This window comes from Sciurus carolinensis, chromosome 8 (genome assembly GCF_902686445.1).
Source record: "Sciurus carolinensis chromosome 8, mSciCar1.2, whole genome shotgun sequence".
Lineage (NCBI taxonomy): Eukaryota > Metazoa > Chordata > Mammalia > Rodentia > Sciuridae > Sciurus > Sciurus carolinensis.
The window spans coordinates 44324-187450 of record NC_062220.1 but is presented as its reverse complement, the minus strand read 5'-3'; the positions used below and the strand labels follow the sequence as shown (position 1 = coordinate 187450).

General features: G+C 56.5%; 1 protein-coding gene and 1 pseudogene across 1 annotated transcript; one reads left to right on the top strand and one right to left on the bottom strand.

Moving 5' to 3' along the window:
- Window positions 1-23233: 23233 nt before the first annotated feature.
- Vipr2 (vasoactive intestinal peptide receptor 2) lies at window positions 23234-79035 on the bottom strand. Its single transcript, XM_047561434.1, has 13 exons — window positions 78908-79035; window positions 76766-76865; window positions 65189-65296; window positions 63210-63307; window positions 46876-46973; window positions 42838-42979; window positions 31037-31187; window positions 30377-30437; window positions 29173-29242; window positions 28767-28858; window positions 26194-26323; window positions 26087-26128; window positions 23234-25131 (listed from the first exon to the last, which is right to left on the bottom strand). The coding sequence occupies exons 1-13, from the start codon at window positions 79010-79012 to the stop codon at window positions 24958-24960; spliced, it is 1371 nt and encodes a 456-aa protein (XP_047417390.1). The 5' UTR covers window positions 79013-79035; the 3' UTR covers window positions 23234-24957.
- Window positions 79036-93343: 14308 nt separating this feature from the next.
- LOC124990534 (heterogeneous nuclear ribonucleoproteins C1/C2-like) lies at window positions 93344-94615 on the top strand (annotated as a pseudogene).
- The last annotated feature ends 48512 nt before the right edge of the window (window positions 94616-143127 follow it).

Sequence of the window (143127 nt, the reverse complement as noted above, 5' to 3'; positions counted from 1 at the left end):
GTCAATATAGATAGGTCAGTTGGGTTAAATCACAAAAATAAGAGCCAGTTTGGGACCAGAAAGTTGGAGGCAATGACCTCTGAGAGATTAAAATGTTAATGTTTCCAGCCCTTCCTCCACCCTTACCAAGAACCTGCTCCCGTTCTAACCTGTTGTTAAGCCTCTCAACAGACTCAACTTATGAGAAAACCAGCCCCAAGAGACCCCTGATTTCCAACACCCATTTCAGTCAGAAGACTATGTCTACATCAAATTGTTCCAGAAAGGACTAACACCTGGCTGAAATGGAAGGGACCTTACTCACAACATGGGCTCATCACATCTGAGTTAAGACAACAGAAAAATGGACAGCCCTCAGAGACCCCAACCACCACCTAAAGATAAGACTGAAAAATGTTAATCATGTTTTTTCTCTTGCTTGGACTGTCAGGAATACGAAATATGTTAGAGATAGAATCCAGTCTGTTAAGCTAATGGTGTTGCACACTCACTACAATCACCTATGCACTACTAATGAATCAGTGATTTGATTATGTACAAAAAACCAGTGCGGAATGTGATGGACTGACAGATCTGGCTCCATGAGAATGTTCTAGGCCAGACTCTAAGGGAAATGACCGAACAGACTCCATTTTGCTCTGACACTCCATGTTATGTAGGAAATAAGCTTCTCCCATGGGAACACCCCACCTCTGTGCCCATCATCAGTTACTTGGTGTGACATGTTTAATAATGTACAACGGCAACTCCTATGTAGTGAAGAACTGCTCTCTTTTGATTCCTGTTGCTCCTAAACAATGTACCATGTGAATGGTGATTGTGTGGATGTTAGCAACCATTCTTTAGTTTGTATCTAGGTAAGTGTCATTCTGACCCACTTCCCCCTCTGTCGATGATCTCATGATGTTCATGTGTAATTTGGAATCATAGCAACAGACACTTATGATTGATGTGATTTTTGGTATAAGAACCCCTACAACCTATGGTCGGGGCTGTTCTCCCAATAGCCATTTTTGGGGCATCGTGTGAGACAGTCAGCGGCCGGCTTAATAAAGGCTCTCAGATTTGGGCTTCTCAGTGGTGGTCGGTCTGTTCTTCAGTTGTGCCCATAACAGCCTCACACAGGCTCCCCAGCGTGGCTGCGAAGGTGTTCGAGCTCGTGACTGGCGCCTCCCGCCAGCTGGTTTTAAGTAGCAGACGTTCCTGAGACACGCCGGGCCCTCATCCCGTCGGCCCAAAGATCCAGAGAGGGAGAGGAAGGAATGCTGCTGCGTCCGCAGGCCAGGTGCCCTGCCCGGCCCAGCCGGGCCCCAGCTTGCCCAGCAAGTACACGAGCCAGCGCCTTGCACTGGGCCTCGCCCCGTCCTGATCCTCACCCCGTGCTGCCTCTCCTTCCCAGGAGGATGGTAAGTTACACACCAACCACGAAGACGAAGGAAGTGGGCGGATTCGGCACGGAGCCCGAGGCGGGAGGTCGCGTTGGCCGCTGGCTTGAACTCGCTGTTTCCCGGCTTTGCCTTGGTCCAGCTCTGCTGGCACCTCCGCAGTGACACAGTGCCCAGCGGGGTGGTGCTGCCCGGGGAACCTGGACGCCGTGCCTGGCCATCTCCAGGCCTTCCAGAGCGAGCGTCGGGCACGAGGGCGCGCAGACCTGCCTGTGAGTGGACGCCTGCTCTGCAGAGGCCAGCTGTCCCTGGCCCTGTTCAAGTGCCTCTGGAGACCAGGGCTGGCACCCTGTAGCTCTGCCGTCCACTTTATGATGTGGATTGTTCCAGAAGAGGTTCTGTAGTCTGCAAATTCTGCTTCAGCAAATCATCCTGTGAATAGTTTGTTTGATCAAAACTGACATAATCCTCAGGACAGGACACTGATCCAAAGGTCAACAGCAGGTTCTAGGAAAGCTTTAAAATCACGTTTGAACAGAGCAGACGTGGCTGCCGGGACCGGCCCCACCGGGCAGAGCTTGGTGGCCGTCAGCTCGCCTCGTTCCCACCGGCCGGTGGAGTTTCCTGTGAGGGGCTGGGGCTGCCTGCAGGCCAGAGGGCTGACTGTCCTGCGGAGCAGCGAGTGTGGCGGGACGCGGGATTCCCGGCCTGGTCGGGGCCCCTCTGACGCGGGCAGAGGGCGGCAGGTTGGGCCCTGCCTGGCTCTGCCCTCAGCCCTGGGCCGGCCAGGACTTTGTCTCCGGTGGTGCAGCCCGAGGCCCGCGCTCCACTCGCAGAGACGATCCCTTCCCGCTCTCGGCTCTGGGAAGGTGGGTTCTTGCTATGACCCCAGTGTGCCCTGCTGGGTGCAGTGGAATCGAGGGCGTAAGGTGACCGCTCGTGACCTGCGCGCCCACCGATGACGGTGAAGCTGGCAGCAGAGTCTGAGCATGCCCTCACCTGTCCTGGCAGCTGTCCCTTGAGGCTCTGCTCGGGGGCCATGTTTGTCTGCAGCCTCCCTCCAGGCCTCCCCGTGGCTCCCAGTGACCTGCTGGACAGGTCACTGTCCCCGAGGGGAGGGCTGGGGCCAGGGGCTGACCGCCGGCTCAGACACTGGGCCTGGGCCTGCCGCTGCCTTTCCTGGGTGACACCTCAGAGGACGCGCGGTTCACCTCTCTGGGGCCTGGGAGCCTCCGCGCCTCCTCCTGGTGCTGCTCTGAGAGCCGGCGTCTGAGAAGTCGGAATTCGTGTTTTTCCGATGAAGAGCAATGACCCTGGTGCGTTCTGGAAAGCGCCCCTGCTCGGCGGGCCCCCTGCCCGCCCAGGCGGTGGGCGAGGAACCCCTGTGGCCTGCACTGCAGCCCGGGAAGCAGGCCCGTGCGGCAGGGTCACCGCTGGGGCAGCTCCGCTCTGCAGTCACGGAGCAGCCGGGGCCTGGCCGCCGGCTCCATAGGCTCCCAGCTGACCCTCGTCTTAGAAGAGGCAAAGCTCGAGGTCCAGGGGAGAGGGAGCCAGCGTGGTGCTGGGCAGGGGTGCGGGCGGACTCGTCCGCGAGCCTCGCAGGTACCGGTCTGAACCCTGGCGACGCAGCACCTGCACCTGCGTGGCGGCAGCTGAGCCTGTGCCTGCGGTGGGTCAGGCTGGGGCTGCGGAGCCGGAGCCCTGGGAGGGGCCACTACTGCTGCCCGGGGGAGCCCAGCGCCCCGGAGGCCGCAGCCAGGAGCCCTGGGCCCCGGCCAGCACCGGACGCCGCCTGGCCAGGCAGCGCCCCTGGGGCTCCCCTGGGGAACGCGCCCAGCCCCAGGTGGCGACCCGCCTTGGGGTGGGCCCGTGGGGGCCGTGGAGCTGATGGCCCGGAGGCTGGCCCCAGGCCAAATGCTGGCCCACGGGAAGAGGCAGAGACCCAGCGCCGGCTTGCTCTGGGGTGCCCTGCACTGGGGCCCCTGCAGCCCAGCCCCAGACGCAGAGTGGACGCCAGCGCCAGGCTCTGGATTTCCCGGCCTCCAGGGCTGAGAGCTCAGTGAGCCTCCGTCCCTGCTGGTCACCCAGAGCGCCTCCCATTAGAGCCACAGAGAAGGAGCAAGAGGCCAGGGCCAGCGGACTCTGGCCTCCTGGTGTGCCTGCCTCCTTTGGCTGACCGATCCTTCCACCCCGGTTTCCGACCTCAGCGTGGATGAACTCCTCCAGCACCTGAGCCTCCGTCCCTGTGCCCTCAGGACCCAGGTGAGAGGGTCAGAGGGCAGGGTGCAGGTCAGGGGAGCTTGCCGGGTCACCTGAGGCCCTTGTTACCCACACAGCACTGCACACCCACCCACGCACGCACACACACAGACACAGAGACATGCACAGAGACACAGAGACACAGAGAGAGACACAGAGACACAGAGACACACACAGACACACAGAGACACAGAGATACACACACACACACAGACACAGAGAGACACACAGACACACAGACACACAGAGACACACAGAGACACAGAGATACACACACACACACAGACACAGAGAGACACACAGACACACAGACACACAGAGACACAGAGAGACACACACACAGACACACAGAGACACAGAGACACACACAGACACAGAGAGACACACAGACACACAGACACACAGAGACACAGAGAGAGAGACACACACACAGACACACAGACACACAGAGACACACACAGACACAGAGAGACACACAGACACACAGACACACAGAGACACAGAGAGAGAGACACACACACAGACACACAGAGACACAGAGAGAGAGACACACACAGACACAGAGACATGCACAGAGACACAGAGAGAGACACAGAGACACAGAGACACAGAGACACAGAGAGAGACACAGAGACACAGAGAGAGACACAGAGACACAGAGACACAGAGAGAGAGACACACACACAGACACACAGAGACACAGAGACACACACAGACACAGAGAGACACACAGACACACAGACACACAGAGACACAGAGAGAGAGACACACACACAGACACACAGAGACACAGAGAGAGAGAGACACACACAGACACAGAGACATGCACAGAGACACAGAGAGAGACACAGAGACACAGAGACACAGAGAGAGACACAGAGACACAGAGACACACACAGACACACAGAGACACAGAGATACACACACACACAGACACAGAGAGACACACAGACACACAGAGACACAGAGAGAGAGACACACACACAGACACACAGAGACACACACAGACACACAGAGACACAGAGACACACACAGAGACACAGAGACACAGAGACACACACAGACACACAGAGACACAGAGAGAGACACACACACACAGAGACACAGAGACACACACACACAGAGACACAGAGACACACAGAGACACAGAGAGAGACACAGACACACACAGACACACAGAGACACAGAGACACACACACACACAGAGACACAGAGACACACAGAGACACACAGAGACACAGAGACACACACAGAGACACAGAGACACACAGAGAGACACAGAGACACAGAGAGACACACACACACAGTGACACAGAGAGAGACACACGCAGACTCACACAGAGACACAGAGACACACACAGACACACAGAGACACAGAGAGAGACACACACACAGTGACAGAGATACACACAGACACACAGAGACACAGAGACACACACACACACACAGACACAGAGACACACACATGCCCAGAGACACAGAGAGACACACAGACACACAGAGAGAGAGACACACACACACAGTGACAGAGATACACACAGACACACAGAGACACAGAGACACACACACACACACACAGACACAGAGACACACACATGCCAAGAGACACAGAGAGACACACAGACACACAGAGAGAGAGACACACACACACAGTGACACAGAGATACACACATGCCCAGAGACAAAGAGAGACACACACACACAGAGACACAGAGACACACACACACACGCCCAGAGACACAGAGACACACACAGACACACAGAGACACAGAGACACACAGACACACAGTGACAGAGATACACACATGCCCAGAGAAACAGAGAGACACACACACACACAGAGACACAGAGAGAGACACACACACACAGTGACACAGAGACACAGAGAGAGAGACACACACACATGCCCAGAGACACAGAGAGACACACAGACACACAGAGAGAGACACACACAGTGACACAGAGATACACACATGCCCAGAGACACAGAGAGACACACAGACACACAGAGAGAGAGACACACACACACAGTGACAGAGATACACACAGACACACAGAGACACAGAGACACACACACACACACAGACACAGAGACACACACATGCCCAGAGATACAGAGAGACACACAGACACACAGAGAGAGAGACACACACACACACAGTGACACAGAGATACACACATGCCCAGAGACAAAGAGAGACACACACACACAGAGACACAGAGACACACACACACACGCCCAGAGACACAGAGACACACACAGACACACAGAGACACAGAGACACACACAGACACACAGTGACACAGAGATACACACATGCCCAGAGAAACAGAGAGACACAACACACAGAGAGACACAGAGAGAGACACACACACACAGTGACACAGAGACACAGAGAGAGAGACACACACACATGCCCAGAGACACAGAGAGACACACAGACACACAGAGAGAGACACACACAGTGACACAGAGATACACACATGCCCAGAGACACAGAGAGACACACACACACACAGACACAGAGACACACACAGACACACAGTGACACAGAGATACACACATGCCCAGAGACACAGAGAGACACACACACACACAGAGACACAGAGAGAGAGACACACACACAGTGACAAAGAGATACACACATGCCCAGAGACACAGAGAGACACACACACAGAGACACACACACACCAGAGACATAGAGAGAGACACAGAGACACAGAGAGAGAGACACACATACACACAGTGACACAGAGATACACACATGCCCAGAGACACAGAGAGAGACACACACAGACACACAGAGACACAGAGAGAGACACACACACAGACACAGAGACACAGAGAGAGACACACACACAGTGACACAGAGACACAGAGAGACACACACACACACGCCCAGAGACACAGAGAGACACACACACAGACACACAGAGACACAGAGAGAGAGACACACACACACAGAGACACAGAGACACACACAGACACACACACACACGCCCAGAGACACAGAGAGATACACACACACACGCCCAGAGACACAGAGAGACACACACACAGACACACAGAGACACAGAGAGAGAGAGACACACACACAGAGACACAGAGACACACACAGACACACACACACACGCCCAGAGACACAGGACAGGAGGGCGCTGACCTCGGTTCACACCACGACACCCAGCACAGGAGGGCCCTGACCTCGGTTCACACCACGTCACACAGCACAGGAGGGCGCTGACCTCGGTTCACACCACGTCACCCAGCACAGGAGGGCCCTGACCTCGGTTCACACCACGTCACCCAGCACAGGAGGGCCCTGACCTCGGTTCACACCACATCACACAGCACAGGAGGGCCCTGACCTCGGTTCACACCACGTCACCCAGCACAGGAGGGCCCTGACCTCGGTTCACACCACGTCACCCAGCACAGGAGGGCCCTGACCCCGGTTCACACCACGTCACCCAGCACAGGAGTGCGCTGACCTGGGTTCACACCACGTCATCCAGCACAGGAGGGCCCTGACCTCGGCTCACACCACGTCACCCAGCACAGGAGGGCCCTGACCTCGGATCACACCACGTCACCCAGCACAGGAGGGCCCTGACCTCGGTTCACACCACGTCACCCAGCACAGGAGGGCCCTGACCTCGGCTCACACCACGTCACCCAGCACAGGAGGGCGCTGACCTCGGTTCACACCACGTCACCCAGCACAGGAGGGCGCTGACCTGGGTTCACACCACATCACACAGCACAGGAGGGCGCTGACCTGGGTTCACACCATGTCACCAGCACAGGAGGGCGCCGACCTCGGTTCACACCACATCACCCAGCACAGGAGGGCCCTGACCTCGGTTCACACCACATCACCCAGCACAGGAGGGCCCTGACCTCGGTTCACACCACGTCACCCAGCACAGGAGGGCCCTGACCTCGGTTCACACCACATCACACAGCACAGGAGGGCCCTGACCTCGGTTCACACCACGTCACCCAGCACAGGAGGGCCCTGACCTCGGTTCACACCACGTCACCCAGCACAGGAGGGCCTTGACCTCGGTTCACACCACATCACCAGCACAGGAGGGCCCTGACCTCGGTTCACACCACGTCACCCAGCACAGGAGGGCGCTGACCTCGGTACACACCACGTCACACAGCACAGGAGGGCCCTGACCTCAGTTCACACCACGTCACCCAGCACAGGAGGGCCCTGACCCCGGTTCACACCACGTCACCCAGCACAGGAGTGCGCTGACCTGGGTTCACACCACGTCATCCAGCACAGGAGGGCCCTGACCTCGGCTCACACCACGTCACCCAGCACAGGAGGTCCCTGACCTCGGTTGACACCACGTCACACAGCACAGGAGGGCCATGACCTCGGTCGACACCACGTCACACAGCACAGGAGGGCCCTGACCTCGGTTCACACCACGTCACCCAGCACAGGAGGGCGCTGACCTCGGTCCACACCACGTCACCCAGCACAGGAGGGCCCTGACCTCGGTTCACACCACGTCACACAGCACAGGAGGGCGCTGACCTCGGTTCACCCCACCTCACACAGCACAGGAGGGCCCTGACCTCGGTTCACACCACATCACACAGCACAGGAGGGCCCTGACCTCGGTTCACACCACGTCACACAGCACAGGAGGGCCCTGACCTCGGTTCACACCACATCACACAGCACAGGAGGGCGCTGACCTCGGTTCACACCACGTCACACAGCACAGGAGGGCCCTGACCTCGGTTCACACCACATCACACAGCACAGGAGGGCCCTGACCTCGGTTCACACCACGTCACCCAGCACAGGGGGGCCCTGACCTCGGTTCACACCACGTCATCCAGCACAGGAGGGCCCTGACCTCAGTTCACACCACATCACACAGCACAGGAGGGCCATGACCTCGGCTCACACCACATCACACAGCACAGGAGGGCCCTGACCTCGGCTCACACCACGTCACCCAGCACAGGAGGGCCCTGACCTCGGTTCATACCACGTCACCCAGCACAGGAGGGCCCTGACCTCGGTTCACACCACGTCACCCAGCACAGGAGGGCCTTGACCTCGGTTCACACCACATCACACAGCACAGGAGGGCCCTGACCTCGGTTCACACCACGTCACCCAGCACAGGAGGGCACTGACCTCGGATCACACCACGTCACCCAGCACAGGAGGGCGCTGACCTCGGTACACACCACGTCACACAGCACAGGAGGGCCCTGACCTCGGTTCACACCACGTCACCCAGCACAGGAGGGCCCTGACCCCGGTTCACACCACGTCACCCAGCACAGGAGGGCGCTGACCTGGGTTCACACCACGTCATCCAGCACAGGAGGGCCCTGACCTCGGCTCACACCACGTCACCCAGCACAGGAGGTCCCTGACCTCGGTTGACACCACGTCACACAGCACAGGAGGGCCATGACCTCGGTTGACACCACGTCACACAGCACAGGAGGGCGCTGACCTCGGTCCACACCACGTCACCCAGCACAGGAGGGCCCTGACCTCGGTTCACACCACGTCACCCAGCACAGGAGGGCCCTGACCTCGGTTCACACCACGTCACCCAGCACAGGAGGGCCCTGACCTCGGTTCACACCACATCACACAGCACAGGAGGGCCCTGACCTCGATTCACACCATGTCACCCAGCACAGGAGGGCGCTGACCTGGGTTCACACCACGTCACACAGCACAGGAGGGCCCTGACCAAGGTTCACACCATGTCACCAGCACAGGAGGGCCTTGACCTCGGTTCACACCACTTCACACAGCACAGGAGGGCGCTGAGCTCGGTTCACACCACATCACACAGCACAGGAGGGCCCTGACCTCGGTTCACACCACGTCACACAGCACAGGAGGGCCTTGACCTCGGTTCACACCACGTCACCCAGCACAGGAGGGCCTTGACCTCGGTTCACACCACGTCACACAGCACAGGAGGGCCCTGACCTCGGTTCACACCACATCACACAGCACAGGAGGGCCCTGACCTCGGTTCACACCACATCACACAGCACAGGAGGGTCTTGACCTCGGCTCACACCACGTCACCCAGCACAGGAGGGCCTTGACCTCGGTTCACACCACGTCACACAGCACAGGAGGGCGCTGACCTCGGCTCGCACCACGTCACCAGCACAGGAGGGCCCTGACCTCGGTTCACACCAGGTCACCCAGCACAGGAGGGCCCTGACCTCGGTTCACACCACGTCACACAGCACATGAGGGCGCTGACCTGGGTTCACACCACGTCACACAGCACATGAGGGCGCTGACCTGGGTTCACACCACGTCACCCAGCACAGGAGGGCCCTGACCTCGGTTCACACCACGTCACCCAGCACAGGAGGGCGCTGACCTGGGTTCACACCACGTCACCCAGCACAGGAGGGCCCTGACCTCGGTTCACACCATGTCACCCAGCACAGGAGGGCCCTGACCTCGGTTCACACCATGTCACCCAGCACAGGAGGGTCTTGACCTCGGTTAACACCACGTCACCCAGCACAGGAGGGCCCTGACCTCGGTTCACACCATGTCACCCAGCACAGGAGGGCGCTGACCTGGGTTCACACCACGTCACACAGCACAGGAGGGCCCTGACCTCGGTTCACACCATGTCACCAGCACAGGAGGGCCTTGACCTCGGTTCACACCACGTCACACAGCACAAGAGGGCGCTGACCTCGGTTCACACCACATCACACAGCACAGGAGGGCCCTGAACTCGGTTCACACCACGTCACACAGCACAGGAGGGCCTTGACCTCGGTTCACACCACGTCACCCAGCACAGGAGGGCCTTGACCTCGGTTCACACCACGTCACACAGCACAGGAGGGCCCTGACCTCGGTTCACACCACATCACACAGCACAGGAGGGCCCTGACCTCGGTTCACACCACATCACACAGCACAGGAGGGTCTTGACCTTGGCTCACACTACGTCACCCAGCACAGGAGGGCCTTGACCTCGGTTCACACCACGTCACACAGCACAGGAGGGCGCTGACCTCGGCTCGCACCACGTCACCAGCACAGAAGGGCCCTGACCTCGGTTCACACCAGGTCACCCAGCACAGGAGGGCCCTGACCTCGGTTCACACCACGTCACACAGCACATGAGGGCGCTGACCTGGGTTCACACCACGTCACACAGCACATGAGGGCGCTGACCTGGGTTCACACCACGTCACCCAGCACAGGAGGGCCCTGACCTCGGTTCACACCACGTCACCCAGCACAGGAGGGCCCTGACCTCGGTTCACACCACATCACACAGCACAGGAGGGCGCTGACCTCGGCTCACACCACGTCACCCAGCACAGGAGGGCCCTGACCTCGGTTCACACCACATCACACAGCACAGGAGGGCCCTGACCTCGGTTCACACCACGTCACACAGCACAGGAGGGCCCTGACCTCGGTTCACACCACATCACACAGCACAGGAGGGCCCTGACCTCGATTCACACCATGTCACCCAGCACAGGAGGGCGCTGACCTGGGTTCACACCACGTCACACAGCACAGGAGGGCCCTGACCAAGGATCACACCATGTCACCAGCACAGGAGGGCCTTGACCTCGGTTCACACCACTTCACACAGCACAGGAGGGCGCTGAGCTCGGTTCACACCACATCACACAGCACAGGAGGGCCCTGACCTCGGTTCACACCACGTCACACAGCACAGGAGGGCCTTGACCTCGGTTCACACCACGTCACCCAGCACAGGAGGGCCCTGACCTCGGTTCACACCACGTCACACAGCACAGGAGGGCCCTGACCTCGGTTCACACCACGTCACCCAGCACAGGAGGGCCCTGACCTCGGTTCACACCACGTCACCCAGCACAGGAGGGCCTTGACCTCGGTTCACACCACATCACCAGCACAGGAGGGCCCTGACCTCGGTTCACACCACGTCACCCAGCACAGGAGGGCGCTGACCTCGGTACACAACACGTCACACAGCACAGGAGGGCCCTGACCTCAGTTCACACCACGTCACCCAGCACAGGAGGGCCCTGACCCCGGTTCACACCACGTCACCCAGCACAGGAGTGCGCTGACCTGGGTTCACACCACGTCATCCAGCACAGGAGGGCCCTGACCTCGGCTCACACCACGTCACCCAGCACAGGAGGTCCCTGACCTCGGTTGACACCACGTCACACAGCACAGGAGGGCCATGACCTCGGTTGACACCACGTCACACAGCACAGGAGGGCCCTGACCTCGGTTCACACCACGTCACCCAGCACAGGAGGGCCATGACCTCGGCTCACACCACATCACACAGCACAGGAGGGCCCTGACCTCGGCTCACACCACGTCACCCAGCACAGGAGGGCCCTGACCTCGGTTCACACCACGTCACCCAGCACAGGAGGGCCCTGACCTCGGTTCACACCACGTCACCCAGCACAGGAGGGCCCTGACCTCGGTTCACACCACGTCACCCAGCACAGGAGGGCCCTGACCTCGGTTCACACCACATCACACAGCACAGGAGGGCCCTGACCTCGGTTCACACCACGTCACCCAGCACAGGAGGGCCCTGACCTCGGTTCACACCACGTCACCCAGCACAGGAGGGCCCTGACCTCGGCTCACACCACGTCACCCAGCACAGGAGGTCCCTGACCTCGGTTGACACCACGTCACACAGCACAGGAGGGCCATGACCTCGGTCGACACCACGTCACACAGCACAGGAGGGCGCTGACCTCGGTCCACACCACGTCACCCAGCACAGGAGGGCCCTGACCTCGGTTCACACCACGTCACCCAGCACAGGAGGGCCCTGACCTCGGTTCACACCACGTCACCCAGCACAGGAGGGCCCTGACCTCGGTTCACACCACGTCACCCAGCACAGGAGGGCCCTGACCTCGGTTCACACCACGTCACCCAGCACAGGAGGGCCCTGACCTCGGCTCACACCACGTCACCCAGCACAGGAGGGCGCTGACCTCGGTTCACACCACGTCACCCAGCACAGGAGGGCGCTGACCTGGGTTCACACCACATCACACAGCACAGGAGGGCGCGGACCTGGGTTCACACCATGTCACCAGCACAGGAGGGCGCCGACCTCGGTTCACACCACATCACCCAGCACAGGAGGGCCCTGACCTCGGTTCACACCACATCACCCAGCACAGGAGGGCCCTGACCTCGGTTCACACCACGTCACCCAGCACAGGAGGGCCTTGACCTCGGTTCACACCACATCACACAGCACAGGAGGGCCCTGACCTCGGTTCACACCACGTCACCCAGCACAGGAGGGCCCTGACCTCGGTTCACACCACGTCACCCAGCACAGGAGGGCCTTGACCTCGGTTCACACCACATCACCAGCACAGGAGGGCCCTGACCTCGGTTCACACCACGTCACCCAGCACAGGAGGGCGCTGACCTCGGTACACACCACGTCACACAGCACAGGAGGGCCCTGACCTCAGTTCACACCACGTCACCCAGCACAGGAGGGCCCTGACCCCGGTTCACACCACGTCACCCAGCACAGGAGTGCGCTGACCTGGGTTCACACCACGTCATCCAGCACAGGAGGGCCCTGACCTCGGCTCACACCACGTCACCCAGCACAGGAGGGCCCTGACCTCGGATCACACCACGTCACCCAGCACAGGAGGGCCTTGACCTCGGTTCACACCACGTCACACAGCACAGGAGGGCCCTGACCTCGGTTCACACCACATCACACAGCACAGGAGGGCCCTGACCTCGGTTCACACCACATCACACAGCACAGGAGGGTCTTGACCTTGGCTCACACCACGTCACCCAGCACAGGAGGGCCTTGACCTCGGTTCACACCACGTCACACAGCACAGGAGGGCGCTGACCTCGGCTCGCACCACGTCACCAGCACAGAAGGGCCCTGACCTCGGTTCACACCAGGTCACCCAGCACAGGAGGGCCCTGACCTCGGTTCACACCACGTCACACAGCACATGAGGGCGCTGACCTGGGTTCACACCACGTCACCCAGCACAGGAGGGCCCTGACCTCGGTTCACACCACGTCACCCAGCACAGGAGGGCCCTGACCTCGGTTCACACCACATCACACAGCACAGGAGGGCGCTGACCTCGGCTCACACCACGTCACCCAGCACAGGAGGGCCCTGACCTCGGTTCACACCACATCACACAGCACAGGAGGGCCCTGACCTCGGTTCACACCACGTCACACAGCACAGGAGGGCCCTGACCTCGGTTCACACCACATCACACAGCACAGGAGGGCCCTGACCTCGATTCACACCATGTCACCCAGCACAGGAGGGCGCTGACCTGGGTTCACACCACGTCACACAGCACAGGAGGGCCCTGACCAAGGATCACACCATGTCACCAGCACAGGAGGGCCTTGACCTCGGTTCACACCACTTCACACAGCACAGGAGGGCGCTGAGCTCGGTTCACACCACATCACACAGCACAGGAGGGCCCTGACCTCGGTTCACACCACGTCACACAGCACAGGAGGGCCTTGACCTCGGTTCACACCACGTCACCCAGCACAGGAGGGCCCTGACCTCGGTTCACACCACGTCACACAGCACAGGAGGGCCCTGACCTCGGTTCACACCACGTCACCCAGCACAGGAGGGCCCTGACCTCGGTTCACACCACGTCACCCAGCACAGGAGGGCCTTGACCTCGGTTCACACCACATCACCAGCACAGGAGGGCCCTGACCTCGGTTCACACCACGTCACCCAGCACAGGAGGGCGCTGACCTCGGTACACAACACGTCACACAGCACAGGAGGGCCCTGACCTCAGTTCACACCACGTCACCCAGCACAGGAGGGCCCTGACCCCGGTTCACACCACGTCACCCAGCACAGGAGTGTGCTGACCTGGGTTCACACCACGTCATCCAGCACAGGAGGGCCCTGACCTCGGCTCACACCACGTCACCCAGCACAGGAGGTCCCTGACCTCGGTTGACACCACGTCACACAGCACAGGAGGGCCATGACCTCGGTTGACACCACGTCACACAGCACAGGAGGGCCCTGACCTCGGTTCACACCACGTCACCCAGCACAGGAGGGCCATGACCTCGGCTCACACCACATCACACAGCACAGGAGGGCCCTGACCTCGGCTCACACCACGTCACCCAGCACAGGAGGGCCCTGACCTCGGTTCACACCACGTCACCCAGCACAGGAGGGCCCTGACCTCGGTTCACACCACGTCACCCAGCACAGGAGGGCCCTGACCTCGGTTCACACCACATCACACAGCACAGGAGGGCCCTGACCTCGGTTCACACCACGTCACCCAGCACAGGAGGGCCCTGACCTCGGTTCACACCACGTCACCCAGCACAGGAGGGCGCTGACCTCGGTACACACCACGTCACACAGCACAGGAGGGCCCTGACCTCGGTTCACACCACGTCACCCAGCACAGGAGGGCCCTGACCCCGGTTCACACCACGTCACCCAGCACAGGAGGGCGCTGACCTGGGTTCACACCACGTCATCCAGCACAGGAGGGCCCTGACCTCGGCTCACACCACGTCACCCAGCACAGGAGGTCCCTGACCTCGGTTGACACCACGTCACACAGCACAGGAGGGCCATGACCTCGGTCGACACCACGTCACACAGCACAGGAGGGCGCTGACCTCGGTCCACACCACGTCACCCAGCACAGGAGGGCCCTGACCTCGGTTCACACCACGTCACCCAGCACAGGAGGGCCCTGACCTCGGTTCACACCACGTCACCCAGCACAGGAGGGCCCTGACCTCGGTTCACACCACGTCACCCAGCACAGGAGGGCCCTGACCTCGGTTCACACCACGTCACCCAGCACAGGAGGGCCCTGACCTCGGCTCACACCACGTCACCCAGCACAGGAGGGCGCTGACCTCGGTTCACACCACGTCACCCAGCACAGGAGGGCGCTGACCTCGGCTCACACCACGTCACCCAGCACAGGAGGGCGCTGACCTCGGTTCACACCACGTCACCCAGCACAGGAGGGCGCTGACCTGGGTTCACACCACATCACACAGCACAGGAGGGCGCTGACCTGGGTTCACACCATGTCACCAGCACAGGAGGGCGCCGACCTCGGTTCACACCACATCACCCAGCACAGGAGGGCCCTGACCTCGGTTCACACCACATCACCCAGCACAGGAGGGCCCTGACCTCGGTTCACACCACGTCACCCAGCACAGGAGGGCCCTGACCTCGGTTCACACCACATCACACAGCACAGGAGGGCCCTGACCTCGGTTCACACCACGTCACCCAGCACAGGAGGGCCCTGACCTCGGTTCACACCACGTCACCCAGCACAGGAGGGCCTTGACCTCGGTTCACACCACATCACCAGCATAGGAGGGCCCTGACCTCGGTTCACACCACGTCACCCAGCACAGGAGGGCGCTGACCTCGGTACACACCACGTCACACAGCACAGGAGGGCCCTGACCTCAGTTCACACCACGTCACCCAGCACAGGAGGGCCCTGACCCCGGTTCACACCACGTCACCCAGCACAGGAGTGCGCTGACCTGGGTTCACACCACGTCATCCAGCACAGGAGGGCCCTGACCTCGGCTCACACCACGTCACCCAGCACAGGAGGTCCCTGACCTCGGTTGACACCACGTCACACAGCACAGGAGGGCCATGACCTCGGTTGACACCATGTCACACAGCACAGGAGGGCCCTGACCTCGGTTCACACCACGTCACCCAGCACAGGAGGGCGCTGACCTCGGTCCACACCACGTCACCCAGCACAGGAGGGCCCTGACCTCGGTTCACACCACGTCACACAGCACAGGAGGGCGCTGACCTCGGTTCACCCCACGTCACACAGCACAGGAGGGCCCTGACCTCGGTTCACACCACATCACACAGCACAGGAGGGCGCTGACCTCGGTTCACACCACGTCACACAGCACAGGAGGGCCCTGACCTCGGTTCACACCACATCACACAGCACAGGAGGGCCCTGACCTCGGTTCACACCACGTCACCCAGCACAGGGGGGCCCTGACCTCGGTTCACACCACGTCATCCAGCACAGGAGGGCCCTGACCTCAGTTCACACCACATCACACAGCACAGGAGGGCCATGACCTCGGCTCACACCACATCACACAGCACAGGAGGGCCCTGACCTCGGCTCACACCACGTCACCCAGCACAGGAGGGCCCTGACCTCGGTTCATACCACGTCACCCAGCACAGGAGGGCCCTGACCTCGGTTCACACCACGTCACCCAGCACAGGAGGGCCTTGACCTCGGTTCACACCACATCACACAGCACAGAAGGGGGCCTGACCTCGGTTCACACCACGTCACCCAGCACAGGAGGGCACTGACCTCGGATCACACCACGTCACCCAGCACAGGAGGGCGCTGACCTCGGTACACACCACGTCACACAGCACAGGAGGGCCCTGACCTCGGTTCACACCACGTCACCCAGCACAGGAGGGCCCTGACCCCGGTTCACACCACGTCACCCAGCACAGGAGGGCGCTGACCTGGGTTCACACCACGTCATCCAGCACAGGAGGGCCCTGACCTCGGCTCACACCACGTCACCCAGCACAGGAGGTCCCTGACCTCGGTTGACACCACGTCACACAGCACAGGAGGGCCATGACCTCGGTTGACACCACGTCACACAGCACAGGAGGGCGCTGACCTCGGTCCACACCACGTCACCCAGCACAGGAGGGCCCTGACCTCGGTTCACACCACGTCACCCAGCACAGGAGGGCCCTGACCCCGGTTCACACCACGTCACACAGCACAGGAGGGCCCTGACCTCGGTTCACACCACGTCACACAGCACAGGAGGGCCCTGACCTCGGTTCACACCACATCACACAGCACAGGGGGGCCCTGACCTCGGTTCACACCACGTCATCCAGCACAGGAGGGCCTTGACCTCAGTTCACACCACATCACACAGCACAGGAGGGCCATGACCTCGGCTCACACCACATCACACAGCACAGGAGGGCCTTGACCTCGGTTCACACCACGTCACACAGCACAGGAGGTCCCTGACCTCGGTTCACACCACGTCACACAGCACAGGAGGGCCCTGACCTCGGTTCACACCACGTCACCCAGCACAGGAGGGCCCTGACCTCGGTTCACACCACGTCACCCAGCACAGGAGGGCCCTGACCTCGGTTCACACCACATCACACAGCACAGGAGGGCCCTGACCTCGGTTCACACCACATCACCCATCACAGGAGGGCCCTGACCTCGGTTCACACCACGTCACCCAGCACAGGAGGGTCCTGACCTCGGTTCACACCACGTCACCCAGCACAGGAGGGTCCTGACCTCGGTTCACACCACATCACACAGCACAGGAGGGCCCTGACCTCGGTTCACACCACGTCACCCAGCACAGGAGGGCCCTGACCTCGGTCCACACCACGTCACCCAGCACAGGAGGGCGCTGACCTCGGTCCACACCACGTCACCCAGCACAGGAGGGCCCTGACCTCGGTTCACACCACGTCACCCAGCACAGGAGGGCCCTGACCTCGGCTCACACCACGTCACCCAGCACAGGAGGGCCCTGACCTCGGTTCACACCACATCACCCATCACAGGAGGGCCCTGACCTCGGTTCACACCACGTCACCCAGCACAGGAGGGCCCTGACCTCGGTTCACACCACGTCACACAGCACAGGAGGGCCCTGACCTCGGCTCACACCACGTCACCCAGCACAGGAGGGCGCTGACCTCGGTTCACACCACATCACCCAGCACAGGAGGGCCCTGACCTCGGCTCACACCACGTCTCCCAGCACAGGAGGGTCCTCTCCTCGGTTCACACCACGTCACCCAGCACAGGAGGGCCTTGACCTCGGCTCACACCACGTCTCCCAGCACAGGAGGGCCCTGTCCTCGGTTCACGCCACGTCACCCAGCACAGGAGGGTCTTGACCTCGGTTCACACCACATCACCAGCACAGGAGGGCCCTGTCCTCGGTTCACACCACGTCACCCAGCACAGGAGGGCCTTGACCTCGGTTCACACCACGTCACCCAGCACTGGAGGGCCCTGACCTCGGTTCACACCACGTCACCCAGCACAGGAGGACCCTGACCTCGGTTCACACCACGTCACCCAGCACAGGAGGGCGCTGACCTCGTTACACACCACGTCACCCAGCACAGGAGGGCCCTGACCTCGGTTCACACCACATCACCAGCACAGGAGGGCCCTGACCTCGGTTCACACCACGTCACCCAGCACAGGAGGGTCTTGACCTCGGTTAACACCACGTCACCCAGCACAGGAGGGCCTTGACCTCGGTTCACACCACATCACACAGCACAGGAGGGCCTTGACCTCGGTTCACACCACATCACCCAGCACAGGAGGGCCCTGACCTCGGTTCACACAACATCACCCAGCACAGGAGGGCCCTGACCTCGGTTCACACCACGTCACCCAGCACAGGAGGGCCCGGACCTCGGTTCACACCATGTCACACAGCACAGGAGGGCGCTGACCTCGGTTCACACCACGTCACCCAGCACAGGAGGGCCCTGACCTCGGTTCACACCACGTCACCCAGCACAGGAGGGCCCTGACCTCGGTTCACACCACGTCACACAGCACAGGAGGGCCCTGACCTCGGTTCACACCACATCACCCAGCACAGGAGGCCCCTGACCTCGGTTGACACCACGTCACACAGCACAGGAGGGCCCTGACCTCGGTTCACACCACATCACACTACATAGGAGGGTCTTGACCTTGGTTCACACCACATCACCCAGTACAGGAGGGTCTTGACCTCGGTTCACACCACATCACACAGCACAGGAGGGTCCTGACCTTGGTTCACACCACATCACACAGCACAGGAGGGTCCTGACCTCGGTTCACACCACATCACCAGCAAAGGAGGGCGCTGACCTCGGTTCACACCACATCACACAGCACAGGAGGGCGCTGACCTCCGTTCACACCACGTCACCCAGCACAGGAGTGTCCTGACCTTGGTTCACACCACATCACACAGCACAGGAGGGTCCTGACCTCGGTTCACACCACATCACCCAGCACAGGAGGGCGCTGACCTCGGTTCACACCACGTCACCCAGCACAGGAGGGCCCTGACCTGGGTTCACACCACATTACCCAGCACAGGACGCCCCTGACCTCGGTTCACACCACATCACACAGCACAGGAGGGTCCTGACCTCGGTTCACACCACGTCACACAGCACAGGAGGGCGCTGACCTCGGTTCACACCACATCACACAGCACAGGAGGGTCTTGACCTCGGCTCACACCACATCACCCAGCACAGGAGGGCCCTGACCTCGGTTCACACCACATCACATAGCACAGGAGGGCCCTGACCTCGGTTCACACCACGTACCACAGCACAGGAGGGCCCTGACCTCGGTTCACACCACATCACCCAGCACAGGAGGCCCCTGACCTCGGTTCACACCACGTACCACAGCACAGGAGGGCCCTGACCTCGGTTCACACCACATCACACTACATAGGAGGGTCTTGACCTCGGTTCACACCACATCACCCAGCACAGGAGGGCCCTGACCCCGGTCCTTAGGGCAGTGACTCGCCTCGAGGGCCTCACCTTCCCACTGGACAGTCTGCTGATGGATTCGTCGTTCAACGGCGTTTTGGTGCGGTGGTGGGGCCCTTGGCCTGGCTGAGGAGCAGGTGGTGGGAGTCCTCGAATGGCCCCTTCCCCGGCCCTCCCTCACGTCCCCCCCGTCCCTGCTGCTGAGGGCTGGCCTCCACCAGCCCTCGGCATGATGCACTGCCTCGCTCAGGCCCGGAGTGGTGCAGCGGCCGACCCGTACCAGCACTGAGCCTGTAGCTAGGAGCCAAAATAAACCTTTTTTCCTCTACACCATCTTTCTCAGGCATTTTGTCGCAGTGCTGGGAGGCCAGCACAGCCCCAGGGTTGGGCGACTGGCCTCTTGCCCCTGTGCCTGCAGGGACAGCTGCTTTGCATATCCTGGGCTGCTCAGCTCCACCTGCTTGGCCAGCTCCCAGGGACACACACTGCAGGTCCAGCCTCTCCTCTCCTGAGGTCTTTCTCCCCCCAGGATTCTTCTCAGAGCACCTGGTGGACACTGCAGAGGGGAGCGGGGCCCGGGAGGGCAGACCCCACCTCTGAGAGGGTCTCAGAAAGGGTGCTCCTCCTACGTGGCCTTACTGCCTCGCGCTTGCATCCTGGGGTGGGGGGTGGTCATCTTTCCCTTTGGTGCTTCAGTTCCAGGTGAATAGAAGCAGCTTTAGCAAAGGTCCCAGCCACGGCCCTGGGGGTGAGTGTCCCGCGGAGGAGCAGCAGCAGGGTCCACGTGACATCCTGGGTGGGTGGAGGAGGGCCTGTTTTCCCTGAGCCGGGAGACCCCCTGCCAACCGTGGCCACCTGCTCCACTTTCCTTGTTAATCGCTTAGAGAGCACAAAGGAAGCCAGTCCCTTTTCTCTCCATCTGAATAAAGGACGCCCTAAATCCTTTGTGCCTCCTTGTGCCCACACCCCTGTCGCTTGGCACTGCCCAGCACTCCTGTCTCTGCGAGCGGCAGATTCCTGAGCTGTCCCCGTTTCCCAAGAATAGAAGAGCAAATCTGTGAACGGCAGGGGCCTTGCTGCCCGAACACAGGAGGCAGCCGCGGCAGGTGTCAGTGGGTAGGCTGAGGCCTGGCCTCCAGTCAGTCGGAAGCTCCTGAAGGCCAGCTGCTCACCATCTTGCAGATCAAAGGGGCAGTGTCCTGGGCATCCCCCAAGGGCAGAAAGCACCCCACCCTCAGCAGCCTGCCAAGCACACCAGCTGTGCCCACGCACAGGGCACCTTGCAGCTCTGAGCCAGGTGCAGTGTGGCCGGCCTGTCCTCCCCGCTACAGGAGGCTGAGGCCGGAGGGTCTTGGTTTGGAGACCAGCCTGGGCGACTTCGCAAGGCCCTCACAAAAAATTTAAAGAGAGATAAAGTAACGCAGAGCTGTGTGCTCAGATGGCAGCTCCTCACTCTGTCTCTCGGGAAGAGCAGGAGGCAGAATGTCTTCCACGTGACCTGGTTTCCAGGATGCCCCGCTGGAGGGAGGGGAAGACGGGTCTGGGGTCTGTGTGGACCGCACAGCACAGGGGCCCACGCCAGCCCTTCCTGGCCGAGGAGGGCGACGCGCCTTCCACGTCCTGCCACGGCCCGCGCACACACCAGGAGTCCAGCGGGCCTCCTGCATGACCCGTGACACGTAAATGTGGGAAAGCCACACAGAACCTCGTTCCTCCACAGCCTCCGTCGGAGAGACCCATCGTTCCAGCGGAGGGGCGTTGCCACACTGCCTGCACCCTGTCCTCCCTGTGTCCCCGTCCCCTCTTCCGCGGCTGACCTTCCTTCTGACCCCAGGAGAACCCAACTTCCTTTCCCTTCTTCCACTCGCTTCCACATGAGAGGACACGAATCGTGACTTTGAGTTTGAAAGCTGCTGAGTTTCTGCTGAGAAAGGGCACACTAGTTCTCGCCACGGAGTCCCCAGGTGGACCCTCTCAACCCTTACAACGACCACCCTAAGTGAGAGGGGGCTGCTCCCAGTCAGACTGCAGTGTGGCAGAGATCCCTGGTCCTGGTCCTCTCCCCTCTCCAGTCCTCCCTGGGGTCCTGGGCTGGTCCTCTCTCCTCTCCAGTCCTCCCTGGGGTCCTGGGCTGGTCCTCTCTCCTCTCCTCTCCGGTCCTCCCTGGGGTCCTGGGTCAGTCCTCTCTCCTCTCCTCTCCTTTCCGGTCCTCCCTGGGGTCCTGGGCTGGTCCTCTCTCCTCTCCTCTCCTCTCTGGTCCTCCCTGGGGTCCTGGGTCAGTCCTCTCTCCTCTCCTCTCCTCTCCAGTCCTCCCTGGGGTCCTGGGTCAATCCTCTCTTCTCTCCTCTCTGGTCCTCCCTGGGGTCCTGGGTCAGTCCTCTCTCCTCTCCTCTCCTCTCTGGTCCTCCCTGGGGTCCTGGGCTGGCCCTCTCTCCTCCCAGTCTTGGGTGCCTGCTTCTTACCACCTCTGCTCCCTTGGGCTGTTTTTAGCCAGGGGCCTGGGCCCCTCGGGCGCAGCAGTGTGCTTCAGTGTGGAGGGGCAGTAGAGTCCAGCTTCCTGTAGTGCAGCTGTGGTAAAATGAACACATTCAGACGTGCACACGCTTGCACTTCCGGGTGCACACCCTCACCCAGCACACACCACACTCACACCTGCACGCCGTCTGTGCACACACACGTGCCGTCCTGTCTGGGTGGCAGGTTCTTGCCTCTAGCTGCGGGAGGGTGAGCTGGAGCTCAGGCAGAGGGAGGCCCGGTGTGGCCCCTCCCAGGGCTGCTGGGCTCTTCCCAGCCGCTCAGCCTCCCTCCTGTGCAGATGTGCTGGCAGGTCGGAGAGGTGGGCTGCTCCTGGGTCCTCACAGGTGCCCTGTGGCCAGAGGACTCTGCCCAACCTCTCTGCTGAGTCAGGCAGATTCGCACACGGTTCAGATACAGGTTTATTGCAGAATCTACACAGCTCGTCCCTCAACATGGTGGTCTGTGGAGGTTCCTGCACACTCAAGACACTCAAGCACATGCGTGCACCCGCGGCTGCACCTGGCTCCTTGGTTCCGTCAAGACTCAGTTCCCAGCCTCCCCTCTGCCTTCCCGGCAAGAGAGGCCGCTGTGCTCTGCTCAGCCTTGGCAGATGCCTGGCTGAGGGGACCTGTCCCCGGGCACATCTACGTGCCCTGCGCACGGCCAGTGACTGCCGGCGAGCCACTGCTGCCTGCCCGCAGTCCTCCGGGTCTGCTCGGGTCACAGCGTGGGGTCCACCTCTGCCCACAGGACGTCTGCAGTCACAGCAAAGCTGGGCTCCTCAAAACTGCTGGAACAGGGACCCAGGCTGGCCGCGCCTCACACAGCAGGACTGATCCCAGGGTCTCCAGTGTCCACTGCTTCCTCTCGATGCCCCACAGCCACTGTCCGCGACTCTGAGCAGTCCCTGGCTGAGGCCATGGCTCCCCATACCCCTGCCCCTCCAGCTCCTGGACAGTGGATGCCCCCTGTCCTCGGGCACCCACCACTGCACACTAGGGCTTGTCTACAGCAGGCTGGGGCAAGTGTCCAGGGATGGGCGTGAAGGACGGGAGCCGGACACTGGGCCTGGGCGGGCCTCTGGGTGCTCACTGCCCTGCTGTCCCTTCCCCCTGTCATTTCTCCTGGGATGCGGGAGTGGGCCTCCATCCTGCCTCCTGGCCCTGGCATGGCGGTGACAGTGTGGGCCTCTGGGCCAGCTGGGAGCCGTAGGACCGGAGGCCACAGCAGAGATCGCACAGCCCTCTCTTAAGGGAGCGGATGGCTGCAGTGGTGCCCTCCCTGGGCTGGGCGTCCGTGGGTCCGGGGTGCTGGGGACCAGCGCTTGGCAAGGGGACTGGCGGGGACCTGCTCCACCCGTGTGCTCTGTGGCCAGGTCAGGGAACCCCAGCCCTACCTGTCCACTCTGCAAGTGTCAAAGGAGCAGAAAGAGAACCGTTTACAGGAATCGGCTGGGAGTGCTGGACACCACTTCAGATGTCAGTAAAGGAACCTCCATTTAAACAGAAGTCATCTGAAGATCATTTTGCTTCAGCAGAGAACAGGGTTCCTGTTGCCCCCAAGAATGTCCCTCAGCCCCCGTGGGAGGTGCTGTGCTTGAGCTGCCCAGGCCACCGAAATGCAAAAGCCCTCCCTGGAGAATGCTGCCACTTCCCAGGTCCCCTGGGGGGTGGCCAGGCTGGGACCAGGAGAGCACTGGGGAGGGTGGCTGCCCCCGGTCTGCCCTGGCTGGCCAGTAATTTCACAGGAGCTCTGACCCGGCTGCTGGGTGAGTGTCCTGTGGGGCCAGGAGAGGCAGGAGGCTGCGGAAGGGGTCAGATGCTGGGGTGGTAGTGCCCAGAGTGGCTGGGGCCTGGTGACTGCAGGAGGCAGCGGGGAAAGAAACTCCTCCCTGCAGAGCGGCCGGGCTGGCCACCACCTGGTCTTGGGGTCGGGCCACCTGGCCCCCTTGAACATGGATCCGCCTGTGCAACTGCACATTCTGGACAAAGTGGTCCAGGTGCTGCTGCCCAGCGACCGCCAGCCAACACATGACCACCGCCCGCAGCGGGATCAGGGCCTCGCAGGGGCAGGAGGAAGCGGCAGGCCCCTGGAGACCCCAGGCTCGGCCTGCTCCGCAGCAATCCTGCGGCTAGAGGACCGACGTCTCCGTCTGCAGGAAGGACTGGGTGCGGGAGTCGCGGTGGGTCTGCAGCGCGCTCTCGGAGCCGTTCCGGGAGATGGACCAGCTGTGCAGCCGGTAGTCCCGGCTGCTGGGCTGGGGCGGGCGCAGGCCTGGCCACCTCCTCCTCAGCTCACACTGCACCTGGGGGCATTCAGCTCGGATGTGGGTGCTCCCCAGGCGCCTGCGGGTCCGCCTGGCAGGCACCACCTCCTCCCTCCGTTTCTGGACATGCAAGGCCTGTGCCCTCCCCCAGGCCCCCCATCGCTCCCCAAGCTGGGGTTGGTGGAGAGAGGCTGCCAGGGCCTCGGGTGCTAGGGCTCCTGGGAGACCCTCCCCAGCAGTGGGTGGGGCTGGCTTCTCTCCTCTCTGTTCCTGGGCGGGAATTCTGCCCTAAGGAGGTGCTGGGGGCAGTGAGGAGAGGCAGAGGAGGAAGGACGGAGCCACCTCTGCAGACGCCAGTGACGGCGGCATGGGGACGGGGTGACGGCAGGCGCAGGGCCAGCCGTGTCCACCCCAGGCACAGTCTCCTGGCCCTGTTGGGACCTTTGCGGACGCTGGTGAAGGTGCAGCTGCAGGCTCTGGGGAGCAGGCATTAAGGAGCTGCTGGCCCCACGCTGATGTGGCAGTGAGAGCTGCCCTGGCTCCCAGGGAGGAGCCGGGTGCAGGTCCAGAGCAGGAGGGGACAGTGGACACTGCCTGGGCTGAGCAAGCCCCGCACAGAGGCCGCAGGGATGGGTGCCAGCTCCCGAGTTCAGCTGGAGATTGACACACTCTTGGTCAGTCCTCCCGCTTCCCCACCAAGGCCCTGACCTTCTGGACTCCTGGTTGTGGGTCAAGGAGCAAGACGCTGACCATGAAGAGGGACAGTAGGTTCTGGTATTGCCCCACATGTAGGAAGGGGGCGTGCTTTTGCTGGAAGGGGCCCTGAGGCAGCACCAGGATGGTGTAGAGGCAGGTATGGCCTCCACCGGGTGAGGCCCCCGGCAGGAGGGGTCGTGGGCGCCACCCCATAACCCGCTCCGTGTTGGCAGGAGCCTGGGCCTCCTGGGCGCCCCGGGAGCCCCCCAAGCCGCCCTGCCCCGGGACGCAGCCTCACCTCGCTGTTGAGGAAGCAGTAGAGAACCGCCACCACCAGGCCCTGCGGGAGAGAGGGCGTCAGCGCCGCCCGGCGAGCCCCGCCCCCCGCCTGCCGGCCACACCCACCTGGAAGGACCCGACGCACAGCTCGAACAGGATCTGGTACTTGGCAGAGATGCCGATCGGGAAGGCGGCGAACACGACGTAATGGACGCCGAACAGTGGGATGAGCAGCAACGTGGACTTGGCCAGCCTCCTGGGAGAGGGAGGGATGCGTCGGTCCCCGCCCCTGCCCGCCAGCCGGGGTCGTTTCCCAGGCCGCAGGGGTCAGGGTGCTGGACCCGCTCTCCCGCCTCCCCAGACCCGTGCCCAGCAAGCCCTGGACCCCGGTTCTCTCCCCGCTAACGTGCCGGAATGCCTGCTCACGAGGACCAGAGTCCTCGCAGGGAGACTGCGGGATGGCCAGCTCGGTGTGGCCGTGGGGCTCAGGGTCCTTGTGCTGCTGTCAACAGTGGACCACAGGCCCTAGACAGGAAGTCTGGTGGACCGGCACACAGGGGCCTGGACAGGCTGTGATGGCGGCTGGAAGTCCAGAGGCTTCCCTGGCTGCTCCAGGCATGTTGCAGCCCATGGAGTCGAGTGACCTGGTTGGAGGGGACCTCTGCTGAACACAGGCCAACGAGTGGTCACCCTGCCTGGGCAAAGGACCGAGTTCCCGCTCTTTGCGCTTCAGGTTGGAAACAGCACTGTGCATCCAATCCGCTTTCCTCAACTCCACAAACGCCAGCCGCTCCGGCCTGCCGGGCAGCGGGCATGGACTTCACCTCCTGCCCCCATGCTGTCGCAGCCTGAGCTCACCTGGAAGCCCTGAGGCAGCAGATGCCCAGCCCTGCCCTTGGTTTCGGGAACCTCTGGGCTGGGCTGAGGACTGCCAGCCCAGTGAGGCCACATGCCAGGCGCATGCTGCCTATGCTCTGCTGCCGCCGGGGGCGGGTTTGAAACTCAAGTCCTCGGTCAGCTGCCGGGGGAAGGCTGGGAGCATGGACTAAACATCCAGGTGACTCTGCCACACAGCAGCAAGGGCCTCCTGGAAGGACTGTCAGCAGCTGAGTCCTCAGACGGCTCCGTCCCTCCTGGAAACAGGCCACCGGCTGCTCTGCCCCTCCTCCCTCTGTTACCTCCCACCACTTAGGGAAAATACCTGCCCCAAACCTGACTCCTCTAGGGAATGCAGGTTCTGGAAGGCTGCACGTCCCGACACACGGTGTGTGCTGCGGGTTTATCATGAGCAGGACGTCCCCTAACGGATGACCTGCTCAGACCCAGAGCTGGTCGCTTCTGCAGCGGGCCTGGGTGTGAGGGGCAGGAGCCTTCACCAGCTGGCCGTGCCTAACTCCCACGTCCTGCCAGTGTGCACCTTCAACTCTGAGCCCAGGCCCTGCAGCACCCACGCCTGCCCAGGGTTAGTGGGCAGCATGATGTTGGGCGGGGACCTGCTTTCGTTCCCCAACAGGGTCTCAGGAGGCCGTGGGGTGCGGCAGACCTCTGGGCTCTTCTCCGTGGAGACTCAGAGGGCAGAGCTCAGCGCCAGCCTTGCTGTCATGCTGGAAGCACAGGTTTCATGACTCCGAAATAAAGACATCCATCTCCAGACTGACTTGACACCACTCCCAGGGGCCCAAGTGAAAGGTCAGCTCAGACGCGAAACGAGGTTTGCAGAAAACCCAAATCCAAGTAATGGTGACCAGGAGTGACCTCGTCCCCACTTGCTGCCTGTGCAGCCTTAGGCCAGGAGCGGCACTTCTCCCCCGCAGAGGCCGGGTGGGCCAGCCCGGCCCGAGCACTCAGCCTGGGGGCGTCCGGCTCCAGCATGGGCCGCACAGAGGCATTTCTTCTTGATCCAAGCCCCCCGTGACACGCTGGACACAGGAGGCCCGACCCCTTCACAGCACCCTGGTGCTGGCACCAAGTCTCTTCCGAGATCTAAGATGGGTCCACAACTTACTGATGAATGTTTCATCTCGCAGACGAGGACACTGAGGACAGCAGGTGGCTCCCCTCAGGCCCCAGCTGGCATGTGCCCAGCATCGTGGTCCTGGCCTGCTCCTGATGCCCACACTTCCCCAGGGAGGGATGGGGAGGCAAGACACCAGGGGAGCAGGGTCTGGACTGGGCAGTTGGGTGACTGCAGGGGACGCTGCCCAGTCCCTCAGCCGCTTGGGCCTGAGCTCCTCCCAGCCGGCCAAACTCTTCACACTGAACTGGTTTCTTTATACCTGGGCTGGGGGTTTCGTTTCCTGTGTGAACCATGGATAGAAGTTTATGGCGTCTTACGGATTCCTCGGTCACCACTGTGTGGCTGTGACTCCCCTGACCTCTCCCCCTGCTGCCGGGACAGTCGGCAAGATGGGGCCTGGCATCAGATGCTGTGTGACCCCCCCCGCGGCCGTGGACCACAGGCTAATGGGGAGAACTAGTGTAAAACCAGGGGACATGCTGCCGAGGGCGACGGCCGCCTGGACAGGGCCTGGCAAACCCCAGGGCACTCTCACTACAGGGGTCACCTGTGGCCACAGAAAGCCCCCTTCTCCCAGCACCAGACACAAGCAGACCCAGGTTAGCCAGACTGCACCTGTGGGAACGGGCACCTCGGGACTGTCCAGCCGCGGCGGGGCCCTGCCAGCTCTGGGACTACTCACTTGTACTGAGACTGGTCATTGCCGGCAACATCCGGGGACATCAGCTTCTGCAGTAGAATCCTGATGATGCTGATGAAGAGGATGAAGTTGAGCTGCAGAAAGGAGGGCTGCTGAGCCTGACGGGCCCCTGCTGGGCTCGCCACCCAGCCTGGGCACTGCGACTGCCAGGCTTCCCTCTGAATGCCCACTGCACCCGGCTGGACCTGGTCTGGCTGCAGACTCAGGGGTGTGAACTGGACAGAGCAAATCCAGCCTGGCCTGACGTGCAGTGGACGTGACGGCCCTGAGGTCACCCTCTGTCCTGGCCACTGGCCCCTCATGTAGGGAGGCCACGTGGAGCTGGGCCACCCTCACTTGGTGAGGGTCCTGGGACCTTCGAGCAGCTTGCAAATGAGGAGTGACTCACCAGGATGGAAATCAGGATGGGCATCCGGATCACCCACCAGGGGACGCTGTGCTCATTGGTGTCCCAGCAACTGTGGAGGGAAGGAAAATCCTGCCACCCTGGCCGCAGCTCTGGACCAGTCTGGACGTGCATGGATCCACGGCCCTGCAAAGCCTTGTGCTGGGCCCATGGCCCTAGCCGGCCGCTCACCCACCCCAGGCACCTGGCTCTGCAGACAAGAGCTGAGGCGTGGTCCCCAGGGGCGGCTGTTGGGGCTTTTCCTCGCAGTGTGACCACCAGCTGATGCCAAGGTGAGCCCAGGAGGCCTGGGCCCTCCCCGGAGTGTGTGGGCTCTGCTCACTCTCCCCAGATGACATGGCGAGAGGGGACCGTTTCCCCTGAAAATCATTTCCTCTCACCCTCTGGGGTTTATCCTCAGCACAGTGCAGCAGGTCTGGCTAGGAAGTTCTGCCCGCATCATCCCGTTTCTGATTTTCAGCTCCAGGGCTGCTTCCAGCAGGGAGCTCATCATGGCCACTTCCCTCTAGCACCTGTGGCTGGCTCCAGCCTTCCTGCCAAGGCAGAGGCCCGGGTCCTCCCCAGCCTCCCTGGTCCGGCAACCCCATGTGAGGCGCTGGGGGCTGGGCCCGAGCTCTAGGGACCACTCCCAGACCCCGGGGCAGGTGGAGCCTGCCCACAGACCACAGGTCCCTGAGTGGACTGTTGGAAGACCCACCAGGGAGGCCCCAGCCCTCCATGTGCGGAGGCAGTCCTGTTCAGGCCTCCCATCGTCCGGCCATCTGTCATCCAGGGGAGAAGGGACGCCAAGGCTGTGCAGGAGGCTCACCTGCTGGGAGTGCCCTGCCCTTGTGTTTGGGCCAGGGTCCAGCTTTCCATGGACAGAGCAGACGCTCTGACCCGACATAGCCATCTTGGAGCTTGAGAGTTTTCAGGAGACAGCGGCCAGCCCTGCCCTGATCTCAGTGTTCAGCTGCCTCTGGGCAGTGTGCTTTGGTGGACTGTGCTGGGTGGCCGGGAGGCTGCCGGTCTACGCCTGCTCTGTCCCAGTCTTAGCTGCACCACCAGCCATCTGCTCAGACACCCTGGCGACCCCCGCCCACGTGAAGGTGCCTCCTATCCTCCCGCCCAGGTGTGCGCCTGTCCGGTCCAGACACTTGGCCACACTGCTGGGCCTGGCTCTGTGGGCAGGAGCCGGTGCACTCACCCTGTGTCTTCCAGAGAGAGCCGGGTGGCGGTCCACGCGCCTACGCAGATGGTAGGGATGCCTGTGGAGAGACGCCTGGTCAGTGCTCCGGTGGGAGCTGCACACACCAGCTCCTGGGCTCGGCCGCTTCCCAGCCCGAGGACCCGGCAGGGCTGGACCTTGGGGTCTGCATCGGCATTCACACGAGCCCTGGTGGGAGCTGGGGCGAGGGAGCCCGTCTGAAAGCCGGGAACCAGGCAGACGCCTGGGTCCCCAAGGTCAGGCTGCCCCCTAAGCCTGCGGTTTGGCTCTCCCCACAGACCCGGAGGGGACGGCCTGGAGGCCTCCCTCCAGCTGCTGCCTGTGGCCCTGCCCTCCTCAGGCCCTCTGCCTGGTGCCCACCGTCCTGTTGCCCTGGCAGGGAGGAGGAAAGGCTAAGGCCGTTTTGCTGCCTATTTGCAGCTCAGTTTGAATCGGGGTGAGAGGGGCCAGGCGTGGGACTCAACGCCCTTTAAGCCAGGCTCCTGGCTACCAGAAACATCAAGCGCGGCCCGCGGGAACCTGTGGTCTGATAACCCGACCCTGCAGTGCACCCTCTGGGCAGGAGGTGCTTTTCTGTGCTGCAGAGTCACGTGCACGGGTCAGGCGGGAGGCTCGGGGAGGGTTTGCACGGGCCCTTACCCCATCCGATCAGGAGGTAGACCAGGAAGCAGCTGCCGCGGGGGAGGACGGCCACCAGCAGGGTGTGCAGGTAGAGCCCCTCCACCAGCAGCCAGTAGAAGTTCGCCATGATGCAGTACTGGAAGAAGACCAGGCTGAGCTTGCAGCCGACCTGGAACAGCAGACGGCAGGAGAATGTGCCCCGGACAGAAATAGCTGTGCTGGGCAGTGCTGCTCTGTTTGTGTAAGGACTGGCTGGGGTGCTGCGTGGGAGGGTGTGATTAACGCAGGGTGTGGTGCTGACCAAGAATGTGTGTAATGTTGGAGCGAGGCCTTCGCCGGTCGCTCTGCACGGAGCCTCTGAATTCCCCGGGAGAAACACGGGCAGAGGTGAAGGAGAACAGCCTCCGGGAGGTGGTACTGGCTGGGCGGGCGGCCCTTAGACTCAGCGTGCGCTGCCCACTTTGCTCCACCTTCCCTCTGGCCACAGGGCTCCTCTGGTTCTCCACTGTGGACTTGACTCACACTCCTGGGAGGTCCACAGGTGGAGCAGGACAGGGAGGAGGAGGAGGAGAGCGAGGGGGAAGGGGAGATGGAGAGGAGGAAGGGGAGGTGGAGGAGGAAGAGAGGGAGGAGGAGGAAGAGGAAGAGAGGGAGGAGGAGGGGGAGGGGAAGGAGAGATGGAGGAGGAGGAGGAGGAGTAAGGGGAGATGGAGGAGGAGGAAGAGAGGGAGGAGGAGGAGGAGGAAGAGAAAGAGAGGGAGGAGGAGGGGGAGGGGAAGGAGAGATGGAGGAGGAGGAGGAGGAGGAAGGGGAGATGGAGGAGGAAGAGAGGGAGGAGGAGGAGGAGGAAGAGGAAGAGGAAGAGAGGGAGGAGGAGGGGGAGGGGAAGGAGAGATGGAGGAGGAGGAGGAAGGGGAGATGGAGGAGGAGGGGGTAGAAGGAGGAGGGGAGGAAGGCGACATGGAGGAGGAGGAGGAAGGGGAGGACCCTGAAGTTCAGGCCCTGGTCCCACGTCTGAATGGAGGCAGAGCGCAGGAAAAGGAGGAAGAGGGGCCACACAGAGCAGCCGTTCCCCTCAGCAGGGCTTCCGGTGGTGGAAGCTGGGAGGAGAAAAGTGGGCCAAACCGGGTGCGAGACTCAAAGTTTTGACAACCTTGTAAGTTCCCCACTCGTAAGAGTGTTTTAAGTTTTGGAAACTTAGAGATGAAAAATAAAGAGAAAATGAGAAATCTGACAAATAAACTAGTTTTCCTAGGAATTCTGAAAGAGTTTTCACTGGGAAAAATATTACATAAAGTAATTCTATTTTAATCTCCCAGATTCCCCTCATATAAACCTACCAGGCATTTCAACGGCGTGAGCAAATATAAAATCACTACTTTTAATCACTTAGTGTATGCAAAGTTTGCTGAGGAAAGCACTTCCATGCCTCTGTCCCTGTTCCTGACTGATGCAGATGTGCCCCTAGTTACAGACACACGGCAGACATTCCTACATATGGAAACGCTCCCGGATGGGCAGATGTGCCACTTGCACAGGGCGGATGGATCTCTGGGTGCACCTGTGCACACACGTGGGTGGACACACCTGTGTCTGCACACAGGGTGGTGAATGCACACACACCTGTGTAAACACGTGGGTGACACACCTGTCCTCACACAGGGTGGTGAATGCACACACGCCTGTGCACACACGTGGGTGGACACACCTGTGTCTGCACACAGGGTGGTGAATGCATACATACACGCCTGTGCACACACGTAGGTGGACACACCTGTCCTCACACAGGGTGGTGAATGCACACACGCCTGTGCACACACGTGGATGGACACACCTGTCCTCACACAGGGTGGTGAATGCACACACTCCTGTGCACACACGTGGGTGACACACCTGTCCTCACACAGGGTGGTGAATGCACACACGCCTGTGCACACACGTGGGTAACACACCTGTCCTCACACAGGGTGGTGAATGCACACACGCCTGTGCACACACGTGGATGGACACACCTGTCCTCACACAGGGTGGTGAATGCACACACTCCTGTGCACACACGTGGGTGACACACCTGTCCTCACACAGGGTGGTGAATGCACACACGCCTGTGCACACACGTGGGTGACACACCTGTCCTCACACAGGGTGGTGAATGCACACACGCCTGTGCACACACGTGGGTGACACACCTGTCCTCACACAGGGTGGTGAATGCACACACGCCTGTGCACACACGTGGGTGACACACCTGTCCTCACACAGGGTGGTGAATGCACACACTCCTGTGCACACACGTGGGTGACACACCTGTCCTCACACAGGGTGGTGAATGCACACACGCCTGTGCACACACGTGCGTGACACACCTGTCCTCACACAGGGTGGTGAATGCACACACGCCTGTGCACACACGTGCGTGACACACCTGTTTCTGCACACAGAGTGATGCACTTGGGTGCCCTCACGCTGGCCCTTTCGAGGTGGCCTCCAGGGCTGCCAGGAGCTGGTCTGGTCACCAAGCACTGAGTCCCGTCAGGCCTCCCCACGGCCTCACCTCGTGCTCCTCCCTTTCGCCCTGGTCGAGCTGGGTGCAGGAGCGTCCTGCTCTGGGAACCCCTGAACCCCGCACTCCTCACGGCCCCTCTCCAGGAGTGCAGATCCCAGCACCTTCCGACTGGGGCGTCAGGACAGAGCAGAGAAACTGATACCAGCCACAAAAGAACACTGGTGACTCGTCGCCACCCCGGAAGAGTGGGTGACACAGGTCGATCCTGAAGACCTTGGGGGGCCGCTGGGAGGGGCAGCCTGTCTGGGCAAGGCCTGCTTCCTCTCCACTCTCGACTCCAGATCCTGCCTGACACACACGCAGAAGAGAGCTTGCCTCACACGCGTGAGCCCTGGGCTCCTCCACGGCACAAACCCACACAGGACCAAATGCCCTCGAATGCGTGCCCAGGTCCACGTGTCCAGGTCCACGTGTCCACGCCTCACCAGGGGACGCCGTTGGAGCCATCCAGGGCTGGAGGGAGGTCGTGCGGGGGCCAGTGTCCTCATGAGGGAGGCCTGCAGGATCCCCACCCCACACACAAGGGCCTCTGACCCAGGAGGCCGGTGTGGTCTGGATCTGTGGCGTCCCCAAAGGCTTGTGTTGGGACCACGCAAGAGGATTCAGAGGTGAAGCGATTGGGTGTGAGAGCTTAACCTACTCAGCGCATTAAGCACTGAACGGATTAGCTGGGTGGGGGCCGTGGGCAGGAAGGGTGTGGTCGGACGAGGGGTCCCGGGAGCCTCTGGGGCTTGCATCTTGTCCCTGGTGAGCAGAGCTCTCTCTGCCTCCTGGCTCTCCTCCTCCCTGCCCTCCACCCTGATGTGCTGCCTCACTCGGCCCAGAGCTACAGACGCGGCCGTCTGTGGACGCAACCTCTGAGACCAGGAGTGGCAAACAAACTCCTCCTCCACCTCCTTGCAGTCGGGTCTCTGGTCACAGCCAGGAAAAGCCGACTTAGCGCCCTCGCCAGTCAAGGATGGGCAACACCTAGAGCTGGACCCCAGCCTCCAGGGCTGCGGGAAGAGGGCACTGCGGGGCCGCTGCCGTGCTGTCCTGGTGGCCCCCGCTGGCCAACGCCCTCTGGCCTGCCAGCCCCACCTGTGAGTCCCTGACGGGAGGAAGGGCACCAGGTCTCAGGGAGGCGCCCCATGGCGTCTGCAGGGGCTCAACACAGGCAGAGGTGCCACTGCCCCCTCGGCCGGGAGGGGACATGCCGTGGACACAGGCTTCAGAACCCTGTTGAACGAGGAGGGCAGATCAGGAAGTGTGGGGCAATGCCGTCTTCCTGCTAAAGCTGCGGCAGGAACCTGCCTCGCTGCGGCTCCGGCTCGGCCTCACCAGCAGCACCCTCCTTGAGGACACAGGTCCTGCTTGTCTTTCATAGCCGCGGCTGCAAGCCACAGTCCACGGGGTCAGGAGGGCAGGAGGGGGCGATGGGTGACACAGGGTTCCCCAGGGCTGCTGCGGCTCCAGCAGCCACAGTGGGACAGCAATAGAGGCTGGCCAAGGCCAGCTGCCCACGGGCAGTGGTGTCTGCCCTGTGCCTTGCTGGACCCTGTGTGAGCACTCATGTCTGTGCACGTTGCACCTGGGTGCATGAGTGCTTTACGTGAGCACAGGTGTGTTTTGTGTACACGTGTGCATGCCTGTTGACGGTGTCCACTCTCTGCGCCCTGCTGACCTCTTGGCTGTAAGCCAAGGACCCTCTGCACTGTGGTGCTGTCTCCCTGGACCTAGCCCAGGCTCCTGCCCCAACCTCTGGTCTGATCCTTCTCTCACTGCCCTGGGCAACAGGCAGTGGGAGGCGGGAGTCCAGCATCCAGCCCCTGAGCCTGGCAGGCAGGACACAGGCGTAGAGACCCTGGGGTGGGCTTCTGAGGGTCCAGCAGACCCCACATGGAACCAGCTCTGGCGGGTGTAGAGGCCTCTGCTGCACGCAGGCAGCCCAGGGAAGCTGGGCCTCTCCGAGCCACAGAAGGGCTGCTCCACCAGCCTCCTGTGCAGGGAGGGCCAAACACCGGGAGGGACCTGCGCCTGCTCTGGGGGAGCTGCCCGGCGTCCCGCTGGGGGTTGATGGGGGTGTGGGGGACGGAGGCAGGAACAGAGCGTCCGGAAGTGCCGATGGAGGGACGATGCTTCCCGCTCCTCAGGCTGAGTGAGGTCCAGGCCAGGGCGGCTGGCAGCTCGGAGCTTGGCCATCCTCTGAGACACATTACCACCCCCACCTCCCGGCTCCCGTGCTGCCCTCCTCGCCCTGCTCTGCTCTCTCCTGGGTTCGGAATCACTGGGCACCTGGCACAGGGGCATGGCTGCGTCCTCTGCTCTCCAGAGCTCACGCTGAGGAATGGCCTGGTGCCTGGCCCTGCTCTTCCAGGCAGGTGTCATGGCGTCTAGCATGGGACTTGCCGGTGGGCCTGGGGTTTGGATCCTGCCACGGAGGGCCCAGCTTCCTCACTTGTGGGCAGGGTCCTTGTCTGTTCAAGGTGACTGAGGATTGGCCAAAGCATCCAGGGGAATAGCCTGGCATCTGGACTCCTCCAAAACCCTGGGGAGGGCAGAGATTCCCTTGAAGAGTGGGCCATGGCGCAGCCCCAGCCTGTTGGCTGCGAAGGTGCATGTGCTCCCTCCATGGGGCACAGGGGCTTTGGGGTCTATGTGGCAAGACAGAGCTGAAAGCCGCTGTCAGAGGACGTAGGTAACACTGGGTCTGCCAAGGAGCTCTCTTTCCTCGAGTGGAGAACTAAGAAATACGGCTCAGTAGAGCAGGGCTGAGACCACCAGTGAGAGGGTATCTGGGGTGGTCCCTTGGTGTCCACTGTTGTTACACACATTGGGAGACCCTTTTGTCAGGGCAAGAGTGGGGCGGATGACCACCTGGAGTAGGGGTGGAGAGTAGACTGTGCCTGCCCTGAGTGACTCTATGGCACAGCAGCTCTCAGGCAGTGCCTGCCCTGAGTGACTCCATGGTGTGTAGAACAGCAGTTCTCAGGCTGTGCCTGCCCTGAGTGACTCCATGGTGCAGAACAGCAGTTCTCAGGCTGAGCCTGCCCTGAGTGACTCCATGGTGTAGAACAGCAGCTCTCAGGTTGTGCCTGCCCTGAGTGACTCCATGGTATAGAACAGCAGCTCTCAGGATGTGCCTGCCCTGAGTGACTCCATGGTGTGTAGAACAGCAGTTATCAGACTGCGCCTGCCCTGAGTGACTCCATGGTGTAGAACAGCATCTCTCAGGCTGTGCCTGCCCTGAGTGACTCCATGGTATGTAGAACAGCAGCTCTCAGGCTGTGCCTGCCCTGAGAGACTCCATGGTGTAGAAGAGCAGCTCTCAGGCTGCACCTGCCCTGAGTGACTACATGGTGTGTAGAAGAGCAGGTCTCAGGTTGCGCCGGCCCTGAGTGACTCCATGGTGCAGAACAGCAGCTCTCAGGCTGTGCCTGCCTTGAGTGACTCCATGGTGTGTAGAACAACAGGTCTCAGGTTGTGCCTGCTCTGATTGACTCCATGGTATGTAGAACAGCAGCTCTCAGGCTGTGCCTGCCCTGAGTGACTCCATGGTGCAGAACAGCAGCTCTCAGGCTGCGCCTGCCCTGAGTGACTCCATGGTGTGTAGAACAGCAGGTCTCAGGTTGTGCCTGCCCTGAGTGACTCCATGGTGTAGAACAGCAGCTCTCAGGCTGTGCCTGCCTTGAGTGACTCCATGGTGTGTAGAACAACAGGTCTCAGGTTGTGCCTGCTCTGATTGACTCCATGGTATGTAGAACAGCAGCTCTCAGGCTGTGCCTGCCCTGAGTGACTCCATGGTGCAGAACAGCAGCTCTCAGGCTGCGCCTGCCCTGAGTGACTCCATGGTGTGTAGAACAGCAGGTCTCAGGTTGTGCCTGCCCTGAGTGACTCCATGGTGTAGAACAGCAGCTCTCAGGCTGTGCCTGCCCTGAGTGACTCCATGGTATGTAGAACAGCAGCTCTCAGGCTGCGCCTGCCCTGAGTGACTCCATGGTGTGTAGAACAGCAGCTCTCAGGCTGCACCTGCCCTGAGTGACTCCATGGTGTAGAACAGCAGCTCTCAGGCTGTGCCTGTCCTGAGTGACTCCATGGTGTGTAGAACAGCAGCTCTCAGGCTGCACCTGCCCTGAGTGACTCCATGGTGTAGAACAGCAGCTCTCAGGCTGTGCCTGCCCTGAGTGACTCCAAGGTGTGTAGAACAGCAGGTCTCATGTTGTGCCTGCTCTGATTGACTCCATGGTATGTAGAACAGCAGTTCTCAGGCTGTGCCTGCCCTGAGTGACTCCATGGTGTAGAACAGCAGGTCTCAGGCTGTGCCTGCCCTGAGTGACTCCATGGTGTAGAACAGCAGCTCTCAGGCTGTGCCTGCACTGAGTGACTCCATGGTATGTAGAACAGCAGCTCTCAGGCTGCGCCTGCCTTGAGTGACTCCATGGTGTGTAGTACAGCAGTTCACAGGTTGCGCCTGCCCTGAGTGACTCCATGGTGTAGAACAGCAGCTGTCAGGGTGAACATGCCCTGAGTGACTCCATGGTGTAGAACAGCAGCTGTCAGGGTGAGCCTGCCCTGAGTGACACCATGGTGTAGAACAGCAGCTCTCAGACTGTGCTGCCCTGAGTGACTCCATGGTGTGTAGAAGAGCAGCTCTCAGGCTGCGCCTGCCCTGAGTGACTACATGGTGTGTAGAAGAGCAAGTCTCAGGTTGTGCCTGCTCTGATTGACTCCATGGTATATAGAACAGCAGTTCTCAGGCTGTGCCTGCCCTGATTGACTCCCTGGTATGTAGAACAGCAGTTCACAGGTTGCGCCTGCCCTGAGTGACTCCATGGTGTAGAACAGCAGCTCTCAGGCTTCGAATGCCCTGAGTGACTCCATGGTGTAGAACAGCAGCTCTCAGGCTGAGCCTGCCCTGAGTGACTCCATGGTGTGTAGAACAGCAGTTATCAGACTGCGCCTGCCCTGAGTGACTCCATGGTATAGAACAGCAGCTCTCAGGCTTCGAATGCCCTGAGTGACTCCATGGTGTAGAACAGCAGCTCTCAGGCTGTGCCTGTCCTGAGTGACTCCATGGTGTAGAACAGCAGCTCTCAGGCTTCGAATGCCCTGAGTGACTCCATGGTGTAGAACAGCAGCTCTCAGGATGAGCCTGTCCTGAGTGACTCCATGGTGTAGAACAGCAGCTCTCAGGCTGTGCCTGCCCTGAGTGACTCCATGGTGTGTAGAACAGCAGTTATCAGACTGCGCCTGCCCTGAGTGACTCCATGGTGTAGAACAGCAGCTCGCAGGCTGAGCCTGCCTTGAGTGACTCCATGGTGTGTAGAACAGCAGCTTCAGGATGTGCCTGCCCTGAGTGACTCCATGGTGTAGAACAGCAGTTCTCAGGCTGCGCCTGCCCTGAGTGACTCCATGTTGTAGAACAGCAGCTCTCAGGCTGTGCCTGCCCTGAGTGACTCCATGGTGTGTAGAACAGCAGCTCTCAGGCTGCGCCTGACCTGAGTGACTCCATGGTGTAGAACAGCACTCACCATGCTGTGCTGCCCTGAGTGACTCCATGGTGTGTAGAACAGCAGCTCTCAGGCTGTGCTGCCTGAGTGACTCCATGGTGTAGAACAGCAGCTCTCAGGCTGTGCCTGCCTTGAGTGACTCCATGGAGTGTAGAATAGCAGCTCTCAGGCTGTGCCTGCCCTGAGTGACTCCATGGTGTGTAGAACAGCAGCTCTCAGGCTGCGCCTGCCCTGAGTGACTACATGGTGTAGAACAGCAGGTCTCAGGCTGCGCCTGCCCTGAGTGACTCCATGGTGTAGAACAGCAGCTCTCAGGCTGTGCCTGCCCTGAGTGACTCCATGGTGTGTAGAACAGCAGTTATCAGACTGCGCCTGCCCTGAGTGACACCATGGTGTAGAACAGCAGCTCTCAGGCTGAGCCTGCCCTGAGTGACTCCATGGTATGTAGAAGAGTAGTTCACAGGTTGCGCCTGCCCTGAGTGACTCCATGGTGCAGAACAGCAGCTCTCAGGCTGCGCCTGCCCTGAGTGACTCCATGGTGCAGAACAGCAGCTCTCAGGGTGCGCCTGCTCTGAGTGACTCCATGGTATGTAGAACAGCAGCTCTCAGGCTGTGCCTGCCCTGAGTGACACCATGGTGTAGAACAGCAGCTCTCAGGCTGCGCCTGCCCTGAGTGACTACATGGTGTGTAGAAGAGCAGGTCTCAGGTTGTGCCTGCTCTGATTGACTCCATGGTATGTAGAACAGCAGCTGTCAGGGTGAACATGCCCTGAGTGACTCCATGGTATGTAGAACAACAGTTCACAGGTTGCACCTGCCCTGAGTGACTCCATGGTGTAGAACAGCAGCTCTCAGGCTGTGCCTGCCCTGAGTGTCTCCAGGGTGTAGAACAGCAGCTCTCAGGCTGAGCCTGCCCCGAGTGACTCCATGGTATAGAAAAGCAGCTCTCAGGCTGCGCCTGCCTTGAGTGACTCCATGGTGTGTAGTACAGCAGTTCACAGGTTGCGCCTGCCCTGAGTGACTCCATGGTGTAGAACAGCAGCTGTCAGGGTGAACATGCCCTGAGTGACTCCATGGTGTAGAACAGCAGCTGTCAGGGTGAGCCTGCCCTGAGTGACACCATGGTGTAGAACAGCAGCTCTCAGACTGTGCTGCCCTGAGTGACTCCATGGTGTGTAGAAGAGCAGCTCTCAGGCTGCGCCTGCCCTGAGTGACTACATGGTGTGTAGAAGAGCAGGTCTCAGGTTGTGCCTGCTCTGATTGACTCCATGGTATATAGAACAGCAGTTCTCAGGCTGTGCCTGCCCTGATTGACTCCCTGGTATGTAGAACAGCAGTTCACAGGTTGCGCCTGCCCTGAGTGACTCCATGGTGTAGAACAGCAGCTCTCAGGCTTCGAATGCCCTGAGTGACTCCATGGTGTAGAACAGCAGCTCTCAGGCTGAGCCTGCCCTGAGTGACTCCATGGTGTGTAGAACAGCAGTTATCAGACTGCGCCTGCCCTGAGTGACTCCATGGTATAGAACAGCAGCTCTCAGGCTTCGAATGCCCTGAGTGACTCCATGGTGTAGAACAGCAGCTCTCAGGCTGTGCCTGTCCTGAGTGACTCCATGGTGTAGAACAGCAGCTCTCAGGCTTCGAATGCCCTGAGTGACTCCATGGTGTAGAACAGCAGCTCTCAGGATGAGCCTGTCCTGAGTGACTCCATGGTGTAGAACAGCAGCTCTCAGGCTGTGCCTGCCCTCAGTGACTCCATGGTGTAGAACAGCAGCTCTCAGGCTGAGCCTGCCCTGAGTGACTCTATGGTGTAGACAGCAGCTCTCAGGCTTTGCCTGCCCTGGTTGACTCCATGGTGTAGACTGGTGTAGACTGTGGTGACCGTACACCTCAGTTCTCAGATTGTGTCTGCTCTGACTCACCCCTTTTTTTAAGCAGTAGTTTGCCGTGGTCTTCCTCATTTTGAGTACAAATGCCAGTTGGTATGACTCCATACCTCGTTTTACAAGTAAACATGCACCTTCTGCCTGGCACCACCATTCAGTACAGACTGAAAAATACCCACACATGCCAACTTACATCATGAGCACCTGTATGCGTGGCCATCACACATCATATCAGGAACCCCAGACATGGGAGCTTATCCTCCCCACCAGATGACAACCCTTCCCTAGAGACCCATGAAAGGAGAGTCCCCAAGACAACACAGCACCACTTGCCCCTGTGCCCTGGTCATTCATCCTGGGCCTCATTCAGGAAAATCATCATGGTGATGAACCACCAATCTCCTGTCCCTACCGGGCTTCTGCAAAGTGTGTTTCCTGCCTGCGGTGACTGTACACCTCAAGTTGACACTCTGACTCAGAAACTGTGGAAATCATGTGGGCCCTCCTGTGACGGCTCTGAGGAATGGGTTCATTAAGTTCTCACCTGACCACCTACCACGGTCTGCCTGTGCTCCTGGCTCAGCCTCCTGTAACCCTGTGGCTGCTGCTACCCTTTCTTAGTCTTCGGCCACCTGTTTGTATAGGGTTGTGTGGTGTGTGATGTGTGACTCCTGGTGTTAGATATTAGAAATCAAGAGTCTGCCCATCTGTGACCACAAGGTGACCTGCATTCTCTGAGCCGCCACGGCTGACAGGGTGCAGCTGTGAACCTGTTGCCACTCAGCAGGCGCTGGCACTGTGCAGACAGGCGTGTTTGTCTGTGTCAGGGACGGCTTGTTCACAACAGTGGGGCTTGCCAGGCGGGAATCCTGTTTATAACTCTGTTCTGACGACAGACTTCTCTGCTGATCCAGTCCTGCACCACGGCGAATGGATTTTCCTGTAGGGGACTGCAACAGTCCCAAGGTGATGTGCAGTGAGTCATAACGGGCTTTCTCTCTCAACTACACTGATGAGCATCTGTGCAGGCCCAGCAACCGTGCCAGAAGACGCATCTCCACGCCGGAGTGTGGGAGGCGAGATCAGTGCCTGGCTCCGACAGCTGGAGCCTCCGAGTAGGAGAGAGGCACCAGAACTCCCAAGGCAGAGCCCCGAGACTTAGGAAGACCTGCATGGAGCAGACACCCAGGGGTGTTTGTTGCATTAGCTTGACTTGATCTGATTCTAAATGGCCACTAACGACCACCCCGAATACAGCCAAGGCGGAAGCACAGTGTGCGTCAAGAGCTTCCCTGTCTCTGTGCACTAGTAACCGAGGCTGTTCGTCCCAGCACTGAAGAGTTGCACCACGCGTATTTACAGACACGCCCTGGGTCCCGAATCTGGGGCGGCGTGGAATCTGCCGCTGTGCAGGTCGACTTCCTCTGGCAGTCTGGATGGAAGATCTACTGCTCAGAGGTTCAGAGAGGAGCACGAGCTCATGTGTGCTGGGATGTCCCCTGGAGCTCAGAGGTTCAGAGAGGAGCACGTGCTCATGTGTGCTGGGATGTCCCCCGGAGCTCAGAGGTTCAGAGAGGAGCACGTGCTCATCTGTGCTGGGATGTCCCCGAGAGCTCAGAGGTTCGGAGAGGAGCACGAGCTCATGTGTGCTGGGATGTCCCCCAGAGCTGCTGCTGGCCTCGCTCCTCTGGAGCTCATCTGTGGAGTCAGGACTCAGGGCCCCCACCCCGCCTCTGGCCACCACTCCCCTTCAGCTGCTGACCCGCGCCCAGGCTCCCTCCATCTCTCGGCCTGGCCAGGACTGTGTGCCAGCACTGAGGCTCAGTCACAGGACGAGGAAAACAACTCCCCAGAGAGCCCTGCCCTGGCGGACAGCCTTACCCATGAGGATGGTTGGTCAGGGCAGTGCAGGGTGCCCGAGCTGGAGTAGAGGACATTGTCCTTGACCAACACTGAGATGGCTCTCAGGATGAAGGACAGGAACAGGTTCAGGTGGATGTAGTTCCTGGTGCAGTGCAGTTTCCTGTGGGAGGGGAGGGAAGGATGGACAGTCAGACACTGGTTTTGTGGACTTCCAAGTAATCACCTGAGTGGCTTTCTTTTTATGAAGTCAAGTTATTTAACTATTTCATTACTATTACATATTTATGCTGGTTCCAGTTTTGTGTTATGATACGTACTTTTTTGCACAAAACTCTTTCCCCTATTTCACACTGTTCTGTGAGGTCAGATTTCAGGATAAAGGTATGAAGGTGGGACAGGGGCTGAGCCTGGACCTGTGGGCTGACCTCGTCTGCTTGGCTCCAGGATTCAGGATGATGAGGTCGGTCTTGCCTTAGAGTTTCCTGCACACCTGGTCCTATGAGGATGGTCTGCCCAGCACCACACCTCCATGGACCCCCAGGCCTGTGGTCAGTCAGAGGCACGGGTCCATGCCCCCACTCCAATTGCACCCCTCTCTCCTCGTCACGCAGGCTTACACCTGTCCTCTGACCCTCTTGTGACCCTCGACCTGAGCTGGTAGATCAGTAGCAACGAGCTTCCCAGAACAAATGGGGCTGAAGGGGCCCTCTGCTGAGGACAGCACTTCAGGTCTCCTTTAACTTTAGTTAATTTAAGTGAAGAGAAGTCACACTCTTCCACGCGTTTGATTCTCGCCTTGGTAGTTCACGTGCCGCGTGGAGGGAGGCTCTGGAGGGTGTTGGGCACCCAGCTGTTCCTGGTCTCCCACAGAAGCGTGCCACAGACCTAGGACCTAGCTGACGCCGGGTGGTCGATTTCGTCTGCAGGGTTTCTTTCTATGCATGAATGCAACATTGTGATATATGAATGTTTTTTGGTGTCAGCATGAGTTTTAGTAATATTTGTGTAAATCATAATTGAGTATTAAGTGGAAATACTTGTTAATTATAATTATTTTTCTAGTTTAAAAAATAAGTGTGGGAAAGTTTTATGATCTGAAACGATGGTGGCTACAGATGCAGCATTGCGGGGACACTGGTGTCACCCAGAGCAGGGCGGTGCAGGCTGGAGGAGGGTGCCCGCAACTCCATGAGGCTGGGGTGACGGGTGTGGCCCGCTGGGGCAGGACGGGAGCTCTCCATTGCGTTACGACTCTGAGGGGGTAGAGGGTACGAAGAGGTGTTCAGCAAACACCTGATGCATCCTGAATTTGATAAGTTTCCTCCTGGCAGTCAAAAGTGGACACCAGAGGACACCCTGAAGTGTCCGGGCTCCTGTCGAGGTCCTTCAGGGACACCCACAAAGCTACGAGTCGGGCTGCATGCCAGCCTAGCGCCAGGAAGGGCCTCCAGACTCCTGCCCCCTGCAGCATCTGTGGGCCCATCTCTGCTGAGGCCCACGTCCACTTCCTGGGGCAACAGGAGACTTTCCAGGCATTCAGGCCAAAGATGGATCCAGTGTGCTGGCTGAATCTGAAGCCCAAAGACAGGACAGCCCTCTGTGACGCGGCTAGGTACTGTGTGGAAACAAAACCTTCACACCCGATGACCCGGTATGTTATTCTAGCATCAGTCAGTTGGCAGAGTGTCCAATTAAGCAACGGTGCATACGCCTTAGCTGAAAACTACTGCTGAAATTTTTTTAAAAATATTTTTTAATTGTCAGTGGACCTTTATTTATTTATTTAATATTCAGTGCTAAGAACTGAACCCAGTTCCTCACATATGCTAGGCAAGCACTGCACCACTGAGCTATAAAACCCCAGCCCAATACCATCAAAATTTGAGGAACACTTTTTTCATTTAGTAAATTTAGAGTTGCATACCAATTCATACATTGATCCATTAAACTCAACATTAATAAGACCAACTTGACAGCAAGGGTCAGCAAGTTCACTTAAACCTGGACAGAAGGCTTGTAAACAGTATGTTTATGCTTCAAAGATAAATTGATTCCGAAAATGATGAGCTGGTTTTGTCAATGTCAATCTGAATAAAAAAGGAAAATGACATTTCATACCGGATTCCCTTGCTAAAAAGCTGTGGGTACGTTTGGGTCACCGAGGTTTGTCTCAACAGCGCCCGGCTGTGTTTTACAGAGCCGACACGTAGGCCGAGGATCAGCCGGGAGAGGCCACGCTGAGCTTCCTTGCACAGGCCAGCTGGACCCGAGGCCAGCTGGGGCAGGGGTGTCCAGCATTCCTGGGAGTTCTCTTCCTCGGCTACGTGTTGAAGCCACAGTATTTTGGATCTAATGACTTAAAGGTCGTATTAAAATTGATTTCACTGAGTTGTTTTCATTTTGGAAACGTAGCTACTAGAACACTGAAAATCACACGTGCGGCTTCACCGTCTCCTGTCTGACGCTGCACGCCTGCTCGGCCACTGGAGGCCACAGTGCAGCCTCTGTGCCTCCGTCCGGTCCCCAGGACTCCCCGAGGCTCTGGTGGCTTTCTCCAGCTCTCCCACAGCCTGCGGGGCCCCCTGTCCAGCACATCAGTGGTCCTCCGCCTGCGTGCAAACCCTCCAGGGCCCTGTTGCCTGAGGTCCTGCAGGCCTTGGTGTGGGGACTTCCTGGCCTGCTCCTATTTTCTCCACACCGAGCCCTTTCCAGGCCTATTCGTGTGGTGTGGGCTCCGGTGTCCACGCTGGCCTGCCCTTGGGGCTGCAGGACCTCCAGCGTTGGTGTGAGTGCTGCTCCTGTCTCTCCTGGGCTGTGCCTGGGGAAGACCTGATGGGTTCTCCCTCGACTGTGAGGGCAGAGCCTCCAACACCCAGGCTCCCACTCTGTCACTCCAGCAAATCTCAGTGACATGAACTGCAGATGCTCATCCTGAGCAGATGGTTTTTTCCTTCCCATGAATAAAAACTGTTGAGGTTGTCCTGGGCCTTTACACCTTAGAGTCAGTCCTGCTGACCACAGGCAGCCCACAGGTGTCTTGAGGTGTGCGCTGACCTGGCAGGTACGAGAAGGTCCAGTATTCCCAGGACACAGCTGCTGGTAATTGTCAGGGAACCTCAGGAAGCAAGCTGCCCCGACAGAGGCTCTTCCTGGGTCACTAAACAAGGCACGCTGAGGTGCAGGCAGTGAGGACTTCCGCTGTGGCCCTGGGGAGTGGCCTGTGACGGCCGCCCTGAGGCCGGCATTCCTGGGGCACCTGAGGGCGCCGCGGGGTGCAGGAGTGGGTGGCCATGGAGCGAGTCCCTCTGTCCCGCCCGCCCGCCCTGGGTGTGCAGAGGCAGGAGGGAGCCCTCAAGGCTCCGGGTGTGCAGAGCGTGGTTCTGCAGGAGAGAAGCGGGAGGCGTCTGGAGTCCAGACCTGACCCACGGAGGCCTCCTTTTCTTTCCTACATTTCCAAGCTCTTCACTGTGAGGAGAGGTCGAGGGTCCTCAGGGTACTGGTGTGAAAATCGGAATTCAGGCCTGCAAGTGTCACCAGCCAGCAGCGGCCTGCGGAGGGTCTGGCGAGAGGGCGCCAGCCAGCCTCCCTCCAGGGCCCTCCCTGAGGCGCCTGTTGCAGGCCCCTGCCTACATGTCCACCCTCACGGCCACCGAGGTGGCTCCGCAGGCATCCCCTGTGCAGTCGCTCAGAAGACTTGAGTAACACGTCCAAGGTCACACGGCTGCTGAGAGGCTGATCAGGACTTGCCCCCGGCAGGTCTGACTGCCGCCTCCAGGCTCAGAGACACACTGCAGTGTCTCTCAGCAGCCGAGGGCAAGGGTGAGGACATGGCATGCACGCTGTGTCACCCTAAGGACTTAACGCCTACAGCTGAGCTGCCCACCCAGGTCAGAAGTCAGCATCTGGGTAACACCCAGTGCTAGCCTCACTCTGAGAGCGCCTCCACCGGCACCTGGTGGTTGGGCATGCAGAGGGCACCAGGCTGCTCCCACCTCCTCACACAGGGAGAGTCTGCGGCCTCATTTCCCGGCAGGATGGCTGACGTCCACTGCTTACCTGAAGAGGCAGAGAATCACGCTTCCCGTGGCGAGAGACACCAGAGAGACACTGTAGCCCAGCGTGTAGACGGCCTTCACCAGGACGTAGAATGTGATCTGCGGCGGGAGAGAGCGTCTGTAGCGCTGCTGGCCGCAGGGATGGCGGGAACTCCCACGTCTCGGTGTTCCCTGGCCCCACCTGCTTCTGCGGGGAGGCAGGAGGGGGCCTGCTGCAGTGCCACCCCTGGGACACCAAAGGGACCTTCGCCCTGGGGACACCTCACCACGTATGACCAGGATGAGAGGAAACAGCCAGGGGACCCCAGAGGCTCTGGCTGAGCAAGAGGACCACCAGGGCCCCAGCTGGGAAGGGGCAGGAGAAGGGGCAGCGGCAGACAGCTCGGAGGCCACCGGCCTGGAGTTCACGGGCAGATGTCCTGGCAGAGGGAAACACCAACAGCGGGGGAGAGGCGGCAAGCAGCCCTGTCCCTGAGCTCTCGAGGAGGCCGCAAGCCAAGCCCACGGACGGGAGGCCCACCCCACGCCGCCATGTCCGCAGTCCACGGGGCAGAATCACAGCAGAGCCCTGCCCAAGCCACCCTCATGCTGGGGCCTCCTCTGGCCTCCAGCCTCGAGTCCACCCCAGCACAGAGGCAGGCTGAGGAGTGAGTGAAGGGCAGGACCGGACACCACGAGGAGGGCTGGGCAGGGCTCTGCTGGGCAGCCGGCTCTCAGGCGGCTCCACAGGAGCAGGGCTGAGGCCAGAGGTGCTGGCAAGCTGCCCCCACTCCCTGGGCCTGCAGAGTCCTGGACCCACTGAGGAGCCTCTGAGGAAGGTGGCTCCTGTGGCAGAGCCCTGAGGCTTGCCCAGCAGCCTGGCCCGTCTGCCTGCAAGGCAGGGCAGTGGGCACACTTGAGCATGGGCCCTGAGGACTTGGGGGTGAGGCTCAGCCCATGTGGGAATTATAGGCGGGGACATCAGGATCCCCAGACCCTTCCTGTGAGGAGGCCCTGGTCATCCTGCAAGGATCTCTGGAGAGGAAGACACTCAGTCTTGGATATTCCCGTTTCTCAGGTGGTCCAGGGCCTTGGCCGCACCTCCAAAGGCTGGACGGCTACTCCTGGGTGCCCCCACATCTCTCCGTGTCCCCTTCCCTCGGGCGCTGCACGGCTCCCCTGCCCTCCTCGGCTCACGTGTGCATGTGCTGACCATGTGTCGTTTGTGTGAAGTCTACAGCCTTGCCGGCACACACAAGAGTTCTGATGGATTCAGGTCCACACAGAAAACACGGGATTAACCAGGGTGCCAACACCCTAGAAGACACAGGGACTGGCAGGAAGAGGACATGGAGGGGTCTGGCTCCTCCAGCCTGGGCAGTGTTGCCCAGCCACTTCCAGAGCCCACCTCACCTGTGCCCCTGGCCAGGACACCCCGGTTGCTCTCCAGGGCCTGCCAGCCCTGCACATCCTACTGGACTCCTCAGGGAATGAGGTAAGAAGACACTTGGGCAGGGCTGAGGTGGGACCCTTGGGCCACAGGCTCTTGTGAAGCAGCCCACCAACCCAGCTGCTGGGTGGAGACTCCACTGGTGGGCCAGGGCACTGTCCATGGCCGGCCTTCAGGAGACCCGCAGAGCAGGAGCAGCCCGGGAGCTCTCTCAGGGAGGTGTGCGCGACCTCTGTGGGCTTCTGCGTGGCGGGGACACGACCCGGTCTTCTGGGACAAGATCTGGCTGAGAACCAGGCACAGGCAGGAGACCGCCAGGCGGGTGTGCCCACCGCCCGTGGAGGCCACGCCAGGCCTGCACCGCCACTCCAGGATCGTCCAGGGGCCTCTGAGACACAGCCTGCTTCGAGGTGCCCTGGTCCCGTCCTGCACACTGCACGCTACCCCAGCTCACAGGGCGTGCAGACACAGCCCACCTCACTCCACAGGGCACCAGAGGAGGAAGGAAGCAGCCCTGCTCGCAAGAGTGGAGTTCTCTGCACCCGAGAACGAGGAAAACCCGTGTGCCCAGGCTTCTGCCCACGGGGTAGATAGTGCAGAACAGCCAGAGGCAGGGGCGCTGGGCTCGGCTTTGCCTTGCTGTGACCACAGCACCTGACAAGGGCGACTGAGGAGAGGAAGGGTTTATGTTGAGGCTCTGGGCCTGCTGAGATGCAGAGCAGCACGGCGGAAGGGCGTGGGAGGAAAGCTGCTCAGAGCAGGACAGCCAGGAAGCAGAGGGACAGAGAAGAGCCAGCACAAGATGCAGGGCCCAGGGCAGCACCCAGTGACCCACCTCCTCCAGCCGTGCCCTCCTGTCTGTGGTCACCACCCAGGAGTCCGTGCAGATGACTAGTCCATCAGATGCATAATCCACTGAGAAGTCACTGCCGTCACCTCTGATCGCTGTCTAAAAGCTCCGCTTCTGAACCTCGCTGGGGACCCGGCCTCAACAGAGTTTTCCGGGAACACCCCAGATCCAACCACGACACTCTGAGACCAGAGGTGGGCGCCATTACTGCTCATATCTGCTGGGTGAACGAATGACTGCCAGCAAGCGCCAGTGAACTGAAGAGCAAGAGCAGAGAACGCCGGAGTCCCGCATGTCCAGCACGATTCACGCAAGGAATGTGAAGGGACAGGGCAATTCGTGAGGCCAACTAATTCCCTTAGTAAACCGAAAAACACAATCAAAGTGAAAAGCAGCACACTTGTTAAGAAAACCGTAACCTCCCCTCCTGCAGCCTGAAATGCCCTCCTCGCCTCTCCAAGAACAGCAGGGCAGGAGGGAGCTGGCCAAGCCCCGGAGCAGGGGTGGGAAGGCCAGCTCCTTCCCAGGACTGGCCCAGAGGACGCAGGGGTGATGGGGAGAGGGCTGGATGGTCGGTGGGACAGCTCGGCCACCCACAGGTTGCTACCCCAACAGATTTAAGAATCGACCAAGGCAAGGACAACAGGAACAAGGAGTAACCAGGTGATCTGAACACATTCTCACGGCTCAGCTAAAGAAGGCTCAGCTCTGCGCTGACAAAAAGAAGGGAAGAAGCGGGAATGTCATGGCAGTGGGCGCCGCCGGGCCCACGGCCAACGACAGGACGCCTGCGGAAAACCTGTGAGGGGCCAGCGGCTCTGCGGCTGGACGGGTACTTTGGCCCTCAGGGCGGCCATGAGCGCAGGCACAGGCTGAGCCGGGGCTTTCCGTCCAAGGCGGGGTGGCCAAGGAGAGCCTGGAACTCTCCTCAGGCGAAAGGCCCGGGGCGTGCGACGGGCTCCTCTGACAGAGGGACGAGGGCTGCTTCTGCCAGAGGGGTCTCCAAATTCTAACCCGTAAAATAAAAATGAAGAAGAAAGTGCTTTACACGTCGAAAGGGAAAAGGAAAACCGCTGGTGCGCAGGGCAGCCGCAGACCGCCAAGGGCAGCCGCAGAGCCTGCCCGAGCGTTCGCCCGCCTCCTCAGGAGACCCGGGCGGCGGAACCGGGCGGCAGAGCACTGGGCCCCAGGCATGGCGGGCGCTGGCGGGGAGGTTCTAGCCGGCGCCAGGACAAGAGGGGACTTGGGGGCAGATCCCCAGGCTCCGGGAAGGCCTGGCAGCTGGGCGGGACACCAGAGTCCGCCATGGTGGGCGGGCGGAGAGTTCAGGGTGGGGTCGTGGGGCTGCAGCCCCTGCAGCCCAGGGTTCACCAGGCTTGGGCGGCTTCCTTGGAGTCGGGAGGACAGGCAGTCTGTATGATTCTGGGAGAAACAATCCATTTCTTGGTGAGGAAATTCCTCCGTATTTGCCAGAGTTACTGCGAGTACATTCCAGTAGAATTAGAGAGCGGAAGACTGAGAAGAGGGGAAACAGGAGGCGTGCACTTCAGAGGCTGGAGGCCAGAGTACCACAGCAGAGGAGGCGCCAGGGACGGAGAGGCAGGAAGACGCGTTTGCACTACGTGTGTCTTAAGCAAATGCCAGAGACTAGCGCACCACCGAGGGAACTGCGGAGCTCCCCAGGGAAAGGCGCTGAGTGAGGGAGAAAGGGCCCCTCCAGGAAAGCAGCAGCAGTGGCAAGGACCACCCGCCAGTAAACGGGGAAGGGCAAAGAAACGCCAAGATAGCTCTTTTTGTCCATAAAATAGGTAATAAAAGAAAAGATGAACTTTTGTACTGGTGGGTGCTATGGTCTGTGTGTCTGAGTCATAACCCCAAGGTGCTGGAGCCTGACCCTAAGGTCATGGGTCTCCACCCTAAGGCTATGGAGCTGGGCAGGCGATAAGCCCATGAGGACAGGGCCTTGTGAAGGCTGAGTGTCCTCTAGGAGACCCCAGGGAGGGCCCCGTCCCTGGCCATGTGAGGACACAGTGCAAGGTGCCCTCTAGGACCAGGAAGCCCTCACCAGACAGTATCTGCTGGGCTTGACCTTGACTTGCAGCCTGCAGGACTGTGGGGCATGAACTTCAGCTGTTCATGAGCTGACAGGCTGCAGAACATAGTCACAGCAGCCTGAACGGATCAAGGCAGTATCCTCCTAAAAGGCATTTCTCCCGGATTTATATAAGAACTGTTTTCCTTAAGCCAACAAGGACACCCAAGGACATGCTGGAAATCTGCAGGTCATGACTCACTATTTTGTGGACCACCAAGCCCCAGCATCCTGGAAAGGCAGGTGAAGGCAGGAGGACCCTGTGGCTGCAGAGTGAGTGCAGGGGCTTGGTGATTCGGCTGATCTCTAGCTCAGGTTTTGGGTAAGACAGGTCCAGCACAACCCAGGACACTCACAAACCGTGTCCTCCACAGCAGCCGTACAGACCCGTTAGGGAATTTAGGGTCCTTCCCTCCTCCGTTAAATAACTGTGAGAAGGGCCTGAGCTGACCTGGCTCAGCAAGCTGCCAGTGGCTCTGTGAGGGAACGTGGTGGCTCCTTAGTCTGTGTGTCCAGGAGGGAGGACAGGCTGCCTCCCTGGGTTGGGATCAGCTGTTTCAGAACAGGAGCCACCTAGCTAGGATGTCCCCTGGAATCCGCGGGCAGAGGTGGTTCCTGCCCGGTCCGTGAGTCCCTGCTGACCACAGTCGTGCACCATTCTGGAAAAATGGGTGCAAGTGCCCTGGCCACTGGAGACCTTCACTCCGATGGGATGGCCACCTGGGAGGCCCTGGAAGAGGAGTCTAACCTGGCTCTGCCCCTGCAGACTGAGGGGTGATGTTCCTGATGGCAAGTTCACTCTTGGGTGCTGGACCCCTGCGTAGCCACGGACCTCCGTGATCAGACAACCAAACCTCCATGAAAACATCTTCCCAACAACCTACAGGGATTCTGGCTACGACCTCTAGTGTCCCTGGAAACAGGAGCATGTGGAGGCTGGAGGCCTCCACTTAACTGAGGGAGAGGCTGCTTCCTGCAGCGCCTTCTCGGCCACTGAGGCTCCCTCAGCCTCCCACCTCGCACCCTGCCCTCTGGGGTGGAAGCTCCTCCTGGGCCACCGGGACCAGTCCTGCTGTCTGTCTCCCTTCCCCTTCAGGCTCTCCCTGCAGGCTCCCATGGCCACAGGACACTGGCACCTCCAGACCTCAGGCTCAGGGCCTTCTCCAGACATGCCTGAGGTTCTCAGCAGCTCATGCTCAGCAAGTACTGAACCAAATGTGCCATGGCTCTTTCTCTGCAGCACATGGCCCCTGACCTCTAGCACATGGCCCCTGACCTCCTGGTCTCCAGCATCACGACTGCTGGGCCCTGGGGTAAAGAGTTAAGGTGAGCTCAGGGGCACCCGTGAGGCCGTGAGCATGACCACATGGTGGTCCTCAAGTGTGACTGGACCACAGCACTAGCTTCCCCTGGATCCTGCCAGAAACAGGCCCTCTGCCCCACATAGTGCCGTGCCAGAGACCTGGGGCTAGGCTGGCCATGGCTCTCCACGGCCCCGGGTGACCACTCAGCAAGGGTCAAGGTGGTCTACAGGGAAGAGGGCTTGACCTGTGAAGGTGCCCTTCCACCCTTCAGCCCCAGAGGCCTGGTCTCCAGTGAGGCTGGCTGGTGAGCCTCCCAGCCCCCTACCTAGCTCACACTGCGGCCCCAAGGCAGGCTGTCCTGTGTCTGGACTCCACCCCCGGGAAGCAGATCCCATGGCCCCGTGCGTCTCCCACCCCTGGGTCCTGGGAGGCAGTCAGAGCTCTGAGCATTCCTATTTCTGAAGCACGGGAGGCAGCCTAAGGCCGGGTTCTGGCAGGGAAGGTCATTCTGGAACACCACCACGGGTGCGAAGCTGCAGAAGAGGGCCAGGAGCCTGGGCCTGGCTGGGCTCCACGCTCAGCTCGGCCTCCTCCAGCCTCTGCCTCCTGGTCAGCTGGGGACACATCTGGAGGAGGCTCGCCATGAAGTAGCAGAAGTTAAGACCCAGGGTCCTGCTGCTAGGCCATAGCTGGAGGTCACAAGGAGGAGCGTGGCCATCCAGCACCAGCGATTCCGGGCGGAGGTCTTGGAGGAGACTGGGCTCCTGCTTCAGGGACACCTGTCTTCATTTTCCACCTGGGTGCTCACCTGGATATTTAAGTCTGTAATTTCACTGAGAGATCTTGGTCTCCCCGAGCGAGTAGCCTTGTGCCCTGTGGGCCGATCCCCAGATGGCACCGTGGCCTCCAGGGGCCTGGAGGTGAGGCGATCCCATCGCGCCTGTCTTCACCAGGCTGGCGACTGCAGCCCCGAGCCGTTCAGAGCCACTCTCCTTGCCTGCCACTCAGCACTGTCCACCCTTCCTGGACAGCACAGGGACCAAGTCTGCATTCTCAGGCTCTGAGGGAGACCAGCACAGGACGTGAGCAGCAGGGTTCCTGTGGGCTCAACCTGGACCAGGCGAGGGGCCACGGTTGGAGCCACTGCCCAGCCCACCCTGGGGTTCACGCACGTGTGACGTGCATGTCTCTGGCATCCCCACATCCAGGGACAGGCCCCGTTCATGCTCCCTGAGCAGCTGGTGGAATGTGGGGTGGGCTGGGGATAGGGCTGGCCCTGAACTGGGCAGCTCCCCTCGGCTGCTCCCTGATCTCTGAAGCAAGCCATCAGACCACCAGGTCCCCCGACTCGCTTTCTGCAGGAGCAGGAACCCCCAGTGCTGTGCAGTGGGTTCCTAGCGCTGAGCTCATGCATGGTGCGTGGGCCTGGTGCAGGCCGCTGTCCCGGGGATCCCCAGCAGTCTCCCGTCCCTGCGAGCCAGGCTGTGGGGCTTGCTTTCTCCACAGACCAGCAGTGGCCTTGCCACCTCTTCAGTGGGTAACAACCAGCATTTTAAAAAAGAAGCCTGGTTCTGCCTTCTTGCTGGTCTCGAGCTGCTGGCAAACTGGAGGGGTAGACTTTTCACCTGTTATCTGTCACATGCGTCCCTGTGTGGGAAGCTGGTTTCTTCCAGAACCTTCTAAAACGGATCCACTTATCCACCAACACACACACTTCACTGGGCGCTGTGGGGAAAAGAAAGACCTTGCTGACCCTCAGATGGAGCATGTCCAGCCTCGAGGCAGACAAGGCCCCGGAGGATACCGTGTCCTGGCTAAATTCTGCAGCGGCAGAGGTGGAGAGGAGACCAGTGTCGAGAGGGTGACCTCAGCCAGGAACCCATGGTGGCGGGAAGTGACAGGCGGGCAGCACGGAAGCCAGGAGGTGGCGCTGGGCAGAGACACGGGTCCTGGGAGGAGGGGGAGCTGGGGCTCCATCATGCCCAGCCACAGCCCTCTGGTTCCTCAGCCAGGTCCTCAGGCTCCTGCAGAGGTGGGCAGGGCTGTGTGGTCACTCTTGGCAGGCTGGAGCCTGGTCATGCTCATGAGGCCCTCGCGGGACTGCTTCACACTGCAGAAAAAGCCAATGATGTTTGTCTTCCTGGGGGCCCTCGGCCCCCTGGCCTGTCCAGTGGCCTTGCCTTGTGCTGGCTCCAGGGCAGGTGCAGGAGGGGTGGGAGCTGCAGGTCAAGCAGCGGCTCTGGGCCCCCAACAGCCTGCGTCCTGGGGGCTGGGAGGTCCTTGAGGGCAGGAGGCCGCAGCTTCCTTCAGCCCCTCGGACATCTCAGACCACAGGGACAGCCATGTCCTGGGGATGTCCAGAGTTCTGTTACTTCCTGAGGGCGCCTCCAGCCCGCGAATCCTTTCCTGAGGTGCGGGCACCTTGTCAGGACTCGGGAGGACCCAATCACAGCGGGAGAAGTCACAGTTCTTGCCAGTTCTCTGCAAAGCATCTTTTACAAATGCCTACTCCCCCTGCTGGCTCGGGAGGCGGGACGAAGGGGAGGCTGGTGACTCCCAGAACACAGATGAATTCCTCAGGTCTCCCAGGACCTCCAGAGGGGAGACGCCAGCACCATGAGGGTAGCCATGTGCTCAAGGACAGGGGCCACTGGGCTGCAGGCAGGACTGGGGGGCACCCAGGACATTCCCTCAGCTCCCCTGGGTTCCAGGGCTCTCCTTCAGGAAGGAGGAGCTGGTATGGACGATTCGGACACAGGGCCCCTGGAGAGTGGCCGTGGACAGTCAAGATGAGCTGCTGCCAGGGCTGGGGAGGTGGGGAGGTGCAGAGGGCTTCCACAGTGCACGACCCTGCGCGCTGCCCAGTGAGCGCCCTCCTCACACACATCTAGACCCAGGGGGCGTAACCAGCAGGAGCGAGCCCTAGGTGAACCAAGGGCTCCAGTGAGCACGGTGTGTCCTCAGAACCAAGCCCTGGGTTGAAACAAATGCACATCCTCTGAAAACAACAGGGGGCCGGGCACAGAAGGAGCAGCCAAGTCCCTGAGCTGCTCACCTGGGCCTCGGGTGAGTGTAAGACTACTCCCCAAATCACCAGCCAACGTGACAGGACGCGGAGCCAGGGCAGGTCTAGGGGGAACCTGGGACCCCAGGAGCGGGGGCTGTGTTGGTGCGTGCCCTGGGGGAGCCCACGGGGAGCTGCTTTTTCAGCACAAATCTGCAGACCTCTCTGGGAGGAGACGCTGTACCCACAGGGGTCAGTGAGGAGCCAGCAGGGGTGCAGACAGACCTGAACCCCAGCTGGCCCTGCGTTCTGCCCGCAGGCCTCCTGACTTCTGGTGTGGTCACTAAGCAGCGTGGGGTGTGCTCCAGCGTGAAGCTCGCTTCCTGGGAGGCTGGCCCCCACGGGCGTCTGACTCTCTGATGCAGGCTGTCCAGGACGCTCAGCCCTGAGCAGGCTCTGGACATGGCTGTGGCCTCCCAGCGGAACCCAGACCCACCGCAGGACCTGGCAGTGCTGGGCGGCACGTAACAAATGCAGAAGCCACCAGGGTCTGGACCCGCAAGCGAGGTGCAGGCACGTGAGGGCGACAGGCGCTGCCTCGGCTCTGGTCTGAAATGGCCAGATCAGGACGTGTCTCGGGTGGAGGAAACCAGCTCTGCAGGACCTGACCGCAAGGCCGACGCCAAAGGAGAGACCAGCAAGCCCGAGCGCACCGCACTTCCTCCTGTGCCGGAGCCAGGCTGCCAGTCCCGCAGGGGCGTGTGTGTGCGGCGGCCTCAGCGCGGGGTCAGGGAGGGTCACGCTGGCTCCTGCGGGACCAGGAGCTTCAGGGACCACTGGCGGGCGTGGCACCCCTCATCCTGGACCAAGAGCTGCCAGCAAACGCCCCCAAGCCACTCTCCTGCCCCTCGGCGATTCCTGTTGGTAGCAGGGCCTTCTGCGTGGGGAGTACTGGGCACTCCTGTCCAGGCGCACGGGTCACCCCTGCAGCGGCATCCTTCGGAGCCCTCTGCCCAGCACAAGGGTGCTGGCCCTCCAGTCCTTCCCTCTCTCCCTGCCCAGCGGGAGGGTGCTTGCCTCAGATCTCTCTCTCCCATTGAGGAATTGGGCCTGTTGCTGAACCAGGTGGGGTGGGCACAGGTCAGAGGATGCCCAGGGCACACACAGCCGCTGGCAAAGCTCCGCTCCAAGAGCCTGGAGCTGCCTCGGCGGGAGGAGATGGAGAGACTCCCAGGCCGCCGGGCTTGGCCTCTCCTGGGGAGGGCAGAAACACCTGGCCGCAGACAGCCTGCTGTGGACCAAGGCCAACACCCCCGGGGTGCTGCTGCTGCCCCAAGAGGAGCCCTGGAGCCATCCTGCCGTGGCCACAGTGGGACCTGCAGCTGCACGTCTCCAGAGCTGGCGCGGAGCCTAAGCAGGGCTGCCAGGTCCTGAGCACATGATCACCACGACTTCCGGCCTTGCCTCCTGCACCTTATTTTAAGTGGCTACATTGAGTGTTCCTTTCTGGTGGTGGCTGAGGGCAGAGGGGATTTTATTTTTAAGTTTATGCGTGACATTTCTGAGGTAAAGAAACAGCCACAGAAATTTTGTAGAATTTTATCCCACTGAGGCCTTTATTTGTGCATAGTTTACGATTTAAAAAAAATAAAGTTAATTGACCTGGACTTGAGAACCTTTACTTTACCATGAAATACTCTGACCTTTGCTTTAAAAAAAATGTGCCTGACAGATCACCTGGATCTAATCTCCAGACAAACCACAGACAACCATTTAACACCATCACCGGCTGACATTCTTGACACATCATGTCATGATGGAGAGGCAGGGATGCTCCTGGCCGGGGGCCCAAGAGGCCAAGATGGTGCAGCGGGACACAGTGTCTTATTGTAGAAACATTTGGAAGAAAGGACAGAGCTGCAGGAGGTGGCAGGTGAGAAGTTAATTGAGGATGCAGAGTACAGACTAGTTCTCCAGGAGCACACCTTGACTCCCGAGGGGGAGGCCTCTCACCTGGGGTGGACCTGCATGGCCACGGGAGCCCCGACTCCCGAGGGGGAGGCCTCTCACCTGGGGTGGACCTGCATGGCCACGGGAGCCCCGACTCCCGAGGGGGAGGCCTCTCACCTGGGGTGGACCTGCATGGCCACGGGAGCCCCGACTCCCGAGGGGGAGGCCTCTCACCTGGGGTGGACCTGCATGGCCACGGGAGCCCCGACTCCCGAGGGGGAGGCCTCTCACCTGGGGTGGACCTGCATGGCCACGGGAGCCCCGACTCCCGAGGGGGAGGCCTCTCACCTGGGGTGGACCTGCATGGCCACGGGAGCCCTGACTCCCGAGGGGGAGACCTCTCACCTGGGGTGGACCTGCGTGGCCACAGAGAGGGTTCAGGGAGCAGCACACCAGGACTAGACAAATGCTGAGGACAGGAAATCAGCTCTGCATCCTGGGCCCTTGCAGTGTTCTGGCAACTAAGTTCCATATTTTTTTTTGGTTGTTGATGGACCTTTATTTTATTAATTTATACATATGTGGTGCTGAGGATCAAACCCAGTGCCTTACATGTGCTTGGCAAAACCCCAGCCCCACAAAATATGCTTTTAAGAATCCATGAGACACAAAATGACAAGTTTCCCCATCAACCTAAGTCCAGGGCTAAAGGACAAACTTGGCATATATGTAAGTATTACTTTTTGAGAACTTAAAATTTTATGTCATTTAAATGATGAAAGGAGGATGCCAGTATTAAAATGCTTGTTGTTTCTGCCCTCGCCCAGTCTCCCACCTGTCCTTGTCACTTGCTGGCATCCCTGTCCGTGCCCTCTGGTCCAGATCCCAGGACGTGACAGAGTAGTTCCTCTCCTCAGAGCCCTTCCTTCTTCTCCCTCCTAGGCCTTCGGCAGACCACCCAGCACCTGGAGGGACAGGACGCATCTCTGTACTGTCCTCATTCCTTCTTAGGACCCTGACCTTCCATCCTTAACCTGCTGGGTGAGAGGCCCTGGACTGCCCCGTAGCGACCTGCTGCCTCCCCGCTGGGCTCCCTGCCCAGGATGCCTCCAAGCGCCCTCCCAGCGGCATGCTGAGGGCCGCTGTGAGGGTGGCCTGTGTTCCAGCCCAGTACCATGGGCTGGCCCCAGAGCCATGCTGCTGGCTGCTCCAGGAGAGGTCGTTCACAGACAAGCCCAGAAGGGGGACAGCAGGGGACAGTGCCCTGCAGCGCAGCCTCAGCAGCAGGTGGTCACACCCCGTCTGTGTAGAGCCGGGTCTGGATCCTGACCTCACTGCCTTAGATAGCCAGGTAGGGCCGGAAGACCAGCGCCCATGGCTGCCTGCACCTCCAGGCCGGTTCACCCTAGGGCTGGGCACGCACCCGACCCAGCATGTGGTGGCTGTGGTTTCCCGGGCTTCCTTGCCCTCCTGTCCTCTGGCCTTGAGGTGACTCACCCACCTTGTGCCGTGGTAAGCACCAGGTGCCCGGGGCCAGTCAAAACCAGCACCGCGCGGCCCATCGCTGGTCCTGGGACCTTTCTGCTATTAACCCAAGTCAGCCCAGGCCTCCTGTGGGCAGCCGGGGGTCCCTCTCTCTGTCCAACCACCCTGAGTGCCTGGCCCAGATCCCACACCCCTCTTGTTCCTGGCTGGTGTGCCATCTTGTCCCTAGCCTCTTCGTCCCCTGCCACCAGCCACATGAAGACAGATACTGCCGCTGGAGCCCCAGAGGTGGGCAGTCCCCTGCTGTGGAAGCAGCGGCACCCAGCGGTTCCCACGGGGCTGCTCGACCCTCTCAGGGCTCCTGTCCTGTCTGCACGTCCACGGGGCGGATCCGGGGCAGGTGGCTCGCCGGCCTCTGGCAGACACCTCTGGCAGGCAAGCCAGGAACACCGTGTGCCCCCAGGGCTGCTCCAGGGTCGGTGCCGGCAGCGTCAGTCACTGAGCTGAGCTCTGGGCGACCAGGAGCCTCAGGGAGTGAGGGCGGCGCCGAGGGGAGAGCCCGGGCAGGGAGCCGGGAGGAGAGGGCACACATATTTTTAGGAATATGGCATAATATGGAAGAAATGTGTCCACTTGACACATGGAGGCCCGAAATGCCAAACAGCGCTGGCTAAATTTAGCAGAGGCGCTCTTCATTGAAGAACTGCGCAGGCAGAGCTCACGTGGAGGCCTGCGGCAGACCCTGCACACAGTCTGGGGTGAGGGCATGAGCGGCTGGGCACACAGCGGGGCCTCCGCTCGGCTGCTGTACCCTCTTACGTGTGCTGAGATGACCCTCCAACGCGAAGGCGAGCCGCCGCCCCGTGGGTGGGGAGCCGGGGCTCAGCCCTCCGCCGCAGGGTCCTCCGCAAGCAGATCTGGAGAACACCCAAGCAGAGGCCCTGCCAGACCTCTGGGCCGACGGAGGCAGCTGAGGCCCAGGGAACAGGCCGCACCTCTCTGCTTGGGACCCCGGATGAGGCCCAGGCAGGGAGGCTCCTGTTCTTTCCTGTGCCAGCGGCCCTGGGCCCACACCTGGCTCCTGCTGGGGACACCCAGTGTGACTCCACTGTTTTCTGATTCCTCCGCACACAGTGAAGCCTGTGGTTTCTGAGGAGGTTAATTTTTCTTGAATCTAATTATTTTGAAACCCATAATAATTGCATACTGCACTCACTGCTGAACGTGGCTGTGAGTGGGGATCTAAGAAAAACAGATCTGGGAAGAGAGCGGAAGGCTGCAGAGAGGAGCAGGAGCCGGGGGCCGGGACCCAGTCACCGGGGACGCTGCCCTGCTCACCACTGGGGACCTGACATGGGCCGCACACGCTGCCTGGCCCCAGCCTGACGCTCAGGTGTCTGAGCCACTGTTGTCTCCCCAAACCCCAAGCATCCGAAGCATTCAGAGAGCACACGCTGCCACGAGGAGGAAAGCTGTCGCTGGCCTCGTGCTGCTGTTTTTATTGCTTTCTCACAGGGAAATGTTTTGACGCTCTAATCCCTTACCAGGAAATATGCATCTATGGTGCTTGCAGAGTCTCAAGTGTTTAGTGAAGAACAAGTTCCTTGAACCAGAGACATGCACAGGGAGCAGATGCTGGCCACACACAGGCGGGCTTCAGCTTCGAGCCCTACAAGCAGGACCAGGGAACCAGGAGGCGTCTTCCAGACGGTGACCTCAGAAAACGCTCCCCTGGCACGACCCAGGGAGGTCAGGAAACCAGGGGCTGGTCTGCAAGAGCCGACACTGCCTTGGCGGTGCCCTCCCACGTCCCTGTCCCTGTCGTTCTTTATGACCTAGGGACAAGCTCAGGAGGCTGCCGGGGGATCTTCATGCCAGGAGTGCATGCCTGAGGCTTGGGACGCCCCTGGGACCTGCTCCTGGCTCTGGGTGGCCGTTGCTGCTGAGGCCTCAGGATCTGCTTGGCACCAGCACGTGCACTGCTCCACCTGAGAGCTGCCAACCACGGCCAGCTCTGGGGCAGGGCTCAGATGTGGTGCTGGGCATGGCAGGTGATCCACCTGGCCACAGGATGTCCCCACACTCCCCTTCACCTTCAGAAGCCCAGGACTCCTGGTCACTGGGCTGTCCCCAGCCCCTACTACAGCTAGCTGCGTCTCAGGGGTTGGACCCAGCTGGGATGGTCACGGCCAAAGTCACCTCACTCCATAGCCACTGTCCCTATTCTGGGTCAGAATTCAGATCCTTAGCAAAGAACCCTTCTCTCCACTAAATAGCCCCTCTGCTCTCAGAGCCCGCAGGCGGGCTGCTGGAGAGACCGCGTTCCATCAGGACCTGCCGTAGAGGACCAGGGGAGCCCAAGCCCACTGCAACCCTGCGGAGACGTTCTGAACTCACAGGCAGCATGCGCAGGGCTGACCCACACGCACTGGGCTCTCTGTCATCCCACTTTCTGGTGGGACGACTGCAGTTTAGTCCATCAGCTGCTGAAGTTGGAGGCTGAGGCGGGAGCCCCCGGCTCTGCCATCTGCTCCTGCCAAGCACACGCATAGAAGCTCACGCTTGGCCTTCCTGTGTGGGACCAGGGCCTTGAATGTGGGGTCCGTAAACACAGAAGAAACTGACCCTGCTGCACCCAGGGGAGGCACTCAAGGTGATCTTGGAGATGGACTCCAAGTGGAAATTGGACCCAATTAACTGGAAAGTAGGTGGGGCAGGGACAGCCTTTTAAGGTTAGTGATGAGGGGAAGGGACACAGAGGTCCCAAGACCCTATCCCTGACTTCTGGTCCTAACCTTGGCCCTGAACCTGACCCTGACCCTGAGAACCTGACCCTGATTCTGACCCTGACCCAGGGGAGTGAGGGTGCTTCTGTGGCACTCATTCCTGGAAGCCTTAGGCTGCAGTACAGCATGGTGGCTGCCCCCTGCCTGGTCTCCCTGGCTCAGAAGCCTGGCAGAGGCTGGCAAATTGAGCCATGGAGCCAGGGACACTAATTCCAGCGTGTTCTGTAATCACAGAGTTTAGAACATATGATGGCCCTGGACACTCGGGCAGCTCTCTACATCCCAGAGAGACTGGTGCCACCAGAAGCCACAGGCCTGCGGTCACTGAGCAGAAACACTAATGGTGGTAATTAGCACAATGGAGCAGGGCCCTCCCAGGACCCAGGGCCCCTCCTACCCTTCTTCAGCTGGGCCAGCAAAGGAACTCCTCCCTCCCATCCCTGGAGCCACTGTCACTGGGCAGCAGCCCAGGAAACAGTCATGGCCTGTGCCTGGCAGAGGGCTGAGCTGGGGTCTACCCAGGCTCCTGGGAGGCTCTGCTGGGTGAGGGGGCTTCCCTCTGAGTGAGGAACCCAGGACACTCAGTGGGGTCTTCCTCCACCTACACTGGACCTGCACATAGGACACTTGTGGGAACGTCCAGCCCAGGCGGGTGTCAGCCCACACAGTGCAGAGGGCGGGCGGAGTGACCGGTCCTGCAGGAAACCCAGGTCAGGTGTGGCAGCAGGGAGCCTGCCTCTGGTCCAGGGAGCGCAGGACCACCTTCTTTAATCCCGCTTTTCCTCTGCTGATGGCGCTGCCAGCGGCTTTCCCAAGACCCAGGGAGACCACAGTGGTCATCCTGCTCAGCCCACGGTCCCTCCCGAGGCGGTGCTGTCCCCCAGCCCAGGGCAGCGCTGAAGAGGCACTTCCTTTCCTAGGGTTACTTTTACTTCAGTGGCAGGAGACTCGGCTGTGAATAGAACCCCAGGGAAGAGGAGGGGAAGGCCAGAGGGCCCGAGGTGGTTAAGCCTGGGAAGCAGCACGGGGCCTGGGGAGGGCCCCTGGGGGCAGGCAGGCCACCCAGTCTCAGGCCAGTACCTGCCTGTGCAAGTGGGGTGGTCTGCACACCCGCCTGCAGGTGTACAAGGTGCTCGGTCCACGCTTAGGGCGGATGCAGAGAGCCGGAGCTGTGCGCATGGGCACCACCGGGCTGGGCAGAGGCTGGGCAGAGCTGAACTCACTCCACGCAGGAATATCCTCCGCAACTCCTGAGCACAGCGCCCCAGGCCCCCTTGGAAATGCAGCCGCGAATGCGCACAGCCAACTGAAGTCTCATGCCACCCGGCCCATCGCGATAGGCGTGGGGGGTGGGCACAGGAGGAGCTGCCCCGGCCCAGGTCACGCCTCCACGCCCCAGGGAGGGGCGGCGCCGGGTCGCAGCGGAGGAGCCTACCTTGCCCTCATCCTCAGGGTCGCTGTAGCCGCAGGCCTCGATGAAGTCGGGAAACGCCTCCGACCACCCCTCCCGCGTGCAGTTTTTGCTTATGTTTCCTGGAAAGCAAAGTGTAGATGTTTACCCGGAGGCCCCAAAAACCGTCCTAGGTATGCTTCTCTTGGTCATCAGGCTGTGAACTCCCCACCCACGCTGCCTGCCCCGACCTGCCACAGGCCAGGAGGGGCCCAAGACATGCGAGTGGACGTTCCATGTCACAGAGCAGGAAAAAGAAGTAAAATCGCAGTTGCTGTACCTGCTGCCATCTTGGAATAGAATGAAAATCTTAGCAGATTCCATGTTCTGCAGCCTCCAGAGGCAGTTAATGGCCAGGCCAGGTCACTCTGGAGCCCACCACCATGTCCTGCCTGTCTGCCCAGCTCCCGGTGCCCGGCCCCCTCTGCTCCTCGCCTGTCCCCAGTGCTCTTCTGCACTGTCAAGAAGAGCGCCCCATGGCCAGCAGCTGGATGCAGCTAGCGGAGGTTAAACTTCAAGGAAAAAGGCCGCTGGGATCTTAAAATCCCTCTGCTCATCCAGGACAGTTCAGCACGGTTCCCGCCCAGAATTGTAGTGTCCCCGGTGGACAAAGCTCATGTCCTTGGAGAAGACCACCAGAAGAGTGGGTGGCCCCTGCCAGCGGCGGGGTGGGAAACTTGAGCACCCCCAGCCCTGGGCAGAACCTAGGCTCACGCCATATGCACCCTGCACTCTGCACAGCCACTGCCCTCCTGGGCTGTGGGAGCCAGGGGCACAGGGCCTTTGGGTTTAGCAGTGTTGCCTCATCCACTTCCAGGGAACCTGGGGCAGGCGGGCGAGCAGTTCAGGTGGGAGGGCAAGGTCTCAGAGGTCAGATGACCAGAGGGCGGGCAGCAGTCCGTGGCTGCTTCGGCATCCACCTGTTCACTGGCTTGAGGAATCAGATGCAGCCACAAGCAAGCTCCTCCTGGTGCCACCTGCACAGCAGCTCCTGCCAAGCAGGGTGGCAGAGCGGCCCAGCCTGCCTGGCCTGACTGCAGGGCCGAGAGTGGTCTTCAGGGTCTGCTGGTCCTCCTGAGGTCTGTCTCTCAGAGCCTCCCCTGACCCAGGTGATCCAGGGGGCTAGATTGCTTCCTGGCTCTGTGATGCACTTGGGATTTCCAGGACAACCTTCAGCAGAGAGGTTACTGACTGGACGGAAGTTTTAAAAGGTCAGGTTATTTATAATGACTGAGGTCCTCTAATTGGAGGTGCTGTGCAGGGCGACCTCAGTCTGGACCACTGTCTGTGAGGCAGCAAGCTCCTTCCTGGGCTCCCTCTCCTTCAACCGCGCAAACCCTGTTCTCAAGGTTTAGCCTCCAACATCTGGCAGATCAGATCAGAGCCTTCCCACCTCCCGGTTTGCAGATGTATCTTCCACTTTGGTTTTCCGGACAGATTTCTCCGTGTTATCTGATCCGATCACTTACGAAAACAGAGTCCTCCTTTCAGACACCTGCTGGGTAGCATCACCAGGTACAGAGCAAGCGCTGGCACAGGGCCTGGGGCAGTGTCCAAGGCTCTGCAGACACTGCAGACTTCAGGAGATGTCAAACTGGCCAGCAAGGTGGGCCCAGTGTGCCATTGGACATCCCTTGGCAGTGAGAGGCTGCCCTCTGCCAGCCTCACAGCTGTCCCCTCTGGGGCCTGTGGGAGCTGGCCTTGCAGTGATCCACCCAGCCTTCTTTACTCTCCCGTCCTGGCCCCATTCTCTCGTGCGTGGTCCCGAGCTCTGGCTCTGCTGCGTCTGCCCTGCCTGACCTCTCCCTGTTACCTGGCCTGCTGCCCAGGTGGGTTTGGGTGGATGACTTCTGTGGCCCTGCAGCTCCCTGGCAGCAGGAGCAGCCAAAGTTACCAAAGAAAGCGGAGACACCAATTCTCAGACACAACACTGGGCAGCCTGGGAGGGAACACACGTCACTCACCTGGTTTGCTGTAGAAATGGCTGAACACCTGGGGACAGGGCACTGTGACGGTCTCCCCGACATCCGCAGGGCGCCAGCAGGTGATGTTGTCCCAGACACCAGGGCAGGCTGGAAGGAGAGGTAAAGAGTGAGGGGGTCGGACCCAGGAGGCGGTGGGCAGGCTGTGAGGTAGACGTGGCTCCCTGAGATCCTCTGTGGGCGTCACACAGCTGTCCACTCTGATCGGCTTTGAAGAAACAATCAGGAATGTGGCAGAAAGTATTTGGATAATGTGCACTGTGTGATTTTCAAGTTTGATTTCATTTTTAATTGACAAGGGATAACTGTATGTTTATGGGGTGAAAGTGACGTCTGAATCCGGGGCACATTGTGGAATCAAATCAAACTGGCTGCTGAGCACATACATCGACTCGGGCACTTACTTCTGTGTGGTGACAACATCTTAAATCCATCCTTTTGGCATTTTAAAAATGCAACACTTTACTCTTAGGCATATTCACCTGCTGTGCAATAGGGCACCAAGACACACTCCTGTCCAACAGGGGGCCGCATCCCTGGCCTCTGGTAGCAGCCCTGCACTCCGTGGCTCCCAGGAAGAGGCCCTGCAGTGCCCCTCTGTGCCTGGCACCACCCAGTTCCACTGGGGTCATCCTCAACACATTCAGCAGGCACCAGTCGAGGCCAGAGGGTAGCGCTCACTCCACAAAGCTCCCTGTGGCTCTGGGCACCTTCACACAAGTGGGCTGGCTCATGGGGATGGCCACTCTCCAATCCACTCTGACCCCCAGGACCAGCCCACAGTACCCTCTGATCCCCAGGAGCGCCCCAAACACACTCTGACCCCAGGACTGCCCCCAATACTCTGACCTCCATGACCATCCCCAACACGCTCTGACCCCAGTACTGCCCCCAACACAGTCTGACTCCCAGGACTGGCCATCCAGTGTGGACCTCGACACCCCCAGCTGCAGAGGTGTGCTGTGCATCCTCCGCTGTCCGACTCCTGCCCCCTGGCAGAGGCCTTGATGAGAGCCCCAGGGGCTGCTTGGCTGCTCCCTCGTTGGAGCCCAGCCCTGTGCTCCCCCAGCTCTGTGGCCCTCCAGGTGATCCACTGGGCAGCATCTATGGCAACTCAGGTGGGTTTGTTCCACAGGGGTTGTGCAGAGGGTTTTGGTGGCCCTCTCTGCTCAGGTCACCCGATGGCTGCTGGGATCTTTGACCCTCACCCCTCCACAGTGGGGAGAAGGACATCCCACGACTCTCCATCCCAGAACCTGCAGAGGTGACCATCAGACCCACTGTGAGTCCTGCTCAGGGCGCTGGCCCTGGGGAGGGGCCTGCCCTAGATCGTGGTGAGCCCAGACCCCAGAGCCACCTGTCACTCCACATCTGCACACACGGACACGCATGTGTGGATGTCTTCCTGTCTCCCCTGCACGCCTCTCAGCCACACGGAGCCATCATCCCCAGCCACACCATATCCCATGACCAGCCACAACAGCAAGTCCCTGTATGCCCTCAACAGCCCCCTGTCCACGAAGAAGCAGGGTGACACATCGTCTGACCGGAAGTCTAGGTATGAGGTACTGAGCGGGTTAGAAATGCTGGACTTCCACCTTGTCTTTTGGAAGGAATCCTAGTTCCTCCCCAGTTGATGAGAAAACTCAGAATGTGTAAAGAATGATTAAAAGTGGGAATTCAACATATTTAACCTCCAAACACAACTGATCGAGTGCAAATCATCAGTAGGTAGTAAGACCTGGAAGATGTTTGAGTTCCTGCCATCATGGAGAAAACCCAGGAAGTCTCAGGTAGGTGCAGTTGGAGCTTAACTACACCAGCACAGCCATCAACCATGGGGTTAGCTTACCTGCATGGGCTCACCTGTGCGGGGCTGCACCTGTTCAGCCTTGGGTCTTTGTAAGGTGACCGCTGAGCAAGGAGATTCTATGATTCCTCTTAGCTGTACAATTCTAAAGTAACACATTTCAGAAAAGCGGTCACCTTCACTTTGGCCATCAAAGCCATCAGTCCTCTGTGCCTGCCATCAACTTGAGACCCAGAGGGTGTTGTGAGCTGACCTGGGAAAAAAATCTTTTTTTGGCAAGTGCTTTGTTCTCTTCTGCTCTGCAGCCCTCTGCTCTGAACTGAATTGTCCCAGGTGAGCAAAGCTGCTGGCCTCACAAAGCCACTGTGTCCCTCATGCTCAGGATGCTGCCTTCTCTGCACTGAGTTCTCAGCAAGAGACACAAGAGAAAACAGGAGCTGGCTGGCAGGGGTGAGGAGGATGCAGGTGACCAGGCTCTTCCTTGAGTTGGACTGCCCTGGACTAGAGACTGCAAGTCTGGCCCAAGGTAGTCTGGTCTTGTTGCAGAGCCAGGAGGCCAGTCCCTCTTGCCTGGCCATCCCACCCAGGGCCAGTGCACCAGAAGACGCTCTCTCATATCCTGGGGCAGAGACCTGGCTCTGTTGATTCCACCCTCAGCCCTCGTTCTGCTTCCTGGGCCTTGCTGGAGCTGAGAGGAGGCTGGCAGCAGTTCAGCAGTTTCCACCTCCACCTTGCTTTGACTTTCTGCTCACAGACCCCTCAAAGTAACAGTATTCTTGGAGACCTGGTGTCACCTGGGCAGTAGGGGTTATCGAGCTGACCACACAGACCAGTCCCCAAATCCCTCTGACCCCGAGTGCCCCCAACATGCTCTGCTCCCTCTGACCCGTGGGGTCTGTTTCCTGAGCTTGGGGCACATTCAGAGACATGAACACCATGCTTTGAGCAGCTGTCCTCTCAGGACAGCTCTGTCCTAGCTGCTGAGTTCCAGGACTTTCTCCATTTGGTGTTTATTGCAAACAAGGCTCCAGAGAGAAGTCAACAGAAACCTGCAGGAATCAGGTCCAGCATTCTCTGCCCCAGGACTTGGACAGACAGACCTGCCTATACCTGGAGATTTGGAAATGCTGGCCCACATTGCCAGGCTCCTTCAGACTCTGTTCCTCTGTGGACACCCTGAACTCTGCCTGTTCAGATGGCAAGTGTGGAACACCTGTTACGGGGTCTTATAGAACCCAAGTCCCTCCAGGGCACATAAATTCTACTGAATGAGGGTTCCTTGTTATTGTTCTGAGAATGCAAATTCACGTCACTTGTTCTTAAAATATTTGCTAGTGAGATAAGGCGAGCTACATCTACGCATTTGCTGGGCGGGTGTAGCGGTGCCAAATGCGTTTAGAAAGTTACAATTAGGAACAGTGACGGTAACTGCCATTAGAGAAGGGGGCGGAGGGGAGCCGAGGGAAGCATCTAGCCTGGTGAGACACAAGGGCACACTCTAAGAAGACTGCGTGCCCACAGGACGATCCGAGGGACATCAGCGGGCAGGCTTGGGTGACAGTGCCTACTGTCCACAGAGACAGAGACTAACTAGTCAATTGCTCTCTCCTGATTTACATGGTGTTGGGATGAGCTGCTAAGAAGCTTCTGGTAATTCGCAATAACAGACACCCACCGCATGTCCAACAGATGTCAGTGAGCATCTGCACCCATCCTGGCTACGCTGTGGATGGAGAGCCTTAGCACCTGCTGGAGCTCTTTCTGCCAGAAAGGATGGCAGATGCCTAACTGGCCACCATGGCCCCAACCCTCGTGGGGTTTGCTTGGGACCCCTGAGAGAAACTGGAGAAGCAGGTCAGGGTGGGAGGGGATTGGTGAAGGGGTCCGGGACTCTGTGGGTGCTTGGAGTGAAGCCGAAAGTTACCAACCAAGGGTCCAGAAGGCCATTTCCTGGGACACTGTCACCACCCAGGTGATGGGCACGCCTAACTTGAATCTCAGAAGAGGCAGCTTTATTCTGGGATTCCCGCTGACCCTGCAGACAGGAGTCACATTCTAGGACTTGAGCTAATATCACACCAAGACCCAGACACAGAAATAACCAAAGCTAGTAAGTGCACAAAAGGGCTTTTCAAGGTAACATGCAGAGATACAGGTAGAACCTATGTACTCAGAAACGTGCTGAATCCAAGAGAACCCAAACATTACCTCACTCCAGACTGAGCCTGAGTCCGTTCCGACTCTGGGGCCTGCCCCTCGCTGCCTGGCAGCACAGGCTGACGTGGTGCTGTGGATGGAGCCTGCAGGGCCCCTGGGCCTCGCCTGGGCCACAGGGGCAGCGGGCACCAAGTGACTGAGTGCAGAGGGCAGTGCCCAGACATGAACCTCCACTCAGGAACTGCCTGCTGTGTCTCCATAGTGCCCACTCCTCGCCTGAAACGGGCTAAAGACCAGCACCTGCCCCTCCCTGGCCCATGGCTGGTGCCTGCTGTAGGAGGCAGGGCTGGACTGGGCAGGGCTGCATGGGGTGCAGGAAGCCCTTGGTGGCCCCTTCAGGAGGGGTCACAGCATGGGAGAGCCTGTCCGGTTTATGACCAAGGCCTGGGTGACACTTTCCAGGATGTGGGACAGAGCTAGGGCAATGTTGGGGGCCAGAAGACTGCAGCCCCAGGTCAGCAGTCGGCACCTGGGGCCTGGGTCCATGACCTCGCAGGAGTCCAGCCCCCAAGAACCGCTGGGAGCCAGCAGTGGTCCCCTGACCAGGCGCCCACCATGGAGCACTGGCCTGTCCCTGATGGTGATGCCTTTCCCTCGGCTCTGCCCCTCCTTCCTCTGAGCAAGGTCACCTGTCTCCCACCCCAGGTGGAGGCCCCACCCTCCCTCCTCCCAGCAGCCCCCGGTGGGACCCGCACAGGCCCCGCAGGGCTGCCAGCCGTCTGCCCCAGTGCCGGGCCTTCTCCTTCCACATCCCTGCAGTCGGTGTCCTGCCCTGACCTGTGGAAACGGCCCCTGGGCGTTGCTTCTCCACAGGAACGTCTCCAGGGTGCTGCTCCCCGGGCTACCCAGGGTGCCCCAACTCCTCCCAGTGAGCACTTCACGAACTCCTGAGCCGGCTCACACGGAGACCCCCTCCCGGGACCCACACTCACAGAGACGCCCCTCTCAGAGGGAGACCACCCCTGCAGAGGCCTCCCTCTCACAGAGACCCTGCCTCTCTGGAGAACCCCTCCTCTCACGTGAAGACCTCTGGGATCCCAGCCCTGCAGCCTCTGCATGCCCGCTTGGTCCTCCTCTATGAGCTGAGGGCCCTCTCCTCCTCCTGGCAGCTGTGCTCCAGCCTGGTCACTTGGAGGCTCACCCAAAGCCCGCCCTCCTTGAGGCGCCAGCACAAAGCCAGCACCAGAGTGCCAGGCGGAAATTGCCTGGAGCTCCCACACACGTCCTGGTGCATGCAGACGGTTCGGGGCGCAGCTTTTAACGTCCCAGGGCCCGCGCACAGGGCCCCTGCTGTGAGGAGGGTGCCACAGGGTGCAGGGAGCTGTGCCCGCAGGCAGTGTGCTCCCTCCTCACCAGAGCTCCTGGGCCACTCACTGGTCCTCTCCAAGGGGCCTTGGCCCTCCCTCCCCCTGGAGGTGTGGAGCTCGGGTGGGCAGCACAGCTGCTCCACACCTGCGTGGCCACAGACCCCCAGAGCACTCTGCGCTGAGGCACCCCACCTTCCCCCCAGAGTCTCCAATCCAGAGAAGCCACAGCTGCTCCCAGGGTCCCTGTTCTTCCCAGGAAGGAGGCGATGGGGAGGTTCTGCCAGGGCTGAACCACAAGAAATGACCAACCTCAAATCCCGGCAGGCCAGAGGGAGAAGCCCACTTCACCAGGGCAGTGAAGGCAGTGTCTAGAGGCAGCTCCGCCCAACACCAGGTGGAGGCAGATGGCTTGGGTCAGCTCAGCTGTGGGCTGTGCAGGGGACGCTGGGGCCTTTGTGGCAGGTGCTGAACAGGCAGGTGAGCCCTTCTGGAGCATGCTGCTCTGTCTGCTCGGCAGACAGTGACGGCCACAGAGGCAGCATGTGGTGAGGTCCCTGGACCTGGCACTGCCCGCCTTCGGGGCCTGACTTCCTTCTCTGGTGGTGTGATGGGCAGGGTGCCTGGGGACTCCGCACTCTGCCCAGCCAGGAGCCTGGAGCCCCTCTGCTCTGGTGAGCGCCCTCATTCTCACCAGCCTGTGCTGTCCCCCCACACTGATGCCCAGGGCCTCCCCTGCCCCGCGTGCCAGGCAAGGTGCATGCAGCTCACTCCTCTTCTTGGTCCAACCCTCACCAGAGAGGAGAGCCCCTGCAAGGGAGGCTGGGAGCTGAGAGGACAGGAAGGCCAAATGGGACCCTGGCCTTAAGAGAGCTGGATCCCACAAGAGGAAATGGTGACCAACATGCCTGAAGTACCAAGGCAGGTGTTCACCGTCAGGATGGAAGCAGCTCAAGCCCCAGCAGGGGCTGCGGAGGACGAGGCAGCCTGGCCACCTCATCACCGTGGATGACTTCTTCCTGATAGGCTGATGCCGCTGCAGTTCACACTCAGGTCTCCCTCAGTGATCCCGCGCCCCTTGGTCCTTTGACCCAGGCCCTGTTTCCTGACAACCGAGGGACACTCGCCATGGCACTGCTGACCCTGATGTGTTGCCCAAGCACTCATCTAGGATTCCCTGGGTGACCGCATCCTGTTCACTCTCCTATCACACCTCCACCTGGCACATGCTCTGTAAAAACCTGCTGAAACAGGTTTTTGCTCGTGAAAACATCAACGAGCAAGAGGGTCGACTGAGGCTCTGCAGTGACCACAGCGCTGCTCACTTTTGCTGGCTCCAGGGCACGAGGCAACCACAGGAAGGCAGCCCGGCTGCGAGGACCTGAGCCATCCCTGAGGCTGGTCCTTGGCCAGCCAAGGCTGCAAAGCCTTGCAGTGGAGAGGTTTGAGTGCAAGTTCTCTCTGGGAGAAGCTGCACTCTCTGCAGTTGAGACCCTGCAAAGCCAGAGGCCACAGAAGACCCACAGGGTCCGTGTGGAGGCACATGCCGCTGTCCACAGGCAGTGCCATGGCCCCACAGCCTCTGCTGCCCAGGAGGAAGCTGGCGTCACCTGGCCACGTGGAGCAGAACCGTGTGTTGGCCATGCTCCCTCAGAGGCCGCCCAGGCCTGTGGGCCCCGGATCCCCTCCACACGCTCCCTGGGAGGGGGGGGCGCCCTGGACTAGGGCTGACATGACGTGACACACAGAGGGAAGCCGTGAAGTCAGCGCCCGGCTGGAATGTCACTGCACGTCACCCCGCCAGGGCACGGCACCACCACCTGCAGCAGGAAAAGCACCCGGCTTCTGAGGATGGAGGCCAGGTTGGTGTGCGAAGAGCCAGGTGAGCCCAGACCTAAGGGCCGGAGGAAGTGGCAGCAGCCAGGAGTGAGGGAGCTGCGGTGGGCAGGGGGCATCAGCAGGGAGCCCTGCCTGGGAGGAGGCTGCCTGGGCCCAGCTGGGCAGCAGGCTCGCCATGTCCTTCCCGGAGCCCCTCAGGTCCACAGCTCCATCCCTCCAGGCACGGCTATGGCCACCCAGCTCCCAGGCCTCACCCGGCCAGCTCCTGCATGGACTCCCTGGAAAGCCCATGTAGAAACCCTATTCAGGGTAGGATTTATTTCAGGGAGATTTTCTTTTTCCTGTAAGAAGTACATTTAAAGAAATGTTCGGAAATCCAAACCACTAGTCATTGGTCACTTAAACATGCAAGCCTAGGCACAGATCTGTGAAAGTACAGAAAAGAGAAATCAGTCGAAAACAACACAGAGAAAGCAGACCAGCTGCTCACCTCCACAGACTAGCCAAGGATCCTGTGCCAGATGGAAACGCAAGGGAAGAGATGGACGATGGCAGGCCACCATGTCTCAAGGGGGCAGCAGCCAGAGCCTCAGCTCCACTGGCTCTGCCCTGCACCAGCACAGGCCCCGGTATCCATTGGCTAGTTCACACGGCGACATGTCCAGGGACCAGGAATGGCCAGCCTACACCACAGCCCCGCTCCAGAGCAGTCTGCAGGGAGACCCCATCACCCTTGTTGGGCAGGGCTCAGGAAGCAGCCCAGGGAAGCACATCTGTCAGGACTCTTGAAAGAGAAGACATTTGTGGACACCGATGAGCTTCCACTGTGACGGTGAGGTACGAGGAGGGGCCAGAAGGAAAGTGGGTGTCACTGACTGTGTACATGGGTGTCACCGACAGGCATGAGAGTGCCGCGTAAGGGGCTGATCAGGGCCACAAGCAGCAGTGCGGACTTTGTCAGTGGCTTGGAGTCACCCCTCGAGTGCTGAGATATCGTATTCCAATGAAAAACCAGTCCTGAGACATTGCTCATAGGAGCAAAACAGCGTCAGCTGCCTAAGAGCTCAGGAGCCTGGTGGGGACCAACGAACACCACAGAACATTACACACCTCTCAAGCAGAGCTCACAGATAAGGCTGGCCAGTCTGCAAATGCACTGTTCACATTTAAAACTGAAACAGCAAGAGAAGAGCAGGGTGCTGACAAGGGTGGACCGGCCCTGGGAGCTGTCTGCAGCCATGAGCTCTGGCACTGCATATGAATTTTAGCAGTATTTTTCTATGTGCATGTATTACTTAATTGCTTTGTTTTCTCCTTTCTCCTCCTCCTCCTCATTCTCCTCCTCCTTTCTCTCCCTTTCCCTCTCTCTTTCTTTCTTTGTGATGCTGGGGATCAAACCCAGAACCTCGTGCACATTAGGCAATTGCTTTACCACTGAGCTACACCCCCGCTGCACACTCGATTTCTAAAGTGACAATTTTCACTAATTCCTCAGCAAAAGCTTCTGAAGTATCTTTAAGGCTGTATCAGATTTTGAAGCTGCAATAGGAAACAAGACACCATCTCTCCCTCAATGACAATGTGGAAGGACCAGTGGCCGCAGGGAGCCGTGGTCACTAAGGTGACCACACGGCGTCCCTGGATAGTAAAAGCAGGACATCCGAGTCCCACCGGGAAGTGGTAGCCCTGGCTTGTGGACGTTCTCCGTGGCATCCTGAGTAGAGACCCTGCTGGCCTGTGTTCCAAGCCACCCTTCCTGTAGCCAGCAGCCTTGGAAGACAGAGAGTCTCCCTCTGGTCTCCCCATTGACCAAGGCACCCTCTCTCTCTGAGCCACCGCTGGCAGACTAGCCAGCAGCCTCCTGTGGACACTGGGTTTCCCTGGGCTCGGCGTCCTCAGCTGTGACACAGATGCATGGCATGCATGTGGACTTGGGGCTGCAGGCCAGGAAGGCCATCTCGCCTCCGTCCCTCTGCCTCATCTTATGCCCCTGCCTGTGTCTATGGAGCCGGGGCTCCAACCTTGTTAGCTTGCAGCAGGGAGCAATCTCAAGCCCCTACGGTTTCTGACAGGCAGGTCAACATTTGTTCTGCCCTTTCATTTTGAACTTCCTTCCTGGCTGGTCCTAAGCTGATGCCGACTGTCACAGCTCAGCTGTGGCCTCCACTCATGGCGCAGGGAGGGACAGCCCCAAAGCACAGGCACCTGCTCTGCCCAGATGCAGGGGAGCCCACAGCAGGTCACAGGCTCCCAGTGACCTTGCAGCAGGCACCTACACGCCCGGGGGCATGCCCTGTCAGAGGGCTGGCACCCGTGGCCCAGGCGAGCCTGGTCCTCTGGTGGCAAGATCAAGTTGGACTCACTGATGAATCAGGATGAGGTCACACAGCTCTGCAGCTCAGAGTCCTTTAGAAGAGCTCAGAACTGAAACTGGGTTTTGCCTCTCTTTGGTATTTGCTTTTTCATGCAATGAAGAGGAGATTTCCACAACAGAATTACAGAATTCCTCACTTCTGCTGCTTTCACACTAGTCCCTCAATCCTAAGCTGTGACAGTCACTCCACAGGCCCCTGGACCTCAGTGTCACCTTTGGCCCCGAGTGTGCGCTCATCGTGCGGCCTGGTCCCTTGGGATGCCTCACCCAGCTCTGGGTGCTGGCAGCCGTGGTTCCCATCACCTGCAGTAGCTTCATCTTGGTGACTTACTACTATTTATATCCCTGGCATTTGAGCCGTGCATATTTCAAAGAGTAAAAAGAAGCACTGTGGACACAGGCCGTCTCTGCAGAGGGCTGCAGGGCAGGCAGGCCCACGGTCAGCTCTGCTTTGCTCCCGGGGCAGTTGGCAGATGCACTTGTGAGTCAGAAAGGTGGAATGAAAATAGGAGCCTCCAGTACAAGCAGGTGCCCAAGCAGACGCCTGCCACTGCAGCTGAGTGCAGCGTCCCCTCCACGCTGGATCAAACCTGTACGTTCCTCTGCCAAGAGGATGCCAAGGTGAGCCCAGGACAGACTGCGCTCTGAGGAGAAGCCCTGTGAGTATTCTCCAGGGTGCTGACTTAGCTTTCAGAGGGGACGCCAGCAGGACTCCAGCCACCCCACTGGAGCCGCTGCTAGCTCCTGGACTGTGCTGGCCGCAGAGGTCTGCCTTGCTCCCACAACTTTTATTTAATGTACTGTTGCCAAACTTTAAAAACATGAAATATTTTAGATTGCATTTCTGAAAACCCTAAGAAAACAGGAGGGTGGGCAAACGGGACATGCATTTGTTCATGGACAGCCAACGCGATGCTGCGGGCCTCCTCAGAATCTCTTCTGGAACCCCTGAGCCCTGGACCTCTCTCTACAAAGGCAGGCTGCACAGCAGGGGCTTGCACGGTGTCCAGCCTGTGGCCAGGTGGCCTGTGGCTCTCCACGGAGCTGGGTCTTAAGAGGAGCTGTGGGGCTAAGACACTGTCTGTTCTCTGGACAGAGTCCAACCACAACTCGGGAGGATGTGGTCAGCAGAAGTGGAGGGGCACCTCGAAATCACAGGTCACTGACACTGGAGAGCCAGGAGCCAGAGCCCTTTCCAGTGTGGATGCAGAGACCCAGGGCAGGAGGGCAAAGGTGCCTGGATACACAGTCAGAACTACACTGTCCATCATGGGGGCTGCCAGCTGCCTGTGGCTCCGACCTTGAACTGTGACCCAGGTAGTGATATGCTGCTGAACACACAAAGCACACTAGGCTTTTTAAGACTTGGTGTGCAGAAGAAGGTGAGCGTGATGGTCTGTGCTGATTCTGAGTGGAGACCACAGTGTGAGACTTGGTGTGGAGAAGAAGGTGAGCGTGAAGAAACACCAACTTTCTTTCTTGAGGTGGAGTCATGGTGTGGAGTGGAAAACAAGAAAGCTCAGGGACAAAGAGCTTGCTGCTGCTGGCAACAGGAATCGTCACAGAGCCCTGCCCATGGGACACCTCATCCAGCACCCTTCTGTCCCCCCGGGGACTAGCAGGCCCACCACATTTGCAATGGCTCTGTCTGCAGGAAAACAAAGCCCCCTGCCCCATTTCCTGTTTGCTTCTGGTAGGTTTCCACCACCCTTCACTGGACCAAAATCATCGTGATTAACTAAGATCTTAAAAGTCAGATAAAAGCTCACTGCATGGGCAGATGGAGTGTGTTTGCAGAGTGTGCAAAGCACACCACAGTTCAGCAACCGCTGCTGTCATCTCAGACCCTGAAAGCTTGTGTGTGAGACCTCGCCGACTTGGCACCCCAGGAGTCTGCCAGAGGCTCTCGAGAAACAGGGCAGAGTGGGCCTGCCTTCCAGACCAGCGGGAACCAGAGGGGTTGCAGCTGTCTCCCGGCAGCCCTGCTGGAGAGACTCCTCCCCTGCTGCACCTACCTGTGTGCTTGTCTGTCTGAGTCCTGAGGAGCTCTGCACATTTCGTTTCTTCCTCCTGTATTTCCAGATGAAATCGGCATTCCGGGTGAATACTGTTTACCTATTCAAGGTTAAAAGAAATAGAAGTAAATTAATTGCACAAGAGGAAAGCCTAACAAAATCTCTGCAAGGACAACCCAAAACCTCACAGTTCCAAACTGCTTCTAAAGTAAAATTCATTTAAAAGTAGTAACTTTCATTTTCTTGGCATGGTTGCTAGAAAAAAACCTTTACTATTTACTTTATAATGTGTTTACAAAACAAGCACAAAACCTAACATTTTTTTTTTTTTCTGAGCAGGAAAGTAAATTAACATAATACAGTGTATGTTTAGACCAAAAACCTCTCCACATCAGGAGTCTTCCATTTTGTAGCCCTGGAGCTGGTTAAAGCCAGTGTGTTTGTCTACAAGACCACTCGCACCTGCTTCCCTGGCACTGTGGGTTCTGTTTCTGTGATCATGGTGAAGGCCCCTAATGTGGTCACATCTAAAACTTAACCCATGAGTACAGGTAAGATCGTAATCATTTTGACCTTAGAATTTGGTGTGAAGAGGCTTTCAGAAAGACTGGAAGGAGAAAGGCAGGGGTGAGGGTCACACTGCCGTGACTCCATGGAGTCAGAGGTGGGTTCACCAGGACCCACGGTGGGGTCCACAGATGCTATATAAGTGGTCACTGATGCTGGCCACCCACAGCCAATGACAGGACCACACAGGATTCCTGGTTCAGAAGGTCACAAGCTTGATTGACATTCTTTTTCTCTGCCTCTGTGGGACCCCAGCAGGTGCCCACTTAGCAGGTTGAGCTGAGCCGCTAGCTGCCACAGAGGTCTCTGTCTTTCTGCCTCTCAATCTCTCTCACCAAAATTTTACACTCTTATCCATTTAGATAAGTTATCCTCCTACTGATGCAGGTCAACTACAATTCCAGCCAGGAACAGGATTTCCTAACAGAACTGAAAAGAGAAACTTGTATTGGACACTGCTGCCAAGTCCACCCATTTATACAACACCTGAAGGTCAGCTTCCCCAGCTTATTGCCAGACCCCTGGTTTTCATACGTGAACAAGTGGTCTAAATTTCAGAATTAAGGACATTACATCCACTTAAAAGAAATGTTAAGGCATTGAAAGCACTCCAACACCCCACATTCCGGGAACATGCAGAGCAATGACTTATTTGGAGACACCCTGGATGTTAGAGCAGCATTAACCACAATAATCCCTGGTGCCTTCCACCCAAGCCTGGCCCTGGGGTTGCTGGGGTTCCGTTTTTTTCTGGTCCCTCAGCTGTACCTTCTCTGGGGACCATGGGATTGGGGGCCTCCCGCCCGGGGAGAACTAAATACCCTCAGCAATGCAGCCCTCCCGGGCAATGCCAGTCTGAGCTGCCACAGGCGTGGAGGGAGGTGGCTGTGCAGACACGGTCTGGCGGTGAGGTAAAGCCCGCGTGTGCCACGCACTCCTCGGCCTAGGGAGGGGAAAGCGGGAAAAGGGGTCGAACCTCAAAAGGAAAAAAGTTTTTCAAATGAAGGAAAGATTTCCTGGGAACCAGGTAACAGCGCTGCACTCATCTGCACACTTCTGGCAGTTTATCCTTTCGCACAGCTATCTTAAAAAAAAAAAAAAAGCATGCTATTTCCCAAAGGAAACTTTCCTAGCCACGCCGCGCCTCTTCCGACCCATACGACGAGCTCGCGCGGGTGGCGAGGGCCTGGAGGCCGGCAGCATTAAGCGACCAGGCGGCTCCAGTTTCCCTCTGAACGCCGGCCCGCGCAGGTGGCCGCGGCCGCTCCCGCACGGGGCGCTCGGACCCCAGCCCCGCGGGGCACGGTCCGGCCGCGGCCCGCTGGCTGCCGGGGTCTCGGAGGAGCCTGGACCCCGCTTGGGGCAGACCCGGGACGTGGGGGGAAGGGGAAGGGGCCCGCGCACCTCCCCAGCCCGAGCCGGACCGCCGCGCCTGACGGGGGATGTTGGGGCTTCCCGGGGACCCGGTCCCGCAGCCCCCGCCCCGCCCGCAGCCCGCGCTGCGACCCCGGGGGGCGCGCGGCGGCCGCACACCCGCTTCCGCAAGAGGACCCGGCGGGCTCGAGGCGCACTCACGGGGACCAGCAGCCAGCAGCAGCAGGTCAGCAGCGCGGGCGCCCTCATCCCGGGCTCAGCGCGCGCCTCCGTCCCGAGCGCCCGCGGCCGCGCCAGCCCCAACATGGGCTCCGAGCGCCGCGCCGAACCTCGGCCCCCGCGGGCGCGCCGCCCGCCCGCCCCGCCCCGCGCCCCGCCCCGCCCCGCGGCGCGCCGCCCTCCTCCGCGCCCCGCGCCCCGCGCCCCGCTCGGTCGCTGGGTCCCCTTCGCGCGCCCCCTCCCGCCTCCGCCCCTCCCCGCCTCCCTGACCGCCGCGTCGGCAGCGCGGAGCGGGCACAGGGATGCTCGCCCTGGGCCGAGGACTCCAGAAGGAGAACCTCGACGAGGAGGACGCGGCGCCTGGTGCGCCTTGCCGAGAACCCGGACGCTCTGCCGCCACCTGTGCCCTCCTTTGTAGCACCCGAGGACGCCCCAGAAACCGACCCTTTAGGGGGCGAGCTGCTGTGGGAGCCACGGAGTCGCTTGGTTGTTGGGTTAACAAAAGAAGGAAACTCCAGGGCAAACGTTTCCGTGGGGAGCAGACAGCCTCGAAAGAGGCAATCAGGCTGGGAAGCTGCAAAACCCAGCGTGGCGAACCCAGCGGCGGCCGGTGACACCGGGAAGGCAGCCTTTCCCCAAAGCGCAGCCACGAGGTGCGCCGCCTGCAGAAAACGGGGTTGGGCCACCGCGGGGCGCCAGTCCAGGGGAAGAGTTTACCCTGAGAGTGGAAATGCACTAGCAATGAGAAATAAAACAGGTGACTTTTTTTGTTTGTTTGTTTGTTTAAATTTTATTCGGAAACGATTTCAAAGACAGAAGTTATAATAATAAGAATAGTACAAAGCACAGTCTTGAACCTTTTACCTGGGTTCAGCCCTTCACTTTTCACCTCATTGAGTTCACCGTTTTCGTTTGACCACTCCGATCCCTTATCTGTCAGTGTCCTTCTGGTGGGGAACCATATGAGAAACAAGATCTGGACGTCAGGCTTGCAGCTTAGCTTCTGAAAGATTGGACCTTGGTCCATTGGAAAACTCGTCTGGGCAGGCCAATGAACTTGGTGCATTTGTAAGTGGCAGCCCTTGGTCTTCCACCCTAGAGGGTCACTGTGAGTGTCAGAATGGTTCACGCCATAAATATTGCTGGGAGCCTGCAAACTGAAAACACTGCCCTGGGTGGGTGGGCGAAGGGACGTGTGTCCTGGGTGGTGGGTGGACTTGCAGAAGTAACTGTGGTAACCATCAGATACAGGCAGGCGGGAGTCAGGAAGTTTCATCTTTCCTTGGGTGAGGCAAAGGACTGGAGGGTGACTAACAGATGGGACCCCTTGGACAGGGGTCTTCTGAGGACCACTGGGCGCCCAGAGCTCAGGGTAGGAATGTGGCTGCCCAGGAGGCTGAGAGCCGAGGAACCTTGATGGAGGGGAGCCGGGTCAGCATGGCCACCAGCAGAGCTGGCTCGCCTCAGAAAGGATGCCCGGCCGAGGCTCTGTCCACCCCTTCCCTTCTCTGCGCTCAGGCTTTCTTCCAGCCCCTCCAGAACCACAGAGCCCTTGGGGGTCGTGGTGGAGGGAGGTCTGGCGCTTGTGGCTGGGGTCCCAGGCGCTCTCCCACCAGGCCTGTTTCCAGCGGAGGCCTACCTCCCTGCCCCCAGGTGGTCTCCAACCACTCCCCTTAGTGCTTCCCCCTGCAGGTGTCCAGGGCCTCCGGGCTTCCCACCTGTGGACCCCCACAGGACCGCAGGCTTCTGGCACCTCCACCTGTGACTGCAGAGGCTTCTGAGGCTGAGGACTGAGTGGCTCCTGTGAGTAGAAGCCAGATACCTGGTGGTTCATCTAGGGGACCCCTGGGACCGTGGATTAGAACAGAGTGAAAGGTGCATCCTTCACTCACTGGAAGCCCCTCGCACCTCCAAGGCAGGAAGCACCCTGGTGGAAGGGTGACTCCTGGTCCTCCTGACCTGGGCCCCTGGGCACGACCACAGGGGTCCTCACTTGTCCACGTCTCTAAGGCCATCTTAACTTGCAACTTTAAAGACATTTAAAGTTTCTTTTTGTCTTTTAAAAGCCTGGATATTAAACTTTAGTTAAAAAAAAAAAAAAAAAGTTACATGCCCCCACCCCCGCAAACACCCTGTGAAGAACTGGGCTGTGGAGAGCCTTGCCGGCCCTTTCCCATCCCAGCTGTGGACTTCCATGGATACCAGCACGAGGCCAGGGAGTGGTTGGTGGTGGGCAGCTGTTGTGGACTGGGACCTGGGCTTGTGCTTCTGGGTTTCTGGGAGCAGGAGGCTTGGTCCTCTGATTCTCGTCTCAGTTGCTGAAGGCTCACAGCACTGGCGCCTCTGGCCTCCTCAGGTTGGGGGCTCCCCAGGTTGGGGACCCAGTGGAGCTCTGTGCCCCAGGAGTGTCTGGGCTTGAGCTTTGAAGCACAGTTCCTGAGACGTGCTTGGCCCACTGCTCAAGATGATTCAGAGCGTAAGTCAAAGGCCAGTCAGGGAAGCCTCCGCACTGCCTAGGACCCCTCAGGTGACAGATGACACAGGTGCAGGCTGGGCTTCCACCTCAGGGCCACTGGCTGTTCCTACACTAAACAGCTGAGGGAGTTGCTCCTCAGAGCAAAGCACTGGCTCAGCCTGCTGTGCACGACCTGAGAGCTGCAGTCCTGGGCTCTTCTGCAGCTTCAGGAAGCTCAGTGTCCTGGGTGGGAAAGCTCTCGGCCTCCTCCAGCAACAGGTCTCTTCCCCCAGACCTGTCCAGGTCAGGCCCTGCACCTGGGCTGCAACTGTACTGTGACTGGGGTCCTCTGGGGTCCGAGGAAGGGTGGGAGGGCTCGAGAAGCCCTCTTTAGGGGCACGGCATGGTGGCTGGGGTGCGAGGATGCTGAGTTCCCCGGGCCTCTCCGGCCCCTGCGCTGCTGAAGGCTCCTGCGATGCCCTCCTGCAGACACCACCTTCCTGCATCGCCTCTCCAGGTGCCTGCCTGGTGCAGCTCCTGCCCAGCTCTGCTGTCACGGCCAGATGCAACCTCTCACTGTAGGACTCTAGTCAGGAGGAGCCATTTTTGCCTCCTCAAGAACAGAGGCCTGGTCCCCCAAGAGCTGTGTAGGGGAAGGAGAGCCGCCTGCCAACCTTCCCAGAGAGCAGTATCGCTCTCGGCAAAGCCATGCTTCGGCCTTGGAGGGTGGAGAGAACACAGTTTCTTGAGGTCACCAGCACTGGCGGAGCTTTCGGGGCTGACACAGTGATGCTCCTGGGGCACTCTGGGCTCCACAGTGCATGGCCCCAACTGTGTTGGCGTTTGGGGCTTCGGCTCTGACATGCCTGTCTACGTCACCTCCAATGCCCCAGCGTGAAATGCTCAGGGAGCTGGGCCAGAGGCTTTCAGATACACCTGGAGAGAGACCTGGTCCTTGGGGTTACCCAGAACAGGGGGCAAGGTGGCTGTGGGCGAGAAGCATCTGGGAGTCTGGTTCTCAATAGACTCCATGTTTTAGAGCAGCTGCATCTAGAGAAAAATGAGCAGAGTACAGGAGCTCCTGGTGCCCCTCACCCCTCCCTGCTGTGTGCCACAGCGGCCATGCGAGGCTGCAGTCTACCACCCACCTGGTTGTGGACCCATGTCTGTGGTTCACCTGGTGCCAGCCATTCTGTGGGTCTGCATGGATGTGTAGGGACACGTACCCACCGTCGCAGCGTCTGGCAGAATGCTGTCATGTGCTGTTCCTCTTCTCCCGCCCTCCCTCCATCCCTCCCTGGACACCTGACCCTCACTGCCTCCACGGGCTGCCTTTCCCACATGGTGCCCTGGAATCCTGCAGGGTGAGCCCTTCAGACTGGCTTCTCTCCTTAGTCATGGGCATGTTGGGTCCCTCCATGGCTTTCCAGGGCTTGAGCTCAGCTCTTCTTAGCCGAATACCAACGCCGTCTGGATCTGCCACAGTTCATCCCTTTGCTGCGGAAGTACGCCTTGGTTGCTTCCAGGTTGTACCAATGGTGAGTAAAGCCGTGTAAACAGCCGCGTGTGGGTTTATGCACGGACACAAATTTTAAATTCCTGTGGGTAAATACCAAGCAGCACAATTGTTGGTGCCTGTGGAAAGAGAAAGCTTAGTTTTGTAGGAAACTTCCAAATCATCTTCCTGATCAGTGGCACCACTTTGCTGTCCCCCAGGAAGTGTCCCTGTTGCACAACCCTCCCAGCTTCAGGTGTGGGCAGTGTTCTGGAGCCTGACCTTTCCAGTGGGGCTTCTTCTCATATGCTTACTTACCTTTTTAAATCTTCTTTGTGGGTGTTGCCCAAAGCTTGGTCCTTGTCACCAATGACAATTCAATAAGGAGGACATGGTTTTAAGAAAAAGGAAAAAGAAGTTTTATTACTGTGCTAGCAAAGGGGAAACAGGGAACTCCTGTTCAAAAGGCTGTGATTCTGCCCATCAGGAAGGACTGGAGGGTTTTAAAGGAACTCTTCAAAGAATACATTTCAGGTGTGTCCTGACAGAGTCCAAGGCCACCCCGATGGTGTGTTAACACTCCCTTGTTAATGGGGGAGTTTTTCATGTCCAAGATTCTCTGGCAGAGATCTCCATCCTGTAGAGCACAGATAGCTCAGGGTAGTCTTGCTCCCTTCCCCAGTTTAGAGACGGGGAGAGGGAGAGGGGAAAAATAGAAAACTTGTCCCTTTTAAAAGAAAGACTCAGAGATATGTTGAAAAGGTGCAGTGGACCACTGCTACACTTCCACACTGCCAATTTCTATATTCGATTTCAATGGAAAAATGGGAGAGGACATCTCCAAGCTATATCATGCTGAGAATGGACAAAAGTGGAGGACTTTATAAGGGATGGTTTCCACTGGTGGTGGCCAATAGTTCTGGTCTTTCGTTGCATAGTTGCAAAGGGAGGAGGGCAAAAGAGGCAAATGGAAAAACTATGTAGACAGAGGCAAGAAGAATGAGACAGAGGAATAAACAGAGGCATGATGAAGAGTCAGTCAGAAGGATACACAGAGGCATGTTGAAAGGAGAGTCAGAAGGATACACAGAGGTATGATGAAGAGACAGAAGGAAACAAGAAGGTATGAAGAAGAGACAGTAAAAGTATACACTGAGGCATGATGAAGAGACAATCAGAAGGATACACTGAGGCATGATGAAGGGACAATCAGAATGATACACTGAGGCATGATGAAGGGACAGTCAGAAGGATACACAGAGGCATGATGAAGGGACAGTCAGAAGGACTCACAGAGGTATGATGAAGAGACAGAAGGATACAAGAAGGTATGAAGAAGAGACAGTAAAAGTGTACACTGAGGCATGATGAAGAGACAATCAGAAGGATACACTGAGGCATGATGAAGGGAGAGTCAGAAGGATACACTGAGGCATGATGAAAAGACAATCAGAAGGATACACAGAGGCATGATGAAGAGACGGTCAGAAGGACACACAGAGGCATGATGAAGAGACAGTCAGAAGGATACACAGAGGCATGATGAATGGAGTGTCAGTAGGATACACAGAGGCATGATGAAGGGACAGTCAGAAGGATACACAGAGGCATGATGAATGGAGTGTCAGTAGGATACACAGAGGCATGTTGAAAGGACATTCAGAAGGATACACAGAGGCATGATGGAGAGACAGTCAGAAGGATACACAGAGGCATGATGAAGGGACAGTCAGAAGGATACGCAGAGCCATGATGAAGGGATAATCAGGAGGATACACTGAGGCATGACGAAGAGACAGTCAGAAGGATACACAGAGGCATGAGGAAGGAACAGTCAGAAGGATACACAGAGGCAATATGAAGGGACAGTCAGAAGCCTACAGAGATGCATGATGAAGGGAGAGTCAGAAGGATCCGCAGAGGCATGACGAAGAGACAGTCAGAAGGATACACTGAGGCTTGATGAAGAGACAGTCAGAATGATACACTGAGTCATGATGAAGGGACAGTAAGAAGGATACACAGAGACATGATGAAGGGATAATCAGATGGATACACACAGGCATGATGAAGGGACAGTCAGAAGAATACAAAGAGGCATTATGAAGAGAGAGTCAGAGGGATGCACAAAAGCATGATGAAGGGATAATCAGATGGATTCACAGAGGTATGATGAGGGACAGTCAGAAGGATACACAGAGGCATGATGAAGAGTCAGAAGGATACACAGAGGCATGATGAAGGGACAGTCAGAAGGATACAGAGAGGCGTGATGAAGGGATAATCAGATGAATACACAGAGGTATGATGAAGAGACAGAAGGATATCCAGAGACATAATGAAGGAACAGTCAGAAGGATACACAGAGGCATGATGAAGGGATAATCAGATGGATACACAGAGGCATGATGAAGAGACAGTCAGAAGGATACCCAGAGACATCATGAAGGAACAGTCAGAAGGATACACAGAGGCATGATGAAGAGACAGTCAAAGGATACACAGAGGCATGATGAAGAGACAGTCAAAGGATACACAGAGGCATGATGAAGAGACAGTCAAAGGATACACAGAGGCATGATGAAGGGATAATCAGATGGATACACAGAGGCATGATGAAGAGACGGTCAGAAGGACACACAGAGGCATGATAAAGAGACAGTCAGAAGGATACACAGAGGCATGATAAAGAGACAGTCAGAAGGATACACAGAGGCATGATGAAGGGATATCAGATGGATATACAGAGGCATGACAAAGAGACAGTCAGAAAGATACAAAGAGGTATGATGAAGAGAAAATCAGAAGGATACACAGAGGCATGTTGAAGGGATAATCAGATGGATAAACAGAGGTATGATGAAGAGACAGTCAGAACGATACACATGATAAAGAGACAGTCAAAAAGATACACTGAGGCATGATGAAGGGACAATTAGAGGGATACAGAGAGGAATGATGAAGAGACAGAAGGATAAACAGAAACATGATGAAGGGACACTCAGAAGGTAACACTGAGGCATGATGAAGGGATAGTCAGAAGGATACACTGAAGAATGATGAAGAGACAATCAGATGGATACACAGGGTTCTGAGGAACGGATAGTCAGAAGAATATACAGAGGCATGGTGAACGGACAGTCAAAAGGATACATGGAGGCATGATGAAGGGAGAGTCAGAAGGATACACAGAGGCATGATGAAGAGACAGTCAGAAGGATACACAGATGCATGATGAAGAGATAGTCAGAAGGATACACAGAGGCATGATGAAGGGATAATCAGATGGATACACAGAGGTATGACGAAGAGACAGTCAGAAGGATACCCAGATATATAATAAAGGAACAATCAGAAGGATACACAGAGGCATGCTGAAGAGACAGTCAGAAGGATACACAGAGGCATGATGAAGGGACAGTCAGATGGATACACAGAGGCATGATAAAGGGATAATCAGATGGATACACAGAGGTATGACAAAGAGACAGTCAGGAGAATACCCAGAGATATAATGAAGGAACAGTCAGAAGAATACACCGAGGCATGATGAAGACACAAGCAGAAAGATACACAGAGGCATGATGAAGGGACAGTCAGATGGATACACAGAGGCATGATGAAGGGACAGTCAGAAGGATACACCGAGGCATGATGAAGAGACAGTCAGAAGGATACACAGAGGCATGATGAAGGGACAGTCAGATGGATACACAGAGGCATGATGAAGGGACAGTCAGAAGGATACACCAAGGTATGATGAAGAGACAGTCAGAAGGATACACAGAGGCATGATGAAAGGACAGTCAGAAGGATACACCGAGGCATGATGAAGAGACAGTCAGAAGGATACACAGAGGCATGATGAAGGGACAGTCAGATGGATCACAGAGGCATGATGAAGGGACAGTCAGAAGGATACACAGAGGCATGATGAAGGGACAGTCAGATGGATACACAGAGGCATGATGAAGGGACAGTCAGATGGATACACAGAGGCATGATGAAGGGACAGTCAGAAGGACACACAGAGGCATGATGAAGGGACAGTCAGATGGATACACAGAGGCATGATGAAGGGACAGTCAGAAGGATACACTGAGGCATAATGAAGAGACAGTCAGAAGGATACACAGAGGCATGATGAAGGGACAGTCAGATGGATACACAGAGGCATGATGAAGGGACAGTCAGAAGGATACACTGAGGCATGATGAAGAGACAGTCAGAAGGATACACAGAGGCATGATGAAGGGACAGTCAGAAGGACACACAGAGGCATGATGAAGGGACAGTCAGATGGATACACAGAGGCATGATGAAGGGACAGTCAGAAGGATACACCAAGGTATGATGAAGAGACAGTCAGAAGGATACACAGAGGCATGATGAAAGGACAGTCAGAAGGATACACCGAGGCATGATGAAGAGACAGTCAGAAGGATACACAGAGGCATGATGAAGGGACAGTCAGATGGATCACAGAGGCATGATGAAGGGACAGTCAGAAGGATACACAGAGGCATGATGAAGGGACAGTCAGATGGATACACAGAGGCATGATGAAGGGACAGTCAGATGGATACACAGAGGCATGATGAAGGGACAGTCAGAAGGACACACAGAGGCATGATGAAGGGACAGTCAGATGGATACACAGAGGCATGATGAAGGGACAGTCAGAAGGATACACTGAGGCATAATGAAGAGACAGTCAGAAGGATACACAGAGGCATGATGAAGGGACAGTCAGATGGATACACAGAGGCATGATGAAGGGACAGTCAGAAGGATACACTGAGGCATGATGAAGAGACAGTCAGAAGGATACACAGAGGCATGATGAAGGGACAGTCAGAAGGACACACAGAGGCATGATGAAGGGACAGTCAGATGGATACACAGAGGCATGATGAAGGGACAGTCAGATGGATACACAGAGGCATGATGAAGGGACAGTCAGAAGGATACACAGAGGCATGATGAAGAGACAGAAGGATACACAGAGGCATGATGAAGAGAAAGTCAGAAGTATACACAGAGGCATGATGAATGGAGTGTCAGTAGGATACACAGAGTAATGATGAAGAGATAATCAGATGGATACACAGAGGTATGATGAAGAGACAGTCAGAAGGATATACAGTCGCATGATGAAGGGATAATCAGATGGATATACAAAGATCTGATGAAGGAACAGTCAGAAGGATACCCAGAGACATCATGAAGGAACAGTCAGAAGGATACACAAGACATGATGAAGGGACAGTCAGATGGATACACAGAGGTACGATGAAGAGACAGTCAGAAGGATACCGTGAGACATCATGAAGGAACAGTCCGAAGGATACACAGAGTAATGATGAAGGGATAATCAGATGGATACACAGAGGTATGATGAAGAGACAATCAGGAGGATACACAAGGCATGATGAGGAGACTGTCAGAAGGATACACAGACCCATGATGAAGATACAGTCAGAAGGATACCCAGAGATATAATGACGGAACAGTCAGAAGGATACACAGAGGCATGACGAAGAGACAGTCAGAAGGATACACAGAGGCATGATGAAGAGACAGTCAGAAGGATACACAGAGGCATGATGAAGGGACAGTCAGATGGATACACAGAGGCATGATGAAGGGACAGTCAGAAGGATACACAGAGGCATGATGAAGGGACAGTCAGATGGATACACAGAGGCATGATGAAGGGATAATCAGATGGATACACAGAGGTATGATGAAGAGACAATCAGGAGGATACACAAGGCATGATGAGGAGACTGTCAGAAGGATACACAGACCCATGATGAAGATACAGTCAGAAGGATACCCAGAGATATAATGACGGAACAGTCAGAAGGATACACAGAGGCATGACGAAGAGACAGTCAGAAGGATACACAGAGGCATGATGAAGAGACAGTCAGAAGGATACACAGAGGCATGATGAAGGGACAGTCAGATGGATACACAGAGGCATGATGAAGGGACAGTCAGAAGGATACACAGAGGCATGATGAAGGGACAGTCAGATGGATACACAGAGGCATGATGAAGGGATAATCAGATGGATACACCGAGGCATGATGAAGAGACAGTCAGAAGGATACACAGAGGCATGATGAAGAGACAGTCAGAAGGATACACAGAGGCATGATGAAAGGCTAATCAGATGGATACACAGAGGCATGATGAAGTGACAGTCAGAAGGATACACAGAGGCATGATGAAGGGACAGTCAGAAGGATACACAGAGGCATGATGAAGGGACAGTCAGATGGATACACAGAGGCATGATAAAGAGACAGTCAGAAGTACACACAGAGGTATGATGAAGAGACAGTCAGAAGGATACACAGAGGCATGATGAAGGGATATCAGATGGATACACAGAGGTATGATGAAGAGACAGTCAGAAGGATACACTGAAGCATGATGAACAAACAGAAGGATAAACAGAATCATGATGAAGGGACACTCAGAAGGTAACACTGAGGCATGATGAAGGGACAGTCAGAATGATACACTGAAGCATGATGAAGAGACAGTCAGAAGGATACACTGAGGCATGATGAAGAGACAGTCAGAAGGATACACAGAGGCATGATGAAGAGACAGAAGGATACCCAGAGGCATGATGAAGGGAAAGTCAGAAGTGTACACAGAGGCATGATGAATGGAGTGTCAGTAGGATACACAGAGTAATGATAAAGGGATAATCAGATGGATACACAATGGTATGATGAAGAGACAGTCAGAAGGATATACAGTGGCATGATGAAGGGATCATCAGATGGATACACAAAGATCTGTTGAAGGAACAGTCAGAAGGATACCCAGAGACATCATGAAGGAACAGTCAGAAGAATACACAGAGACATGATGAAGGGACAGTCAGATGGATACACAGAGGCATGATGAAGAGACAGTCAGAAGGATACCGTGAGACATCATGAAGGAACAGTCCGAAGGATACACAGAGGCATGATGAAGAGACAGTCAGAAGGATACACAGAGGCATGATGAAGGGACAGTCAGAAGGATATACAGAGGCATGATGAAGAGACAGTCAGAAGCATACACAGAGTCATGATTAAGGGACAGTCAGAAGGATACACAGAGGCATGATGAAGGGACAGTCAGAAGGATCCTCAGAGGCATGATGAAGGGACAGTCAGAAGGATACACAGAGGTATGATGGGGAGAGAGTCAGAAGGATACACAGAGGCATGATGAAGGGACAGTCAAAGGATACACAGAGACATCATGAAGGAACAATCAGAAGGATACACAGAGACATCATGAAGGAACAGTCGGACGGATACCCAGAGATATCATGAAGCAACAGTCAGAAGGATACACAGAGGCATGATAAGGAGACAGTCAGAAGGATACATAGAATTTTGATGAAGGGACAGTCAGAAGGATACACTGAGGCATGATGAAGGGATAATCAGAAGGATACACAGAGGTAAGATGAAGAGACGGTCAAAAGGATACACAGAGGCATGATCAATGGACGGTCAGAAGGATACACAGAGGCAAGATGAAGGGACAGTCAGAAGGATCAGATGCAGTTGATCCCTCCTGTGTCCAGGCAAATAGGTCCGAGAACCAGGCACCTAGACCCTTTTCCTTCTCATCAGAAGGGTTTAGTGGTCAAGTGTCTCTTGCGGCCCACTTGCTGGTTGGGTGTCTTTTCATTACTAGTCACCTCATGTGAATAGGCATTCGTAGACATGTAGTAGGATGTTTTGCTGTAGCACACCTGCCCCTTTCTTGGCTGTCAGTCAAAAGCCATTCAGTTATATAATACTACTTTGGTCAAGGAGTTCAGAGAGGTTGTAAATTTGTAAGAGAGAAGACTGTTTCATTGGCCAAAATGATCAGAGTGTTTGACAGATTTGGACTCAATGATGTGCCCCAACTTCCCACCAAGGTTGTAGAGTGTAGCCAAAGAAGTATTCATTGCCATCATGGATTCACCCTGGTAGGTCCTTGGCCAGTTGTGTAAGGAGTTTTAACAAACTTGTCCAGTGAGCAGATTCATTTAAAGATTGAATTGAGAATGGTCACTAAATTTCCTGGAAAACTTTGTGAAGTTCCTGAGGCATTCAGTAGCCCAGGGATAATTATTAATCTTACACACAAACCCATGTCCTGCCGGGGCACAGAAGACCATTGTTCCTATAAAGAAATCCAGTAGGTCCCCCATGAGGAAGTAAACTCTGGCTTTAAGTCCTGTGTGTTTCATCCAGGAATCATCTGGGAAGAAATAATCCAGTACTGCTTCATTTTCTCTGTATGAGCCTGGGTGACCTTTGTACACACAGAGGAAGTTGTCTTGCTCAGGAGGGTTCTCATCAAGACACTCTAGAATTTGCATTCCCCTGTGGACCAGGTAAGTGTTATTGAGGCAACAAGAGGAAGGGCTAGACAGGGAACATTAGTTTCAGCTGGGTAATGCATTACTCCAACCCGATGTGTAAGTGTGCAGACTCTGAGGTCCTGTGTTGGCATCCAGACTCCATCTGGGATCTGAGTGAAGTTCCTAACTGGATGTACAAAGGGGTCACTGTGGTCCATAGAGGATTCAACCATGGGAAGACAGATCCAGCAATCAACTGCTTGAGTCTGTAACAGTGGTCCACTGTTACATGGGTATCTGTTCAGTTATTTCATAAATTAAAATTTTTTCCCTTACTGTTGAGTTTTAAGAGTTCTTCATATATTTTAGATACTAATCCTTTATCAGACAGGTGGTTTGTGAAGATTTTTCTCAAAGTCCCTGAGTTGTCTTCTTATACTCCCAACAGTGTCTTGCAGAGCAGATGCTTAATTTTGATGAAGTCCAATTGAACAGTTTCTTTTTCTTTCTTTGATCGTGCTCTTGGTATAGCTAAAAGTCATTGACAAACCCAGGGTCACCTGTGTTTTCTCCTCTGTTATCTTCTAGTAGTTTCATAGTCTTACAATTTGCACTTGGGTCTCAGACCCATTTTGGGTTAATTCTGAGAAGGGCTTGCTTTTTGCGAGTGGGTTTCCAGGCTGTGCCCACATCACGTTGCTCCATTAGTCGCCTTGCTCCTGGTCAGGGGTGGGTTAATGGGATCTGTACTGGTGTTTCTGAGTGCTCTACTCTGCCCGCTTATCTGCTTCTCTGTTTCTTTTTCATGCTGACTCCATACTGCAGCTTCAAAGGAAGTCTTCAAGTCAGGTAACGTCAGTGGTTCAACTTCATTCTTCTCTTTCAATGTTATGCTGGCTACTCTGAATCTTTTGCTTTTACTTACATTTTAGAATATGTTGTCAATGCCTGCAAAATAGCTTGCTGAGATTTTGATTTGGATTGTGTTGAGTCTGCAGATCACTTTGAGAAGAACCTGACATCTTGGCAAAATTTGTTTTCTTGTACACGAACATGGAATATCTACCAATTATGTAAATCTTCTTTGATATCTTTCATCACATTTTCCTGTGCATTTAATTTTTTGGTGCTATTGCACGTGGTATTGTGTTTTTAATTTCAAATTCTAATTATTTCTGGTGTTTAAGAAAGCTGTTGACTTTTGTTTTTGTGTATTGGTCTTATGTCATGTGATTTTTCTCACCTATTGGACTGAGAAATTTTTTTTGGTTGATTCTTTGAGATTTTCTACATAAACAATCATGCCACCTGTAAACAAGGACAAATATATTTGTCTGTCCTACATCTGTATATCTTTGTTTCCAGTTTTTGTCTCATTGTATTATCAAGGACTCCTAGAGCAAAACTGAACAGGTGTGGGGACAAGGGATGTCCTCGCTTTGTTCCAGTTTTAGTAGAAGCATCTAGTTTTTGACCATTACTATGAGATTGATTGTAGTTCCTTTTTGTAGATGTTCTTTAGCAAGACAAGGAAATTCCCTTTTATTTCCCAGTTTGCTCAGAGTTTTTTAAAACTAATTATGAATATGTGTTGAATTTTGCCAAAGACTTTTTATGTATCTATTTGGTATGACAATATGATTTTTCTTTGTTAGCCTGTTGATGTGATGGAAAATAGTGATTTTCAAATGTCAATTTGTATACCTAGAATAACACCCCCATGTTTGTGGTTAATATATTTTTTACATATTGTTGGATTTGATTAGCCTTTTTGTCGAGGACTTTTGCTTCTATGTTCATGAAACTTGTTTTTCTGCAGTTTTATTTTACATGATGTCTGTGCCTGATTTTCGTTTAGGGTAATACTGACCTCAGAATGAGTTAAGAAGCACTCACGGTGAAAGACGAAGGCCGAGCAGCTGCGGCCGCCTTGCTGGCCTCGAGCCACAGTCGGCTTCTTCACATAGAATCTGGGAGTGGGAGATTCAGAACCGAATCTCTTCGCCCTCCCTCCTCCTGTGAGAGTTTTCTGATCTTCAGCTACATTCTTGCAACTTTGTGAGGAACCTGATCAATCACCATGGCTAACAACTTACCAACAAGAATGATGCAGGCTCCAGGAATTCCCGTGTATTCATTGGGAATCTCAACACTCTGGTGGTCCAGAAGTCTGATGTGGAGGCAAACTTCTCACAGTATGGCTCTGACCATAAGGGCTTTGCCTTCGTCCAGTGTGTCAATGAGAGAAATGGCCGGCTGATGTAGCAGGAGAGGATGGCAGAATGATTGCCGGCCAGGTTTTGGATTAATCTGGCTGCAGAGCCAAAAGTGAAGAGAGGAAAAGCAGGTGTGAAATGGTCTGCAGCAGAGGTGTAGGGTCAGCACAGAACACCCTTCTCCGTCCCCTCTGCTCACGGTCTGCAGCAGAGGTGTAGGGTCAGCACAGAGCACCCTCCTCCGTCCCCTCTGCTCACGGTCTGCAGCAGAGGTGTAGGGTCAGCACAGAGCACCCTCCTCCGTCCCCTCTGCTCACGGTCTGCAGCAGAGGTGTAGGGTCAGCACAGAGCACCCTCCTCCGTCCCCTCTGCTCACGGTCTGCAGCAGAGGTGTAGGGTCAGCACAGAGCACCCTCCTCCGTCCCCTCTGCTCACGGTCTGCAGCAGAGGTGTAGGGTCAGCACAGAGCACCCTCCTCCGTCCCCTCTGCTCACGGTCTGCAGCAGAGGTGTAGGGTCAGCACAGAGCACCCTCCTCCGTCCCCTCTGCTCACGGTCTGCAGCAGAGGTGTAGAGTCAGCACAGAGCACCCTTCTCTGCCCCTGTGCTCAGCTCCTCTCTTGCCTTGGACTATGGTTTTCAACGTGATTACTGAGACAGTATGTGCAGCTACCCACCAGGTTCTCCTCCTCCTCCTCCTCCTATTGCTAGGGCATAGTGCCCTCTAAACGCCAGCATGTGTCAGGAAACACCTCCCGAAGGGGCAAAAGTGGTTTCAATTCTAAGAGTGGACAGAGGGGATCTTCTTCTAAGTCTGGAAAGTTGAAAGGAGATGACCTTCAGGCCATGAAGAAGGAGCTGACCCAAATAAAACAAAAAGTGGATTCTATTCTGGAAAGCCTGGAAAAAATTGAAAAAGGAGCAGAGCAAACAAGCAGTAGTGATGAAGAATGATTGATTGGAAGAGGAGCCGTGCAGCAGCTTCCTGAAGAAAGGTGGAACTAAAGTGGAGATGGAGTCTGAGGGGGCGCAGACGACTCTCCTGGGGAGGGGACCCCTGGACGATGACGATTATGAAGATGGGGTGACCAGCGGGAGTTGATCAAGGACGATGAAAAAGAGCAGAGGAAGGTGAGGATGACTCTTAAGCACATAGTGGGGTTTAGAAATCTTATCCCATTATTTCTTTACCTAGGCGCTTGTCTAAGATCAAAATTTCACCAGACGCTCTCCCATAGTGTCTTCAGCACATGCTCACTGTTCTCCCTATCTTTGTCCTTCCCAGGTTCATTAATTCATATTGCCCTGTGTCTAGCTCCGTTTTCACTTCCTTTGACACTCCTAGTAGTTTTATTAAGTCTTGCCCTGTAATTTTTGCGAAGTACTCCCTCTGCTTCTATTTTCTGGAGGAGATTATGGAGAACCAGTGTGATTTCTCCTGAAAAGGTCTGGAAGAATTCACCCGTGAACCCCTCTGTGCCTGGTGCTTTCTGGACTGTGAGTTTACTAATTACCGATGTAATCTATCTAGTAGGTGTGGCATGTTCGCATCACCCATTTCTTTTGTGGGGTTTTTTTTTTTTTTTGTGGGTTGTTTTTCAAGGACTTGGTTCATGTTTTGTGGGTTGTCAGGGGAGTGGTTCCTTGTGTTCCTTTGTTTTCCTCTCAACATACCTTGGACCAGTAGTAATGACCCCTTGCATTTTGATATCAGTGATTTGTGTCTTCTCTGTTTTATTCTTAGTCTTCTGAGAAGTTTATCAGTTTTATGGATCTTAGTGAAGAATTAACTTTCCATTTCATTGATTTTCTGCTTTTGATGTCTTCACTTTTTACTGTTTTTATGCTTCTTTTCTCTTGCTACTTTGGATTTGTTCTTCTTTTCCTGGTTTACTAAGGAAGAAGATTAGATGACTGATTCTAGGTATTTTTTACTTTCTAATGTATGGGTCCAGTGCTACTAATTTCCCTCTAAGCACTGCTTTCCTTGCATCCTGCAAATTTTGATATTTGTATTTTTGTGTTCTTTTAGTCAAAAATATGTTTAAAATTTATCTTAAGACTTTTTCTTTGATTCATGTTTTATTTAGAAGTGTGTTAATCAATCTAGTATTTATAGGACTCCAATTATCTTTCTGTTGTATATTCTTTTTTTTTTTTTTTTTTTTTTTGTGGTGCTGGGGATTTGAACCCAGGGCCTTGTGCTTACGAGGCAAGCACCCTACCAACCGAGCTATATCCCCAGCCCTCTGTTGTATATTTTAGTTTAATTCTGAGAATATATATTGTAGGACTTTTTTCTTCAAAACTGGTCGATGTGTGTTCTATGGCCTAATGCGATCTGTCTGTCCCATGTGAGTGGGAAGGACATGTTCTGCTGCTGTTGAATGGCTCTCCTGCGGGTGCTGACCAGATCCATTTTGTGAGTGGGAAGAACATGTTCTGCTGCTGTTGAATGGCTCTCCTGCGGGTGCTGACCAGATCCATTTTGTGAGTGGGAAGAACATGTTCTGCTGCTGTTGAATGGCTCTCCTGCGGGTGCTGACCAGATCCATTTTGTGAGTGGGAAGGACATGTTCTGCTGCTGTTGAATGGCTCTCCTGCGGGTGCTGACCAGATCCATTTTGTGAGTGGGAAGGACATGTTCTGCTGCTGTTGAATGGCTCTCCTGCGGGTGCTGACCAGATCCATTTTGCGAGTGGGAAGGACATGTTCTGCTGCTGTTGAATGGCTCTCCTGTGGGTGCTGACCAGATCCATTTTGTCAGTGGGAAGAACATGTTCTGCTGTTGAATGGCTCTCCTGCAGGTGCTGACCAGATCCATTTTGTGAGTGGGAAGGACATGTTCTGCTGTTGAATGGCTCTCCTGCAGGTGCTGACCAGATCCATTTGAGTGGCTCTCCTGCAGGTGCTGACCAGATCATTTGAGTGCTGGTGCTGCCCTTCAGCCTGAGGATCTGCCCGTTTCCAGTGAGGTGTGTGGGCATCCCGCCGCGAGGATCCCTGAGGATCCCTCGCGACTCCTGCAGCTCCCTGGGCTTCTCTCTGCTGTTTTGTGCTGTGTTAGGTGTAGACACCTAGTGACTGTGTGTCTGCCTTGTCACTGCACTTGCCCCTCTCCCCGCCTGCCCGGTGCTGTCCCCTGCGTGGCCGTCTGGGCTGAGTGGCGTACCCACGCGGCCCTCCTTTCCCTGGTGTTAGCATGGCATACCTTTCTCAACGACCTTGTCCTCGGTACAGATGGGTCTCCGTGTTCAAGACTGGCTTGGACACCACCCCAGCCAGGGTCGTTTCTTATTCACTGACAGCATTTAGACGCCTCCTGTCTCCACGGTGGCCACGTGGTTGGAGTGGTGTCTTCCTGAGAGTGTTCCCCGTGCCCTCTTCTTGGCTTCTTGGCTTTCACCCTGCGCCTGCCCTGCACACCGCCCTCTCTGCTGTCACCGGACACTGTGTTCGGTTCTGCTTTTCTTCTCTCTTAGCATATCCGTTGCCCTTTTGTCTCGTCACACGTTAGTGAAATGACTGTGCTTGAGTTTGCAGCATGTGATGGCGACCCATCTGGGTCCCTTGTGAGGAGCACCCTGCGAGGAGCACTACCCGCTCCACCGACAGAGCCCAGCGGGGGCGCTCCAGCCCTCCACCCACAAGCGCCCCTTCCACTTGCCGACGTGGGCTGTAAGCGCTGAATTCCGCTGCTCTTATTATTCTGGGCAAACTTTCCTGCTTATCCCCATTATGAATTGGGAATAAGCAGGAAAGTATCTGACTTATGTTTCTTTCTTTCCTAATACTTCCTTTCTTTTTTAGGCCTGAGTTTCTGACCCATATCATTTTCCTCCTCTCTGAATAACTTTTTCAAACACTTCTTACAAGGCAAGGCTACTGGCAACAAATTCTCTCTATTTTGGTGTCTGGAGAAGTTCTTATTTCATTTTCATTTTTGAAGATTAATTTTTCTGGATTCTCTCAGCACTTTGAATATTTCACTCCATTCTTCTTGCTAGCCTGGCTCTTGGAGATAAATCCGATGTCATTCTCAACTTCCTCCCTGGTAAGATTCTTTCCCTCTGAACTCTCTCAAGATTCTCTCCATGCCCCCCGTTTTCTGCGGTGCAGGTTTTCGTGTTCTTTCCGTCTGGTGTTCTCTGAGCTTCCTGGGTCAGGGTGCCTGCCGCTGCTTTTGACAGAACATCTGCATGGCTGCTTCAGTTGATTCTTCTCTTCCTCTTTCTTCCTTTGGTCTTCCCATTCGGAGTGCCTTGTGCCTTCCGGAACTCACCCACAGCTCTCGGAGGCTCTGTTTGATTTCTTTCTTTTCCCTCTTTGGGTGCCGGTTGTGGGTCCCCTTCCCATCTCTTGGGATCGCTGCCTTTCCCTCGTCACTTCACGTCTGCACACGAGCCTGCTGAAGGCCTTGCTGGCCTCTGTCCACGAGGCTCATTTCCTCTGGGTCTCCCTCGCAGCTGCTGCCTGTCTGCTGGCTGCCTGCTTCAGCCACTGGCGCCCTGGTAAGTTACTCACCACGTGTCCTGGGCTCCTGGTCTGATGATTCTAACATCCCTTTACGTCTGGCTCTTCAGACATCGTCCGTCTGGGACATGCAGTTCTTCCAGCAGTATTTCCCTGCTACGCAGAAGCCCTGTGGGCGCTGGTGTGGTGGGGCCTGCGGGATGGGGGCTTCTGCAGCTCTGGGCTGTGGCTCAAGAGCTGCTCAGTTCGCCCTGCTCTCGGGCAGGTCAGGACCCCTGGCGGGGCTGGAGTTGGGCCTTCCCAGGTATCTCAGGCGCTGATGAATCCCAGCAGGTTAGATGCTGGTTAATCATTTCTGCTTCTGTTCATTTCAAAAAGCTGACTTTCCTCTCCCTGCTCTGGAAATACCAGGGGGTTTTTCTGTGCAATTCACTGTGAGGACCTGTTGGAGCCCCGGGGTGTAAAACTCACAAAGCCGTCCCCAGGTGCTGCCTTCTGCCGGCTCAGGGCTGGGATCTCCCCTCTTGCTCAGCTCTCTGGTGAGCCAGGAGCAGGTGCTGGTTTTCGGGTTGCTTGCCTCATTTCCTGTGAAGATGGTGCTGTGGCTCCAGGTTCCTTCCGTGCCAGCCTGAGAGCTGGAAAAGCATCGAAAGCTTTCTTTCAGAACAAAATGCAAGCTAGAGTGGGGTGGAACGTAGAATGATATCTTTGCAAATCTGCTGGATGACTTTCCAAAGTATTTTCCAGAGTATAGATCAGGTATCCTCCAACAAATTTGGGGAAAGCAGATCAACTGATAGGTTGATCAGGAGATTAACTCATAGATCAGCGGTGAGATTTTCTGTGCTCTTGAAGACCCCAGAGCTTTGGTAGGTACAGCTTTACTATCCCACAAGGCAGCTGGTTCCAGAGCTGACAGAGGAACACCAGAGGTTCTGCCTCTGCTCCAGTGGCAGCCCTGCAGACTGACGTTCCGGGGAAAGAAGGGCAGACAGGCCCTCGGCCTAGGCCTCCACAGCCGCTCTGCAGTGCTGGCTCCTTCTCTCATCGTGCTGTGATTCTCATCAAAACAACATCCTTGCAGGTGAGCCATGGGACAGGTGCCCCCTTGCTCCTCAACCAGAGTGAGCCAGCCGCGCCCCCTGGGGTTCCAGGTCACGGCCTGACTGAGCCCTGGGTCCAAAACAAGGCCGAGTCAGGCGCTGTCCCTCGCAGGACTGTGTGGCATCCTGAGAAGGGGCCCAGTGGCCAGTGCTGGGACACAGTGTGCTGTGGGGACTGATTTGTGAGGCCTTCCCACCCTGCCAGAAGTGACAAAAAACAACAAAAAAATATGACTGACACGGCCTTGGAACCGACCCACATCAGCTTAACAAGTGAGACCTGACTACGGCGTGCATGATGCCACTGCTGGTGACAAAGGATACTCCACAGTATCAGGCTGGGACGCACTGGAGGACAATGCTCTTGGCGGCAGCACATCTCTGGAGGCAGAAGGGGTGGGAGGAGGACTCTGATGCAGGACTCTGTCAACAGGAGGGTGGGAGATGGACTCTGATGCAGGACTCTGTCAGGAGAGGTGGGAAATGGACTCTGATATAGGACTCTGTCAACAAGAGGAGTGGGAGATGAACTCTGATGCAGGTGTCTGTCAGGAGGGTGGGAGATGGATTCTGATGCAGGACTCTGTCAACAGGAGGGTGGGAGATGGACTCTGATGCAGGACTCTGTCAACAGGAGGGTGGGAGATGGACTCTGATGCAGGACTCTGTCAAAGGAGGGTGGGAGATGGACTCTGATGAAGGACTCTGTCAGGAGGGGTGGGAGATGGACTCTGATGCAGGACTCTGTCAACAGGAGGGTGGGTGATGGACTCTGATGCAGGACTCTGTCAACAGGAGGGTGGGAGATGGACTCTGATGCAGGACTCTGTCAAAGGAGGGTGGGAGATGGACTCTGATGAAGGACTCTGTCAGGAGGGGTGGGAGATGGACTCTGATGCAGGACTCTGTCAACAGGAGGGTGGGTGATGGACTCTGATGCAGGACTCTGTCAACAGGAGGGTGGGAGATGGACTCTGATGCAGGACTCTGTCAACAGGAGGGTGGGAGATGGACTCTGATGAAGGACTCTGTCAGGAGGGGTGGGAGATGGACTCTGATGCAGGACTCTGTCAACAGGAGGGTGGGAGATGGACTCTGATGCAGGACTCTGTCAACAGGAGGGTGGGAGATGGACTCTGATGCAGGATTCTGTCAACAGGGGGGGTGGGAGATGGACTCTGATGCAGGACTCTGTCAACAGGAGGGTTAGAGATGGACACTGATGCAGGACTCTGTCAACAGGAGGGGTGGGAGATGGACTCTGATGCAGGACTCTGTCAACAGGAGGGTGGGAGATGGACTCTGATGCAGGACTATGTCAACAGGAGGGGTGGTAGATGGACTATGATGCAGGACTCTGTCAACAGGAGGGTGGGAGATGGACCGTGATGCAGGACTCTGTCAGGAGGGGTGGGAGATGGACTCTGATGCAGGACTCTTTCAACAGGAGGGGTGGGAGATGGACTCTGATGCAGGAGTCTGTCAGGAGGGGTGGGAGATGGACTCTTATGCAGGAGTCTGTCAGGAGGTGTTGGAAATGGATTCTGATGCAGGAGTCTGTCAGGAGAGGTGGGAGATGGACTCTGATACAGGACTCTGTCAACAGGAGGGTGGGAGATGGACTCTGATGCAGGACTCTGTCAACAGGAGTGTGGGAGATGAACTCTGATGCAGGAGTCTTTCAGGAGGGGTGGGAGATGGACTCTGATGCAGGACTCTGTCAACAGGAGGGTGGGAGATGGACTCTGATGCAGGAGTCTGCCAGGAGGGGTGGGAGATGGACTCTGATGCAGGACTCTGTCAACAGGAGGGGTGGGAGATGGACTCTGATGCAGGACTCTGTCAACAGGAGGAGTGGGAGATGGACTCTGATGCAGGACTCTGTCAACAGGAGGGGTGGGAGATGGACTCTGATGCAGGACTGTGTCAACAGGAGGGTGGGAGATGGACTCTGATGAAGGACTCTGTGAGGCGGGGTGGGAGATGAACTCTGATGCAGGACTCTGTCAACAGGAGGGTGGGAGATGGACTCTGATGCAGGACTCTGGCTGGAGGTGTGCGAGGAGGTCTCTGATGCAGGACTCTATCAACAGGAGGGTGGGAGATGGACTCTGATGCAGGACTCTGTCAACAGGAGGGTGGGTGATGGACTCTGATGCAGGGCTCTGTCAACAGGAGGGTGGGAGATGGACTCTGATGCAGGACTCTGTCAACAGGAGGGGTGGGAGATGGACTCTGATGCAGGACTCTGTCAGGAGAGGTGGGAGCTGAACTCTGATGCAGGACTCTGGCTGGAGGTGTGCGAGGAGGTCTCTGATGCAGGACTCTGTCAACAGGAGGGGTGGGAGATGGACTCTGATGCAGGACTCTGTCAACAGGAGGGTGGGAGATGGACTCTGATGCAGGAGTGTGTCAACAGGAGGGTGGGAGATGGACTCTGATGCAGGACTCTGGCAGGAGGTGTGGGAGGAGGACTCTGATGCAGGGCTCTGTCTGCAGCAGGAGGGTGGGAGGTGGACTCCCATGCTTGTTTTGTCTGCAGTAGCAGTGGTAGGTTACTCCCATGCATGTTTCCGGTTCCCTCCTGCACCCCCACTGCCCTGAGTGCAGGTCCTCCACATTCCGTTGAAAGAGGGCACATCCCAGGGCTGCACCAGCTCTGCCTGGTCACTGTCGTGAAGGTTCCTGAAATCCTGGCTTGGACACGTTAGGTGAGACACTTGATCTACACCTTGCTCGCCCCCACTCCGGGCCCACCCTTTGTACCACCTCCAGTCTACTGTGGTCCGTGGAGTTAGCTGTGGGAGGGGTCTCTGACTCCAGGTTTCAGAGAAAGTCAGGTAGGGTGGTGAGAAGTTTATAAAGCAGGGAATGGTCCTGCAGCACCCTGGCTCTCCTTTGCCTGGGGGTTTTTATAGCCTCTCTGCTGGTCAGCAGGCGTGATTTGTGGGAATCTGTGCTCATTAGGGATGCTGACATGGACCAGTCCAGCTCTCGAAGCTTTGGATTTAATCAGCCAATCAGAAGTGCCCAATTTCAACCCTGTATTTACGTAATTAGAGGACGGCTCTCCCTGGGGGTTCTGGTACATCTGTTAGAGGGGAGCATTGCAGGTGGGGTCTGCTTGTGGTCAGCTGTTGCCAGGTGTAAGGGCAAGAGCAACCGAGGAAGGGCAGCTGTGGCTGCAGCGGGAGGAGCGAGGAAAGTGTCTGGTCAGAGGAGGCCTTGTGGAAGGCCTGGCGAGGAGCAGCGTGGCCCCGGACGTCCCGCAGACCTCCCCTCTGGTCGGCATGATGACCCCTCCCATCCCTCCGTTTCCAAGGCCCTTTTCCTGGCTGCCTACGAGAGGTCCATCTTCCTGCCTCACAATCCCTCTTCCTGGGCCCCCAGGGATGCCCAGCCCTTCCAGAACTCTCCCTGTCCTCCTGCCCAGGTCTGGTGTCCTGCCTTGGGAGAGCCTCAGACCCTGGTTGAGGGGAGCAGGGTGCCTTTCCTTGCTGGAGGAAGGTGAGGACTCAGATCCAGGTGAGCAGAGTTCAGTGCCAAGCAGGAGCCCCTCAGCAGAGGCCGCTCCGGATCTGCTCAAGGGCTGGGCATGGGCCCCTCTCCCGCCCAAGGCAGGTGGGACTTGAGAATCCTCTGACCGCTCCTCTGGGTCCAACTGTGGCCACACTGCTGCTTCTCACACCCACCGTCCTGTAGCTTCTGCCCCCTTTTTGTAGAATACCACCCCCCGTTCAGCCTTGCAGGTGGCGCAGGGCTGGTGCTCTGTAAGAGCGGGTGAGCAAGGGCAGACGGACCCTTGTCCCCATATCCTGGGTCTGGCCTTCTGACCCCTCTGGCCTCCACTGTCATCTCCTGGCTCTTCACCCAACTGCAGTGTCCATGAGGTCACAGATGCCCTCGTGCTGTCCCTCTTTCCACCACGAAGAGCGGGCCTGGCGTCTGTGTGCGTCCCGCCCACCAGCCTCTCCCCCGGCCGTGGGTTCCCTGTCCTTGCTGGTAGCTGGCATCTTAGGGCTCAGTGCTGTGATTCCAGGTGTCACCTAGGTCCTTTTGTCCCTCAGGAAGCAGGTTCTGGGGTGACCAGGTCTCAGGTCAGTGACGGCAGAGCGCCCTGGCACTCTGCTCCCTAAATCCCGAATCCGAAACTGGTCAGCAGCGCTGGAACAGCTTAGGGCACAGGCACGGACACGTGGAAGAAGGCAGGGGACTCGGGAAGCGACCCACTGCACTCCTGGAGGCAGCTCCTCTCTCTGCAGCAAGTGCTTTTATGTTAATCACAAAATCTTCAACAGGAAGAAGAGAATGACTTGATTGTTCCTGCTCCTGTCTCCTGTTTTGAAAATCCATATTTCTTCCTCAGGGCGTCTGACACCACCCTGTAAAGAGCGGAGCAATTTGGGGAAGTGGATGAGTTGGAGTTGTTTGCTGCACCTGGGGGTGTTGTGGAAGGGGCCGCTCCACAGGAGAGGGGAGCAGTACGCCCCCATCTCGGGTGTGGCCGGGTGCCAGCGCCTTCTGCAGGTGAGGGAGCGAAGTGCTGGAGTCCAAGGGAACGGGTGTTTTCACAGCCCAATTGCTTATTGCTTGAATTTGATACGGCGTTGGGGCTGAGGGGGCCGCCAGCTCAGCCCGACCAGGGCCACGGTGCTCGGGGGCGGGCACTCGGCAGGTGGTTCTCGGGAGCCGGCAGTCCCCTGGAGTCCGTGGGGAGAGCAGGGCCTCTGCTCCCGGGAGGGTGGCCACAGACAAGGGTGAGTGCTGGAGCCTGCTGGGTTTCCTCTCTGCGGGCGCCGAGGCGTTTTCTGTCCTAGGCTACCCACCTCGGCTTTTCTTCAAATGGGTGATGTGTGCAGGGAAAGCAAAAAGTGCTGCAGTCGCCAACATTTCAGTATGGATTGGGAAAGCAGCGCTTTCTGTTCTGCAAGAAGTCTGGGTGGAAAGAACCCCATGTGGCTGGTGCGAGGATGGACGGTGTCCAGGGTCAGCAGAGCCTTGTGTCCATGGTGGTCACCCTGCAGGGTTGGTCATGCACTTGTCCAGTGACCACTGTGTGCACAGCTTGGTGGAGAATCCTGAGGTTGCAGGAGACCCAAGGGGCCTGGGAGAGGGTGTCCACCGAAGGGTGAGGAGGCGTCAGGGCTGCAGTTCTGAGGGGCGGGTCCAGGGCGGCCTGGCTGCGGGACACGGCACAGGCATGGGCCGGGGCGTGGCTGACAGATGTGCTGCCATTCAGCTGGCGGGTGTCCTACGAGGAGCACAGGACATGGCCAGCTTTGAAGAAGCACGTACAGAAAGTTTAGCTGCATACTAGGCAGGAATGAGGATCAGGTTGAGGAGTGAATGGCCCGGCCTGAGTGAAAGGCACCGGGGAGGCAGTGAGAGTCTCTGTGAGCAGCAGTGCTCTCCTGGGGTGGGCGAGGGTTTCCAGGCCACAAGGCTCTTGAGCAGCACCTTGCCACCAGAGCCCAGCCTCTGAGGCAGGGCTTGACCACCGCTGCGCCCCCCACCCCTCTTCTGTGCCCTTCCTTCTGCTCTCTAGCCTATTTAGTAGGTCCCTCCCTAATTTGAGATGCACTTTCTAAGTGGAAGGGAGAGGCAGATGAGGGCTGGTCTTGAGAACTGGCCGGACACAGGGTTTCCAGAGTCGCTTCCCACCAGCTTCTGGCCAGTGCTTTCAGGAGCAGTGACGTGGGGGCCATAACACCTCCCTTCTGGCCTCCTCTGTGCCCAGTTCCAACTCACAGGACTCTCTGACTAACAACATGGTATCCAAGCCAAAACACATGGAACCTAGACCTGGCTTATCTGCTCTGCTGCTTGATGCTGGCCGTCACCTCTGGGACCAGTGCTCGGTTGCAAAGGGGACATGAGACTGCAGGTGAACCATCCTGACTTCCTCTGAGAGACCAGACTAAGCTGGTGCTTAAAGCCAGACTCGTGCATTTTCATAGCCACCTGGAGTCTTTAGAAGAACAGTGTGGACTTAACATCACAGGAATCTTTGCCCGAAAAGCTGTCAGGGCTGGGAAAATGCCCTTGAATTTACTGTATTATGCAAACTTGAAAGACACACTCGGGCCCGGTTTTACCCCTGGAGTCAGAGGATTTAGCCTGTGTGTGGCTGTGAGTTACCCACCTGGAGCATCCTCTTCTGAGGGGAGGAAGGTTGGCAGTGACCAGGTGTGTCCAAAGCCCACTTCTCCAGGAACTCACTTGGAGAAGATGCAGGGCTGGGAACACAAGCAGATGCCTCTGAGCAGCAGGGCAGGCGCATCTCCCGTGTTCCCCAGGGCGCACGTGCTGGCGCTGGGCACAGGTGCTGGTCCTTGGAGGCCCCGTCCCAGTAGTCCAGAGATCTGGGTCAGATTTATGGACAACCACGAACACTGAATGGATGGATTTTAAGTAAAAAACAGACACAAGAACTAAAACAATGCCCTTGGATGTCACTGACTCGTCTTATGTCCCTGAAAGAGGGAGACAATGGCATGTGCCTGGTCCATCAAGAATGCTGAGACCTGAGAAGCCGTCTTTAAAGCTGGTGGCCTTGAGGTGCAGGCTTGACTGTGGACTCTTGTCCCTCCAGGCAGGGATGCCAGCCCTGCCCAGGACGGCTGGGAGCAACACAGTTCTCTGGACTGCGAGGCAGCGAGGAGGCAGGAAGGCTGGACAGCCCACGGGCGGCCCAGGCCCAGCCCACCCCTAAGCGAGCGCCCGTGTCTCCTCAGTGCTGGGCTCTGAGGTTTACGATTCTGTCCTGAAGAGAGGCCCAGACTGGACTGGGCACAGTGAGCACTAGCCTGCTCGCGTCACTGTGGCCAGGAAGAGCCCTGCAGGCCTTCCTCTGGGGAGGGCGACGCAGGCTGGCGTTTCTGTTCAGTAAGACTCTGCGGGTTGGCTGGGCAGATCGCAGGCCAGACTGCAGCAGCCGGCTGCTGAGAAATGCACTCGGGGTCCCCGCCAGTCAGGGGCCTGTACCTCAGGGCTGAGTCATGGAGGGAAGATGGCCACTCAAATAAGGCAGGTCCAGAGAGAACGGGGAGGGGCCTTGTTAGGGGAGCTGCCTGCCACGGTGGGGCCCGAGAAGCCCAGCAGCCGGAGGACCTGGGAAGCTGAGCGTGGCTCAGGCCACGTCTGAAGGCCTCAGCACCAAGGAAGCCCACGGTGTGATTCTCGGTCCCAGGGAGCCCAGGGGCTGCTGGCGTGAGCCCAGAGTCCAGAGACCAGAGAGCTCTGACCAACAAGGGCAGGGACGAGGGGACCTGGCTCTAGAGGAGAGGACAAGAATTCGCCCCCTCGGCCTTGTGTTCTGCCTGGGGCCCCGCCTATGGGGTGCCCCCATCTTGAGGGAGGGTCTTCCCTCCCAGACGGCAGGGTCTCCTCCAGAAACTCCTCCCTGCCGTGCACAGAGGTAAGCTTCTGTGGTCCAGGTGCCCTCAGTTCAGCCACATCGATGCCCAGCACGAACAACCACGTAGCCACGCCTGTCCCACTTGTCACAGCGAAGGTGGAAGATGGTGCTCTTCGCGTTCTTGCAGGCATTTTGTCAGACTCAAGGGCATCCGGCTTCCCATGGACACGCGCTCTTCTGCATCAGTGCGTGTGGAGGACAGGACCTCAACGCTCTCACAGGAGGGCTAGAGTGGTGCATGAAAGTGGAAGGCAGACTCGTTTTCAAATGTTTTTTTGCCCCACCAAGGACAGCTTTGAATTATAAATACCAGGTGGGGGTTTCCTTCTCAAATAGGCAGCAGGAGAGACCAAGGTCGCAAGCTTCCTGCTCGGGCCGCTCACTTCCCATTCACCCGTCTGGCCGTGCCTGCTGGTCGTGGCTGAGTGCTGGGAACACAGACGTTTCCAGATTCGACTGACTGGTGCGACTGGCACACACAAACAGTTTCCTCCTTCATTCTTGAAGTTGGGATAGAGTTGCCTGCAGGAAAGCGGGAAGTGCTCCAGGGGACGAGTCCTGTGTAGGCACACAAGAGCACTCCCCAGGTGAAGACCCGGAGCCCTCCAGAACACAGGCACTCCCGCTCACCTCCCAACTCCACAGCCCTGCCCCCTCTGCCCGGCCTGGCACCTCAGAACACCACAGCAGAGCTTCGGGCACCATGAGGACCAGGTCTGAATGGTAGCCTGCACGGGGCAGTGGGCCTCACCCATCTGACGTTCAGCACAAGCCGATTGGCGCAGCTGTTTGACTTCTCATGTTTGCAAACTCGTCAGGAGACATCTCCCTGTCCCCTGTGGCGCCCGAGGATACCTGCTGTAAACCTGCAGCATTCCATCCACTCTTCAGTCTCTCCCCAGATGATCAGGCCAGACAGCAAGTTCGTAAGCAGGAAGTACTCAGTGTCCGCGTGCAAGGTGCCTGGCTTGGTCTTGAGAAGAATAGGCAGGGAGAACAAGAATAGGGGCTCATGCTCCAGCTTGCCAGGGAAGACCTGTGCACATGCACGCAGCAGAAGCCACGGCCTCTTCATGCTTCATTCTACCAGATTCGGCCAGCCAAATGCAAGAATCAGGTGGACACGATCCTGTGTGCTGATCCTGTGTGCTGCCCACCCTTCTGAGTGGGTGTGCAGTGGACACCCCTCTCAGACTGTGTCCTGCAGGGGAGGAAGTCTGTTGAGCCCCAAGTTGACACACACGCCCAGAGCCTTCTTCACTGTGACCCAGAGCTCTCGGCCTGAGGCTTACGTGCCTCTTCCATGGATGGCCCCTCTGGCTTTCAGTTTCTTCCTGCAGCATACCATCCTTCTGGAATGTAGAAGTTTCCGTGAACATGTTAAAAGCAGGATGAGAGAACTGAAGGAGGACTGAAGAGTGAAAGGCAGAGGTGGCAATCCCAGGCCCTCTGATGTTTCCCACACCAGCATTGGTGCAGCAAATTGGTGTGGGTGGCTGTCACAGCCTCATGAGACTGGCCGACTTCTAACGTCACCTGTCCAGCTGCAGTGGCTTCATAAGTTCCCTGGCATGCTCACAGCTTCATGGAGTTTAGAGCTCACCAGGACACCAGGGACCACTGACATCCCAGGACCTCAGAGCACATGGGACAGAGGACTTGATGAAAAACATGGAGCGGGGGCACCAAGTGATACCTGACCATCGGGATTCTCCCAAAGTCCTAGCAGCCAGCCCAGGTGGCAAGTGGGAGAGCTGTACTGGAGGTGGGAGGACACACCCAGGACAAGGCACGTGGCCAGTTCCTGGAGCGAGCAGGAAAGGGGAAGGCAGTGCGTGCACAGAGCCCTAACCCGTGTCCTTGAGGCTGGTCTCCTGTGTTAGCAGAGGCATGGCTCTCCAGACAGCAGCTCCATGCCCTCCCACTGTATCTGAGGATGGCCCAGCCAGTACTTGCTAGACTTCTGCATCCAGATTTGAGTGCACTCTAGACCCTACTCCAGGGAGGGCTCTGTGGGGAGATTCCACAGGCTCTAGAGGCTGCTCCAGGGAGGACTCTGTGGGAGGATTCCACAGGTCATAGACCCTGCCCCAGAGAAGACTCTGTGGGTGGATTCCACAGGCTCTAGAGGCTGCTCCAGGGAGGACTCTGTGGGAGGATTCCACGGGTCCTAGACCCTGATCCAGGGAGGGCTCTGTGGGAGGATTCCACGGGCTCTAGAGGCTGCTCCAGGGAGGACTCTGTGGGAGGATTCCATGGGTCCTAGACCCTGATCCAGGGAGGGCTCTGTGGGAGGATTCCACAGGCTCTAGAGGCTGCTCCAGGGAGGATTCTGTGGGAGGATTCCACGGGTCCTAGACCCTGCTCCAGGGAGGGCTCTGTGGGAGGATTCCACGGGCTCTAGAGGCTGCTCCAGGGAGGACTCTGTGGGAGGATTCCATGGGTCCTAGACCCTGATCCAGGGAGGGCTCTGTGGGAGGATTCCACAGGCTCTAGAGGCTGCTCCAGGGAGGATTCTGTGGGAGGATTCCACGGGTCCTAGACCCTGCTCCAGGGAGGGCTCTGTGGGAGGATTCCACGGGCTCTAGAGGCTGCTCCAGGGAGGACTCTGTGGGAGGATTCCATGGGTCCTAGACCCTGCTCCAGGGAGGATTCTGTGGGTGGATTCCACAGGCTCTAGAGGCTGCTCCAGGGAGGACTCTGTGGGAGGATTCCACGGGTCCTAGACCCTGCTCCAGGGAGGGCTCTGTGGGAGGATTCCACAGGTTCTAGAGACTGCTCCAGGGACAACTCTGGACTCATCAGTCAGGTGGGACACATAGTCTCAGCATAATCACTGCAGTTAGGAGGAGCATGGGGTGATGGGACTTGAACTCCTGGTGGTCTAGCCCCTGCCTCATGCCCCTCCTCATTAGAGGTGCCTGTGTCTGTGGGCAGAGAGGCAAACCTGGCCTGTACTTACTTATCAGCGAGTTGCCTCTGAGCAACCAGAAGGAAGCTCTGGGCCAGGATGAACTTAGCCTGGCACTCGGCCCCAGGCAGACACGAATGCAGTGTGGGAGCTGCCACTGTGCCCGCTGGTGCCCACCCCGTGTGCCTGTCAGGCATTGGCATTCTTGTCTGTCATGGAAGAGAGAAGAGCTTGAGATCTTATTGAGATCTCTAGGACCCTAGAATCCCAAGTCAAGACCTTATTTACTCATTGAAGAGGAAAACATCAACCAAAGGAGATGCTCATTATGCTGTAACAAAGTGTGATTTGTTCAGTTAGAGGTAAGGTCCAGCCCGGCACTGCTCCAATTCATTAGGACAGATGAAAGAGGACGGAGAAGACCATTAAAAACAGGCCGACATGACCTAATTTTTCTTGCAATGCTGCTGCTTCATATTCTCTTTGAATAAGAAAATATTTCTTTTAAAATTTTCTTTTCCTTATAGTTCTGTGTATGAAGTGCTCTTTTGGAAACACTTTTAATACAATCTTCTAGGAATTTAATTCCTGAGCAAACGGAAGGCTGAAGAGCTCTGAGTGGCCCTGGGAGTTCACATGGTGTGGGAGGCCCCGGGAGCAGGGCTGGGCTCCTTCCCAACGCCTGGGCCAACTTACCTGCTGACCTTGCACCTCTGCTTAGGCCAATGGACCCCCGCTGCTCGGGCGCGCTCCTGGGGCCCTGCCTTCCTCCTCTCGGTCCTGACTGCCTGTGGGAGGCTTCCCAGTTCCTCGCCACTCGTCACCCCTGCCCTGAGAACCCCGCCTCTCCCATGGAGCCTCCACCAGTTGGATGTCAATGGAGAAGACAGAAAACTAACACTGAAATTGCTATTTATTTTTGAAGTTAAAGTTGACAAGCTAATTTGGATTTTAAAATCTATTTTATTAGTTTTATTTTTTAAAATGCTAGTTTATGTTCAAAAATCAACTCTGAATTTTTCATTGGTTGAACACAAGCCCATCGTGGGCTCTGCCGGGTTCTCTGGACACACTCCCAGGACACGGCAGTGAGGAACTGGCCTGCCTTACTCAGGCATGGGTGACCCCGCGTGAACTCCTGGGGATGTTTGGGTCTTTGCTGGCAGTTAGCTTGGTTCTGGTGGCAATTGCATGAAAGGTCCCAGGGTGGCTGGTTTCTGGTGTGCTGGGCTGGGTCAAGGGGTGCCCACACAGCTGACGGTCACTTCTGTGTCTCCCAGGGAGCTTCCGGAAGAGATCAGCGTTTGAACCGGTGGACCTAACGGCACAGATCCGCCCTCCAGGTGGGTGGCACTGTCCCACTGGTGGAGCTGGAGGAGACAGAGGCAGAGGAGCTGGGACACCCATCTTTCTGTCGCCAGCATCAGAACCTGCCCTGTGTCCCTGGCTCCATCCCGCAGATGACCCATCACCCTGCCTGGGGACTCTTGGCCCTGCATCGCCCAGGCCAGTCCCAGTAGGTCCTCTTATGCTTGGCCTCTGCATCTGCAGATTCAACCAACCAGCAACCAGACATATGAGGAAACAGACTCTGAACGGCATGAACAAGCAGCCTCTTTCCTCGTCATTGTTCCCTAAACGATGCGACAGGACAACTGTGTACTCTGCTTTAGGCATTGCAAGTAACCGGGGGTGGCTGAAGTCAGTGGAAGATGCACCTGGGGTCCCCACCAGCACCGCAGCATTGTACAACAGGGGCATGAGCCTCAGGACCCTGTGGTCCATGGGGTCCTGGGACCAACCCCCATGAATGCTGGGGGGCAGCTGTGCAGCCCACTGACTCCACACAGACCCAAGAGAGCTGCTCTGGAGCCCTTGCCAAGCTCCTGGCCCACAGGATTCTGTGTGCCAACAAAACTAAACCCTCCTCCCAAATGCTTGTTTGATGTCAGAAGGTTTGGGTGACATGCTGGGCAGCAGTGGTAGCAAGGATAGGTCCCTAAGCATGGGGAACATCTTGCAGCTGCAAATTAGTGAATACAGATAGAACTTGGTGAGTAACAACACCTCTTCCTCAGCTGATTCTCAAACCAAACCAGGACAAACCCAGGCCAAGTCCCCAGGTATAGGGAGCAGCCAGGTGACCTGAGTCTGAAACCCCACGGCCTTCGGGCCAGGGTCAGCCTGGGAGGGGAGAGGTACTGCGGGGCCTCCAGGAGGACATCCTCACACTGGGAGCTGGCCTGTTGGAAGGAACGGGCGTGCTTGCCACCGAGGTGTGGGCCTGGAGGGCACTGGTCGAGGAGGTAGGGGGAAGTCACCGCCCTCGCCCGAGTGGGAGAGGAGAGGCACCGCCAGGAGCTGCCCGGCCCACAGGCCCAGAGGCTGGGCGCCCAGCTCCCTGGGACCAGTGTGAGCCTTCTTACTGGGCGTCCTTCCAGCTGAGAGTGCAGGGCGCGTGCCCTCCCTCCGGCCCCCTGTGGCTGTGCAGCTCACAAACGGCTGTCCCACTTCACTTGCTCTGACTCCACCCCTGTGTCCACCCCTGCTTCCCACCTCGCTGCCAGCCTGCCTTGTCCAGCACAGCCTCCTCCAAGAAGTGGGCAGGACAGACACCAGTTTTCCGGCTGGAAACAGTGTCCTCCACCTCCTGGTGTCACAGGACAGGACTGGACGGCAGCGGGAAGGAGACTGCACCAGGGGTGGTTGGGCTCTGAGCTCGGGCCCACCTGACAGGCGGCTTTCCCTCTCTGGACCCTGTCAGTAGAGTCAGAGACTCAGGCCTCCGCTCCTCCCTGCTCTGGAGCAATGGGGTCCTGGGAAAGCACTACTTTCCTGGCACCCTCTGCTGAGCTGGAGGTCCCACAAGCCAAGCCAGAGAACACAATCCAGGTTTCCAGGGTGGACTGACCTGCAGCGCAGGATTTATGACTTTATTCTCCAGACACAAGAAATTCTAGTTTCTCAGTGTTGGCAGAGTTTTAGTCCAGGAATGGGGCCCAGGGGGACCTTGGCTTATTCCAGAGTCAGTTGTGGACAGTGAGGAAGTGGGTCGCTGTGACTCCCAGCTCCTTCATTTCTGCGTCCCCAGGGCCCTTGCTACAGGAGTGTTGTCTGGCAGGAGCCACCACCCAGTCCCTTCTCTGGGTGTTCTGTTGAAACCGACTTGCCTGAGCCTTCCTTTCAGTGGCTGTGCCTTGTTAGGCATCTGCCCAAGCAGTCACTACTGGAATCCAAACACCCAGACCACTTAGACCATAGAACTGGGTGATCCTCAGTGGGCTGGATGATGACCAGGGCGAGGCCCACGATGACTGGCCTCACAGGAAGGGGAAGAGCCCATGCTCACCCTGGACCTCGTGAGGCAGCAGGTGCCGGCCAGCTGGGAAGCGGCCCTCCCAGGACCTGGTTGGCGGGCACTGGTACCGGGCTTCTACCCGCCGCCTGTGCGGTGCTGCAGCCACACGAGTTGTGTCTTGTGTGTCTACACAGGTTGTTACCAGCCTGCCCTGTCACTACAGCCAATACCAAGGAGCTTGTTTTATAAGGGGAGAGGCTCTACTTTGGCACTTGGTTCTGGAGGCCCAAGTCCAAGGCTGGGCAGCCTCACTGTTTGGGAACCGTGGAGGGGGTGGCAGTCCATGGAGGGTATGGTGGAGTGAGCACTCACACTTCCAGCCAGGGAGCAGAGGCCCGCGTTCCATGGTCTCCTGTGAGGGCAGCCCCCAGACCCTGAGGCCCCCAGGCCCATCCCTAAGTGAGCCAGGCTGGGACCTGCCTGCCACACGGGGCCTCTGGGGGACACTCATCCACGCTACAGCAGCCCAAGCCAACAAGAGCTTGTGGAAAAGTAAGGACTGTACTTCCTGCATTTGGCTGCCTGAGGACGTCCATGGATGCTCCTGTGAAGGCAGTGTGCAAGAGGAGGGCAAGTGTGCAAGAGGAGGATGAGTGTGTGGGCAAGAGGAGGGTGGGTGTGTAAGAGGAGGGCAAGTGTGCAAGAGGAGGGCGAGTGTGTGTACAGGAGGGCTAGTGTGCGAGAGGAGGGCGAGTGTGTGTGCAGGAGGGCTAGTGTGCGAGAGGAGGGCGAGTGTGTGTGCAGGAGGGCTAGTGTGCGAGAGGAGGGCGAGTGTGTGTGCAGGAGGGCTAGTGTGCGAGAGGAGGGCGAGTGTGTGTGCAGGAGGGCTAGTGTGGGAGAGGAGGGCGAGTGTGTGTGCAGGAGGGCTAGTGTGCGAGAGGAGGGCGAGTGTGTGTGCAGGAGGGCTAGTGTGCGAGAGGAGGGCGAGTGTGTGTGCAGGAGGGCTAGTGTGCGAGAGGAGGGCGAGTGTGTGTGCAGGAGGGCTAGTGTGCGAGAGGAGGGCGAGTGTGTGTGCAGGAGGGCTAGTGTGCGAGAGGAGGGCGAGTGTGTGTGCAGGAGGGCTAGTGTGCGAGAGGAGGGCGAGTGTGTGTGCAGGAGGGCTAGTGTGCGAGAGGAGGGCGAGTGTGTGTGCAGGAGGGCTAGTGTGCGAGAGGAGGGCGAAAGTGCAACGGGGGCAGGTGGCGCCTGGCACATGCGGCCCAGTGGCAGGCGGGCCTCTTCCACAGGCTTCTCCGGGCTGCACAGCCCCAGAGGTCCCTCCACGCGTCCTCCTAGGGTGAGCTGCTGGGCTCTGCATGGCAGCCCCGCAACCCAGGTTTCAGAGACGGAGTTACCAAGACGCTTCCCTGACAGAGGCCGAGTCAGAGGCTCAGTGGAGGCCGATCTGGACTCAGGTCTCTGCTGCCCTCGGCAGTGGCACCTTGGGCAGGACCCGCAGCTCCCTGCACATACTGGTGCTCTGATCCTGCAAGTTCTAAACCTTTGGATTCCACCACGGCAACTTTCATCATGTGACTAATGGGAAACGCTCAGTGTAGACAAAACTGCCCGCTTGAGAGTCGTCTTAAAACAAAGAGTGGCACAATCCCAGACATCCACAGTCTGAGTTTCCTGACAAGCACACAGGGTTTCAGAAGAAGTCCAGACTCCCAGCACCTCTGTTCCTCCTTTGGGTCTCCCAGCAGCCTGCACCCTTCTTTATCCGGGGACTCCGGTGAACAGTGCCCGCCACTCACTCGCACGCCGTGGCCCACCCTCCTCCTTCAAGAAAAGTGGGCACAGCTGAGGGTGTTTGGAACTCAAAGCTGCCAAAACACCTGGCGCTTCCTTGTGTTATGGGGTGCAACTTAAGAACAGACCGATCACCACTGAGAGGTTCAAATTTGAGAGTCTTCATTAGCCGCCGGCTGACTGTCTCACACGATGCCCCCAAAAAATGGCTCTTGGGAGAACAGCCCCGACCATAGGATTGCAGGGGTTCTTATACCAAAAATCACATCAATCATAAGTGTCTGTTGCTATAATTTGAAATTACAAACTAACATCCTGAGATCTGAAATCATCAGCAGAGGGGGAGGTGGGTCAAAACAACCCTTACCTGGGTACAAACTAAAGAATGGTTACTAGCATCCACACAATCATTGTTGACATCACCGTTCACATGGCGCATTGTCTAGGGGAAATAGGAATCAACAGAGAACAAGTTTTCATCATTCATATAAGAATTGTCATTTTGTATTGCTAAACATGTCACACTAAGTAACTGGCGATGGGTACAGAGGTGGGCCGTTCCCATGGGAGAAGCATTTCCTACATCACATGGAGTCTCAGAGCAAAATGGAGTCTGTGTGGTCATTGCCCATGTAGCCTGGCCTGTAACATTTCCATGGAGCCAGGTCTGTCAGCCCGTCACACCTTGGACATCACCTCTAACTTCTGTACTCAGTCGGCCCCATAAAGCTTGAATAAGCAAGGTGGGCTTTGCAGGCGGATGGTGGAAGTCCTGCTGGGCAGGTGGGCACCTTCCTTGCCCCCCCACTCACACACGCCCCCTTCACCTGCATCCAGCCCAATGGTCTCTCCAATTTCAGTGCAGAACAGGTGAGCTCTGCTCTTTCCTCGGTGGTCCCTGTGGGCACACCGAGGACGCAGGACTCCTCCCTCTTTAGAATTCAATGGGTGGGTCCTTCTGAGTGGCTCTAACTTGTCTGGTGTGACATATTTTGTGAGGCTGAATGACATTCATCAGAAGTTAATTTAATAAGTAGCCCTGGGATTTTCGGTCACCATGTATTTTCTCCCAGGCCTCAGACACTCCCTGTGCCTTGAGGCGAGGACTATTGTTTCAGGCAGCTTTTTCACTGCTACAACTAAAACACCTGACCAGAACAATAGCAGAGGAGAAAGAGTTTATTTGGGGCTCATGGTTTCAGAGGCCTCAGTCCTTAGCCAGCTTCATTCCTCGGGGCTCAAGGTGAGGCTGAACATCATGGCAGAAGAGTGTGGTGGGGGGAAGCAGAGAGACTCCACCCTCAGATATAAATATGTACTCCAAAGTCACACCCTCAATGCCCACGTCCTCCAGCCACACCCCAACTGCCTCAGTTCATCCCATCAGGGGTCAATTCACTGAATGGGTTAGGACTCCATGACCCAGTGGATTCTCCTCCAAGCCTTCCTGCATTGCCTCACACGTGAGCTTTTGGGGGACACCTGACATCCACACCATAACAGTTACCTTTTTTGCATGTCTGTGAGTTGGGAGTGGCAGACCGTTCTGAGCCGTGTGCAGCCACCCCTCCAGGCAGCCACAAGCCAGCGCCTGGACCGTGTGGAGCTTGTGTCCTACCAGGCCAAGCAGGAGGGGCCAGGAAGCAGGCGAGGACTCAGGCAGCTCCTCTCCTGCCACACGGAATGCCCGCTGCGTCCCTTAAGTCTGGCTGACCCTAGAGCTTCCTGTGGCACTCATTCTTGCAAGCAGGTGTGCAAACAGCTGTGCTTGTGGGTACCAGGGGGATGGTGAGCTTTGCTTCTTAAGGAGAAATTGTCACGTCTGAATCCTCTGCATCTCACAGTGATAGGTGGAGTTCACGGCTTAGAGTCCACACTGAGAAAGAACAAAGCAAAACTCGCGTCTGTGTCTTTCTTTGGTATACTCTGGAAAACTTTTAAAGGCAGAGAAGGGGGAAGTTCTGCTGAGTCGAAAACAAGGACACTTACGTTGAATGGAAAACTGTCTGAGTCAGAAACGCAGGCACTGCTGACGTCCATTCCATGTCCCGAGGTTTGCTCTGCCATCCTGGGACCTGATGTGCTCCGTTGTTGAAGAGGAACCCCCAATAACGTCCGCAGGGCTCATGCAAGGACCTCAGGAAGGACCTCAGGAAGAGGCATGTCCACCAGGACTCTGGCAAGGAGCGCCTCCCTCAGAACCTGGGCCCTGAGCCCTGACAAATCCTCCCTGGAACAAAGATGAATTATGGGGGAGATGGAAAGGCAGAAGTCTGTTTGTATTTAAACCATGTGGTCTGAAATGAAATGGGAACGCAGCTCCGACAGATTCATGTTGGAAAACTGAACGGAAGACAGCGGTTTTCCTGCTGATTGAGGTCAGCCGGAGGTGAACCAGGAGGCCCCGCAGCCGGCCTCCTCCGCAGGGTGCCATGGGGCCAGGAGGCCCTCCTCCCAGCCAGCGCTGTTCCCACCCTGCACATCCCAGTGCTTTCGGGTCTCTCAAAGCATCTCCCGCTGCTGATGCAGACCAGGCCCCGTCTCTGTGACCCTCAGTGGGTTCCAAGAACTCCCGAGCAGACTGGAGTTTCTGAACTGGGTTTTCACGAAGGTCACACTCACTTTGAATTTCAAGCTAACCTATGGATTCGCAGGTGAATTCTGTCCCCGGCTGTGCTGACACATTGGCTTCTTGCAGGTGCTTCCTGGAGGCCCTTAGGCCCGGGAGGACATTGGCCAGTGATGTGAATGCATTACCTCCTGAGCAGCAGAAGCCTCAAAGAGGCCCACAGGTCTCACCTCGAGGTGTCAGTTTTTAGGGTTCTCCTTTTCGAAGCTTTTGGGCTCTTGTAAGGGTTATAAGCTCACAGGGCTTGTGGATGCTTCCTGGGGCCCTTCAGGCCTGGGGAGGACGTTACTAAATCTTGACCTTCCCTGGGAGTCAGCTGCCGGACTTGTCAGCTTCTCAGGAGACTCAGCTCTCTGCACTCCAGAGGGAGGACTCAGGGGCTCTGCACCTTGCTGTCAGTCAGCCTGGGGGAACTCAGCATCCCTCCTCCCACTCTGCTTGCTGCCCACGCCCCTGCTGACGGGTCAACATGGCCCTCCTGCCCGGCCTCCCATGTCCCACCCCAGCAGTCCTCTGGGTGCACTGGTCCTTGGGGGCATTGGGTGGGCTCAGGGCTGCTTGAGGCGACTGGAGCCTTCGGTGGCATTCCCTCCCAGTGGCCTGGATCTGGGACCAGGGCTCCTTTCTGCTGATGCCTCTGAGGCTGTTGCACTGGGCTCTCCTCTGCTCTCCTCTCATTCTGAGCGGGTGTGCTCTGCACGGGTCCACCTGTGTCTTCACACTGCACTAGCGCACTCCGGGCTGTCTTTTCACAGCGTTCACCTTCCTGAACCTGTACACCGTGCACCCCTTGCACCCTCGGGCTTGCTGAAGTGAGATCGCCCCTGGGGAATTTCCAGACGGGCCCTCATGCACCTGCCCTCATGCTCCTGCACATCTCTAAACCTCAGCAGGTGCTCTGCTCCATCCATGGGGACGAAGCTTGGGTGTCACGGCACTGAGCGCGGGTGCCCCTCATCCCTTCTCCTAGGGGGCCGCTTCCTTCCACCCATTCCATGGTGCTCCAGGGGTTGGAGATCAGGCTCAGGGCAAATTCATAAGCAGAGCTTTTCCTCCCACCTTCTCTCATGCCAAGCTGCCCTCAAGAAACTCCCTTCTTTACAAAAAGTCTTACTTGCCAGGATTAGTCTTTCCATCTGAGGAGGTGACGAGATAGCCTGTTGGAGGGATAGACGGAGCTGAGGTCACTATGACCTTCCTCTCTGTGGACTTTGCACTCCTGCCAGGATAGGAGGCTCCTCTGGGAAGAGTTCCTTGATATAGGGGTCTGAGCGACTCCGATGTGCCGTTTCCCGTGACCGGATGCCCATCCTGGTTCTCAAGCCCTAAGAGGCTGCTGGTTCAACAGCCAGCACAGGGAGCGAGGCCCTCACCTCGATCCTGGGTGACCTCAGTCCAGAGGAACCAGGCCAGCACGTTCTCGACAAGAAGAGTCCAGGCGCTCTGGTTTGCTTCCAAGGGCCTCTGCAATCATGCCTGCACAGCCCTTGGTCTGCGTTTCCCACCCCTCAGCGAGCCTTCTATCTGCGGGGACCCTGAACATGTGCAATTGTTTGGCCTTCTTGCTCTGTCCATTCACTTCTGCATGTGTGGATCCTGTCCCTCTTTCAAGGTGAAAATCAAATACTTCCTCCTGTTAAGCCTCCAGAACCCTCAAGGGACTCCACCTGCCTCCTGTGGGTTTTGGTGGATGTATAATTCATTTTGTTCATTCAGCACTCACCAAGTGCCAACTTATGTTAGGTATCCTTTTATTAATGCATTTTCACTAGATAAACTCATTGGGGGCATTTTAACCACAAGTAACAGAAAAAAAAAAAATAGAGGCTTAAAAAAGGTAGAACTTGTTTCCCATAATACTCCATCGGTGTGGCCTGGGGCCAGCCCTCCTTTTTTGTTATGTTGCTACATGGGGCATCCATTGCCAAGATCCTCGTTGTCCAAGTGACTACTGGAAGCTCCAGCCATTGTACCTCCATTCCAGGCAGCAACATGGAAGAAGAAACAAAGAAATACTCTTCCTTTTAGGGACACTATCTGGAACTTACACACACATCCCATTACCCAGACCTCATGCAGCCACTCATGCTTGTAGAAGGGGCCTGAAAAATTAGGCTGTATTTTTTAGGTGGCCAAAGAAGAGAGAACTGTCCTATTCTTGAAAATGAAATGGTAAATGAATATTGGTCATCTCTGTCACAAAGGGCAAGGTTCATTTTATTGTCTCACCAGTTCAGTGTGGCCGGTGCAGAATTCTGTGTCTAACGCAATCAGCGTGTAACACATTGACGAGTTAAATTCAAGTTGTTTTCAGGGAGTTCCACTTTTGTCAGTGGTGGATTAGGCAATTCACACAAAGCCTGCCGAAGGAACAAGCAGCAGCTCTGGACAGAGGAAAGACCTTGGGGGCCACCAGGCACATGGAGCCCAGGTGTGGGCGGAACCCAGAGGCACTTTCCCATGGAGGCGTGGGCTGATCCTGAAAAGACCGGGAGCTTAGCAGGACCTCCGTGTCCCTCCCAGAAAGGTGGAGCCTGGGGCCTACGGGGAACAGGAGGGGTCCGGCCGGCCAGGATCCACATGGTGCACATGAGGGCTCCAAGGTGAGCAGCCCTCCGGAGGCCAGGCAGACCAAGACCCCCCAGCCCCCAGGAGGAGCTGACAGTGGTCTCCATGGAGACAGTGCGTGTTTTCTGTGGAGAAACAGCATCATCCCAAACCTCGACATTCATGTGAAGTATAAGTAAGGGGCCTTGCCTCAAGGAGACAAGAAATGTGATTGAAAAAGTAAAGAAATAAAAGAAACAGATCCACAGTACTGTGGAAGTGTCAGAAAATTCTTTTCAGTAACCATTCTTAATAAAATTAGGGGGACAAGACCACAGATTTTGGCAGAGAAGTAGAATTAAGACCTCAGACCCAAGTTCCAGAACTCGAAAGTACAGTAAATGGAACAAAGAACTTATGGACTTGGATCTTTCAGATAGAGCTGAGGAGACAGTGGGACTGGAGATGATTCACGCTGTGGTTTGACCATGGTCTTTCCTCTCTTAAAACTCATCTTGAACCTGACCCTGTTGTGAAGTATTGGAGGTGGGCATTGGAAAGTTAGGGTTAGATAGGATCACAGGTACTCCATTAGCGAAACTGGTGGCTTCTAAAGGAGAGTCAGGGAGCCCAGTAGGGACATATATACTTACTTCTGTCTCTGGCCGTGTGATGCCCTGTGCCACCTTGGGAGTCTGCTGGTAAGAAAGCCACCATCCCTGTAATTCCAGTGGCTCTGGAGGCTAAGGCAGGAGGATCATGAGTTCAAAGCCAGCCTCAGCAACTTAGGGAGGCCACAAGGAACTCAGTGAGACTCTGTCTCTAAATATAAAATGAGAAAGGACCGGGGATGTGGCTCAGTGGTTAAGCACCCCTGGGTTCAATTCCTGGCATCAAAAACAAATAAACAAACAACAACAACAACAAAACCACCTCCAGATGCAGGTCCTCAGCCTACTCCTGCAGATCTGTCAGTCAAAATAATATGCTATTTTTTCAGTAACATACCCAGTCTGTGGTGGTGTTATTTCCAACAGAAAATGGACTAAAGTACAGAATAAATTCATAGAACAAAGGAAAAAAGAGAGAGTATATTTAAAAAAGAGAAAATATAGCAAAATTAATAGAATAGTCAAAGAGAAAAAAGAACATAGTATAAGGAGATTAAAAAGCATAGCAGATAAAGTATGTTGTGGCCACTGTTATAATTGCAGGAGGAGAATGGAGAGAGATTGAGGCAGAAACAATATCTGAAGAAATATTGCTGAGAGTTTTGAACACGTAAAAGACATTACATTTCAGATTCAAGAGTCACTATGGATCCCAAACAAAATTGATTCAAACCAAGCCACACTCAGACATGTCAGAGTACAACCCACCAACAGTAACAGCAGTGGCAAACTCTTGGAGCAGGCCCACAGAAAGGCAGTTGTTACGTCAAGCAATAATTAGGGACACTTGATTTTTAGGAAGGAGAAAAGAACGTATGAGAAAATGGAATGCTATTGCTAAATGCTGCAGATATAAGGATTCTGACTTGGATTTTCTATCCAGTGAGTCTGGAAATGAGACAGAAGTACAGCAACAGTGTCCGAGGGGCTTGAAATAGGTGTCAGGGTGAAAACAGCCTCTGTCAGCAGGCATGCCCTGCGTGCTGTGAGCCCCAGAGACTGAGCCCCCCGAGCTGGGCATCCTGGCCAGCACGGGAGCTCCTGAGGGTCCTCATCCAGATGGCAGCAGAGAGGCTGGCTCTCGCCTGCTCTCGTGAGGACTCTGATCCTGCTTATGAGGACTCCACCCTCATGACCTCAACACTTCCCATAGCCATCACAGAGGGGACTCGATTTGAGCACGGAAATCTGGGGAATACAAACTTTCAGTCCATAACCAATGGCATGTGATTTGTGAGGTGGTAAGTGGATAACATGGGTTCTATATTCGTTGCATTTTAAGAGGTAAGGGACTATTTTAAATGTGACTTTTCTAAATTAAAGATGCATGTTATAATCTCAAATATAACCAGAAAAAGAATAGTAATTGAACATAACTACCAAGTTAAAAGTGAAAAAGAAAATAAAAGGAAGGACCAAAAACAGAAAATCAATTTGATAGAATGTGAATGGAAAAGAAAAATCTAGAACAAGTGAGACAAATAGGAAGTAGTCAATAACTTGGTAGATTATGACCTAAAAATATCAATAATGATATTACATGTAAAAGGAACAAATAATGATAAGACAAAAATTAAAACTCCAAACTTTTATATGTGATTTCTAAAAGACATGTATAACATATAAAGGTAAAAAAAAAAAAAAAAACTGGAAGTAAAGGAGACAAAATATACATACTATTCAAACAGAAACCAAAAGAAAGATTGTACCGCTGGACCTCAACATGGATTTTGAGACAAAACGCCTTGCTGGAGATAGAGATCAAATTCAATCTGCTGGAAGCCACAACCTTCCTATGTACTTATGCTCCAGGTATGTAGTTTCCAGATAGATAAAGAAAAAAAGGTGGAAAGAACTTAAAAAACAACAGTGGGATTTTTTGCGCACCTCTCAGTGCCTGGGAGAAGTAATTTAAAAGCATTGTATAGTTTAATAAATTAGGCTTAATATATAGAAAAGACTCCCCCAAACATTGTAAAACATATGAAGCAGTAACCAAAACTTGACATGTACTGGTCCATACACATTAGAACCACTTTTTTAGACTGAAATAAAATGAAATGTTTTTCTGATCACAATTCTATTCAGTCAGGTAAACCAAAAGAAGAAAGATAAAACTAGAAAATTCATTTGTATTTAGAATCTAAGGAATATATTTCTGTACTAACTGGATATTCGTTGGTTTCAATGAATGATTTTAATTTTTAGCGTGTGATAGGCAAGCGTGGCTTTATTTTCAGAAGAGTTCTTATCTTCAGTGATGCACACTGAAATGATGGTGGATGAAATTATTTGGTTACAGGAAGCTTTCAAAAACGTCCAGGTAAGCAAGGTCAGCACTCAGTTGACAGCCACTGGGACAGGTCATGGGTGTGGAGGCTTTCTGTGCCACTTTCTCTCCTTTTGTGTATTTCTTAAATTATCTATAGTAACAACTAAATAAATAACCTTTTAAATAAATGACTTGTCAAAACAAATCCAAGGAAAAATTAGAAAATACTTGGAACTGAAAAAGAACAAAGTGGCACATTTCGCAACCTGTCGAGTACACAGCAGAATAAACAGCAGCAGCTTGGGCGTCTGGGCTGACAGTACACTCGACAAGGTGAGAGGACGCTTCATGTGAGCCTGCCCAGGTGGAAAGCCGAGGTTTTCAACAGAACCCAGACCTCGTAACACGACAGGCTGAATGCTAAAGTTGCTTCAAAGTTGCACAATATGCCAGGCGCAGGAAAGTGCCTGATTCTGAAGGGAATTCACAGCAAGGAGTGAGCCTGGCACCACCCAGAGGTGGGCCTGTAATACGGGGACCAGCCTGGGACCACTCAGAGGTGGGACCCGAGCGCAGGGCCAGCCTGGGACGGCCCAGAGGTGGGGCTGTAGTACAGGTGGGCATATGAGAGACTTTAACGCAGATGCAGTAGACATTCTCTGTGGACCCCAGAAGTGCACTTTGAAGTGCTGGAAAAGCAGAAATTCTCAGCAGAGGGGTAGAAACTGATAATGCAGGTTCCAGGCTAAAGCAGCTGCTGGGCTGAAGACTCCAGCATTTGAAAGGACAGCAGGACAATGAAGATGAGGTCAGCGTATGGGACAGGCTCAGCAGAAGGACACAGAGGAAGGAGTGGCCTGCCGTTGCTGTCTAGCACCACTGCTGGTGTGTGGGAGCAGACTGGCTCCTGGCTGAGGAGAAGGTGGAGGTCATGCCTGGAGGCTCATGTGGACAGCTGCTGAGGGAGGACAGGTGGCAGGACCAGACAGAGGAGGAATCTGAGCTGGAGGTGGTCTCCACAGAAGCTTCTGCTGTGCCTGCAGGAAGTTGAGCTGGCGACCTTCTGGCTGTCCTTGATCTGGGCCCTTTACTCTTCCCTGGACTCATGTGAATGTGGGAGCGGGGTTGGGGGTCAGCAGGTGGCCTGAGCAGCAGGGGCCCTCCCAAGCCCTCTCTTGTGCAGGGTCCGTTGTGGCACCTCCAGAAGTGGATGCATGCACTCCATGGCAGGGGAGGCAGACCTGGCACCTCAGCTCCCTCCTGCTGCACCCGGTGCAGGTGGGGGGCACTCCTGTGCTGGACTCTGTGAGCAGCCCCCTTGGGCCACGCTGGCACGCAGGGAGCATCCTGCTGTCTCTGGGGGCAGTGCCGAGGCCTGTGCAGCTGCATGCTCTTTCTGTGTTCTGAAGCACGCGAGGGCCGTTGTCTCAGGCTGGGAGCTGTTCCTGGGCCTGCGGCTCCCGTGAACGCGGCGCCGCCTGGACTGCCCTGTGTAGGCTCCCGTGAACGCGGCGCCGCCTGGACTGCCCTGTGTAGGCTCCCGTGAACGCGGCGCCGCCTGGACTGCCCTGTGCAGTCAGGGAGGGACCTTACTCAGCGGTGCTCTATCTGCTCAGTGTCAGGCCCTTTTGCTGGGCTTCTTGCCTTGATTCATTTATTCTCCTGATTGGGATGACCAAGGCGGTGGGTGTGCTGTCTTCAGAGAGAAGGGTTTGTCTGCTTGAACCCCAAATGATTTCCTCTGAATCCCAGGACTGCCTGCATTTTGTGCCTCACCTACCCGACAGGTGTGTACCTGCTCTATGCTGACCAGCTTTCAAGGCGAGTCAAGATGATGCCTGTTTCCAGTGTTTTGAAAGCTCTCAGGGCAAGAAGGGACTTTGCTGATGTGGAAGTGAAGCTCTGAGATGGCCGCCCCAGGCCACCCTGTTCAGTAACGAAGAAGGATGAGCTGAAGATCCTCGCCACTGGGTCCAGACAGGCGGCAGGGCCAGAGGACCTGGGAGGGCTTCTCTGAGCACATTTTCCTGTTGGGACCCTAGACCACACCATCAAGGGTCCAGATCTTTCACTCCACGCTTAGGAAAAAACTTTTAAAGCAAGAAGCCTTGAAGAGCCAACAGTCGACTTGTTTCTAAACTGTGGCTTTATGCATGTGGTGGTGCTCTGCTGTCTCAGCATATGGAAACAGACGCAGGCCAGCCGAGAGTGCAGGAGCCCTTCCAGACTGGTGCAGCTCAGGGCTTCGCACGTGACCCAGCGCTGCGGCGGGTAAGAGGAAATCAAGGATCTCACCCCAGAGAAGCTCCTGCACGTGAGCACTTGAGACGGTTCCATGTGAGAGCCAAACAACTCCTCACAGAAGACAAACGAACCGTCTGAGCGTCATGCAACGTGTATTTTTGCAGCCCCAACGCTAGGTTTTGCAATCTAATTTTTGGTACTGAGTGATAATCCCCAAGTAAACAACTAAAATGGAAGGGATGGGTCTTTTAGGGAGGTTTGTCAGGGCAGAAATGCTGTGCTGGAGGCCAGGGACTCAGCAGGCCCTCGGTGGTGATGTGGTGGACTGTGCACTCTTGCAGCTGGGTAGTGCTTTCCAGGTATTAGTTAAATTATTTAACAAATTGATTTTAGAAAGCAGGCATGTCATGAATAATGAGAGCACTTAGAAATTGAAGTTTGAATGAAAAGGAAATAGAAATGACTCTGTGCTTGGAGCTGGAAACTGTGGACAGGGGAAGCTCATCCAAAAGAGAAAATAGTGAAAAGCAGAGAGGCATCTGCAGAGGGTCAATCTGGGGTGAGCGTGAACTTGGCCTGCTTTGTCTTGGGGCTGAGGACCAGCAGGATATGTGACTCTGGCTGCATCCCAGAAAGGCAGTTCCTCTAAGACCTCGGTATTGGGCAGAACGCGTCTTTAGGACGTGGGTTTTCCCCCCACACCCGAGCTCTCCAGTGTGCCTCTTGGCTGTGTCCCCGGACCACTTGTGAGGAGCTGGGAAGTGGTGCTTCCAGGCCCCGCCTGGAGGCTTTTATAGGGTAATAAACCCGTGGGCCGGCGGCCAGCCTGCTCCCGCTCAGCTCCTCAGTGGTCGCACGGGCTTCCACTTGCATTTCACATGGAACTTCTTCTAAACATGGTGTTCCCCACTGTCCAGAGCAACCGGTGTTGGAGATGACAAACATCCTAATACTGATTCTCCGCTTGGCTCAAAGACCTGTGAAGCTCGGCCCAGGCATTTCCCAGGCCGAGAGACCCAGGGATGCAGACAGCTGCAGAACTGCAGCCGATGAGCCGCCGGTGGGCACTGTGGCCCTGCCCTTGGGGAGTTTTCTTCAGGATGCTGGTGATGTCCCCTCGCTGTGTCGGGTTTCCTTGTTGTTTTAACCTGACTCTTCTGATCCATGCTGACGTGCCAAAGCTAATGCACGAGTGTCGTCAGGGGCAGGCCCGGCCTCTAGTCCGGCCCTCATGTCTCCCTGGTCCCTGGTGCAGGGACAGGGAGGGGGGACATGGGACCCTATTGACACGGGTGCCCAGGTGTGAAAGGCGCTAGCAACCTCAGTTACGAGGTTCGCAAAAGCAGGCGCCACATGGTGCATGCACCGGGCTGCACGTCCTGCCCTCGACGTGTGCAGAGAAGAGTTCGGGAGGGCACTGTGAAGTCAGCTGTGCTCAGGGACCAGACTGAAGGAGACAGTTTTCTCCTCTGTTTATTTTCAAAATTTCCTCTGATGTGCTTAATCACTTTAAAATTCCACCACTGTCAGAGTCACTTCCCAGTCACCGCTCGCCTAGACCTAAGATCTGCACAGCTTCTTCAGGTGCAGACTCGTCAGGGTGTGTGTTTTAAAGGGAGGAACAGAGGGCATGTGGGGTCATGGTCTGAGGACAGCCCTTATGGAGACTGGGGTCCTGTCACCCAGACCAGCAAGCAGTTGGAGACTGCAAGGATTAGACAAGAGTGCCATTCCTGTGAGCAGAAGGGAGACCAGGCGCCAATGGGGCACACCCTGCCTGCCAGGGCCAGCTCAGAGACGAGGGGGCACAGGCAGAAGTGGACTTGCCCAGCGTCAGATGAGACGGCAAATAATCACTATTTCCTTGACCTCTGAAGAGCCTCTGAACTGACCCAGACTGTGGGAATGCAGGTGAGGCTGTGTCCCCAAGAGCTACATGTCACCAGACAAGGAGGCAGTGGGAGTGTGGCAGGTGACCACCACGGCTGTCCTTCAGGACCCAGGGATGGGGACGGCCTTCTGAGGGACCAGCACTGAGCAGGGACTCAGGTGGTGGCAGGGTTTAGACAGATTCTCCTGATGGAAACAACTGGTAGGTCGCAGGCCTGGCTGCAGGGGTGAGTCGGGAGGGCCCGACAATGGACAGCAGGGGAAGGTCGGGAGGCCCGAGAATGGACACGGTTATAGATTCTGTCTGGAGGGCAGTGGAGAGTCCCAAAGCAGCGGGGCCAGAAGATGCAGTACTGGAGAGACACGCCAGAGACGTAGACGAGGCTGGAGGCCCGGAGTGCCTCGCTGTAGCCAGATGGGCAGCAGGACATGCTGAGCAGAGCAACGTCTGGGGTGAGGGAGGAAGCCCCCTCCCTTGAGGGTTGTTTCCTGGCATCCGGAGTGAGCGACAGGAGATGGTGGGGTTGCTGCTTTGAGTGACAGGAGACAGTGGGTTTTGCTGCTGTTCTCTGCTCCTCTTCCTCAGCATCTACTTCCTGCCCTCTGCTGCCTGCCTGGTGTCTCTAGCAGTTGGCCTGAGATAGAGGACCCTGAGGGAAGGAGGCTTCGAGGCAAGGCTGGAGTGAGCTTGGGACCTGTTGAGCCCGAGGTCCTAGTGGAGATGTCGGCGTGGCAGTTATACTCACAGCTCTGAAGCCCTGGGGTCCTAGTCTCACAGGGCGATGGGAGAGGCAGTGGGCAGGAGCGAGGCCAGGGAGCCCCCTGTGAGGCTGTTTCTCCAGGGGTGGTCCATGAATCACCAGCATAGCACCGAGGGCTGCTTGCCAGCTTCAGATCCCTAGGCCTCTGCTCTCAGGGTGGGCAGGAGAGGACATGAGCAGAGCTGCCAGGGAAAGGCTAAGAGCACCAGGGGCCTGTGACCCCGAGGCAGCGAGCTGTCCCAGAGCCTGCTGCAGCAAGACCCTGCATCCCGAGGACCAGGAACGTTGCTGGGCTTTCTGGCGTGGATTCAGGGTGACCCTGGTGAGGAGGGTGGACAAAAGAGGCTGGGCTGAGGGTCTGCCAGGTGCACCCCGGGTGGGTGGTTCTGGAAGCCTGTGCAGCAGCGGCAGAGGGAGAGGAGCACCAGGGCTGGTGGTGCCAGTCCTGAGCGGCGGTGGTGGGATGGCCAGCGGCTCTCTGGGAGGACAGAGTCCACGCACAGGTCAGGAGTGAGCTTCACACAGCAGAGTCCTTTCACGCCCATCAGAGTCCCGGGAGCCCTTCTGCTCCCCTCTGGGGGCCACCTAAGGTTCACAGCCTGAAGAGGACGGGACGTCGCCCTGCAAGCCAGGCTCCAAGCTGCCAATCCCGGAGGCTGCTTTCCTCCCAGTGCTGGCTCAGTACTTCACCCCGTAAAATAACAAAGAGAAAGCAAGTATGACCTCTGCTTCCAGAGTTCAGCTCTGCCATGGGAACTCGGAGGCTGAGCTCACCAAGAGTAAACTTCCCAGGGTGCTTTGCGTGCTTTTCACATTGGTGAAAATATACCCCAAACGGAGGGCTATTCTGACAACAATAAAATATAAGGAGCATCGAACTACTGTGCCAGACAGCGTCAGGGCCGACAAGGACACCCGGCAAAGTGTGGGCAGAGCTGAAGAGACATGATGCCTCATAGGCCCCTGCAGTGACCTGCCTGTCACAGTGACCACAGGCCACAGCAGGGCTACAGGACAGCCCAGGGCACGGGCCCCTGCAGTGACCTGCCTGTCACCGTGACCACAGGGCACAGCAGGGCTACAGGACAGCCCAGGGCACGGGCCCCTGCAGTGACCTGCCTGTCACCGTGACCACAGGGCACAGCAGGGCTACAGGACAGCCCAGGGCACGGGCCCTGCAGTGACCTGCCTGTCACCGTGACCACAGGGCACAGCAGGGCTACAGGACAGCCCAGGGCAAGGGCCCTGCAGTGACCTGCCTGTCAAGTGACCACAGGGCACAGCAGGGCTACAGGACAGCCCAGGACATGGGCCCCTGCAGTGACCTGCCTGTCACCGTGACCACAGGCCACAGCAGGGCTACAGGACAGCCCAGGGCAGAGGCCCCTGCAGTGACCTGCCTGTCACCGTGACCACAGGGCACAGCAGGGCTACAGGACAGCCTAGGACATGGGCCCCTGCAGTGACCTGCCTGTCACCGTGACCACAGGCCACAGCAGGGCTACAGGACAGCCCAGGGCACGGGCCCCTGCAATGACCTGCCTGTCACCGTGACCACAGGGCACAGCAGGGCTACAGGACAGCCCAGGGCACGGGCCCCTGCAGTGACCTGCCTGTCACAGTGACCACAGGGCACAGCAGGGCTACAGGACAGCCCAGGGCACGGGCCCCTGCAGTGACCTGCCTGTCACCGTGACCACAGGGCACAGCAGGGCTACAGGACAGCCCAGGGCACGGGCCCCTGCAGTGACCTGCCTGTCACCGTGACCACAGGGCACAGCAGGGCTACAGGACAGCCCAGGGCACGGGCCCCTGCAGTGACCTGCCTGTCACCGTGACCACAGGCCACAGCAGGGCTACAGGACAGCCCAGGGCAGAGGCCCCTGCAATGACCTGCCTGTCACCGTGACCACAGGGCACAGCAGGGCTACAGGACAGCCCAGGGCAGAGGCCCCTGCAATGACCTGCCTGTCACCGTGACCACAGGGCACAGCAGGGCTACAGGACAGCCCAGGGCACGGGCCCCTGCAGTGACCTGCCTGTCACAGTGACCACAGGGCACAGCAGGGCTACAGGACAGCCCAGGGCACGGGCCCCTGCAGTGACCTGCCTGTCACAGTGACCACAGGGCACAGCAGGGCTACAGGACAGCCCAGGGCACGGGCCCCTGCAGTGACCTGCCTGTCACAGTGACCACAGGCCACAGCAGGGCTACAGGACAGCCCAGGGCACGGACCCCTGCAGTGACCTGCCTGTCACCGTGACCACAGGACACAGCAGGGCTACAGGACAGCCCAGGGCACGGGCCCCTGCAGTGACCTGCCTGTCACCGTGACCTGCAGCGCACTGCAGGTGTACAGGGAAATGTAATACTTTGTTTTTTAACATCACGGAGTTAATGACTGAATCAATTCAGGGTGTTTAACAGTCCATTTCTTGAGTATATGGTTTGTTTCCAGGTGTGAACCTGACAAGTAATGACAGGTGCCTTGAGTCAGAGCCTGCGTGACAGCCTTGTTGTGGGACCGTGTCCCAGAGGAGCAGGGTCATGGAATGGGGCTGAGGTGAGTACTGCAGAGGGTGGGGACACGCCTCAGTCCTCTACCTGAGATCCCAGTCCCCTTCCCTCCTCTGACCTGGGCTGGTGGGGCAGGAGTCAGGCTGGGAGCTGCTGGCTGTTTTCCCAGGACAGGCACCTCTTGCTTGTCCATCCAGCATTCAGTTTCTGCCCTGTTTTGGCAGCACTTGCCCTTTGTTGGGGACCGTGTGTTCTCCATGTTTTCCTTATCCCAACCTGTCTAGCCGGCATGGTGCTCCTTGGCAGGAAGATTGGGTCAGGGAAGTGTGTGCTCTCCCAAGTGGAGCCAAGGGGTGAGATCCTGCGTTGGACTGGAGCCTGGGTTGGTCACAGAGATGATAGTTCCTGAGGGTGGCAGAGACGGTGGGACCTTCTTGAGCATGGACAGGTGTGTGCAGAGGAATGGACACATTCCTGGCCCAAAGGAATGGACAGTGACCCGGCCAACAACTTTAAGCCCTGCTTTTCTGCTGCCCAGGCAACAAGACCTGCGTCCTGGTGTTTCCCTTGCTGTGCCTTCTTGCTGCAGGTCAGTTGTGGCTGGAAGTTTCTTCCTTTGTGCTGAGAGTGCGGGCTGCTGCCACCCCTCTGATGTTAACCTGAGACTGTCTCCAGGCTCACACTGTGTCGTGTTCTGGCTGCTCTGAGTACCAACCAACAAACATGTCCACGACTGGCTGGAGATACCACCCTGTCCCCCAGGGAACCACTGGTGCCCAGAAAGCTCATTGCCTCCAAGAACCAGCAGAAAGTCCTCCTGGTTTCTATTATAACCAGGTCAGCCATGGCAGATACTGTCTAAAGGAGAAAGAGGCAGCTGGTCCAATACTCCCTTCTCACCTCTGAGGCAGCCCACTTGCCCAGTGCCTCATGGTACTGGTCTCTGTGTCCTCCACCCCAGACCCCTCGGTGGGATTCAAGAAGTTGAGGAAGTCATCACTACACCGTGCTGGGTTGAGAACTCGAATCTTCTGCTCAAAGCCCCCCATGCTTCTGCTCAAGAACCCTGGGGTTCCCCAGGAGCCGGTGAGATGAGTTGCACTCTTGGCCCAAGGCCTCTGCGTCTGGCCACTCTAGTCATGGCCTCCCCTGGATGTCCTCCCTTTGCCTCGCCCTCTTCCCCACCCCATGCACTGGAATGCCTGTGTCCAGCTTCCAGTCTTCACAGTGAGCCCCACCTTTATGACGGGCTAGGACCTTGCCACCCTTGTGACCCCATCTCCCAGCACCGAGATCTGTGGCCTATGCAAGGTCCTCCTTTGAGGATGCTGTGCCTCGGGGTAAAGAGACCCGTACTTCAGCAGCTGCAAGTCTGTGGTGCAGAGGGAGCCTCTGCGCCTGAGGGGTGCTTGCAACCCTGTTCCAAGAGGGCGAGGGGGCACCTCAGCATGGGCTGCACAGGGCCTGCCGCGGACCCTGCCCCTGCCCATGGGCTCCTGGGGCCAGTATGGCTGAGAGCTGGTGACTTGCCCTCAAGGTGAATCCTTGCTCTTGCTTCTGAATTTTTTTGGGAAGAGATCTGCTATGGATATGGGTTATCTCTCAGTCCTAGCAGCCATAATCACCACAGAGAGATTTCAGGAATTCCCTGTTGGATGGTTTTCCTTTTTACTTACTGTCTAATTATGTTTAGGGTAAAGACCAAGTTTATGGTGCATATTTACTGAAAATCATACCCCTAAGGGGACAGAAAATTGAAAGGAAATAAATCCCTCCCCTGCAAATGTCAGTGCTGAAGAGTAACAAATGAGGGCTGGGGTTGTGGCTCAGTGGTAGGCGCTTGCCTAGCATGAGCAAGGTACTGGGTTCCATCCTCAGTACTGCATTTAAAAAAAAAAAAAATATATATATATATATATAGAATAACAAGTGAAGTGATTCCAGCCTGTGGAGACAGCCCTGTGGACCAACAGTGCTGCACCCTGTTTCTGTGGCTGCCCCACCCACAGCCTTGAGCGCAGCCCACTGCAATAGCTTGTTCCGTGTCCTTGTGGTGAAGCTGAAGCTCACATGAGCCCCAAAGGAAGAATCTCAAACCCAAAACTGAGGTGGCTTCCAGATGCTTCTGGCAGGTGCTGGAAGCTGCAGGTATCCTGGGAGCTCAGGGTGTGATCCCTCTGCTGACCAGCAGCCTTAGTCCTTCCTGGGTGCAGGTGTAGAGGTGGCCTAGGACAGTTGCTGCTGAGGCTGATGTTGTGAAACAGTCATGATCTCTGGAGGCAAAGTGATCTGGCAGGTATTCACAGTCGCCCTTCTCCCTAGAGATCCACTCTGCTGCAGAATCATCAGGTCACCTGACTCACTTCACCTCCTGCCTTGAGCTGGCTGCCTCCACACACCAACATGACCCTGGCAAGGGGTTCCTGCCTCCTCCACCTGTGTCTACACTCCACACTCGGAGAACTGCACTGTACAGTGTACTGTGACCTGCTCCCCAGGGCAGATGGGCTCAGGGAGTCTCCCTGGTGTCCTCAGGAGGGAGAGGAGGGAACTCTGCCAGTTGTGAGCTGACCCCTGGATGCTGAACTGACTTCAGTGACCACAGGCAAGAGAACAGGGACTTCACTGGTTAATTCTGGAAAAGCAATGGGGATTGCTCTTATTTACAAAATCCACATTGGATTATTTTAAATGACCAGTTTCCAGTGAGAATTTTAGGATACCCAAAGAAAAAAGAAATTTTGCCTCATAACCAATAAAAATAGTGAATAGAAAATTTTCCTGATGGAAGAGATATTTGACTTAGTAGACAAAAGCATTACGTCAGTTATTAGAAATGCATCCAAGGAGCTTGGGTCTAAAGAGCAAAGATAGTACAAGAATGATGTTAACCCAGATAAAGAGTACCCATAAACAGGTAGGAATTCTGAACAAGAAGCCCAGAGAACTTTCAAAATTGGAAAATGGAACTAAGAAAATGGAAAAATTCAGTGAAAGCTCAACTGCAAACCTGAACTGGCAAAAGAAAAAATTAGAAAATGAGAAAGAAATCAATTGATAGAGTCTGTGGAACAGAAAGAGGAACAAAGAAACCTGAAGAGAGTCTCCTAAACACCTTCAAGCAACCAATACACGCACAGTGGGAGTCCAGAAGAGAAAGGACCAGGCAGAATAGCTGGAGGAACAGGGCCACCCCGCCCAAACTTGGTGAAAAAAATCAATCTATGTATCCAAGAAACTCAGTGAATTCCAAGCAGGATCCACTCAAGGAGTTGCATCTCGAACTCTCAAAAGGCTGCATCCCCCACCTCCTGCTGCAGACCACAGAGCCACACAGACCCTGCAGTGGAAAGTGTGCCAGGAGCACCTTTGTCTGTCCCATGCTCTGCGAGCCTCACTGGAGGCTGCTTGTCTTATTCTAGGGTGAGCTTTGCGAGCACTGCAGGATTGCCTACTGGGCCAATTGTAAACAGAGATGGGGGTGTGAGTGGAGCTCACAGCAACCGCCTGCTAGCCCTGTGCCAGCCTGGGTGGATCTGGCCACTGGCGCCCTCTATCACTGTGAGGGGCTCAGAGGTAGAGGTGGACCTTCTTTTCGGAATTTCCAGATAGGCATGGAAATTCCTATGTGGAAGAGTCTCAGACGCACAGACAGCGCCAGAGTGCAGAGACTGCAAGCAGTACCCACACTAGCAATGCGTAGACATTGGCACACAACCACAAAGCCCAAACAAATCAGGGACACACAATGTCACTACGTGGGCCAAGTAAGGTGCTGATGACAGTCACAAGCAGACAGAGATACATGAACTGCCCAGCAAAGAACTCAGTTCAGCTCCGTTAGGGTCACTCAGCACATTTCAAGAAAATTCAGAGAAGTAATTCCAAGTTAAACAGAGAACTCTAACAAAGAGATCAAAGTAACAAAATCAAACAGAAATTCTGAAGCTGAAAATATAGAGAAAAAATAATGTAATGAAGTGGATCAATAACAGAATTAATTAAATAGATGAAAGAATAAGCTGGAAGAGAGGCTATTTGAAAATGTAATAAGAGGGGAAAAAAAAGAACAAAAAGGAAAGATGACTTTTAGAGTTTATGGGATACCAAATGAGTAAATGTTTGGGTCATTGGGGTTCAAGAAAGAATAGAGAAATATGAAGAGGTTTAAAGCTTATTTAAATTTATAACAGCAGAAACTTTGTGAACCTAGAGGAAGACATAAAAATCCAGGTACAGGAAGGTCAAAAGTCACCAATCAGATTTAATTCAAAAAGACCATGGTATTAGTCCATATTTTTCATTACTGTAATGAAATCCCTGAGCCAATCTATTTTACAAAGAAAAGAGGCTCATCTTGGCTCGCAGCTCTGGAGGTGAAAAGCCTGGGAACCTTGTCTGGTGAGGCCTTCTTGCTGAGTCATGGTGGTACCCAGCACACTCGGCAAGAGGCAGGGAGTGGCGTGTGAGTGGCTCTCCAGGTCTCCCCCTCTCACAAAGCCACCAGGGCTCAATCAGGCCACCGTACCCTGACGACCTCGTCCAATCCTGATCACTTCCCACACACCGCAGGCAGATTGCTTCCACTTTTTTGATAGCTCACAGGGGGAACTAAGCGTCAACATGGACAGAGCACTAGGGGACACTCCAACCATGTAAAAACCATAGCAAGTGCCCTAGGCCATTATGACTGAACTGTCCAAGTCAGAGACGAGGAGAGGATCCAGGCAGCCAGAGGAAAGACACACACAACCCAAAGAATTCCAGCACTTCCAGCAGTGTCTTTCTAGGAGAAACCTCACAGGCCAGGAGGGAGCGGATAGGTCAGAGACCTGAGGAAAACCAAACCACCCCCCAAGGCCACGGTGCCCAGAAGAGCTGTCCGTCAGCAGTGCCGGAAAGCAAATGCTGAGGGGGGTCATCACACCAGAACTGTCTCATGAGAAGGGCTGAAGATTCTTTAATCGGAAGGAAAGTAGCACAAACACTCGAGGGTATAAAACACACCACAAAAGGAAGATAGTCAAATTCAGAATTCCTTAATGCTATAATCATTCTATGTAAACCTCTCGTCGTTAATATGGAGATTAAAAGATAAAACTATTAAAATCATAACCAAAATGATTGGTTGCAGTGTCTGTAATAGGAGAAGTTGTACATTGTGACACCAGAAATTCCGAATGTTGTGAAGGGGTGCAGTTACTGTGCAGAGGGGCTTTTCTTTTTCAAAAATCAAAGTTGAGGTGTTACCAGTTTAAAACAGTTCACTACAGATATACGCTATTCTTTGTAACAATTATGGTAACCACCGAAGTCTACAATAGACACACTGCAAATAAAAAACAAGAAGTCAAAACACGCTACTAGAGAAAGCCACTTAACCACAAGGGAATGCTGTAAAAGAAGAAAGGAAAAAGGCATCTAAAATCACCCAGAATTATTCAACAAAACAGCGGTAGCAAGTCCTCGCCCAGCACTAAAGACCTGACTGTAAGTGGATTAAACCCTCCAACTGGAAGCAAAAGGTTAATCTGGATGCAAGTGAGGCCCAACTGCATGGCACAAGGAGAGTCTCACATCCCCTCCAGGGACACAGGTGGACGGTGCGTGAGAGGACAGGGAAGGTATTCTGTCCAGGTGGAACTCACTGGGAGCATTCGACCAAATGAATGTGTTTGCATTCAACCAAAACACCTGCAAAAAGAAGCAGAGGGTCACTCTACAGGGATGAAAAGGTGGATTCAGCAAGAGGACACACTGGCAAACAAGAAGCACAGTAGTAACAAATCTGAAGGGCAAAGATGAAGTTCTTGTCCACAAGGCACCACGGACCAAGAGGACCTGAGCAGGTGTTCGTAGGACATCCCATCCAACAGCTGCAGAACACACATTCCTCTCAAGTACACATGGAGCATCATCCAGTGAGCTGAGACCTAAATGACAACGCAAGTCTTAACACCAGGAAGACTGGAACCACACCACTCGTCCTTCCTGACTCATGACACAAAACTAGAAGCCAGTGATGGGGGAATCTGGACTCAGATTTCTCCACAAATGTCTTTAAATACTTAGACTCTTTTTAAAAATCCAAAACTTGAAATAGCAGATGTCAAATTTTGTGTGTGGTTTCTGCCAAAAAGGAAACACACAAGCCTAGCTGGTGACCCTGCTCTTAAAGACCAGCATCTGAGGGTGGTTCCGGCTGGGACTTGTGGCGTGGGGCAGCCTGAGCATGGAGATTTCAGGACCTTCCTGATGGTGCTCCTGTCCAGACACGTCCAGAGCCACGGCTGTACGGTGTGGTCAAGGAGAGGAGGAGGCTCCCATCCAGTCTCCTGCTCCTTGAGCCTCTGAGGCTGTTCACGGTGTGCCAGCTGGTGATTCTGGACAGTTGCTTTTGAGCTACTCTGGGTGTGTGATGTGTTTGAAGAGCAGCAGAAGACAGCAGGATGGGGCCTTAGCACATCTTTGGGGCATGTCTTTGGGGCACATCTTCCCACTGAGCAGCTGCTGCTGCAGATGCATGAAGCAGGGACGTCTGCTCACCTGTTATGGAGAAACCAGAAACCTACAAGGTGCTGAAAAGCTGGGGAGCACACCGAGTGGCCGGTTTCCTCCCGCTGACATCCTACCATGCAGTACAGTGCATTTTGCATTTTCCATAACAACCCAAGATCATGGGGGGATTTGGGCTCTGTAGCCTGCTCCACCAGCTATCACTGGAACTGACCTCACCTTCCTGAACTTTATTCTACTCCTGAGTTTAAACCCACGTAAGGTCACCCAGATGGTCTTCCACATCAGGACCACTCCATCACCAAACCCTGAGTCGCATGGGTCTGTGCTGGGCATTGAGCAAGTGTCAGAGAGGCAATGGGGAGAGAAAAGCATCCAAGGGGAGCAGGGTCAACGCCCAGACCACCAGAGGGGCTGCAGGAAGAGGCCGCAGAGGAGGCTGCAGCGCTACACCAAGGCTCACCCGGTGGGGAAGGGCCAGGCTGGGGCCTGGCCTGTGAGCCAAAGCCCAGGGGTTCTCACATGAGAATGGGCTGGGGTCTGGGAGGAATGGGGAGAGCCGTAGTGGCCATCCGGGGTACAACACAGAGGAGACAGACAGGAGAGATCCGCTGCACCTCTCAGAGGGGAACCGGCAGGCTCAGGGGTGGTTTGGAAATGAGGCAGCATCAAGCATGGCGTTTGGGTTCTGGTTCGAACCCAGGCAGCCTGACAGTCTGGTCTCACACGATCCCTCACGGTGTGGTTCTAAAGCGATCCTGGGACACTGTGAGAGCAATTATTCCTCCCCTTGAATTACGTGTGTCTCACAAGTCTGAGAAGAGTTTGGGTTGGGGATCTGGGGGACGGGACGGGATGGAGAGAGACAGGTGTGGGCAGCCAGCACACGAGGCCCTGCTGGCCTCGCAGCCTGAGGCTCCTGTGGTCTCAAGGCTGTGGCAGCAGTGAACTAGAAACCACTACACAGAGCAGGGTGGGAAAGGCTGCTTTAAACCTGAGGTGTCTGCACAGGTGCCGAGACCAGGCAGTGGGAAGATGGCGGTCTCAACAAATGGTGTCGGGAAAACTGGGTATCCCAGTGCAAAGGGGCAGAACCCCGATCTTACACCACGTAAACTGTAACCAGCTCAAATGGATCCAACAACCAAATGCAAGACCTAAAGCTTTGAAACTCTCAGAGAAAATGGGGGGCTCTGTGGCATTGGCTTTGACAATAATTTCTTGAATGTGACACTAAAGAACAGGGACGACAATAAAAGATAGACAAATCAGACAAATAAAAAGCGGACACAGAAATAGACCTCGAAGTTTGCAATGTCTGTGCAGAGTGAAGAGCCAACCTGCAGGCAGGGACCCAACACTGACAGATCCCAGCTCTAATCAGGGATGTGTATCCAGAATGCACACCCTACTCGGCAGTCAGCAGCCATGGTGAAACAACCTAATGACAAGTGGGCCCAGGACTTGAAAGAACAGGTCTCAAAAGAAGATACCCAAGTGACCAACAGGTACACGAAAAGATCAAACCCACAATGAGATGCCACCACACACCTGTGAGGACAGCTAGAGTCTACAGGGCAGCGAGTACAGCAAATGGTCAGGCTGTGCAGAAACCCATGCTCTTCTGCATTGCTTGTAAGAATGTAAAACAGAACTGACGAGAAAATAGCAGAATGCTGCAAGAAGTCAACACGGTTACACAGGACTCAGCAATCCCACTCCTGCACCCGGCATCTGCACCCAGCAGGAGCAGGAGAAGGAAATCATCTCTTTAGGAAAGCGTACAGCCCAGCACCCCAGGGCCTGCAAGGCAGGTCAGATCTTCTCCTAGAAGAGTCCACTCCACACCCAGGGCAGCAGGTGGGTTAATTGTGCAAGTAGTGCCCTATTGAACAGAAATGAGTCCAACTGAGCAGAACCCACCATTTCCACAGTGGTCAAAACTGAGGTGGTTGAGCTTCTTTCACTTGTCAAATAGATCAGCACTGGTGGTGGGTTCACCCCACGCTGCTCGACCAGCAGGAAAGTTAAGCAGACGTCTGGCCACAGGTCAGGTGGTCCTCACAGGAAGCCTTGAGAAGCCAGAGCTCTGGGACAGACACTTGAGCCGTGATTGCAGGGGGCCACAGGGCCACAAAGGTGAAGAGGACGTTCAGGTCTCAATGCCGCAGATGGTCACAGGACTGTGTAGTTTCCAGACCCGAGTGAGTGGACACTCGGAGAGAGGGAATGCACTGCATGTAGACTGTGCCCTGTGGCTGATGGCCAAGAGCAGGTGTGCCGTCAGGTGAGGTTGAGCTCATGAACCTCCCGGCAGGGTGGTGCTCTTCTCAGGTGGTTTCCACACATGGATACTGAATACGTGGCCTTACAGACCTTCTGATACGGCACCTGGGAACACGGTCTCCATCAAGGAAGGCCTCCTGCTCCGTCGTCCCGCAGGGCTGTGCAGGCGTCCCGTTGTGAGCGCCATTCAACAAGCCCCACTTGGACTATGTCCGCCGTGTCCACTTTCCACTTTGCAGATCACGTCACAGTTTCAGGCCTTCTCACGCTGACACAGTGGCTTTGGCAGACATGGCCACAACCCCCCGAGGAGTCGTCAGGGGAGTCGTGGAAGTGTGCTGTGGCTAGGGCAGAGGCGCTCAGAGGGGGGCGCTGAGACTGGCCCACCGCTGTGGTCGACCAGGCAGGAGCGCCCTCTCGATCCCGGTCGCGAGGCCGGCCCCGTGGTTGTGCCAATGTCTGCTCGCTGGACTTGGTACAGCACCCTAGCACTCGGACCCTCTCTGCGGTATCCTTGCAACTCCTTCAGACACAAAGTTATTTCCAAGTAGAAAGTTAAAAAATATTTTTAAGTGGGCAAAGGGCCTGAATAGACATTTCTCAAAGGAAGACATACAACTGACCAAGTTATATGAAAAAACATTCAACATCATTAATCGTTAGAGAACTGCAAAGTTTAACTACAAGGAATGGGCACCTTAAGTGATGGTTATTATCGAGAGATGAAAGCACTCATGGCAAGGCTGCAGAGCCAGGGGACCCCTGTGCCACTGCTGTGACTAAAGTACGTGGCGTGAACAACATAGAGCAGGAAGGTTCATCTTGGCTCCTGGATTCAGAGGTTCTGGTCATGGTCAGCTAACACCACAGCTCTGGGCTGAGGTGAGGCAGAGCATCGGCAGAAGAGCGCAGCACAGGGAGCCGCTGAGCTCACGCAACCAGGAAGCAGAGGGAGGGCAGGAGGAGCCAGGGGATAAGACACAACCCCAAGGGCCACGACATGGATCAGATTCAGTGTCCATCGAAGGACAGGTGGATAAAGAGAACGTCCTGCATTACACAGTGGAGCACTATTCAGCCCTTAGAAAGGAGGAGTCTTGTCGTTGGTGACAACATGGAGGGACCATGGATGCCAGACACAGTAAGACAAGCACACGATCTCATCCTCTCTTGGAGTCCGACTGTAGGAGCAGAGTAGGTCGCTGTTCACATGTTTGTGGGACACATGACTTCAGTTAGACAGGAGAAATAGGGTTGATCTCTGTTGTACTGCAAGGAGACTGTGTTAATAACATATTTATGTTTCAAAATTACTAAGAATAAATTTCAAATGTTCTCACCCCAAAAATGAGATGTCTGTGAGGTCATGGATGTGTCAATCAATTTGACGGGGCTATTTAAGCTTGCAGGCAGGCACTACAAACACCACTGTGTGGGGGGGCATCCGGAATTCCATCCAGTGCTTGACAAAGATCCTCTGGAGGATGATTGCAAAGGCTCATCCTAAAAGGAATTGCCGGATGTTTTGCTCCGGAGCATGGTGTTTTTTCTGCTGTGTTTTTCTGATAATATATTACTCATTTCAGTCTGAACGGATTGCTTAAGGGGACGAGGGGAATACAACAAAAATTCCAGAAAATATTACCTATAATCTGAAAAACAATGGGTCTTTACCACTAACAAAAATAATTCTGCAACCATGCAATGAGTCCCTGAAAGCCTCTGGAGAAAATAGTTATAGATCTGCCTTTGTCTCCAACAGGCTGGTTAAATTTTAACAATGGTTTTGTTTATGTGTGGTGGTGAGGTAAGAGAATAAGGTTCCAAAACATTCCTTCCTTCCTACAAAGAATATGTCACCTCTATAATAAACGTTGGTACACAATAACCATTGGGACCGCTGCCCTCCTGTAACCCTTAACTCAGCAATTTAAATATTAACCAGAGGGACCTAATAGAAATGATCACATGAGATTACTTGTCTATCGCTTTAACCGCGAGAATAATAATAATAGTCTTAGGTCACATAGAGTTTAGATATTAAGGAAATAAACATTGTATTAGCTCATCGACGTAGTTAGATATTCTTAAAATAATTGTGATTAGGTAAGGATGATCTGTAAGGTTGTTGTTTTCTGCCTATGCTTTGAAAACTTCTTTAATATTAACCACAAGATTGTCATTATAGCCTGAAGAAAAATGTATATAAACCCAGCCTTCCCCAGAATAAAGTGGGAGTGATTGCACCAGAACTAGAGTCTGTGTCTTTCATTCTCCATCCATCGCCGACGCTGTCTCCCCGAGCCCCGTTTACCAGTGTGGAACCCATGGACTCCTGCTAGGGCTGGACCCCGGCAACCGTGCACCCCATAAACAGGCACAATGATAACTTGCCAACTGAAATAAAAAAACACGTAACGAGTAGCCAAAAACAATTCAGAAATTAGAAAGGAATGTGGATAGGAAGATGATTCTAACCTAGTACTTCCTACGTAGCTCTGGTCTTTAAAACCCTCCTTACACAGTGCTCGGCTTCGCTGCAGTCTGCTGACCGCTGGGGGCGTCCTGGGCAAGCAGAAGCTCCTATTCAGCGCCACATTTACAGTGGGTCCACTTTTGCACAAGGTCATTTCAGACGTGTGTATCTACCTGTTTCAGATTTAGGTTCAGTGAACTGGCTCTGGCCATGGCATGGGGTGGGCACATGCCATCTCAAAGTGCCAGCAGGGTGGTCCCAAGATGGAGGGAGACTTGCCTTGGGGGTTACTCCCTGGAGAAGAGCAGGCCCTTCAGTTCCCCACACAGATCTGAGATGGTTTCCGGCCGCTGTACCCTGACTTCATCTGGGCACAGGCTATCTTCCAGGCATGAACACAGACTGCGTTGGTCCTGGCAAGTTCGAGCAGGGGTTGGCTTTGGCTCTGCGCCCCCCTGACTATGGAGGCGTGTGCTGCACACTTCCTCACCTGCTATAGATGGCACGCTGGCACTGCAAGGCTGCCGTGTTCCCAAAGGAGCAGCTGGTTTTGAACTTGCCTTGAGGCAGTGAGCACTCACAACCCCGCTGCTGAGGGGCCCTTGGGTCATCCGCGCAGCAAGTTCCAGGAAGCTTGGACTTTGGCTGCCTGGTGGAGACAGTGGAGAGTTTCTCATAACCCAAGGCTCTGACTCCTCAGAGAACACAAATGGAGAGCTGACAGCCAGTCCAGGGGCTCCGAGTCCCCAGCTGTCTTGTCCTGGTCACATGGAGGAAGGGTGGGGGCCACACCAGGAGCCCAGCGTGTCCGTTGCTCTGCCTGCGGAAACTGAGGCCAGCCGCTGCTCTCCCCATGACTGCACACCTGCAGTCTTCTCGGCAGCAGCCCCGATCAAGATCCAGGCGTCCCGTGCATTCCTTCACCGCCTGGGGAGAGAATCCGAGGGACACCTGGCCTGCTGGTTCCACACGCTTCATCGACCCCACTGGTGTTTGCTCCAGAGAAGACCCATGTGTGCACCTTTTCAATTCCTCAGTTCCTGAATGTCTGCACTTTGGCCTCTTCCTCTGACAAGGGCAACTATCCCTTAAATGTTATTTGAGCTTCACATTTGGTATGAAAGTCAGGACTTGGGCAATTCAAGTTGCATTTTTTATTTACCAAAGGCAGACTTCTAACTACACAGTTGGTGGGACTTGGCAATAAAATGCAAAGTCAAGAATGATGTAATTTCGGGTTGGGGATATAGCTCAGTTGGAAGAGTGCTTGCCTTGCAAGCACAAGGCCCTGGGTTCAAATCCCCAGCACCGCAAAAAAAAAAAAAAAAAAAAAAAAAAAAAGAATGAAGTATTTTCTAGGGTTAGCTTACGGCCCTGGGCATTGCTCTTTCTATGCAAGCTGTGGTTGGTGAGCACAAGAGGAGGGCGCTGGCAAAGCTATCAGCAATCATACCAGGCATGGACTCTTCCTGCCTCAGCTCCACTCTGCCAACAAGTCAGCACGAGCTCACTTGAGGGGTCAAGCCCAGGGGTCACAGATACCAGGTTGCTCAGGCTGGAGCGGAACGTGCTCTGCTCTGGAAAAGCAGTAGTCTCCTGGGACAAGGGTTCACTCTGCAGAGAGCCCGGCCAGTGAAAGCCCTGCTGGCAGGAATACGAGTTAGATGGACCCCGAAGGGCCCAAGAGAGGCTCAGAACCTGGTTCATTGAGGGGAAGGACATCAGGCCTCAGTTCCTAGAAGCTGTGGAACATTTTGGCTTCCTGCCAAATCAACTCCATTACTGCCTAGGTATAACGCACCAGCTCCCTGTGCACCTAAGCCACCTCCTGGCCTTCGAGTGTCCGTGACTGGTCAG

Coding starts and splice junctions, on each gene's coding strand:
- Vipr2 (XM_047561434.1), bottom strand. CDS start 79,012: ATGTTGGGGCTGGCGCGGCCGCGGGCGCTCGGGACGGAGGCGCGCGCT. Junction 76,866..78,907: donor GCTGCTGGCTGCTGGTCCCC/GTGAGTGCGCCT, acceptor AACCTTGAATAG/GTAAACAGTATTCACCCGGA. Junction 29,243..30,376: donor CTCTCTCTGGAAGACACAGG/GTGAGTGCACCG, acceptor TTCCCTCCACAG/TTGCTGGGACACCAATGAGC.